The sequence below is a fragment of the Polypterus senegalus genome, chromosome 12 (genome assembly GCF_016835505.1).
Source record: "Polypterus senegalus isolate Bchr_013 chromosome 12, ASM1683550v1, whole genome shotgun sequence".
NCBI lineage: Eukaryota > Metazoa > Chordata > Cladistia > Polypteriformes > Polypteridae > Polypterus > Polypterus senegalus.
In genome coordinates this window covers 153,955,511-154,057,130 of record NC_053165.1, presented here as the reverse complement: position 1 = coordinate 154,057,130, position 101,620 = coordinate 153,955,511, and the positions used below count along the sequence as shown (strand labels likewise).

The following is a 101,620-nucleotide window of genomic DNA, read 5'->3' as shown; positions in this document are numbered from 1 at the left end:
TCTCACTGTGCGTCTCACAAAAGATTCCAAGCATTTGCGCTACTTCTATAAGATTTTCTTTAGTATCTTTAAGGCTGTCAATTTCAGTCATAAGCACGGAAAGCTGATCTTTCCTTCTACTTATATGATCTTTAAGATCTCCAATTACATTCTCTGGCTTTGAGTCCGCACTCAAATCACTCCCGACTTCACTTGAGCGATGCTTAGACGTTGCCATTACAGCAGCTCGAGTAACTGACAGCACGTTTCCTGACAGCAACAAATGTCAGAGTCGAACACTGACAACAGGCGGCTTCCTTACAGCGAGGCTTCCATGACTCAGGAAAAAGCACAACCAATCATCCACAATGTCTTTTATAATACCACAGTCTCTCAAATCATCTCAAGGTACGGCGACCTTGCCTTCATTTACGGTCATGCGAAGGTAGTAGATAAGAGCACAGTACCTTCTGAATGATTCAGTTCTTTTTCTTCATTGACGAGTTTTGGAGCAGAAGTGTCCTCCGTTCTGGTGGTAGATTCCAATTCACGTTCAAACCCTTCAGATGGCAAAGTTTTCTGACGAAGATGTAGCTGCGTTTTCTTTTTCCCAAAATTATCAAAGTTCTGCAGCTTCAACTCAAAAATGGGATTCAACAAAAGCCTGACGCGCAGAAATGATTCCACAGACAAAGTATCTTCGTTTTTTAAAGTTTAGTTAAGTTTTAAAGTAAAACAGTTTACACAAAAAAAAGGAAATTAAAATAGCAAAAAAAAGAGAAAAATTAATGTTAAGAAAAGTTCAATTATAGATTAATCTTGTTACATCTCAAATCGTTACTATTTACTTAATATTTCTGAACCATTTCAAAACGGTCAGAAAACTGTATGCTTATCCCATTTCTAAGCTTAAATGGGTCTTTCAAGTCCTTCTGTACTGGGACTTGTTCCAAACAAACTGAGCTTATTATCACACTGTTATTCAGTTATAGTAAGAAGGTTCTATCTCTTGTTAACTATAGGGGGAAAAGACTATACCATAAGCTATGACTATGAAAGACATTAATATTCTATTTAAATTAAGCAAACATCAATATGAGTTTAACTCAAAACTTTAACTTTCTAAGATTGGCTCTTACATGTACAATAAATTGCATCACTACAAATGCTTGGGATGCACCATCTGTTGGAATGTCAGGTGTAATGCATTGTATCACTGCAAAGGCTTAAGATATGCCATCTGTTGGAATGTCACATATGTACAGTACAATACATTGTATCACTGCAAAGGCTTGAGACGCGCCATCTGCAGATATGCCATCTGTTGGAATGTCACATATGTACAGTACAATGCATTGTATCACTGCAAAGGCTTGAGACGCGCCATCTGTTGGAATGTCACATATGTACAGTACAATACATTGTATCAGTGCAAAGGCTTAAGATATGCCATCTGTTGGAATGTCAAGTGCAATGCATTGTATCACTGCAAAGGCTTGGGTTGTGCTTTGTGATGCTATCTGCTGAAATGTCACATATGTACAATAAATTGCATCACTACAAATGCTTGGGACACACCATCTGTTGGAATGTCCAAATATGTACGGTACAATGTATTGTATCACTGCAAAGGCTTGGGATGTGCCATCTGTTGGAATGTCAAGTGCAATGTATTGTATCAGTACAAACGTTTCGGCCATGCAACCTGCTAGAATGACAAATGTAATGTATTTTATTACCACATGCATTGTAAAATACAATGTTGTGGACTGCCGTCCTATGCTGTCTGAGAGAGGCTCCAGCTCAAACTCCATCTTAGACAGATGACACAGTTAGTAAACCTAAAATCGTACACAAAGCTTTACATCAAGTCTACTTGAGTGAGCTGAAATGACGGAGAAGCACATCATCAACATTACATTTTGTTTACGACAGCAAGAGTGCCATTTATGATGGTTTATTACACCATTTTAGCGGATACTTAAAACCCTCTGCAAGTTTTACTAACTTATTTAAGATCTGTCTGATGAGCAAACTACTGTAAACATCATTAAACAAAAACAGTTCAACCAGAAGGTTGTCAAGAGTCAAACTGGGCAAGATAGTAGAAAGGAATCCCCTCCCCCGCAGAGTGGGGGTTGGACTATGCAGGGCAGTGAAACCCCCAACCAATCCCCCGACCCCCATCCCGTACCTTGTAGCGGACCGCCAGCTCGAACACAAACACAAGAAAGCATTTCATCTCTGAGCCGCTGGCAGGGTCCCCACTGCCTCTGAGCTTTTCATTGTCGTGACACCGGAGTGGAATTGGCAGCCGTGCTTTTTGTTGTCTTTGACAGCTCATCTTCTCTCGGGACGCATTCCGGGGCCTCAGGAGGGTGGTCTTCTCTCAGCCGACCGGCCTGTCCTAGAGCACCACACACACCAGTGCTTCAGTGTGGCCCTGAGAGCCCCCATGAAGAGGCAGTGCGCTGCTGATTAGTTTCTCTGTTTGCTGGCCTTACCGTCGTGTACTGAAGAGTTAAAAATGGAGGAAAGAGAAGTGTTAATACTTCAAACAACAGAAGCTAAAAGCGTTTAAAGTGATGCTATTACTGTATGAATGACAGTTATAGAGCACTTTTCACAGACAGAGGGGAGCCACTTTAACCACCAGCCATGTGTGACACCCACCTGAATGATTTGATGGCAGCCATTTTTTGTGTCAATACACTCAGCACACGTTAGCCGTTAGGTGTGAAGTGGTGGGGAGAGAGTGAGACAGTGGATGATTGGGGGCAAGAATGAATAGGCCGTGGTGGGCACTTTACCAGGAAATTGGGATACACCCGACTCTTTATGAAGGGTGCCCGGGGATCTTCTGTGACCTCAGTGAGTCAGGACCTCAGTTGTATGTCTCATCTGGAGGACGGTGCCATTTTTACAGCACGGTGTCCCCCGTCACTGCACTCGGAGTATTGGGATCCACAAACAAATCACAGGGTGTGCGCCCCCTGCTGGCCTCACCAACACCTCTTCTAGCAGCAACCCAAGCTTTTCTTAGATGGTCACCCACCCAAGTACTAGCAGGGCCTGAACGTGCTTAGCTGTAGATCAGGGGTGTCAAACTCCAGTCCTGGTGGGCGGCAATGACTGCAGGTTTTCATTCTAACCACCTTCTTAATCAGTGACCTGTTTTGCTGCTAATTAATTTCTTTTGCCTCAGTTTTAATTAACTCGACTCAGACTCCTTAGTTCTTTCTTTTTCCTTAATTAGCAGCCAAACAATAATGAGACACAAACCGAGCTGCCATGTGACCAGCTAACCAGATTACCTGAACATAAAGAAAGGTGAGGGTCTCAGTAAGGTTGATCCCTCAGTTCACCAAAACATTTTGACGGCGCTCTTAGAAAAAACAGAAAATCAGAAAATCAACAGTTTTAGAAATGTCTGCTATGGCAGAATGAGAGCAGCAACAAGCCATGGAGTTAAATAACGGGTTTAATTAACAGCAAGAATCGAATTCTCATTAAAAGATTGATTGGAGTGAAACTGATTGGAGTTTGAAGCCCCAGTTTAGCTGGTCATCTGCTGGCTCGTTTCACGTCTCATTTCTGTTTGGCTGCCATTTAATGAAGAAAAGAATCAGTTGAGAGGACTGAATCCTTAAAAACACGGCTATTAAAATGAAGGGAAAAAAGTTAATTAGCAGTAAAAACCTGCAGCCACTGCGGCCCTCCAGGCCCAGAGTTCGACACCCGTGCTGTAGATGGACGACGTCTCATGAAGTGCAGGTGGTACGGCTGCTGTCGATACTCCCACCACTTCAACTGGTATGGCCAGTAACAACACAGGGAGAGCCACAGGACCTGATGGCGTCAGTCCTCGATGTTTTTAAGGCGTCCGTCTGTTCAGCTCGGCTCACCCTCTCTAACAACCGCCATGTCTGTACGTAATCTTGGGGTGGCGATTGATGACTGGCTCTCCTTCACCGACTAGGACGTACAGTAATGGCGTCTCACGCTGTACAAGATCAGATGGCGTCTGACGGAGTACACAGGACATCTCCTGGTCCAGCCTTTGGCCTCGTCACGTCTGGATTATGGAAACTCAGTGCTAGGGGAGCTACCGTCCTGCGTCACTGAACAATGCAGCAGCATGTCTGGGGTCCAACCAGCCAAGGTGGGCACACGTCACCCCCCAATTTTCAGATCACACCATTGGATTCCTGCAGCGGAACATAAAAAAGTTCAGATCCTTGATGCTTGTCTACAGAATATTTAGTGGGGCAGCACCTATGGAAATGGGGACACCTGCGAGGTCCTGTGCTCCTTTGCAGCCACTCACCTCTGTCTGTGAGATTTGTGTATTTTTTATCCACCAACAGGTGTAGTCAACCCTCATCTGGCCCACCTGCGCTCACCGATATCCCACAACTTTCACAGGGACTCTACTTTCTCAGCACCACTGCATGGCCACCCTTGGGTGCACAGACATGGATCATAAAGCCTTACAACAGATAGTGAAGACAGCTGAGAAGATCATCTGCATCTCTCTTCCTTCCATCATGGACGTTTACACCAAACGCTGCATCCAGAAAGCCACCAGCACTGTGAATGACCCATGACACCCTTCACATTCACCGTTTACACTCCTGCCATTTTGTAAAAAGGTACCGAAACATTCAGGCCCTCACCACCAGAACGTGTCACAGTTTCTTCCCCCAGGCAGTCAGACTCCTGAACACTCATGGACCGGACTGATATCTGATATATGTGTTCTGCTCTGTAATGTTGCACATTTGACTCACATGCACCTTGTTATACAGTATATTACGTGTCTTTATGTCAAGTGTTATGGAGTCTTCGTTGTCCTCTGTTCTATGTAGCACCATAGTCCTGGAGGAACGTTGTTTCGTTTCACTGTATGCTGCACTGGTGTATATGGATGAAATGACAATAAATACTTTTGAATCTTGAAACTGCCCCTGTGACCCTCAAGTGCCCACCTGCCGTCCCCCCTATAAAAGCTGCGGCTCTTCCACGATCCTGCCTCTCCGCCCTCCTCTCTCTAACCTCCTATTCCTTCCCGGTTCTTCTTTTTGCGCCTCAATTCCCCTTTGAAACCCTGTGGGGACGCAGGTGTGCCTACTGTCGATGTGTCTAAAATGCACGTGCCACCGACCTGCCAGATCACAGCCACATCTGGAATTCCTTACCTCCACATCCACGTGCCGGCCCTTCACTTTCTTCCGTTTTTCACTTCAGTTTATTTTTGTGTAGCGCCCTTCACTTAAGTGCAGGCTCAGAGTGCTGTAATAAGTTCAAAGATAAATGCAATTACAAACTTCACAAATTAATTCATAAACACATAACAAGCATAAATAATAAATACATTTTGTGAATATCCCCTTGGGACTAATAAAGTATCTATCTAAAGTTTAAACAGGCAGGCAGGGAAACAAAGCAGGTCCCAACAGAGGTGGACCCCGACAGTCTCTGTCCATTGCTGCATTCCCACAGTTGGGTGAAGTGGTGGTGTTAAATTTATTTATTTATTTATAAAGCAACTTAAAAATAACATCAGGGCTGACCAAAGCACAATACAATAAAACCCAACATATAAGACACGCAATAACCAAAGGATAAAAGAAACAGAAACACATAAGAGATGAAGAAATTCATAATAAAAAAGTACACAGATAGTAAACAACTCACACTGGGACAAAAGCCAGGGAGTCAAAGGGGGTTTTTTAAATAAGGGTAGGGGGCTTCGCTCGCCAACCCCTCGACCTGCGCTACACGCCAGCAGCTTCCCGTCTCTGCCGCTCGCGTATGTGGATTTCACTTTCACCAAACAACAAATCTTTTAATTCTCGCTGATACGCCTCTTCATTGGGAAGAAAGACTACTTCTCCCTGATGGCAGCACGAATTAGGCGATCTACGAGTCTCTGACTTAAAGTTTAAATCCGAACAATATCTACATACTTCTGTCATATCACCTATGTCCATATATTCAATCTCTTTTCGTTGTTCTGTTATTTCACCGAGTAATAATTTCTATTAGTTTGCGTTAATGCAATCTTATCAGTTTTTTGAGACTTTCGAATTTTAGTTCTTTCATTATCTCTAACCTGCCCTGCATGTGTATCGTGCCAACGTTTTTGAACTTCTTTACGACGTTCTACTTTGTCTTCTACTCTTTGTCTTTTATTTCCGTCCCGCTTGGAGCTGAGGGCACAGAAACTGTGTCTGATGATAGCATTCACACGAATGAGACGCGAGAGGACCGTGGATGCACTGGCCACTTCACGTCTCTGCCACTCACGTATGTGGATTTCTCTTTCACCAAACACCAAATCTTTTAATTCTCGCTGATACGCCTCTTCATTGGGAGGCAACACTACTTCTCCCTGATGTCAACACGAATTAGATGATCTACAAGTCTCCGACTTAAAGTTTAAACTAATGCAATCTTTACTATGATTTTTTTGAGACTTTCAAATTTTTCCTACTTCCATTATCTCTAACCGGGTGGCACGGTGGCGCAGTGGGTAGCACTGCCACCTCGCAGTTAAGAGACTCCCTGTGTGGAGTTTGCATGTTCTCCCCGTGTCTGCGTGGGTTTCCTCCCACAGTCCAAAGACATGCAGGTTAGGTACATTGGCAATCCTAAATTGTCCCGTGTGTGTGCCCTACGGTGGACTGGTGCTCTGCCCGGGGCTTGTTTCCTGCCTTGTGCTCTGTGTTGGCTGGGATTGGCTCCAGCAGACCCCCGTTACCCTGTAGTTAGGATATAACGGGATGGATAATTGATGGATGGGTGGATTATCTCTAGCCTGCTCAGCATGTGTATCGCGCCAACGTTTTTGTATTCTTTAAGACGTTCTACTTTGTCATCTACTCTTTGTCTTTTACTTCTGGCCCTGGGCATGGTTAAATCTCTTGGTACAAAATCTCGTCTCGTGGGACATGAAAGTGTCTCTCTGAGAATGTCACGTCTCATCCCAGGATTTTTTTTTTATTATAATAGAGAGATTTAAAGACATCGAGTGAAGGAGTCTGTCTAACGTGCAACGGCAAATCGTTACAACTGAAAAAGCCCGATCACCTCCAAGTTTGCATCGTGTCTTAGGAACAAGTAAAAGCATCTGGTCTGCTGACCTGAGAGGGTGAGATGTTACATACGGGGACAGCTGTTCCGACAGATAAAATGGGGCCCAACCATTAAAGGATTTAAAAACAAATGCAAGAATCTTAAAATGGTTTCGAAAACGAACTGGAAGCCAGTGAAAGGAAGCTAAAATTGGAGTAACTGACTCAATGTCTGCGTGTGTGTGTGTGTCTGACCTGCAATGGAGTGACTGTTCCTGCCTCTGACCCGATGCTTGCTGGGTTTGTCTCCAGCTGCCCTGCGACCCTGCGTTAGATAAACAGCTTAACAATATGGATGAATAGTTGGCCAGTTGACAACAGAGGAGAGCAAAACAAACAGCCAATCAGAGCAGCATCCTCAGAGACGATAAACCTGTAGGGGTCCATGGGTAGTAATGACTGAGAACGTCCAACAGATCAGAGTGCTGGAGACTTCGGCCAGCTGGCAGTCCTCTTCCTCCTCCTATTGCAGAGTCTGTGTTCGTCCATCTAACGTGACAACTGAATCAGAAATGCAGTTATCGGCCACTTCTACTCCCATACAAGGAGTCTGTCTCTGCCATTTTGGTGACTTGCCAAGCACAGTGGACGAGGGGCACACCTGAAATGAAAAAACAAAAAAAACACACAAGATGGTGAAAAGTAAGCAAACGCATCCAGGCGGCACAAGAAATCCTGAAATAAACATTGAACTACACATTAGCCCTGTGTGAGGACATTGTAAGATATTGGGGTGCGGGTTACCAGTCTGAACAAGGACCGCCAAGTTAAACTTTACATCTTTATAAAACAAAATTGAAAACTTCTGTGTTTGATCAACAGTCTTAGATTTTTAAACCCTATTAGAATTGAGGTTGTATAAAGTGTCCTTAGGTCAGACAAAGGCACTACAGTATATTAAAAATATCATTTCTGTGTGCTCCTTGTAAATCGTAACAGTTCTTGACCGGACAGGCGGAACAGGCGTTCCGTAATCCGACGTTTCCTTTAGCATCGTTGAGGAAATGGTCTCGCCTCACGTAAAGTGCATTTCCTCAGTTGACAGCCCCGAGCGTTGTGCCGGCATGAAGACGAGAGTGACGCATGTGTCAGCTAAGCACTTATCTGCTCTGGGCTCCGTTCTGAGGGATACGACAAAGGGACGTCCAGACCACAACAGGCCTATCAGCACGGCCAGTCAGGCTCCTGCAGGAAAACAAACCGTTAATAGACACCAGCAAAAGTAAGCAGGAATGGTGGAACATACAAGGCTCCCTCAGTCAAACCTGGTCTGCCACTACAGGCCACAAATGTTTCTTTTTTATCTTCCTGTTAAGCATGGGTGGAGTGGTGGCTCGGAGGCTAGAGATCTGCACTGGCAATCAGAAGGTTGCCAGTTTGAATCCTGTAAAATGCCAAAAGAGACTCTGCTCTTAACCTGCAATCGCCCCGTCCTGGGTATGATGTAATCTCAGTGGCGGACCGTGCATTTCACACCTAGGCCTCCAGTAGTGCTCCGTCTGAATCAACCTGCCCCTCAAAAACTAATTTATGGTTCTAAAAACCATCTTAACATGCAGAAATACAGTATAAAGAGCCGCTGTATCGCAGATAGATAACTCCTGTAGCCACAATAAATGCCAGGGGTGAACAAGTTCCTTTCTACTGCAGCCACAGCCGCGACACACATAAAAAACATCAATAATAACTCATAAACTTGCAATATTATTTAGGAAAATCGCAACATTTTACTCACCAAAAATTCGGATTATTTGTAAATAAAATCCATCCTCCTCTTTCCTCAAAAACAGTTCAATTACTCTGTCGTACGGATCATCCGTGCGCTTCAGTTCCATCAAAACGTCCCTTTCTAGATAGATAGATAGATAGATAGATAGATAGATAGATAGATACTTTATTAATCCCAAGGGGAAATTCACATAATCCAGCAGCAGTATACTGATACAAAAAACGGTATTAAATTAAATAGTAATAAAAATGAAAAAAAATTAAAATAAAATTAATGTTCGCATTTACTCCCCCGGGTGGAATTGAAGAGTCGCATAGTGTGGGGGAGGAACGATCTCCTCAGTCTGTCACTGAAGCTACTCCTCTGCCTGGAGATGATCCTGTTAAGTGGATGCAGTGGATTCTTCATGATTGACAGGAGTTTGCTTAGTGCCCGTCGCTCTGCCACAGATGTTAAACTGTCCAACTTTAATCCTACAATAGAGCCTGCCTTCTTAACAAGTTTGTCCAGGCGTGAGGCGTCTTTCATCTTTATGCTGCCACCCCAGCACACCACCGCGTAGAAGAGGGCACTCGCCACAACCGTTTGGTAGAACATCTGCAGCATCTTACTGCAGATGTTGAAGGATGCCAACCTTCTCAGAAAGTATAGTCTGCTCTGACCTTTCTTACACAGAGCATCAGTATTGGCAGTCCAGTCCAATTTGTCATCCAGCTGCACTCCCAGATATTTATAGGTCTGCACCCTCTGCACACAGTCACCTCTGATGATCACAGGGTCCATGAGGAGCCTGGTCCTCCTACAATCCACCACCAGCTCCTTGGTCTTGCTGGTGTTAAGGTGTAAGTGGTTTGAGTCGCACCATTTAACAAAGTCTTTGATTAACTTTCTGTACTCCTCCTCCTGCCCACTCCTGATGCAGCCCACATAGCAGTGTCATCAGCGAACTTTTGCACGTGGCAGGACTCCGAGTCATATTGGAAGTCTGATGTATATAGACTGAACAGGACCGGAGAAAGTACAGTCCCCTGCGGCGCCCCTGTACTGCTGCACACAATGTCAGACCTGCAGTTCCCAAGACGCACATATTGAGGTCTGTCTGTAAGATAGTCCACAATCCATGCCACCAGGTGTGAATCTACTCCCATCTCACTCAGCTTGTCCCTAAGTAGCAGAGGTTGGATGGTGTTGAAGGCGCTAGAGAAGTCCAAAAACATAATTCTTACAGCACCACTGCCTCTGTCCAGGTGGGAGAGGGATCGATGAAGCATATAGATGATGGCATCCTCCGCTCCCACCTTCTCCTGGTATGCGAACTGCAGAGGGTCGAGGGCGTGATGGACCTGTGGCCTCAGGTGGTGAAGCAGCAGCCGCTCCATGGTCTTCATCAGATGTGACGTCAGAGCAACAGGCCGGAAGTCATTCAGCTCACTAGGACGTGATACCTTTGGGACAGGAGTGATACAAGATGTTTTCCAAAGCCTCAGGACTCTCCCCTGTTCCAGGCTCAGGTTGAAGATGCGCTGTAGAGGACTCCCCAGTTCCAACGCACAGGCCTTCAGCAATCGTGGCGATACACCATCTGGACCCACTGCTTTGCTGGCACAAAGTCTTTTCAGCTCTCTGCTCACCTGGGCTGCTGTAATTGTGGGTGGGGATGTCTCACCTATGCTGGTATCAGCAGAAGAGTGGTTGGAGGATGCAGTACTCCGAGGTGAGAGTATCGCCATCGAAGCTAATGCTGAAAGGCGAACCCACCCTATGGTATTTCTGGCATAAGTTTCAATTCGCTTTAGGGCTGAAAATGTCCTCTCGACAGAAGCAGTGGACACGGGAATGCTCACCGCGAAATATACCAATGTGAACAGCCGCCCCATACTCTCATTTAGATTTTTCTGATGAAGGAAGTCAAGGAGATCAGTGGGAGATTTCCTTGCAAAATCATCCATGGCATACACTCACCTAAAGGATTATTAGGAACACCTGTTCAATTTCTCATTAGTGCAATTATCTAATCAACCAATCACATGGCAGTTGCTTCAATGCATTTAGCGGTGTGGTCCTGGTCAAGACAATCTCCTGAACTCCAAACTGAATGTCAGAATGGCAAAGAAAGGTGATTTAAGCAATTTTGAGCGTGGCATGGTTGTTGGTGCCAGTCTGAGTATTTCACAATCTGCTCAGTTACTGGGATTTTCACGCACAACCATTTCTAGGGTTTACAAAGAATGGTGTGAAAAGGGAAAAACATCCAGTATGCGGCAGTCCTGTGGGCGAAAATGCCTTGTTGATACTAGAGGTCAGAGGAGAATGAATGGGCCGACTGATTCAAGCTGATAGAAGAGCAACTTTGACTGAAATAACCACTCGTTACAACCGAGGTATGCAGCAAAGCATTTGTGAAGCCACAAAACGCACAACCTTGAGGCGGATGGGCTACAACAGCAGAAGACCCAACGGGTACCACTCATCTCCACTACAAATAGGAAAAAGAGGCTACAATTTGCACAAGCTCACCAAAATTGGACAGTTGAAGACTGGAAAAATGTTGCCTGGTCTGATGAGTCTCGATTTCTGTTGAGACATTCAAATGGTGGAGTCAGAATTTGGCGTAAACAGAATGAGAACATGGATCCATCATGCCTTGTTACCACTGTGCAGGCTGGTGGTGGTGGTGTAATGGTGTGGGGGATGTTTTCTTGGCACACTTTAGGCCACTTAGTGCCAATTGGGCCATCGTTTAAATGCCACGGGCTACCTGAGCATTGTTTCTGACCATGTCCATCCCTTCATGACCACCATGTACCCATTATCTGATGGCTACTTCCAGCAGGATAATGCACCATGTCACAAAGCTCGAATCATTTCAGATTGGTTTCTTGAACATGACAATGAGTTCACTGTACTAAAATGGCCCCCACAGTCACCAGATCTCAACCCAGTAGAGCATCTTTGGGATGTGGTGGAACGGGAGCTTCGTGCCCTGGATGTGCATCCCACAAATCTCCATCAACTGCAAGATGCTATCCTATCAATATGGGCCAACATTTGTAAAGAATGCTTTCAGCACCTTGTTGAATCAATGCCACGTAGAATTAAGGCAGTTCTGAAGGCGAAAGGGGGTCAAACACCGTATTAGTATGGTGGTCCTAATAATCCTTTAGGTGAGTGTACATTACAGTCAGTTCTGTTTTTAGCCGAGACAGATCAAAAACTGCTCCGTGGCTCTTGTGTTAAACTGGAGAAGGCTGCATACGTGAAATGTTTCTTGTATTCCCAAAACTTCTGGGGCTCGAGGAGCGCGACAAACACCAGGTTTTCGTGGTCTTGAAATCTAGTCTGTGTCTGGCAAATACTATTGTCCACAATCCTGCCAAGGAGTTGGCCGTAGTGCGTGCAACGATCTTGTGCTTGACCTCTTCGTGCGTTCGGAGCGCCTGCATTGCGTTCAGTGGCCTCGTAGAGTTCCTCATATCGGCTTCTATCTCGCTCAATGGTGTCACAGAACTCCTTTACCTTAGCCAGACAAAGCTGCACATCCAGTTTTCTGTCCTGTAGTATTGATAAGAGTACTGAATACTGAAAAATGCCACTGAATATGTGAAGCAAAAAACAAAACTCAAAATCATGCAGACGTGCTTTAAATCCATCAGCGCAGCGCACTGTGTCCTCATCATATTCGTCTTTAGAGCATCTCTCTTCTCAAAGACCGTATTGACCACTCTGGATGTGTACTGCCATCGTGTTGGTGCCACATGAGGGAGACGCCACTGGCAGATTTCGTCCAGTAGTTGCGTGCGCCGAGGCGATCTAGAAAAAAATGCAGCAAGGCCATTGAGGTGGCAGAAAAAGATCTTGCATTCTTTAAGCTTTGAGGCCCCTTGAGTCAGTACTAAATTGAGCCGATGTGCATAGCGGTGTATGAATAAAGCCAAAGGTGCCCTCTCTTTAACTTTAGCCTGCACCCCATTTAATCCAGAAGACATGACCGCTGCACTGTCAAAACACTGTGCCACAACTTTACCCAGACATTCATTTTCCAACAAAAATCTGATGATAGGACCTGCAATGTCATCGGCTCGCTTCCCACTGGTAACATCTTCACATCTGACAAATCGCTCCTTGACACCTGTGCCCGTTACGTAACGCAGGACCAGTGCTAGCTGCGCTGTGTTACTCGCGTCTGTCATCTCATCCACCATAAGAGACGAATGGTGCTTTTTGTCACTGGTTGTGACAGTTTAGCTAGCTTCGGAGTTGTCTTAACAATGTTTCTTAACAATGTACAGCTTTTCTTGAAAAGTCAGTCTTGAAAATGGCCTTGAAAGTAAATCTGCCACCAAATCTATTTCTTCTCCTCCTTCAGCCATTGTGGGGTGACAAAATAGCTATTACACCATCCTATCCAATCAATGGGTCTGAATACGGTGACGTTGCCGTACGCCTGCTAGAGGGCCCTACTGACACCAACTCAAAATCTGATTGGTTGAAGCAACAGTTTAATCGACATTTATTCTGTGTTAGAGGGCCTGCAGTACAGATTGTAGAGTCCTCTCTGCCTGGCAACAAATGATGGCTGAAACGTGATTGGTTAAATGCTTTAATACGAAAATACATGTCTGGAAGCAGCACAACCATCGGAAAAGCTATGAAAGGAAGCGGACGGACTATTTGGAATTATTTAATAAGTATTCATGGACAAAATATAATTAACATCAGTTTGTGATTCAGATATTTTTTTTGGCCAGCAGAGAAGGCCTTGCAGGCCCTGACGGCCCACCGCTGTGTAATCTGCATGTAGGCCCTCCATCCTGCAGGGAAAACCCTGGGGGTTGGTGGCAGAATTGGCACTCCAGCCACCATAAAAAAGCCTCATACTGTTCCACTACATCTGAACTCGTGTGGTGCCGAGGTGTCACCTGTTGCTTGGCTGCACTCGGGTCCTAATCTGGATCTGAATCTAGTTGGTTTGTTGTGCGGTGGGTGAGGCAATGCATTGTATCAGCGCCTGACCTCCAAAAACACAAACCAGTTCTGAGTTAACATAATACAACATGATCAGCAGAAGCTATCCAGGCTGGTCTGCCAGTCCATCACAAGGCTGTCAACATATACAGGGTGAGCCAAAATGAAGTCACTGCACCAGGTAGAGGCAGCCGAGTGGGTTGGGGTGGTGGGGGTCCTTTGATTGGCGATCACCTGTAGTGCTCAGTCTGCAACATGGCGTGGTCCGGTGCGCACATTGCTTTCACTGTCAAAGCGTTCTTCAAAAACAACGAATCACAACGCAACGCGCCATCTGAACGCACTTCAGCATTCCACCTAATGACGACGTCCCAAATTGAAAAGCAATTCTTCAGTGGGTGGCTAAGTTTAGACAGGCGGGTATAACATCGAACAGAAAATCTCCAGGCCGTCCTTGAACTTTATGAACGCCTGAAAACATCCAAGCTGTAAGGGCCTCAGTTTTGCATGCTGCGCGTTCAGCGCGCATCTGCCTTCGGCATTTCCAACACGTCTTTGAGGACCTTAATTTCCATCCATACAGAATGATGGGCAATGCAGGAAGTCACTGAGAGAGACTGGGAGAGTTGTGCGCCAACATTCTACAAACCGTTCACCGAGATGCCAATGTCATGTGCAACGACGAGGCATTTCCATTTATACAACACAGTTTATTTTTGTGTAGCCCAAAATCACACAGGAAGTGCCGCAATGGACTTTAACAGGCCCTGCCTCTTGACAGCCCCCCAGCCTCAAGTCTCTTAAGAAGACAAGGAAAAACCTTGTAGGGAAAAATGGAAGAAACCTTGGGAAAGGCAGTTCAAAGAGAGACCCCGTTCCAGGTAGGTTGGGCGTGCAGTCTCAAAGAACGTACTGCTAATGATGGCCACCAGATTGAAGACATTTTTAAAACACAGTGGGGGGGGGAAAAATCTATTTTGTATCCCCTTTCTCGTGTCGTAATGAAATTTGTCATTTGTCTTGCTGCATTTGTATAGAATAAACACTTGGTTATGACCCTGTACTAGGAACACATGGTTATCAAATAAAGGTGGTTCATATACGCCATCTTTTGTTTTGCTGGCAGAGACAATGCTGGCCCAGTCACCACATTACTGATGGCACTTCTAGATATAGCGTTCCTCAACCAAACATTGATGTTATGAAGTAAAAGCAATGTTTATAACCGGGCAGAAGTTACGAATATTTGCCAATCTTCTCATTTGTTGCCATTGCTCTGGTATTCTGTATTATTGAGTACGTCTGGCATGCCGATGAGGCAGCTGCTCTATGGATCTATACTCAAGTTTACCAGAGGAAAATCCCACACAGACCCGCAGAGAACATCAGAACTCCACAGCAATGGTGGCCAGGCAGCGTCCAGAGCCGCCGCCGCCACCTCCTCCTCCGCGCAGCGATTAGAAAGCTCCAGCCAGACACCATTTCAACGCGGGTGCCAAACGGCCGAGCAGTTTTGGGTGTTAGACGGAGGCCGCGGAAGGCCTGTGATCTTCTGATGACTTGCTGTGGAGGTATGGAGGGGGGCTATGAATTTTTCCAAAACAATGACAGCTTTCCCACCCAAAAATATATTTTTTTTTTGTTTTTCTTGCCCTTTTATCTTCATGTCTGTCAAACAGTATAAGCCTGCGTCGACCTGTCTGCCTGAATATTTTAGCCTGCGGCTCCTCTGCAAAAGGGGCCAGCGTTTTGTTTTAAAGTTTACAGGGCGAAAGTGAATGATGAAGTTGGGCGCAGCTCATGACTTTAAACTTGGGATTCTTATTGACACAGATACATAAAGTCACGTGAAAACCAAGAAAAGTTCAGATAAATATCACGGGGGCACTGGTGGGGTCTCGGGTCTGAAGAGGAGGCGTACCTCTTAATCACAATCCAGATGCTGGATCTGACAATCAGGGCAAAGTTTACATAGCACCGTTAGCTGAGATCTGGGCTATCAGGGCCACTTTTATTAATTTATGCATTTACTTCAAACTGCTACACTTTTTGTTTTATGGTGAGCAGGTGGGCAGCACAAAAAAAATTGAATAAAAATGAAGAATACGACAACGAGCTGCTTGCAGACAGCCATGAATGGCCGAGCCTGTGCATGTAGAAATGAAAAAGGAGAATGAACAAGTGCGTGGATATTTAAAAAGATGCATCAATCGCAGTATGGAAAATTAAAATAATTTAGATTTTCTGTATTCTAAGACAAAAGTGTGTAGGGGGGGGGTGGGTTAGACGAAGGACATCAACTACAGCATGCCAAATTAAAATGGGGAAAAAAAAGAACAAACCAAAATACAAAACATTAAAAAGACCCAGTGCAGAGAAAATGAAAGTGAAAAATTAATATTAAAAATATAGAAAATTCAAAGACAGAATAGGGTGATGAAAATCTACAATATGCCAAAATAAAAATGAATAATCCAAAATATAGAACATTAAAAAGACAGAATGGTGTCCATAGAACATCACAATTAAAACTGAAAAAACTAAAAACACAGAATAAAGAAAATTCATCCATCCATCCATCCATCCTCTTCCGCTCATCCGAGGTCGGGTCGCCACCACTTCTTCCAGTTCTTCTGGGAGAATCCCAAGGCGTTCCCAGGCCAGCCGGGAGACATAGTCCCTCCAGCGTGTCCTGGGTCTTCCCCGGGGCCTCCTCCCGGTTGGACGTGCCCGGAACACCTCACCAGCGTCCAGGAGGCATCCTGATCAGATGCCCGAGCCAACTCATCTGACTCCACTCGATGCGGAGGAGCAGCGGCTCTACTCGGAGTTCCTCCTGGATGACTGACCTTCTCACTTTATCTTTAAGGGAAAGCCCAGACACCCTGCGGAGGAAACTCATTTCAGCAGCTTGTATTCACGATCTCGTTCTTTTGGGCACTACCCATAGCTCATGACCATAGGCGAGAGTAGAAACATAGATCGACCGGTAAATTGAGAGCTTTGCCTTACAGCTCAGCTCCTTTTTCACTACGACAGACCGATGCAGAGTCCATAAAGAAAATGAAAAAACTGTGTTTAAAAAAAAAAAAAAAATTTAAATTAAGAACAAAAAAGTCGACACATTAGATAACACAGAACATTGCACTGAAAATCAAAATTATGGTAGAATTAACAAGTGTGTGGAAAATAAGACAGCACCAACAAGAGTAAGGCAAATGAAAATGGAAAAACGAGATAATAAACCAAATTATACAACATTAAAGAGACCCAAGTGCACAGAAAATTAAGTGTGTAAAAATTAAACACAAAAAATGAATAGTTTGGTGTATAGGAAAACAAAATTAAAGACAGCTCAGAATACAGAAAATAAACAATCCCCCCACCCCAAAAAAATCCAGAAAAATTATATCTACTGTATAGAAAATTAAAAACACATTAAGAAAACAGAAATTTAAAGTGATAATTTAACCCAGTGTGTAGAAAACAGACGTCATAACTCGGAGTCAGAAGTGTGTGAACACCAGGGGGTGTTCCAGCTCCCCCAACACAGACAGATAAGGTGAAAACCCAAAGAGTCTTTTAGTCGTTGGAAGCTCTTTAAAACAAACGTTTCCCAGTCCCAGCGCCACAAGTTTATGGAATAAAGCATAAAACAGCACCCAGCAAGTCTTTGCTTTCTCTTGTAAAATCGCCTCCTCCTCCTCGCAATCCTCATCCATCTTTCTCCCGTCTCTGGCTCACCAGGATGACTCCTTTTATCTCAGGACCAAGGTGTTTTTCTGGTGACAAATGATTACAGCCTGGCAGCACTTCTGGGTCAGGCGGAACCTCCTTTGAGGTGTGCACCTTTCATATAGCTCCTGTGGGATGGGAGTTCGGCCCAAGGGAAGCTCAGGGGGTTGCTGGTTGGGGATAAATAGTACCCAGAGACTGTCCTTCCCTGTCCATCTATTTTATCCCAGCAAGGAAAGGTACTGAAAACGCATCTGGTTGGGACACCTGTCTATCCACCTGGGGTTTCCTGTACAGGTAGGGAACCTTCCCCTCTCCTGGTCAGGATGCCCGTCCAACCCGTTTGGCACTTGCGAGTGCTAACAAAACAGCAGTCCATCTTCATGAGCCACCCATCTTCATGAGCCACAGATCTTGTGCAGGCTTGCAGGGCATCAACAGTGAAACCACAATTAGAAAATAAAACTTAACACAGAGAATATAAAACTGAAGACAACATCCCTTAAACTACAAAATTAAAAAGGCAAAACAGCGAAGTGTATAGAAAATTAGAAAGAGCACAACAAACCGTGCAGAGAAAATGAAAACATAAAAAGACCAAACAAGCCAGTGTATGCAACACTGAAAAGAGCAAAAACCAGCGTGCAGGTGTAACGCATGAGCATGTAGGGGAGCAGCTTCACAGTTTAACCCCAGGGCGAGAGGTACCACTGGTGCTAATATTACCACCTTCTTCGTTCTCTGCAGCCAAGACGCAGACCCCTAACCCCCTCTTTGGGGTTCACCCCTATTAAGCCAGCCCATTTCTGGAAGGTGGCATTAGATACACAAGCAACACTTAAGGACAGAGCTCAACAGCATCTGTCCTTGTTAAATGAGTCATGCTTTGTGTGTGTTATATTAAAGTGGATTACCAGGGTGGCACTCCACACTGCAATGTGTTGAATTACCAGTGTACGGATTGTAAAGACCACAAGATGCCTTTGTTGAAGTCTTGTTACATGAGTATATGGGTGACAGATGCAAGTTTGCAGTACCTAACACTGAAAACATCACAGTGTGGACATGATGCTTTCCCTGTCATTTACATCCTCAGCACAGCCATCAAAAACTGGACAGTGTGCATCACCACCATATAAAAAACATGTTTGGTATTTACACTATGACAGAGCAGAAAGCATGCATTTATAAAATAGTGAATATACTCTTCAAAACACTGTGGCACAGTTTGGGGTCAAAGATAGAACTGGAACATACGACAAGATGTCTTAATTCAACCAAAAAGCGCAGGATACTGCAAACCCCCAACCACAAATTAAATGATTCCCAAAAAGTGCGTCTATGCCCTTAATTTGAAAGTCAGCTTCATGAACTAACATCGGGGAACTGATTTCCGAGAAGAGAAACACTGTGTTGACATAACGTCTATTATTCAGTTTGTACTTCACCAGGCAACGATGAATCACTTTAAATCCTGTGTGTGTACCCAGCCACAGCACCAAAATAGAATTGTTACCGCTATCAAAAATGACTCTCGATGCAATTGCTTATTTTCTAAGCGTGAGAGGCGGAGGCTTTTGTTTGTGTTCTTGGTGCTTTCTTGGAAAATACATATCACCCTCTGCCTAACCACAGCGTTTTGTGTCCAAAAGACACCTTATTGTTACTTTTCTAGAAACAAATGAGAATTCGGCAATGACTCTTGCCATCAGTTATGTTTATGTAAAGGTTGGCCCAGGTATTAACCACTAATGCACTTTTGTCCCTCAGAAGAACATTTATTCGTTTTTTTGATCAGGCCTAAACCCAAAAATCAATTAATTACTGCTGCTACACATCCACAGACTTGGCACTATAGATGTACTCTGACAATGATGTAAAAATCAGACAGCAGCTCTTCAGGGGAAAGTCTGCCTTAATCAACCAAAGCAATTAGGAGTTCTCCAAATTACCTCAATATGAGGATGCCAAAGTTTAAATAATCATCATTTTACAGTCACTTTTTATTTTTACATTTAAATGGTTTGCTACCTCCTGGCTTGCCACTAAATGGTGTCTTTCTCTTGAAACTCGGTTTGAACTTCCCCTTCTTTCCTTTAAGGGGTGCTCCAGGCCTGTCTGCGCGTCTTTCTGCCTTCTTGCTCTTCTTGAAATTTGGTTCCTTGTCTCTCTTCGGTCTTTTCCCCTTAGGAAAGTCTGCTCTGGTTGGCTTTGCTTTTCTGGTCTCAGACAGTTTTCTTTTCTTCAGAGGATGTGGAGACTTCTGTCCTTTTATTTTACGTTTGGAGTGAGTAGGAAACATATCTGGTATTGAAGGAAAAAACATATCATTGAAACAGTGTCTGTGTTAGGAGTTGACAATTTAACAGAAAACAGAACTTGACCTCATCTCAGGGACAAAAAAAAAAACAAGTGCTTGAAGAGATTAAGATTTTATAAAGTGCAATCAGTGACAAAAATCATCAATAAAAACAACTTGTTAATGAATTAGTACTAACAGGACATCAAATGAATATAAACCGATGGATAACAGCAGCAAAGCGAACTAAAAAACAAAACCTGTCCTACCCCAAGACATCTGCAGCCAAGTTCTGCTGAGCCAGCCATGACAAATAACGTGGGAACATTTTTCAAAAGTTTTACTTCCTGAAGATTGACATGTGGTAAAGTGAGGTCCGCAGCTGATCAGCACCATTTTAAATAAATAATCGCAACACACACGGCTTTGAGGAGAGGGCTTGGTAGCATGGAAGCAGCAGTTGCCGGGTGTCCTGCACTTAAGTGCAAAGCGGTGGAATCACCCGTGGTCGTAATTGATGCCAAGAGCTGCTAATCGCCACACCCCCATTTTAAAAGGGGGAGTGCGAGTGTGGGGAGAAAAACAAAATACAGAAAGGAAGTTAGTGAAGGAAGGTGAAGAAATAGCCAGTGCAAGAGTGAGCAAATGAATGGGTGCAGGCTCATGGGGGGAAAAGGCACACAGCTGGGAAGGAGAGCTCCTGCAAGAAGTGTATGGCCTACACTCGGGGCAGTCGGAATGGGTCGCTCCCACTGAGCCGTTTTGAGGAGCAGGAATGACCAGGAGTTTGGATGGCTCACTGCAGAAGGCAGTGGGGTTGAGGAGGCTTATGGGGAGCCCCAGAGTCTCAGTCTGGTGATGGAGCCTATATGTAGCCGTGGGACGGAAGGGAACTGGAGGTGCGTATGGTCAGCTGTGTCTTCTGATAGGAAGACTCCTCTGCTGCAAGGACTAGGAGGGATTAGCAGGGGAGCTACCAGTTAAAAAGGAAAAAAGGCACTGGGCTTTATAAAAAGAACAGCAACTGTCAGTGGATTTTAACCTTGTTTTAATGGGATTTTTTGGATTAATTTAACCTCCACATTTTTATGTATTATTGATGGACTGTTTTGAAACACTGCACTATTAGAATACCGTTTCGTGTTTTTAATAAAGGCACTTTAGCACCTTCCCCTTGCTTCAGGTAGTGTCCTTATTTGAAGAGCTCATCTCACTCGCGACTAATTGACAGTGTTGGGTTCAAGAGGCTCCCAAATATGGAAGGGGGACCATGGAGCAGGACCCACACCGTCACAAGATGAAGACAAATATAAATTTGGACTGACTGAATTACAAAGTAAGAGAGAAACATTTTAACTGAATTTAGGTGTCTAATTACTAAATGATGCTGAAACATTGCATTAGAACTGAATTAAAAATATTTTGCTGCCGATTTTTGTTTGAACTTAGAAACCGACATCTCATTTCAGTGTCCAACAACAGTCAGCTGGCACTGATGGATCCTACTTGTCCCGATACAGATTATTAAATGTTGCAATGTCCTGGTGAAACTTTCACTCGTGTTCATCACTAACTGCACCAAGATTAGCAGAGAAGGAGCCCATGTGGGAATGCAGAATATGAATCTTTCGTAAATCATTGCACTTCATGGTCTTGTTTGCTCGAGGGATGTTGGACAACATAGTCTGGTGCTCTGTGGCTACCAAGAATAGTCTCAACAACATCCTAGAATGCCTTTCCTACAATTTTCTCTGGTCCCACTAGCACATCTTTGAACTGATGAATGCTGATGACGTGTCTGACATGTGGACCAACAAAAACACCTTCATTAATGTGGAAACATCTATCTCAACTATTGGAACTCTTCACCATCCTTGTTCATCACTTTTACAAAATCTCTCACCAGGCCAATTTTTATATAGAGGAGGAAAAAATGTATTCGCTGGGTCAACAAGTATTGTTTGTGCACCATACTTTCCTGACCTTACAGAGCAGCTGGTTGTTTTCAACATGAGCCTCTTTAGCACAGATGTCCTACTTGCAGTACTTGGTCTATCCACACTGAACTCTTGGTAGCAGTACCACTGCTTTTGGATCATTACAGATATTCCAGTGGTAGTTGGTGTATTGCATATGTATATTTACAAGAGGAAATCACAAAAAAAAAAAACGGTTGAATGCACTTAAATGGAATGGTACAAAAATTAAAAAAAAAAATTGTGATCGCAGGCCAAAATCCTCAAAATATCACCAAAAATGCTCTGGAAGCAAATCCTTCATTGTCCAGTTTAAATCACTTTCACTACTACTTTTCATTTTTAATTTAATACTTTAATATGGTCAGTAATATACTTTCAAGACAGACAAGTGATCAGATGCATTTTACTCCTGGCTTAAACGGAATGATTAACTTTCAACCCCCGATTTTTATTAAATTTATCTAAAGACCTAAAATTTGCATTTGTGCTCTTGCTTGTACACAGCAGCTTGTGGCCTTTTCCATTTCTTACAGAATTACTTTAATGGTGTTAGGTATACAGTAAATTAAACTTTAAAAACTTGATAAGGCAAGCAAAACCCAGCTTTACCCAAGTTACACAGGAAGCGTGCTAACTGCTGAATGAAATAAAATGAAATCATAAATGACTCCTCACCTTCTTCTGGTTCCTCTCCAACTTCCTGTCTGTAGTACTCTGCTTCATCCTCATCAGATATCGCAGCTGCAGCTTGCTCTTCAGATGCTCCGGGATTCTCTGCATCACTGTCACCTTCCTCTCCCATCAGCTGCTTTTGTTTCTTCTTAATGCCTTCTAGACTTTTCTTCCTATAAGAATATCCATCTTTTAACCAACGGTGTACATGCCAGGTTTCTGCTCTGCTTGCTCAAACATCTTACTGTTCATAAGAAGTGGTGTTTACACTGCTTTACAGCCACCAGTTTCAAATTATACAAGAACTTGTAACCAGACATTCTGGTAAATGATTTCTGTTTTGGGAAATACACCATGCTTTACAAACATTTATACTGACTGAAGCGTAACTCCTTTCACTGTGAACATCTTCCCAAGCCATCCTAGCCAGTACCCAAAGTACTTACTAGTTTTTCTGTACAAAACTCAATATGGATATTCCATTGTAGTTCAGTATTCTGTAGTCTATTAAAATGCCCATACTGTGTATTTTTTAAAAACCCTGGGGAAAACCAGTGGGAGTTCCAGTCAAATTTCAGTCTAACATTGATGGGCTTTTAAAGAGCAAGACAATTCCAAAAATACTGGATATTTGGTTCCAATGAACTCCCACAGAATAAAATATGAACTGCAATAGGATCAAATATGGTCTTGGGTGGCATCATATTTTCATTAGTCTCCAAGTTGTGTTTTAGACCACTCTGTTTAATTTCTTACTCATTAACTGATTTTGGTATTTGACAAAATTTAAAAACATACTGTATGTGTAACTAAGGATGACACAAGACTAGAATTATTGTATTTGATAGAAACACCAGTGAAATTTTACAATACCCAATACCTATTTAATGTCACAGCAACAACAGAAATCCTTTTCACTGGCTTTAATTAAAAGTAAGTCCATTGTTTAAGTAGATAATACTGTGACTTTTTTTGTATACAACATACATAAATACTAACAGTAACCGCAAATTTTAAAATAGCAGTCATATCTATCAAGTGGCTGCCAAGCCACCATTTAAAGTAACTAGTACTGGAGTTCAATAAATTACAAATTATAAAAACAAGACTTTAATTTAATGTGTGATACACTGGGACAACAAAGGGTGTGGTGGTGGTGGTGGTTTAACACCTGGGGGGATTTCAGCACAGGTTTTACAAAGAATGGGACCATCATAGACTGACTACCTGATTTCTGACCATGTGTACATTCTAATCGTATTCCGACATTTCCTCATCCGAAACTGAAAAAACACTGCTTAATTTAAAAAAAAAATTCCAAACACTACGTTTGTACTTTTAAATTCCTGAATTCCAAACAAATTCCAAGATATTTTCATTAAAGCACCAGGAGTTTGTTTAAAATGGTCCCTTTGTCATGTTTGTCTCAACTTTAAGGCTTACTGTCAGTTTTACATTAATCTATTATTCAAGAAATCTTACAACAAATGCTGTTTTTACATTTTCAGAGCATCATATATGGAGAGGTCAGACTCTTGTCTAACCGGTCTAGACATCCAGAATTAGAGAATATACAGGACTGGTATTACTTATATTCAATGAACTGTCAACATATGATATACTGGACGTGCTTTCACTACATTCATCACATTAGGAATTAATATTAATGAACAAGTTTGTAAGCTTGTTGGCATTTGTACATTCATATTCCATATGCAGTCTTGCCCATATTGCTACAACTGCGCATATCTGTTAACACAGTATATGTCGCATCACTAGAAAGAGTTGCTTTGTACTTTGAAGCATTGGAACACTAAATAAAATTTATTTAGGCATTAAAAAAAATGGGGCAGCTCATTTTATTACCGGTGTAGATAAGCCAAATTGCCACTTCATTTGAAACTTGCCTCCCCCCACAAACACATTACAATTGTTATCACTGCCATCAAGCAGTTTCCTTGCACATCCCATAGTTCTATATGCGTGACTCTGACCCAAACAATGAATGCACAGCCTCTGTTCATTTATCAGGACAAAGAAAGATACAGCATTGAAAGCCATTCATCTCACCATCTACAAGTTAAATAATTACAACGGACATGTAATTGGTAACTTCATTTGAACTCAAAGCACATATGAATCTCATTTCTGAGCCAACTCTATAAAGACTGTTTTGAAACCCCACCAGTTCTTGCAACATCCCTATATGGGACTGTCACAAGAAACAGAATTCAAAGGTCATTTCCTTTGTGGAGACCAGTCGTTAACTAAAAAACAATAATGCAGCAATCTCTAGGAGAAAGGCCATGCACATATCAGAAGAAGGCTGTCAGTTTGTATATATAAAAGTTTCCCACAAGTAACCATGAAGTGGCAATGTTAAAATAAGCTAAAGACAAGGTGGTGTACTGCAGTTTAGTAAGAGAGTTCCAAATAAGAGGCTGTGGACCCCTATTAGATATTCAGTTAACACAGAGATGGTAGCAAATTTTAACTGCAATTTAAAGTTCATTCAATACCCGCTATAGCACCTTGCCCAGGTAATAGTAATGTCTTACTTGTGTTCTTCTCGTTGCTCTTTTTTCATTGCCACATTCTTCTCTTGCAGTTTTCTCCTTTCTGCTTTCAGTTTCATCTGTTTCTCCTTACGTGCCAACATTTCTTGGATCTCTTCCTCGGTCTTTTGAACTGGCAGACAGAAAACCCATAAAGGTATGTCAAAATTAACCTAGACCACTGTTACTGTTTGTTTATTTTTTAAAGAAAATTGGATGCATCAGTAAGCGTTTACTTTATAAGAATAAAATCACAGATAAATCAGAAGACTATACAGTCATCATTTGCATCCTTTACTCAGCAGAAAAGCACAACCACATACATATTAATAGATGGGTCCACAGTATTATGGAGGTATACACTCAAAATATTTAAGATTAAAATGTCTTCTATTGTTGCTGCAGTTTCCTTTTTAGAAAGCCTAAGACACTTGATTATATGCATTTGAGCTTTCCCATTCAGTCTCTTTTTAAATACTCATCTAAAAATGAAACTGTATACAATTTTATCATTCCTTAATTTATTATTACACAATACAAAAGCTAACAATCGTTAATAGCTCTGAAAAAGTTCAATGATGCATTCACCTGTAAGTAATAAAGCAGGTGATTAAGAATAGCTATTTCTAAAATTTTACACTTGCCAAAAACTAGACTGTACATTAAACACATCAGTTTAATTTCTATACAGGTTTGTGAATGAAGTAATAATTTGGTATTTTATAAGGTCATATCTTAACAGCTTTAAAATGTTATCCTGGATTCGTTAGATTTTGGGTTATTATTTACTAAATGATGCCATTTTTAAAGTTTCAATTTTATTATAATTTGGAACATTACAATACTTTAAATGGCGAAACTAGTAGGTGCTCCAGAAAAACACCTATGAATGGTCTAATGTACATAAACAGAACTGGTTTAGCAATCTCTGCCACCTGAAATGTTAAGTAACATTTTTACTGTCTTACACTAGGACTTTATGTTCTATATTGTCGCTGGAGCAAGGGACTGTGTGCATACAATCATTAGTAGATTATGTAAACATTAACTATGAAACTTCAATAAATCTGCTGTATATACCTTATTGGCTGTTAAACAATACAAAGCTCTTTATAAAATTAGGAAATACTTACCAGTACTATGATAAAGAACTTTCCCATCACCTAAACCTTCTTCTATTTTGACTAACTTCAGTGTCATTCGGGGACCAATCTGTGAGGAATAAACAACATTTATTACGATCAACTACTATGATGTTCACAGACAAACAAAAACCAGCTCAAGTTATGAGGCACAATCTTTTCTCTAGTGAACTCTCAAATAATAAACTTTAAGTCTGAAGAAATGGAAACATGAGGCTGTTAGCAAAAGAAAAACAAAAAAGTACTGACAAGTGGGGGAAAAAAATGTAAACAAACACAAGTGAGTTACACCAAAACTAAGTATAATTGTTTGTACCAGAATGCATCAGTAAGCGTTTACTTTAAGAAATCACAGTAACTCTCCAATTCAGATGCTTTCATCACTTGCATTCTCCTACTGTTCTGGATGCAACAGTGTTACATAACACATTAACATACTTTTATTTGGCAGTGCTTTTATTCAAAAAGACTTACAATTCATAAGAGCATTCTGCATGTTTTAGTTAACGGAGTACTGGCTGTGTCTTGCTTGGGGGTCACAAAAGAAATGCAGGCGTGCACTTTGCAGTGATGGCTAGTGACTAAGCTGTTGAACTGTGAAGCCTCAGTGTTACCAATTCAAAGTTAAACACAAGACAATCTAACTTCCCAGGCCTGCTGCATGGACCACACTTGCCTCTGTGAGACGCACAGCACTTTGTTGAGACTTCATGTTTCCACGACCAGCATAAACTTGTGGGAGCTCAGTGATATTGTGCTCCCCATCCAATTCTGCTTCGCTTTCTGACAAGTTGGCTCCACTAGAACAAAAATAAAGACATCTAGGAGATGTGCCATATAGAACAACCCAAAAAACACTAACATTAACCAAACTCAATGCAATAAATTTAGGCTCCTAATTTTCCAAAATCTTTGAACAAATGGTTACATTTAAGTAGGAGTATCATAAAGAACCACTGACTATAACTGTACAATAAAAACTGTAAGCAGTCAACCTTAAGGATTTTACACAAATCAGAAAAATGAACATTTTATCATAAGATACTCAGCTTCCTAAAAAAATTGCTAATGTACAGCTTCTTACGTCATTAGAAGTTCACTAATGTCTTCCAATTTGCTCATGTTTGGAAACCTTTCCTGAATTAATTTCTTCATTCCTTTGCTCATGCCGACAGGGACAACTTTTAAACTGCTGCAATAAAACAAGCAAGATGACAAGATATGAGAAAATCCTCACAGTTTAAACAAAAAAAATGAAGTCTCTTCAGTCTATGTGGACACATCAGTGCGTTTACTTTGAGTAGCATCATTATATGCATCAGCAGAATTTTTGTCATCACTTGTGTCCAATGTATCAAATATATCAGAGTTTGTTACATTCCAAAAGAAAGTTCATCACTTATGTTTCAAGCGTCTGGGCTACCTATTAAGGCAGATTCTAATTCGCACTCATTAGGCAAATAGTATGCTGTAATGAAAATGTGCTGCTGTTTACTCTGCATATCACACCTTTTCAGTTGTGTAAAACCAAACACTAGAAACAGCAGCATTTCAGAATTATTACAATATATATGATGGATATACAACAGACAAGTATGAGGACTTACTAATGCCTGAAATCAATCAGTTCTGTTTCAGGGTCGTAATTGACCAGGATGCACCTCTTTATGGCATTCAAGCTCACCTATTAAAGGAAAAATGAAATTCAAATAATCTTCCAAAAAAATGCTGCTATGCTCACTGTAAATCTCCTAATACCCTTAATTTCTCTCAGTGCCTTTATACTTTCATTACGTCTTGGGAGAAAACACTGGAAAAAGAATGGCTTCTACATATATCAATTAAAAATAACTCCTTAATACCCAAACAGTCACAAATTACTTAAACTAAGCAAGAAATCTTTGGAAAACGTATATATTTTTTTTATTTCAAACATTTGGATAGGCATTCCTCCCATCATGTTCAAATTCAACTTTAACAATGCATTTTTCCTAGCTTAGTTTTGTTTTTCCCCTTTCCCCAAGTATCACTTATCTTTAATGCACTGCTACTCTCAATGTTTTTTTTGGTTTGTTTTTTAAACATATAAACTACTTACTGTAAACAATTGTTTTACATACTTTACACAGTTTATAAATTATCAAGGGATCCTGTTCCTCAGTGGAGCAATGTGAATTTTATTCTGGCTGTGGCACACTCGCTCAACCTCTTGGTCTCTGCATTAATACTTGAGGGGTAATAACAGTTTACAAATCCTGTCTACTTCTGTTTTGAGGACATGTAAAAAGCTCATAGCCAAGTACTTCTCCTTTCCTGACTGGGATATGCTGATATCTTCAAAGACAATAAGATGAGGCTGCTTATACTGTCATTAATAATGTGAATTTATGTGAGCGAATCATTATGAAACACACTACAAAAACTCTACCCAAAAGCAAACCATGATCACAAAGCCTTGCATCAAAGCAGTTCCTTTAGAAAAATCATATGCTCTCTAGGAAGGTGAGAGAGAAGAGAAATGAGCTTTACAGTACACAAACTCACTAAACAAAGTAAAGCAGTCTGGAAGCCCATTACATGATGGGATGCTAAGAACATGTTGCCTTTCTAATACACAAAAACCATCACATCTTCACTAATGAAACAAGTGACTTTTTGCTTGTCCCAATATGTGAAATTTTTCCATCTGTTTTAATTAATGTTAATTCTAACAAAAACAAGGGTTTTAATGTTATACCTCAATTTAAAAAAAAAAAAAATTAACAACTTTCTAACCAAAACAAAAATGAAATAAATACCACCACTGGAATGTATCTGCTAATAATGACCCTATAAACCTATAAAACCTGTACCAAATGACAACAGTAGAAGGATTCATCAGAGCGTTTACTTTGAATATATCACCTTACTATCAAATAATTATAATGTCATCATGTGAATCCATATAAAGTGTTCTGTTTCAGTGCTAAAATGTATTTTTTTTTTCTTTAGGCAAAGCCAAGAGTACAACAGTTTCTTCTCAGCACAAATACAGTTAAAACACCATCCTTACCTTATGGACATTGATGGAGGGGAACAAGTTCTGGAACATAGTGGCCATAAGCTTAATATGCATACCCTGCATCCCAAAGTTGTTCAGAATCAGCAAGGGATGATGGGTAAACTGTTGGTCATGCATTCTGTGACGTTTCAAGGCAGAGACAACATCTTTTATTAGGGAATACTAGATATAAAAAAAAAAGAAAAAATCAAACAGGAACGTGAGATCTTTAGAAATGCCAACAGACATGTATTAATCTTGGACCACAAATGTAACAAGAAAACTCTTTTAGAACTTCAGATTACCGCAACACTGGACAGACTATTAGACCAATTGGATTATATCATGTGTACGCTTGTTTTATTTGAAGTGCATTATAACATTGAAGAGAAAAAAGGCTTTCATTTTTGCCTCTTATGACCTTATAGAATCAGAAATATATGCTTTGACAGCACAATGTTGTAATCAATCAACTAAATGAGCAAGTTTAATGAGTGGCAAGAGGATTTACATTTTAAGACCATGCAGTTTGCAGTCACAAAAAAAGGGAAGCTTCGCAAGATTGAATTCAAACTTGGGTGGGACACCAAACTTGTAAACATCAGACAACTCACTGGTTCAAAATAAAACGCATTTAAAGCTTCAAAATTTCCAGACAAATTTGTTAATGCAACATGTTAACGGAAGCAAACAATCCCAGAGAAAAGCAATTAGCGGAGAAACTGAAAAACATTTAAGCCAGGAAAAGAATCAAACACACTTCATTTTACTGTTCATTGGTTTAAAAAAAAAAAAGTTTAACATAATAAAATATAACTAAGCACACGGCTCATATTTGGATGATACATAAGCGATTGCAATGCTGTCTCCAGTTAAGAGTCATTCCTGCACAAGAATAAGCAATAATAAAAGCTGTTTTGTGATTATTCCAAAGTAAAATTTAATTATGTCTAATTTCATAAAAGGAAGCCATAAACTTTGGACAAACTTAGGTATATGCATTTGTGTATTTAAATATTCATTTTTGGTAAGTTATTAATTAACGAATGTCAGTCTCCACTATACAGCAATACAAACTCACAATAGTGGATATAAATCTGACCAATTGATTTTCTGACTAACCTGCTTTGAAGTGTCATGTTATAAAAGCAGCTTTAAAGATTGTGTAAATTGAAACATTAATTTTGATATTCAAAACTTCTTGTGGCAATGGCACATTGTGAACTTCTCAGTACCTGTACAAAAAACAGTTTGTCCTTCAGCCGAGAAATAGTTAAATGTAACAATTTGGAATATGCACATGTGCAAATAAAATACAAAAATTTCAGGCTTTATTATTAATGCTATACTTTTATACATTACAAAATTAAAAACATTTGCACAGAAGAATTAAAAGGTGCATACAAAACCATCAGTAACATCTTCTTAGGCCAAAGAAACTTTTTTTGGGTGGATAAAGAAATTTCACCTTTGGCTTTACCTTGTAAGAGTACAGTACTTCATTTAAGAGAAAAAATAGGTGGTACTCTTGAACACTTAAATTCATGGGAGAGCTAGAGGAATAATATATTAATGCTATATTTGTCCACAGTTTCTTAAACTGAGAGATGCAAAGACTCCATAACAACTGTAATATGAAGTACTACTAAATAATTGTTAATTTCTAATCTTACCTGCTGCACATTAAAGTATAACATTGGTCCTCTTGGTAATCGAGCAAGTCTCTGAAAATTAATACAAAATATTTCAGTGATTATAGATAACAGTAAGTAAAAAAATTCCTCACAAACAGGCAAATTCAAAATAAACCACCACAACAACCACTATTCAGAATGAGAAACTAAACTACTGGCAATGAAATCTAACTTGTAAATACATTTAGTGGAAAGTTGCACAACTTACTAAAACCTGATTGCTGGAACCAAAAATATTTAAATAGATACCACAAGGAGAAATGGCAAAGAAAACATAATCAGTCCCAGCATAACTAAATTTCCACCCAAAGCCTTAACATAATATGTTTATTTCCCAGAGTAATGTAGACAACTCTCTCAAAGTCAAAATTCAGCCAAGGGCCAGACCACTTGTGTTATATGCCAAACATGAAATGCCATTTATTCAGATTCATCAGGATTACTGTAGTTGATAAGACATTTGTGGAATAGACATATGCTAGACTTCTACCATAAAAACCTTAATATTATTAACGATCTTATTCAGGAACTACATTATTACATTCCATTTTAATAGTCTGGGAAGAATACAAAAACTTTCAAAAAAGAATAAAGCAACACAAAATCAGAAGCACCTTCAAGGTTTACCTGTAAAAATAACCACAGGATTGGAAATGATTTTAACAATATTTTAAGCAAGTATTTTCCACCACAGAATATGAAAATATACCCACCTTACAGGTAAAATGAAACCTGCATCAATACATAAACTCTCTCCTCTAACCATTAACATTAATAAAAACACACATCAAGTGGTATTTGTTAACAACTGTTTCACAAGGCATTTCATTCTATTTACACATTACAATGTATGATTTTAGGGATCATGACATTTAATTAAATAAGAAATGATGAAACCCAACATTCTTGGGGATGGAAGGACAGCAAACAACCTTCAAAGGCTGCTTAAGCATGGACTAATAAATTTGACAAAAAGTTATACTGGTGTCCACTTAACAGGGGAAAAAAAAGGTTTACTCACAAAATTTACATTGCTGGTGGTCTTAGAAAACATCAAAAAATGTGTCACCCCAAGAGGCCCAGCAACAGTAACAAAGTCCTTCAGTACATTCTTTTTGCGAACCTAAAAAGGAAAGATAAGGAACGGATCTATTTAAAAAGAAATAAATTAAATCAAATTACTTCAAGAAAATACAGAGTAGCACATTTTTGTCATCATAAGACAGTATCATACTTTTAAGTCTGAACCAGAGCAAAATGTCAAAGACTCTGATGCAAGTATTGACTCTTAATAAAGCAAACCAAACCACCATTATGCAAAAAATATGCATAATATTTGAGCAAGGCCCTTAACCTGCAATTGTTGAGCTTTGAGCAGTGAGAAAAGTGCTATATAAATGTAAAGAATTATTATTATTATTATTACTACTATTATGATGATGATTAAAAAATTGTCCATGGGCAGCACTGTGGCTGTGGATTACTTGACTATTTTCTTAACCAGAGGGCTTTCCTGTTTTTCTTTTTTAATTGGAAGGAATTTCACCATTTTATGTGACACAAAACAAGGAATATTAAAAATGTCATTTTTCATCTACAGTATATTTCAAATGCAAATTGGCCAAGTGACAAAGTATGTCATAAACGCAATTATACTGCTGGAAAGTGCTTGCTTTGTTTCACAAATCCATAATATGATGTTTGTAACTTGAACCAAACTATGGTACCAAAAATGTCACATTTCACCTCAAAGAGAAAAGTGACATAGAGGCATTTCCATTTTAAATGCCACGTAATTCAAAGTTTGATTAAAAAAAAACAAAAAAAAATGAGTAATACCTATTAAAATTTGAAAGATCTTAAGTGGTTTATTGTGGAGATGCAGTGATTATAAAGCATAAGAGACTTTTTATACAGTTTTAACAATACATAAATTGGCAAATATGCAACTGTGTGGAAAAAAAAACCTAATTTTGGATGTTAGACATCTAATATTACATACCCATCTCATAAAAGTACAAGCAACTAACAAAAATTAAAACGTTTGAATTAAGTCGCACTTTTTTTCTCCCACAGTAAAATTAGGTCCATATTCCCCTTTTTAAAGCCTCCACACCTCAGAAACTAGAGAAAGTGCAAGCCTAAAATTTCGCACAGTAGTTTTTAGGCTCAATAACATTATTTTAGGCAAGTATGAAGCAAATCGGAAACGGCCAGTGGGGAACATTTTCTTAAATCTGCTGATATGACACGGATCGACTCAGTAAAAACCCCGCGAGGATGATCAAGAGCCTTTAGTTGTTTTGCCGATTAGTCACATGTAACAATTTTTCGAACAGCAAGGTTTTACTGATGTGGTGTACAAACCATCCTGCAGCAGCCCCTTTCAAGAATTTCGACAAGTACTAACCTTAAGTGACTTGGCAGTGAAGGGCTCCATCGCCCTCCGCATGTCCTCGACAAGCTGACTGACATTCTTCCCAACTTGACCACGATTAAAAACAAAAGAGTGGGGGACTGTTGAGTAACTCTCTTGAGCATCGTGGAGAGATTTGATTCGGGCTCTTTTCTGATTCTTAGTCTAAGGGAGTAAGAGAAAGGTTTAAATGTAGGTCACAGCATATCAAAACCGAAGGATGGCTTCGAGAAACTGAGGTTTGGCTACATCAGAGCGTTTACTTTAAAACATCACAGAAAAGTCAAGAAATGTGTTTAATAGTCATCACTTGAAGCCAAACGTTAAACATTACACACATTACTGTTCTATACAGATTCTGCTGAGTTAATGAATGCAATGGAACAAGTGCGAAGAATGAAAAGCAAAAAAAAAAGAAAGAACAAAACTACTCAGATTAGCACAACAAAAAAAATCACAGCAAATGAGCGCATGTATTAAAACGCTAATGTAGGTTACTGAGCCCTACCTATGGTATATACTTTCTGGAAGTAGCAGATAAACATGACGCAGTTTTTGTGATTTATAGTTTCCCAATTCAAAACTTCAAACGTTAAGTAAAACACATTTTATAGTGTTTCAAAACACTTACCTTGCTCTTACTCATTGCAGCGATTTACCTACTATATTGAAGTTTATCTGTACATGTAACTTTGTGCTAAAATCTCATATTTATAAAAGTCTGTCTTCCCAAGCTCACCACGCCGACTCTCCTCCGCACATGGCGCCACCAGTGAAGAACTTTCCGGTTCCGGTGAGTCACAGTTTTAGTGCGCCGATGCAGGGTTACGCGCTCGCATCCTATAAGGTTCCTTACACTGAACTATCGCAGCTGTTTTTCCAACATTTTTTGTAAACGATCATAAGAATATTATAGAAAAGAAAAGCAATCCAATAAAACTTTAAAATACCATGGCGGACAAGACTGATTGTGGAGACCATGATTTACAATTAAAGATTTAATATCAATAAATTTCATTTACTGTATTTACTATTTCTTACTATTATCTAATTCTTACTTACATGTCTCTTAAAGATTAATGACAGTATTAGAACACTAGAAACAGAAAATGAATACATCATCATTGATTAAAAACAACACCAAACAATAGTTACAGGGAACAGTTTTCTGTGCAAGTGGTTTTTGAGTAGCCTTATGGCCCACGACTAAAACCATGTCCCTGAATCTAATGGTGCAAGAATAATTTCCTGTAGTTCTTTGCCTGTTAATTTGTATGGCTCCTTATTCTTTCAACCAGCAGAAACGCCCAGTCTTGATGAGATGTATTTGACAATGTATTTTGTATTTCTGTCATCCACAAGGAAACATACTTTGTATAAATAGGACCTGTTGAAGCAACTATGAACAGGTTGATACGCCAATCAATATTCACTCATGGCTAATTTAGAGTCGCCAGTAAAGCTAAAGTAGATGAATTTGGTATGCAGCAGGAAAATAAAATAAAGTACTTGGTTGGGGGAGACCCACTTGCATATGGAGGGAATGTGCGAACTCCATGTCTGGGCCAGGATCTCTGGAGGGAGTAGTTTATTAAAACCAGAAAATACTACATGTATTATGGCACTATAGTCTTCATTGTAAAAATTATACAATTACAAGGAATTTTAGAACAAGCCAAAAAAAATAACCTGCACGCAAGTTTTACTGGAGTTAAGAAGTTTAAGCTAACTTGTTTCGTATTATTAACATGCTGCCTTTCATTAACTGTAGCCACTGATCCATTTTGGAGACATGGGGTCAAAGCCTATCCTGAAATAATTAAGTACAATTCAGGAATCATCCCTGGATGTGAAGAGAAACCATTGAATGGCACACTGGCACACACAATCACTCCAACTCATTCTGGAATAGTCTAGAGATTCCAGTGAACCAAACTCTTGCTGTCTCTGCTTGGTTTTTCCTCTCATGTCCCCATAGATGTGCTCATTAAGTAAACTGGTAATTCTAAATTGGCCCAGAAGGAATGTGGGTATATTCATGTGATGAGTCAATGCTCTGCCCAGGAGTGGTTCTTGCCTTGTGACACTATAATAGAGTATGTAGGTTTGAGAATGTTGCGGTATGGCAATTAACATGAAGGTCACATCCTTCAGAGGCCTGAAATTTTAGGAAAGAAAAATTCACACAGACATTGTACATGCGAACACCACACAAACAATGGCCAAAGTGAGATTTACAGTGTATCCCTAATCACTGCACTAGTCTCCTCCAGATGCTCTCTACGTGAATATGAATAATGGCTCCTGACAGTTCTCTTCTTGTTCATCTCTCTGACCCAAATATCACAGTAAGGAGCTTTATATAAAATGGAATAGTTACTTCTTTCTGAAAGGAAGCCAGCTGGTTTAAAGTGAAAAAGACTGGTGCATTAGCCCAATGTAGGTTTCTTTTTAATAAGGATTTGCATGCTGTCTGGGTTGAGTTCCCGGTCCAAATTGTGATGCCTTCTTTCAGGGCTGTCTGGTGCCCCGACCAGAGTGGGCTCTATAAAACCAGACGGCCCTGGGTGTCTTCTTAAAGCTGCAGGTGGAATAGAAGAGACAGCATTAGCGTCCCCTCTTGCCCCGGAGTGGTATCAATTACCTCTGTAAAGCCAGGAAGATGATTCTCCCAGGTACACAAGCGTAACACTGCTTAAACCTTTAGTCTTCCTTTTCTCCCACGAATTGCAGATGCACACAATCCATTGCTAAGAGTTAAAAAAAGTGTTGAGTTCTAGATACTTCTGACATCTTCCTATTATTGAAAGATTTGCTTCACTTGATCTTTTGCTTATATGATTTCTATGTTTGTGGGCATATTTGTGAACAAGGCAGTGTGTAGTGTCAGGCAGAGCCATCTCTTATTAGGATCTCGCAGGAAAGAGTTAATCGCTCTCAAAGAGACTAACCCTCTCATGTTTACTACTTAGAATTTCTGGAATTTGACCCCTGCTTCTGACTGGCATAGGGTTTTTAACTATAGAAATGTATTTTGGGGATATGGGAGAAAAGCTCACACAGGCAAGGAGAGAACATATTTATCTTGCCATTTCATTTTCTGTAGCTACTTATTCAATTTAGAAACAGGAACCCAAGTCTTTCCTAGCATAATTAAGTACATATCAGGTATTAGCCCCGGACAGGAAGTCAGTCTAACGCATGGCACATTGACACACACCCACACGTGAACATTCTGCACTAATCTACACTAATCTAGACACTCCAGTTAACCTAACTTGTGTCACACTGGTTAGTCTTGTCAAGGTGGATTGAGTATTTGAATCCTGCAATCATTTGCTGTCTATGTGAAGTTTATACAGGGTGACACAGAAAATGGGAACTTTTGAAAAACCCAACAAAAACAGAAGAAATCCAACAAAAAATTTTACTGACAGCAATTGAACCACTACAACTTGCCTTTTAAGAGACAGTAATCCAAATTATCAATGTCTGAAAATTACGTCCTGTAGATGGCGTCCTCCTGTACGTATGCATTCTTCGAATCTGCTGTTGAGGTTCCCCATTGATCGCTGCAATATCTCAGCTGGGATACCACGAATTTCATCTTGAATTCTTTGTTTCAGTTCATTCAGTGTCCTTGGCCAAGTCGTGTAGACCCGACTCTTAAGGTAGCCCCACAAGAACGGACAAATCCGGTGATCTTGAGGGCCAGGGGATGTCACCGAATCTTGAGATGACACGGTCACCGAACAATTCTTGCACAGCTGCCATTGATTGCCTTGCAATTGACTACTAAATTACTAAATGGCGAGATTGTTTACAGCTCAAGGTCCCTGTTCCGCAGTGCTGCCAACTGTACATGGCTGCCAATACGCATTTCAAAAGTTCCCGTTTTTCTGTGTCACCCTGTATGTTCTTCCTGCATTAACATGGGCATCCCCAGTGATACACTTGTTAATTTAAGGAGGTTTAGAAATAAAACACAGGATGCTGGATACATGAAGCATTATTTCAAACCACAGTGCCACTGTGTCACCTTAGATGCACTCCTGGAAATATTACATTCTGTAGCCTTTTTTTTTTTTAACAATTTTAAAGGTGGACTCTGTTAAAGAATACTAAAGAATCAAAGCATATCATGAACATAGTAATGAGAAAAAAGGACATATCCATCTGTGCTAAACACAATCTAGAAAGGTTACAATTCCTAAATAAATCTTGCCAGGTGCTGTAATATGGGTGGTCATCACTAGTCTGTTCATCTGAGATGACACCGTACATACAACTTATAATGATGCCGGGGGGCCTGCTTTAAATGTCTTGGCACTGTTTAAAATAATCAAGACATAAACACACATGTGATATTATCTTAGCACAGTAAATATACACCTTCCCCCACCCTAAGGGGCATATCGGTTTGTAAAAGCAAGTTGAAGCTTGAAACATGAAGTAAGCTCAGCGTAGGCTGTGAGGTCTCTAATCACTATAAAATCTTCAACTTGGCCTGCTTTACATTTGCTGATGATTTCCAGGCCTTTTCAAAACCAGACACTTGCCTTTATCACTGTACAATGAAGATTTTGCTTCCTGAACACGAATGGATTTTGGCCTGCTCATTACAAAAATTGCCATTTTATTATCTTCGCCTATTTTTGTGATTTTCTCTCACATTATAAGCATACATACACAGTACAACAGCTGCAACTGGAATATCTGTGCTGATCTCAAAGTCATGGCATTGCTACCCGGAATGCAGCTTGGATAGACCAAGTGCTGTGAATAGGATAGCTGTGCTAAAGAATCTCTGTACATTAAAGAGAACTGCCCGCTCCGTAGGGGCAGAGAAGTGGGGCACATAAACCACTTGTCAACCCAACAAAGAGATTTTTTGCCTCTCTTCATATAACACTTGGATTGCTGAAACATTTTGTGAAAAAGACGAACAAGGAAGGTGAATGACAAGCAGTTCAAAGATCAAAGAGCAATTTGAAGCCCCCACAACCCTGTACTGGATTGAGCTGGTTTTAATAATTGGAGGACAAAGTAAAATAGAAATATTTTACATCAGGGATAGTATTTGAACACAACATAGGAAAAGAAATCATCAGAATGAAAGCATAAGCTAGTAGAATGTAATAATCATGATTTTACAGAATGCCCAGGAGGGGTGGGCAAACCAAGATCATCAGAGCTGTGACTTTGTCTTTTACAACTAGCTGTGGACCACCTGAGGTTTGCTTTTTCCAGTAATGCTGTTGACGGAGGGTTTTGTTTTTCTCTTTTCCATTGTCAACTAATGATATTAATATTAATAGACTTTTCCACGAGTTGTTTCTGTTAATCACTTGAATTGCTCTGTTTTACTGTGTGTTTAACATAGTTTGTGTGTTCATGATGATTGTTAAATGGTGCGACTCAAACCACTTACACCTGAACACCAGCAAAACCAAGGAGCTGGTGGTGGATTTTAGGAGGATCGGGCCCCTCATGGACCCTGTGATCATCAGAGGTGACTGTGCAGAGGGTACAGACCTATAAATACCTGGGAGTGCAGCTGGATGATAAATTGGACTGGACTGCCAACACTGATGCTCTGTGTAAGAGAGGACAGAGCCGACTATACTTCATTAGGAGGCTGGCATCCTTCAACATCTGCAATAAGATACTGCAGATGTTCTACCAGATGGTTGTGGCGAGCGCCCTCTTCTATGCGGTAGTGTGCTGGGGAGACAGCATAAAGAAGAAGGACACCTCACACCTGGACAAATTGGTGAGGAAGGCAGGCTCTATTTTAGGCACGAAGCTGGACAGTTTGACATCTGTGGCAGAGCGATGGACGCTGAGCAGACTCCTGTCAATCATGGAGAATCCACTGCATCCACTGAACAGGAACATCTCCAGACAGAGGAGCAGCTTCAGACAGACTGCTGTCACCATCCTGATCCACTGACAGACTGAGGAGACCCCACACTATGCGACTCTTCAATTCCACCCGGGGTAAATGTTAACATTATACAAAGTTATTGTCTGTTATACCTTCATTTTTATCACTCTTTAATTTAATATTGTTTTTTTATCAGTATGTTGCTGCTGGAGTATGTGAATTTCCCCTTGGGATTAATAAAGTATCTATCTATCTATCTATGAATGTAAATGTTATTTGGTTTAGCAATTTGCATTGTAGTGATTGATTTTCACAAATGTTTTGAGCCTGGACTCAGTGAAGTGCTCTGTACAAAAATAAATTGAAAATGGAACTGATACTGAGACGTTATGCCATGCTGCTATGATAATAACATATTCCATTATTATTGTTTTGATCTCAGGACTTGCCTCCGGGCTATGAGTTGGTGAAGCAGCTAATATTGCCATCTCACAGCTTTTCATTTTGAATTCCATAATCCATCTTCCAGGTGCCTGAGATTAGTGTTTGAAACTCAAAAGTCATTGATGATGAGAGACAGAGAGACACAGAAAATGAATACACACAGAAATTTAGTGTCCCTGGGTGTGTTAAACTCCATTTTGTACTTCAATGCGCTGTACAGAAGCACACCTACAGTGTGAAAGGAGACAGATGTGCCTGCAACATGAGCCAGAAAGGGAGGGTGGGCATGGAGGAGGGCCACAGAATAATTGTCTTTGGCTTCATTTGACAGCTGAAGACAGAATGTGACTGACTGCTTTTCTAAAGTCTGTTGTTCTTCATGCCTATAGCTTTAAACTAATTAGATCATTCTGCTAGGGAACAGGATCTGCCTAAATGTTTATGAGGACATGGTCCAGGCAGTTTGTTGCTCAAGCTCCAACAGTAAAGAGGCCAGAGGATAAAGAGTTTATATTTCAATCTGGGAGGCTTGCAAAAGCTGAGGGTGCAGGCTTTCCCACACTTTCAGAGACTTTAGCCAGTGAACTGCTGTAGACTCCGCTAAATTGAAATTCTTTCTACCAAACCAGTTTAGACTAAGGATGAAACCAAGTGGTCAGTGACCGGCAGATAACAGGAATCCACAGTGCACTTTTACACTGGCAGAGACTATGCGCAAGATTACATTTAACATCTATCATGGGAAAGTCTGCATAAGCAAAGTCGTCCCTAGAAGTGTGTGAGTAGAGGAGAAACCTTATGAAGAATTCGTAAGAGCAACACGGAGGTAAGCTGAGATGAAGAGGACTGAGAGAATAATGAGAATAATGTGTTGTCAAATTAACTTATGGTTATGTTTGGAATATGTTTCTGCCCTCTTTGACTGTTAACTGGATAAACCCGGTTTGAAAAGGTATGTATATTTATATTGTCTTTATGGCAGACAGGCATTGAGGACAAGGACACTGGACTCTAATCCACAAAATAATCAGTCCAATTCCTCCCACTGTTTTGTTGTAGGATCTTAAGCAAATCCCTAAACCTGCATGTGCTCCAACTATAAAAACAAATATCTGTTAACAATTGTATCTTTGTATCACCTTAGAAAAAAGTGGCTGCCATTTTAACAGCAATTATAGTAGTTCTCAATACTTGCTTGAATAAAACATTATTTTTTTGCAAAACAATTACCATTAATTTTGGTTTATGTTCACATGGAATAAGTAATGTTGTGCATTAAATGCTTAATATTCACCTATTACTGTTTGTTAGATTCAGCTAAAGGGTTATACCTACGTTTTATTAAAACACAAAACACCTCCACATTCTGAAAACTGCTTAATCTAGTATAGGACTGTGAGTGAGCTGGAGCCTGTCCCAGGAGCATTGGGTACAAGTCATTAGTCCATCATAGATTATTTATTGGAAGTTTAAAATATGCTTCTATACTATAAAGTCAATTATTTTTATAGAAGAGATTATGTGAGGTGGACCTGTGTCTATTTGCACAGATTTCACAATGAACTCTGGATGAGATGCCAGTTTTCTCTCCCTTACCTACACTTGCATTTAAAAAGGCACAATTTAAAATCACTGGTATACTTATAGAACTATTTGACAGAGACCTTTATCTAAAGCAGCATACAATATCATGATACATTACAAGTGTTTACTGATCATTTTAACAGTACAGGCAGGTTAAGTGATTTGCTCTGGTTCATATATGGAGTCGGAGGTGGAGGGTCAACCAGCAGCTTTTCAGCTTAAGGGTCTAGTGCCTTATCCAATACTCCCACATATACAGTACATGGGCAGAATGTGCATCTTCCACAGATGAGGCTCAGACTTCTAAACTAAAATGCTGGATCTGTGAGGTGACAACACTAATCACTGCACCACAGCTGAGAAAGCAATCTATTTATCAATTCACTTTGTGACTGTGAACAAGTTACTTAACTTGTCAGTAGGTCATAGTCAAAGTGTTTAGTTTAATTCTGTTTATTTTTATTATGCCTTGCAGTTGAGCATATGTAAGTTGTCAGTTTCCTTCTCAGTGCATGCTTTTCCAAACTTGGGTCTAAACTTTAGCCTTGATGCTTGGCTGCCAGAGACGAGTGAGCTAAATTCTTTAGGCTGGATGTCAGCAGAGGCTGTACTGACTATTGACATTGCTGGTGGCCATATCACATTGTGCTACAATATAAAAATATTAATAAACCAGTAAATCATTTGGTAACAAAAGATGTTACTATATTTAAAAATAAGTATTACACAGTAATTGTGGTTACTTTTTAGTACAGCATTTTATGTTAAAAAATGTATAACATTTAACAGTCTCATTTTGTTGAAGTTTTATAGGAGTCTAATTATTTCTATTACAAATCCAAACAATGGAGCGGTATGGCAGCAGGGCTAACCTTTATGCCACCACGCCATCCAGGTTATACAGTGTACATCAAAATACTTTAAAGCATTGTTGTACAATTCATGGCATACGTTGGATCCATGGCTGAAGTGATAAGCACTGGGGCATATGTCTGGGTTTATACAATAAGCATGGAAAAGTCAAAATAATAATACATTTATTTATATAGCGCCTTTCCCATGCTTAAGGCACTTACAGAATATAAGAAAAAATTGCAGGGTATTAAGTATATAGCATTGTACAAACCAAATAAAGAAGATTAAGATAGTAAATTCAGAGAAAAGCCTAACAGACAACATAATTGATGGTCTGGTACACACACACACACACACAGGTCATATGAGCATCTTGAAATAGAGGTAAACTGAGAGAAGGGGAATAAACTCAGGCAGAGCCAAAATAAAAAAAATAAACAAAACTTGTCCTATTGTGTTATCAAGATGACAAATGTGACAGTGTAAATGGATGCAGGTAAAGACATCTAGGATTGTTGAACCCAGTGATTCTCATGTTCCATCCTAGAAGCCCATCTACTGGTGCTATATTTTCATTAAAATCAAGTTCTACCTATACCTGGACTCTCACATTAATTAAGCAAGTAATTATTTTTCAGTTTCTTTGTTTTGTTATCAGTCTAGAAATTATAGAAGGGAGTTTGCTAAATTTCTATTCAGCTGTACTAATCATTCAAGTTACATTAGGATGATGATGTATTTTTTTATCTCAATTTTTAAGGTTTTCATCATCATCATCATCATCATTCTGCTTTTCTAGCTGTTCTGGTTATTTGCTCTATTTTCTACTACTTAGCATGCCAGTGGGTCTGACATTGAAGTAGGACCAGGATCTCAGAATTCACTGCTTCATCCATGTTTAATTGTCATTATTTGTACACAATTAAGGTGGCGTACCCTACAGAAAGAAGCAAAAAATTGATAAATGACAAAAGAGTTAAGTATTGAAAGTTAAGGGAAAAATACGAAAATTTCAAAATTTTTCGTAAATAGTATCTTTTCTAAAAGTAGAGTAAGAGAATAAAAAAGGACCAGTTAATTAAATCATGAGATCATTTAGAGGTAAAATAACTCACTAATTGTGAAATTTGCAGGAGCCAGAAACCACAGACACATTTAACCCCCAGGATCGAACATGGAAATCAAAACAGCATAGTGTATCTATTATAATTACGGTATGCAGTGTTAAGTAAAATGAATATAAGTGGTGTCTGATGGCAAATAACACAAAGGAAACATTTAGCACAGAGGCCTAGCAGACTGGAACTATCAGAATGTAACACTGAGATGACCATTGAGTGTTTCATTTGCTCAGCTCTCTTCTCACTGTGATCAACTGCTCATTTTAAGCAATAGCAGGTCCTCCTTCCATAAAGAGCTGTCGTACAGTACTTGTGTCCACAATGTGTTTTCATGACTATAAGTTTCTTTATGCATGATAATATATTTACTTTACACAAAACTAATCATCTGTCTACTGTTTTAGATGCACAATCTCTACCATCCACCATCCCATCACACCTACAGTCAACATACAATAGGCATCATAGTTGGTCTTTTTTATTTGGTTGTTTTACAGTGAACAGAGATACTTTCATAAATTATGTGAAAATGCTAGTATGGACAGAGATTGTCTTTGTTTAAAAATGCAATTTTTAAAATAAAATGTAGTGGTGTGGACATATCTTATACTGGAAACCAACTTTTAGAAAGTGGACAGATTGGATTGAATGGTCTTCTGTTATTTTTTTAAATGTATGCTTTTCATTAAAAATAAATGTGCTGTATGACATGTACATTGTGTAGATGTTGGTTGTAATTACAAAACAGCAACATAAGTGAACAGTGAAGTATAGAAATGGCAGAAGAGGTTCTACTTGGGTTATTTCTTGGAATGGCCTAGCAGCTGCTTATCATAAAGAAGCCTTAATCAAGACATCAGGAACATTCTCTAATTGGAAAAATATTTAGAAAACATCTGCTCTGGAACCAATGAAAGCACAGAAAGACCCAATAAAGATCACAGCTTGAAATATACAAGCCACATATTGTATTTGCATTGAAACTAAATCTCTTGAGAATTTTCCACTTATACATGTTTAAACACTTCTTTTGGCCGGTCTAAAACTTATCTTCTGAAGCAATTGTCTGAGGAGATTAAGCTCCCCTTTGTTTATTTGAACAAATTTCTAATGATTTAAGGTTGTTTGATGTTAATGGTCCTCTTTTACAGACCTTATTACCAGAAGCTCACAGCTTTTTGCTAATTGTTTGTAATTTTCTAGACGTCTTTAAAGAATTTGCCCTTCTTTTTTTCTCAATAGCTGGAAAAAAAACCCATAAAAAACATCTGGGCCTCAGTTAAGTGTTTGCTTTCAAGTCAACTAATTAAACATAAGCACTTGGAATCTTTAGCCAATCTATTCTGAGCTGAATAGGCAGGCTGTCAGGAACAAGATTCAAATACAGGATGAATAACTTCAGTGTATTCTGCCCAGTTCTGTTTCCTATGATGTGTGCATTAGACATTAATGAGAAGAATTTATCAGATTCAAAATCACCTCAAATAGTAAATGCACAGAAAAGCATATTTAGTAGTTTTTACCTCTATGAGAAGTTGAACATTCAGAAATTCTACTGGTCAATATGGTCTCTGTCATGGGTGAGAATGTGCTGATTTTATTCCGTTAGATGATACCTAATAAAGCAAAAGCCTATATCAACATCTATGGGTTCAAGGCTGGAATCAGTCATAGAGGGGTTACAAGTCCATCACAGGGCACACTCACACTAACTCAAACAGGACCAGTTTACAGTCTTGATGATAACATGCAAACACCACATACTGCAGACAGTCAGTGGCTGCAAATCAGACTCAGGATTTAGAATCTCAGAGGGAGCAGCATTAGCCGCTGTGCCACTCAACATATAATTACATGAATACAAATTATTACATTGTTTCTAAATGGTACTATTTTTGATTTACATGCAAGCTTTTGACTTTCCTACTCAGACATCCATTTTCTAATCCTTTTACCCAGTTCAGAATCACAGTGAGACAGATCCTATCCCAGCAGCATCAGCTGATGGCCAGGAACTGAGTTTTGACAGGGTGCCAGTCCATCACAAGGCACAATAATAGGCACACTAACACTCCAACAACCTGAGCCAATTTGTGTACTAAGTACTCAGAGGAATTTGTGTAGACGTAGGGAGATCCTCATACACATTTCTTTATTTAGTGGTTTCATGCTCTACCTCAAATTAATACGAACTATAAAATTAATAAAATTAGAAGCAGCCTGGCTAAGACTGCAGCTTCTGTCAATTCATCTGTTCCTGCAGATCTCACATTACCAATGGCACATATGCTCAATAGGATATAAGATTATTTACTAGTATTAAAGCAATTAGAGCCATATTGATGTACATTCTGTACATAAACGGAATGGATAATTAGTGTAGACCCTGTTTTAAAGTTTGTTGTTTTTTCAGTTTTCTGAACCTGCTTATTCCACCATAAGGCAGTGGGAGGCCATCCTTATGACATTGAGAACAAGACAGGAACCAACCTTGGCCTTGAAACCCGTTTGTCACATAACATATTCAAAATCTTTCGAATGCTTAGTGGCTCTGTTTAATCTAATGTGCATGTGTTGAGATATAGGAGGATAACTATGATACTTGGAGAAAAAGCAAAGCAGGTACAGGGAGAACAGGAAAGTATCATACCAGACTTTCAGGCAGCAGGGCTAACCACTTTCCCACCATTTTACTTTTAACTAATAATTTCATATACTGTGCATAACTGATTCTGTTCTGTATATAACTTATACTTTTGTATGTATACTACTGTGTTACTATGACTTATTAAGTCACAACTATGTCAGGGCAATGATAGAACTGACAGATTACAATACTCAGTTGGCTTGTGGCAATATTTTCTCTTAAGGTCTTTTTTCTGTATTTTCCTAACTTAAATTTTCAAAAATCTTTACTCTGTTTCAGGTGCACCCACTGTATGGAAAGATGTGGAGACCAGCTGTATTGGCTCTGCTATTGTTCCTTATCGTAGGAAAACTGTACTGTGATAGTGGTGAGGCCAAAAAAACTCAAAAAGGGGCAGCTGCCACCAATGAGGCATCAGACCAACATCGCCCATCCTCAGAAGCACACTCACAGCCAGCTGCACCTACAGGGAAATGCTCATATACATTTGTGGTTCCCCAACAAAAGATCACTGGCGCCATTTGTCTGAGCAGCAAAAGCCTCATGTCAGAGGACATCAGTGGCTTGAATAAAACTGAACTTGCCAATTTGCGACTGGAGCTGGGGGAGCAACAGAGGCAAATTGAACACATTAAGCAGATGGTGGAAGTTGATGGTGGCATTGTGAATGAGGTAAAACTGTTGCGCAAAGAGAGCCATAACATGAACTCCAGAATCACGCAGTTGTACACTCAGCTTCTTCATGAGGTCATTCAGAAGAAGGAACAATCGTTAGTGGAAACGCAGCTGGAGAACCGTCTTCTCAATATCACAGCACAGGTGCTCAAGGTGTCCGCCAGCCACCAAGAGCTGGAGCGCAAGTATGGTACCATGATTTCCCTCATCAATAACCAGAGCTTGGCCATTGCTCGCCTAGAAAAACAGTGCCTCGTCAATGCAAATGGTGGGCAGCCACATCAAGTAAGTGTAATCAGTTAAAACAATAAGTGATTTTCAGTTTATATCTGTTCAGTCTTCCATACAAGTACAGTATATCTAAACATTTCAATTCAGATATATGATGGCAGGGCAATATATTGACAGAATGAAGGAACAGACCGAAGATAACACTAACTGGTCTTTAAATGATAGTTCATAAGATCACTATGTCAGTACCATTAATGTTATTTTCTCTATATGATAAACAAAGATGGGCGGCATGGTGGCACAGTGGTAGCACTGCTGCCTCACAGTAAGGAGACCTGGGTTTGCTTCCCCGGGTCCTCCCTGTTTCTGTGTGGGTTTCCTCCGGGTGCTCTAGTTTGCTCCCACAGTCCAAAGACATGCATATTAGGTGCATTGGCAATCCTGAATTGTCCCTAGTGTGTGCTTGGTATGTGAGTGTGTGCCCTGCGGTGGGCTGGCACCCTGCCTGGGATTTGTTCCTACTTTGCACTCCAGGGAGGCATGTGTTAGGATATCACGGGTTGGAAAATGACTGACTAACTGACTGGTAGACAAAACATGAATTCTAAAGGTGCACATTTCACCTTTCTGTACATACAATTTACTGGCAGTGGTCAACATAATGGAGACAGCTGAGCAAGGGACATAATGTTTATTGAAATCTGGTGGTTCCAGAAGGGCAAACCAGCTTATATAACAGCATGGACAAGGGTGTCAGTAAGAATCTTGCCCAGGCCCTGTTTATAATCATCATGGCCAGCACATCAACAAAATTAGGTCTCAGTAGAACTGAAGAAGGGGAAATTGGCCATGAGGATGGAGTCTAGGGTATTGTCAGTATACAGTAGAAGATAGTAGGCAGTAGTTTATTAGGCAAGGACAGCTCTGGCCACAAGCAAATGTTTATACATCTTCTGAAGTCTTCAAGGTGTAAGTCTAAACAGGTTAGAAAGTCAAAATTAAATGACTTGCATTTTTTTGCACAATGTAAGACACACACTTTATTCTGAATGCTCCATCGATACATTGCTATAAATAGAGTTCAGTGCACAAAGCACTTTTTGCAAGCAATGAACACATGTAATATGGTAAAAAATGCATCCTTTATCTGTTATGTCAGTGAACTGACAAGATCTGAGAAATTACCAGGAGAAGAAACTAGTAACAGATAATGGTCAACATCGTGAGATCAAAGTCTCAAGCATCAAAGCCAAAACAAGAGCCAAAAATACAGGGCAAAAAAAGTCAGAAACTGGAAAACAAATATGGAAGGCTTTTAGAAAAAGCACTACAAACAAGAGTTTTGTATCCATAGCTCAGATAAGAAAGAAACTTTTAGATGACTTTTTATCCCGTCACATTGTTACATAAATAATACAAAATACAAAATGGTGGATGAACTGGTCCAAAAAATTATATAACTTTTTTTTAGCGATTGGAACTTGTAAAAAATAAATGTGATCATTATAATTGGGAGTCTCAACAACCTCTAAAACAGTTGTTTGATTTCAGAAACCCATGCCAAAAACTGCATAAAAAAAAATTAAACCTTAATATCATAATGTAAGGCTCTGAACACTAACAGAACCCTGCAGATCTCTGTGCTTGTACAGTGGCAAGAAAAAATATGTGAATCTTCTGGAATAACCTGGTTTTTCTCCATTAATTGGTCATAAAACATGATCTAAATAATCACTGAAGTCACAGAACTAGACAAACACACTAAGCTTACACTAATAACACATAATTTATAATCTTTCATTGTCTTTATTGAACACACCTATCAAACATTCACAGTGTACTCTGGAAAAAGTTTGTGAAGCCTTGGATTTAATAACTGATCAAACCTCCGTTGGCAGCAATAACCTCAAACAAGGGCTTCTGGTAGCTATAGATCAGTCCTTCTGGGAGAATTTTGTAACATTCTTGCTGGCAAATCTGTTTCAGCTCAGCCGTATTTTTAGAATGTCTGGTGTGAAAGGCTCTCTTGAGGTCATTCCACAGCATCTCCATTGGGTTAAGGTCTGGGCTCAGACTGGACCACTTCAAAAGATGGATTTCTTTTTTTTTTTTTGAAGCCATTGTATAGTAGATTTATTCTAATCATTGCCCTTTGGCGTCACCCTACTGCTACCGTGCTTCAGCTATTTGACAGCTATCCTGATATTATATCTTGATAAAGATGGAAATGTATTTGCCCCTCAATGATGGCCCAAGGCAGCAAAGCAGCCTCAAATCATGATGCTCTCTCCATCATTTTCATGTTGGTATGCTGTGCCCTGTTCATGACATATACACTGCTGCGTATTCTTCACAAACAATTCAACCTTAGTTTCATCAGTTTACAAAACATTTTCCCAATAGGACTGGTAAACTTCAGGTGTGTAACAATGTTTTGTTGGAGGGCAGTGGCTTTGTCCTTGGTGTCCTGCCATGAACACCATGCTTGTTCATTGCTTTGTGCACGGTAAGCTCCTGAACAGAGATGTTACCCCGTTCCAATGATTTGTTCATGCCTTTTGCCATTTCTGTAAGGTTCTTGTTTACTTCACTGAGCTTTCTGTGTTCTGTCTTCCCAGACATCTTGGCTGACTGCCACCTCTAGGACAAGTGGTGACAGTACTAAATCATCTCCATTTATACACAATTTGTCTAACTGTGAGCTAACAAATATCTAACCTCTTTGAAACTACTTTGTAACCCTTTCCAGTTTCATGTAAATCAACAATCTTTTATCATAGATCTTCTGAGAATTCTTTTTTGCAAGGCATGCTTCACATCAACAGATGCTTCTTGTGAACAGCAAACTTAAAATGTTTTTAGTCTTTTTTATTGGTCAGGTTTGTTAACTTCTGACTCCAATTCACTTTTGTTGAAGTCATTGGCCTAAGGGTTTACATACTTTTCCAGTCTATACTGTGAATGTTTGAATGACATGTTCAATATGTACAAGAACAATGTAATCTTTTGTTAAATAGTTAAAACAGACTGTGCCTGTTCATTACCATAATTTAGATGAATATCAGACCATATTTTAAGAAACATTTATACAGCAAAGTGGTTATTTCCAAAGGGTTCACATATTTTTTCTCATCACTGTGTACTTCAGGTTCAAATGGCACTAAAATAGTTTGAAGTCCATCTACCTAAAAAAGTTTTAATTCATTCAATTCACTTTCACCCAATGAAGCAATTCTTCATACCTAGTACTCTGAGTACCTACTGTACATTTGGTCAGTGAATAATTTGATAAAATAAATGTTTGGTACAAAAGGCTTATTTAAACATTTAGGGAAGGATCTGCAACAATATCTAATACAGCATCCTCCATCAATAAGGCGAGGGTTAATGTTCTTTGCTTGCTGCATTCCTCCTGGAGAACTCTTGACACATGGCATATACTGTACAAGTCAACTTACTGGCATGTGGCATTTAAACAATATGCTTAGCAAACTGACTTTTATTTTTTTAATCTTATTTACAATAACCTGTAATAAAATACTACTTGAAGACTATTAAACGCATTCACAATATTATTTATTTGTTCCGCTTTTCAATTCTCTAGCTTACATTGTTTCTTTCTTACCGCATAAGGTCCCATTTCTCTCCCGCTTTGCAAAGTATAATATTTAACAATATTAGTAGTTATAATGGTAAGGCTGTGGTGAGCTGGCACCCTGCCTGGGGTTTGTTTCCTGCCTTGTGTCCTGTGTTGGCTGGGATTGGCTCCAGCAGACCCCTGTGACCCAGTAGTTAGGATATAGCGGGTTGGATAATGGATGGATGGATAATGGTAAGGAATGGTAATAGGACTTGCACTGGTCATCAGAGGTAAGGGTCCACCAGCATAACTGGAAATAATACCTTGTTTCCTTGTTTGCAGGCTCATCCAGGGCAAGCAGAATCAAAAAACAAAAGTAACAGCCAGGCAGATACCAGCAACGAGATTCAGAGAGATCAGACAGCCACCCTTACCGACAAGCAGCATCAGCGGGGTCACCAAGCCATTCAGCCTCCCCCTACTTCAGCAGCCAGTTCTCCCACTGAGTCCTACATCTTTCATGCATCTGTAACAAAAACAGCAGGTATGTCAACTAACTGCACCCATTGGGCATGGGAGGAAGAGGTAAAGGGATCAAAATCTACTGATATTATATATATTGATATTGACATATATTGATAGATTGACAGATTACTAATGACGAGAAATAAAATGCTAAATGTCAAAGAAGCCTATTTCACTGGTGAAATGCCATAAATAAGAATTCAAAGACACATGGCAAAAAATTAATATTGCTATAATGTTTGAATGATTTGTCTTTAAGGGGACATGTTAGAGCAGGTTGTGCTGTGTTATTGATATTACGTACCATTTAGATTTCTTTGATCAATTCTGGCCTTTGGTGGATTTTTATGGTCAAAGTGTCTTTTTCTGGGAAATATATTTTCATTCCACAGTTAAAAGACATGTTGTATTTGACTCTGGCATTAGTGCATACATAAACTGAAGGACAAACCTCCACATTTCCACAGAGACCCTTTCTCACTCATACATTTTTTTTTACATGAAAACTACTGTAGGTCTGACTTAGAAATTATAAATTATATATTCACATCACACAAGATACGTAATTACCTCAAACTGTTAGAAAGTCCCTTATCTTTTACTAACATTCAGAGAGTGGAGATTAAACAGATGTGAACGTCACCTGGGCACAGACAGGCAGACATGTTGTTTTTCACCCATCACGCGTTTATTTACAAATATATTTACAAGTTTAAAAGTGCTCACACAACCCCCAAAGTCCTGGCCACACACACAATGCCTTTCTTCGGGCCGCTTCCACGCTTTCTTCTCCTGCTTAGTCCTTCTTCCAGAAGACTCCAGCCTCGAATGAAGGAAGGCAGCCCCTTTTATCCTCACCTGGATATGCTCCAGGTGCTCCCCGGCAATCACCCGCCGACACGCCCCTGTTTGGCGGAAGTGCCGGCTGTACTCCCAACAACAACAACAACAACATTTATTTATATAGCACATTTTCATACAAACAGTAGCTCAAAGTGCTTTACATATTAAAGAATAGAAAAATGAAAGACACAATTATAAGACAAAATAAATCAACATTAACATCGAATAAGAGTAAGGTTCAATGGCCAGGGGGGACAGAAAAAACAAAAAAACTCCAGACGGCTGGAGAAAAATAAAATCTGTAGGGATTCCAGACCATGAGACCGCCCAGTCCCCTCTGGGCATTCTACCTAACATAAATGTGTCCGGGTGTCCCTGCTTCTCTTCCCCCCCAGCACTTCCTGGTGTGGCGGAAGTACTGAGGTCCAGGGTTCCCAAGGCATTGGGGCACCCCCTGGCGGTGACCACGGGCCCCTACAGGGTTGGGCTTCCATACCCTCAATCGATGGCCCCCAAAGCAACCAGGGTGGCGGCCCCCACATGATCCAAGGTGGGCGCACGCCCTCTTCCGGTCCCTCAAGGCGTCCCAGCCGGGTCGTCGCCCCTGGCATCCCTGACATAGGCTTTGCTGAATTTGACTCTAGAGAACCACCCACTTCCATTTTCCCCCAACACATAGCCACTGATTTTTCTCTGGATGGGGTTACCTATTATGAGAGAGAAGATTCTTAACTTTAGCTGAATTGTCTACTTCAAAAATATATTACTGTTCTACCCTATTTGTATCTTAACTCTGTTTTATTCACCCAAAATCCTTTACAATAACTGTTTTAGTATATACAGTATATTGCATTTGTTTCAAGCATAGAAATGGACTAGAACTGCTGAAAGTATAACAAGGGTTGATAATTATTACCATCATATATTTCCTTATTTTGTACCTGTGACAATAATGACACTATACACATAAACATACAGTAAGTATCAATGACCCTAAAATAGATATTTCTCTTTACAATCTTTTTGCTTCAGTGCCTGCATACCATGTTAACTTTGTAAGAAATCATTTCATTTAGAAACTCTTTAATGGCAAACTCTTAACAAGTAAGTGACTTAAACATGAAAAAGAATAAAGAGGGTGAATTGACAGTTGTAAATTAATGACAATACACATTTGTCTTGATTTTTATCTGTTGTTAAGTCTGCTCCACCAAGTTGTAAAAAGCAGCGATAAAAGGGGAACACAGGTCCTCTAAAGGAGAAATGAACTTCCTGAAATAACCATTTGATAAATTTTAGGGGGTCTCTAAAATATTAAAAATTGATTTAAATTCTAATAATTAATAATAAGGTTACATGTAAAAATTACAATAAGAAACAATTATTTTTGTGTTACATTTTACTACATTTCTGTTTCAGTTTATGCTTTGCGTGCTTTGGCTGTCAAGGTGATATCATAAGATGTCTCACACATTTTTTTAAGATTTTTAAATGGAACGCACACAGTCCTACAAGAAGAAACAGACTGTGACACCAGTCTGTACCAACTACTGGAAATTTAGAGTAGCTTTTAATGGAAGGAGCGTGGTCTATGGTTATTTGTTAAAAAGCAAACTGAGGGTACTTAAAATGCATGGGTTCAATGAGTAAAGTAAAGTTTTTATCCAAAGTGTGAATCAATGCAGAAATAAATAATTAAAAAATATATACCATGGAAGACACCAATAATAAAGAGGTCATTGAAATTGCAGGGACAAAAAAAGAAAGGTACTTGAAATTAACTAATCATAAATCTGACTATAACAATGTTGACAAGTTCAATGAGCGGTCTTTTTTGGCAGTGATGGGAAATGTTTATATGATCTGTACAATGAACTTTATGGATTACGGAAATAAACTGTAGACAATCAAGGCAGGATAAGAAAACAAAGCTGGAAAGAACCTGGGAAAAAATAACCACTTAATGCGTAAGTTTGACTAATGGAGAGTGCAGAGTTGAGACAAAGGATAAGTGAGGAAGAACAAAGTCAGAGGGTTTGATTTTGAGGAGTGAAAGGAACAAACGCCTTGGGGAACAGGTATACCGAGACAGGGATGTTGTGGGCAAAGCTAACAGGGAAACCAAACACATTGTTTTGGACAACATGAGAGAAATTGGTCTCACCGGTAAGGATGGCTTACCCCAGGTAATGTCAATTAAAGTGTCATTTATTGTATCATACCAGAAACAGAAAGAGCAGAAGTCTGACTAAGCCTGTTTGGATAACTTACTGATCCTTTAACCCCGAGGCTGACATTATGTGACCCTGAGGAAATCACTGATGAAGAGTTTGGCATATGGTGACCAGACATTCAGTAATTTCTAGGACAGATCTGTATATAAGTTGCCATGTTGGTGTCACAAATTGTTCTTATATTTTAAATATTTTATTTGTCGTATATTTAAAACGTAACTTATTTATCATTCAAGTATTTTATGAACCGTTTAGTTGTTCAATCACCCTGTGAAAAAGTGAAAAATACAGATCAGACAGAAGAATGAGTAGTCCAGTATTTTCAACTAAAAAAAAAAAATGTAATTATAGTGCAGCTCTCCAAAACATTTCTGACTGGTACTGCATTCGAGTTTGTGGTTAGTGACATAGTGCCATTATGCACCCATGAACAAAAATCCCACATCTCTCATTGGCTCTGTAAGGATCTGTCTGACATAAGACTGTGGGGGGACAAGATGAAGTGTTTGGGCACCACCCTGTCACCCCTTTTAGTAAAGAAAAATGCAAAAGATTAGCAAACAAAGGAAGGACACTAAGTGTCAGAAAAATATGCTCACATTCAAAAGGCATCTGACAAGGGAGCTCCATCCTCTTCAGGTTTGGGTTCAAGAATGACCGTGAGCTTCTGGTCTGATGATCTCCTATAGGCTTCCATTGAGGCAGAAGGGACAAGACTACTGGGTTGTTCACAGAAGTGCCATTAGCTGTATTCTCGTGCCACTGTGGATGAAAGGTGAGAAGGAGTTAACAACCACATCAGTTCATTAGAGTCTTGAAGGTGCTTCCCTATGCACTTGTGTGGTCACCCTTGTTTGGAAAGAATGTAAATCTATTGTAGCTGCTCAGCACCAAGACTTAAAGTGCTAAACTAAAAGACTTAACAGCTTATGGAAAATGTCTGTGCTTTTAATCCATGAGAAAGCATTGTATTTGTTGCTTTTCATAAAATGGCCCAAAAGCACTTTTTGTTCACACAAGGTGAACTGGAGAGCCGTACGCTTTCCTTGCCGTCTTACCTAATCCCATAAAAAGTAATTAAATGTTTAGTTGTAGCAATAACCATTGGGCATTTTTTCAAGTATAATGATGCTATACTTCTCTTGACTCGTTTTCAACAAACTTGTTTCCTTTGGTTAAAAACACAGATCATAACTTCATTCTTCCTAAAATAACATTTTTTTATTTGCTTAATTGAATTTACCATTGTGGGGGCACAGACTGGATCCTGGCAGCACTGGGCCCAAGGCAGGAAACAGCCCAGACAGGGTGTTAGTCCATTGTAAGACCCATTTGTGCACACAGCCACACTCACACCAATGTGGACTCGGCGGTTAACCCTACCAGCATGTTTTTGGGGTTGTGTGAGGAAAACTTGAATATATGGAGAAATCCCCACACCAACACAGGAAGGATGTACCAACCCCATTCAACATTTAGCCACTGGGTTTAGGAAGCATTGATGCTAAACACTGCATTATCCAGGGCTGTGGAGTCAGTAGATAAATCCTTCGACCCCGACTCTGACTCCTACTCCTTAGTTTCCAGTACTTCTGACTCCGACTCTGACTCCTCTGTATTTAATATGCTAATGTATTTTCCACATTGATTGAAGGAAGGCAACATGCACGTCATTTAACCACAGAACTACTGGCTAGGAAGCTGACTCTCTACCATATTGGCCAGTTTAAACAAAAGACAAGAACCCCTGAACACACATCAGGGCACAGCACACACCTCCACCTATACCATTACACTTGTTTACACTCAAATGAACTTGTTAAACACATCCATCCATCCATTATCCAACCCGTCATATCCTAACTACAGGGTCACGGGGGTCTCCTGGAGCCAATCCCAGCCAGCACAGGGCGCAAGGCAGGAAACAAACCCTGGGCAGAGTGCAGGGCACACACCCACACACTAGGGACAATTTAGGATCGCCAATGCACCTAACCTGCATGTCTTTGGACTGTGGGAGGAAACAAACACAGACATGGGGAGAACATGCAAACTCCACGCAGGGAGGACACGGGAAGCAAACCCAGGTCTCCTTACTGCGAGGCAGCAGCACTACCCACTATGCCACCATGCCGCCTAAACACATTATATCTGAAATAAAATGAAAACACTTTTTGAAATGTACCATAACCCAATTACAATATGTGAATGTCAGGTTGTATAATAGCTCAGCTGAACTTCACACTAGTAGTAACAGAAATTTGCACTGGGTTTTATTCTTACATCAGAGAAGTACATAATTATGACTGTTGTTTGTGAAATGGGACATTTGAACTTGCTTTATTTTTTTTTTTCATTTCAATTTAAATTTATTAGAAGTCGGAGTCTGTACTTTTTTGCCAACTCTGACCCCGACTCCACAGCCCTGGCATTATCATTCCACTTTCACCCTTGCTAACATTTTCCCAACTTGCTTTTGCATCAAGTCAGTACTTGTCTTTTGATTTGCATTTTAAGCCTTGATCAGATATTTTTCTCCTTTGCAAGATAAAGACATTAAGATGAGAAAGCACATAGGCAGAAGCAGAATTCAAAAGCTAACCCAGAGCTACCCTCTTGTAATTGTTAAAATGCTTTCTGGTGGGAAAAAAAAAGCAAAAAACTTTTAAAGAGTTAAACTCTGACCTGTGATAACAGAGGGACAGACTGTTATTATATTCAAAGAAACAGATGTGGGGCATTCTGGAATGGTAGGATGAGAAACTCAAACCCTACTGCTTTTCCCATGAGGGAGTGCAGGGGGAAGGGTCATCTCGCTGGGACACCAACAGTGTTAATTACTGAACAATGAAATCAGCACCAGTGGTGAAACACAAAATAGGAGGCCCTCTGAGATCTACTGTATTGTTCTTCTTCAATCTGACTGCAAGTCTAAACAGTTTTATTTGAAGCAAATTTGCTGCAATTGGTAATTATCAGCAATAAACACAATTATCAATTCCTGTGTTTCTTTCTTTTGGGTATATGGACATTAAATAGCAGCAGGGGATGAAAATAAGGATATGGATTCTTTAACGGTTACAACTCTGTTCCTCCACCTTTTGTTCTAACCTTTTCTAGACGGCACCATCTTATGAAAAAGAAGGCATCCCTATTGCCCTGTTGTTAAAACAAGTTCTCCTACTATTTGAAGAGATTTCTCTTTTTCAGTTGAGGTTTTGCAAGCAGCACCTCCTTGGCAGTGGAACACAAGAAACTCAAGAACATGTAAAAAACAACTTAAAAGGGAAAACTGAGAAACATTTTCAAATATTATATTGAAGACAAAAGTTCAAACCACAGTGTAATGCATTAAGCTTGTCTCAAACGACAAAACGTTTTCCAGGGCATTGTTTGATTTGCAGACAAAGCACAGAAAGTGGTAATTACGTTAAGGACAACTACAGTTTAAGGTGATCGGTTCCATTAACTAACTAATCAATAGTTCAATCAGACAGTCAGTCATTGTATTGATTGGTTTATTAATGTAATTTGAATTACGTCATATTTCTTCATTTTTACTTTCTCATATACATAGTATAGATAAAGTATAGGAATCATGAAAAAATTCCACCACGAGATTTTGATGAATCTCGACGTTTTAGACCTTCCTGAGTATGAAAATACCATTTTTGAAATTTCTGTATGTCCGTGTGTAAACACGATAACTTAAAAACTCTTCAACCTGCTTTATATCAAAAACTAGTTGAAATACCCAGCGTTGCCGGGGAGGAAAATAAAGTTTTTTCTAATTGTTTGAGAAAAACATAATTAAGAAAAAACACAACTTTAAAAATAAAAATAAATTAACAAACAATAAACCTGGGCTCGCTTCCCAGGTCCTCCCTGCGTGGAGTTTGTATGTTCTCCCCGTGTCTGCGTGGGTTTTGTGTGGTGGGCTGGCACCCTGCCTGGGTTTGTTTCCTGCCTTGCACCCTGTGTTCGCTGGGATTGGCTCCAGCAGACTCCTGTGACCCTGTAGTTAGGATATAGCGGGTTGGATAATGGATGGATGGAGAAAGACTAATTAATGTGTTTGTCTTGCGGTGTTGTATGTATGTTATCATCCAGTTGACGCTCGGAACTGGCCAACTGTATTTAATATGAAAAGCAACAGGGGCGCAGTGGTGCTCAAACATAAAGAATGCTGGCAGTCGCCTGGTATATACTAACTGTGTAAGCCAGCACGGGATCCTAGAAAGTATTTAAATTGTCAGAACTACTCTGGGCATCTCTCTGCTAGGAGGATTCATGTTGCCGATGTGCTGACATCGTTTGTGCATTAGCAGCTAAGCGACTGTCTTTCTTAGGAGGTGTCCTTTTGCCGGTGTGCTAGCCTCGCTTGCGTATCCTCACCCCGACTCTACGTCTCACTTCTGGGCCGGACAGACTCGCACACCCACTTGCACGTGTAGAACTCTATTTAATTTCAAAAGCAACAGGGGTGCGGTGGAGCTCAAACATAAAGAATGCTGGCAGTCGCCTCCAGTTCGCCCTCTGGTGGTCGTTCTGAGTGTCAACTGGATGATAACATGCATACAAGACCGCAAGATCACCCTCCACCCTGCCCAGAAGGGGGTGGGTTACGGCTGATTTCACCCTACAGTATTTTTAGTCGACCAATGAGGAACATGTGTATCAAGTTTCATGAAAAAATCGCTCCAGCGTTTTGGACGTAATGCTGGAACATACATACATTGACTTTTATATATATAGATAAGGAATCCTATCAACTTTTGGGCCACTTCCGGTTCTTTAACTGAATATTTTCGCAAATTTTCAAGTAAACTATGGTCATAATTACAGATAGATGATTCAAATTTTGTATAGATATTTATAATGATTAAAAACAAAGCAGATATGAAATTTGAGAAAAATAACTCAACCGGAAGTAGTATTTTATTTAAACAACCATCCAAATTTTTTGTATCATGGAAATATAAATGTGTACACGATATTAAAAACTACATTCAATATAAAACATATTCTTTCAATAACTTTTATTAATTTTATTCTAATTTATATATCATCAGTTTAACAATAACGTGTAAACACTGAACATGCCATGTAAATATAAAGATGTAATGGGAACAATAAGCTGCTACCTTCCATGTCATGTTCCTGGTAATACATTTAATTTTATGTTTTTTTTTTTATTTCCATCATTATCATAATTAATCCATCCATCCATTTTCTAACAATGAATCCGTATACAGGGTCATGCTGCTGGAGCCAATCCCAGCCAACACAGGGCAAAGGCAGGAACCAATCCAGGGCAGGGTGCCAACCTACCTTCACACACAAACACACCTGGCAATACAGGGCCAATTTAGAATCGCCAATCCACCTAACCTGCATGTCTTTGGATATCATAATTAAATGTAGCTAAATTCAATTGTACCTATAATAATTTATTGCAACAAACATTATACAGTACTAACACAGTTTCTATGTTTTTAGGTGACTATAACTTTTTTACTTTGCACATAATCAAAAGTAATGCATAACGTAATCATGAAAAAATTCCCCCACTGTTTTCGACCGCTCTAAGTGCGAAAATATTATTTTAATATAAAGTTTGATAATGAACAGAGATAAATGATTGTGTATCGATACTATCAATTAGATAGATAGATAGATAGATAGATAGATAGATAGATAGATAGATAGATAGATAGATAGGAAAGGCACTCTATTATCGCTAGATAGATAGATAGATAGGAAAGGCACTATATAAGAGATAGATAGATAGATAGATATGAAAGGCACTATATAAGAGATAGATAGATAGATAGATAGATAGATAGATAGATAGATAGATAGATAGATAGATCGATCGCCCAAGGGGAAATTCACATTCTCCAGCAGCAGCAAACTGATTAAAAAAACAACAATATTAAATTAAAGAGTGATAACAATGCAGGTATAACAGACAGACAATAACTTTGTATAATGTTAACGTTTACCCCTCGGGTGGAATTGAAGAGTCGCATAGTGTGTGGTCTCCTCAGTCTGTCAGTGGAGCAGGATGGTGACAGCAGTCTGTCGCTGAAGCTGCTCCTCTGTCTGGAGATGATCCTGTTCAGTGGATGTTGTGGATTCTCCATGATTGACCGGAGCTCGCTCAGCGCCCGTCGCTCTGCCACGGATGTCAAACTGTCCAACTCCATGCTTACAATAGAGTCTGCCTTCCTCACCAGTTTGTCCAGATGTGAGGCATCCTTCTTCTTTATCCTGCCTCCCCAGCACACCACCGCATAGAAGAGGGCGCTCACCACAACCATCTGATAGAACATCTGCAGCATCTTATTTCAGATGTTGAATGACGCCAGCCTTCTAAGGAAGTATAGTCGGCTCTGTCCTCTCTTACACAGAGCATCAGTATTGGCAGTCCAGTCCAATTAATCATTCAGTTGCACTCCCAGGTATTTATAGGTCTGTACCCTCTGCACAGTCACCTCTGATGATCACGGGGTCCATGAGGGGCCTGGGTCTCCTAAAATCCACCACCAGCTCCTTGGTTTTGCTGGTGTTCAGGTGTAAGTGGTTTGAGTCACACCATTTAACAAAGTCCTTGATTAGGTTCCTATACTCCTCCTTCTGCCCACTCCTGATGCAGCCCACGATGGCAGTGTCGTCAGTGAACCTTTCCACGTGGCAGGACTCTGAGTTGTATTGGAAGTCCGATGTATGTTGGTTGAACAGGACCGGAGAACGTCCAGTCCCCTGCGGCGCTCCTGTGTTGCTGACCACAATGTCAGACCTGCAGTTCCCGAGACGCACATACTGGGGTCTGTCTGTAAGATATGATATTTGATAAATATTGTGCAACTGGAAGTGGTTCTGATGACCTTTTCCTCTATATCAGTATACGAGAAAGTCGAGGGGAGGACACTCCCGATTTTTTAATTAATTAATCATCCATAAAGTTCCATAATTCACACTGTATGTCAGGAGAAACCCCAAGCCATGAAGTCTGTTTGTCATGTGCACCCATGTTTGGCTTATTGTTAATGAAAATAAAACAGTGATTGGACAAATTTACCATTAGTGCCTATAACTCATTATTTCATAGATTTTTTTAAATTACTGCGTTATCAACCAATAAAACTGCGCTGCCTGTCTAATCAGTGTATGAACAAGTGGTTCATATATATTATTAATTTCTTTGTGTAAGCCCCATATGGTGCATAAAAGCAAAGGGAATGTAATTAAAAAGGACAACTTTGTAACATAACAATCCTTAGAGATAACCCATAAAAACTGACGTGAATTACCAACCTAAAATCCTCACACTCAATACAGAATTTCATCAGAGCTTAAATACATTCATCACTCATGCCAATTGTCAATTGTACCACAAGAATTAAAAGAATGTGTGTGTTTTTTTTTAGTTAAAACAAGTTCCTGAACCTTCTGATATGTCTGAATAATCTGCGTTGCTTTCTGTTCAGAAGACTGATATGAGAATCTTATCTCACAAAAACAGATTTATTTATGCTTCATATGATAGAAATTATCTGATTGATGAGTCTGGACAAAATCAGACCTCCAAAGCAGCTGTCAGTTTAGGAATAGAGCAGCAGCAGGCCAGTACAATTTCTTACAAACGCGGTGCATTTCTATAAATACTTCAAGAAAACAGCATTCCTTGTCCCCCCAACATGTCTTTTTTATCTTTGCAGATTCAGCAAACCCAATAAGAGTAATAAAATGCAGCCTGTCTGGTGCTGTGCTCTATTCCCAGCTCTAATAAGCAATTTCATCCCCTCCTCATTTAGAGGGTAACTAACTTTATACTAATCATTTTATAAACAGTTCTAGATTATTTTACTACACTATTTTACTGACACAAACATATTAGGCGAGCAGTGAAAGAGAATGAAAACTTGTTTTCACTTGATCTGTATTTTTTACAAAAGGGTGGACATGGAGTTTTGAAGACGGGAGCATGAAATATCTGAATTAAACTTGCTATATGTATCAAGCAATGGAGGCAGTGTTCAGAGCAGTGAAAAAGTCCTATGAGTGCTAAAGGAACAGCAAAGACCTTCAGGAAAAGAAAGAGAATATTATCTGCTTCATTCCCACAGTGCAATGCTTCAAACAGAGACACATGCTTTGACCCACCCAGTTCTTCTTTTTGGGCGACTATAGCATTGGTGGACTGGCTGTTGATACACTAACTTGCACTTTATTTGACAGACATCTTCTGATTTGTGTGCTCATAGCCCCAAATAGGCAGCATGCACTGTTAAACTAAGAACCAATTCTATCCAGGGAACTGGTTTCCAGTCTATTGAATCTTCTACATCTATTGCTGGTTCATGGCAGGGCGGAGTTCTATATCTATACTAATAAAAGGCAAAGCCCTCACTCACTCACTTACTCACTCACTCACTCACTCACTGACTCATCACTAATTCTCCAACTTCCCGGGTGGGTGGAAGGCTGAAATTTGGCAGGTTCATTCCTTACAGCTTCCTTACAAAAGTTGGGCAGGTTTTATATCGAAATTCTACGCGTAATGGTCATAACTAGAAGCTGTTTTTCTCCATTTACTGTAATGGAGATGAGCTTCAACGCCGTGGGGGCGGAGTTTCGTGTGACATCATCACGCCTCCCACGTAATCACGCAGTACATAGAAAACCAGGAAGACCTCGAAAAGCGCTGAAGAAAACATGCATTATATAATTGAGAAGGCAGCGAAACAATAAGAAGCGGCGGTGACATATACAACCATATTGATGAGTTCTGCTACTTGAAAACGCACGATGTAAACCTACACTTTAAATTAAGTTCATAGACAGGCTGCCGCTGGCGTTTATAATTTAGTGCCTGCCCATATAAGGCCGTCCGTCAGCGGCAATCCAATAGCAAACTCCCACTAAATATTCACGGGTGAAGGACTGTGTTTATGGAGAGGAAGATGAGATGGTCAGGGTGGTGTTTGACACAAACTCAGCGAAACTGCGAGAGAAAGTTTTAAGTGCCAGGACTAAGGTAACATTAAATACAGCCATGGACATAGCACGAGATGGCACCAGCACAGCTGGGAACCTTCGATGCATGTACACCGAGCTCACGTGAACTGGCGCGGTGCACAGATAAAAGGCAACAGTTCCAAAGAGCGCTGAACAAAAACCGAATTACACAATTGAAAAGGCAGCAAAAAATATGAAGCGTCTGATAAGCATATTCATAAATCCAGCTACTGCGGAAACAAAGCACACGGTGGAAAAAGTCAATGTCCCGCTAAAGGAAGACAGTGTAATAAAAACCCGTGCATGCAGTATGTCAGGTCTCAGATAAAGAAGAAGACGAGCTGTTTATTGATGCAGTAAGAAACGAATCGATGAATGAAACCTGTCATCTTTACATCGATTGACAAACACGGAATGTAACTTGAACACAACACATCCCACAAATACGAACCTGATTGAAAGAAATAATGATAATCAAATCCTTGATGACAGCAACACTCAGTAACACTCACAAAACAAATACTGTATATTGACAGTCATGTTACGTTATTTTTAAAATGTTCCCTTTTCTTTTTCTAGCTTTTTAACACACTACTTCTCCGCTGCGATACGCGGGTATATATATATATATATGTATATATATATATATATATGCCGATCTACATACTCGAATAATGGATACTTTATTCACCATCAATGATTGTTTTGGTAAAGCCATACTCAGTGTATTCATTAGATGAACGGTAAAAAAGTAACAGCGAGGGGAGGATGCAGGCTGTAGTGCGCGTCAACTCTATTTGAATTGCGCGATCACATTTGAAAAAATATATCTTTTCAAGTTCTATTTAGTCCATATGTGTCAAACTAAAGGGCCAGGCCACATCCGCCCGTGTAATTATATCCGGCCCTTGAGATCATTTTATATACTGTATTATTGTTATTAAAGCCGGGTATATGAAGCGCTGGTAACACAATAAACTACATATCCCATAATGCAGCGCTTCAGCCGCCTTGCGAACAAGTTATTGCGAAGCTAGCTCACACGATGCTGAAGAGAAAAGTTGATTCTGAAAATAGAGCCTTTAAAAACCGATGGGAGGCTGAGTATATGTTTACTGAACCCGTGTGTCTCATTTGTGGAGCTGATGTGGCTGTAATTACAGAATTTAATCTAAGACGGCACTATGAGATAAAACATCAGGGTAACCTGAATGCAATGCAGAAGATACAGAAAGCAGCATAATTAAATAAGAATCTGACACTTCAGCGGACGTTTTAACCCGTGCACAATCACAAAGTGATTTCAAGTGAAGCTGCTTTTATGGGAGACACAAATGCACCAAGTGCACCTTGCCCCACTTTCCCTGTTGCCAAGTAATGTTAAACCAAGTCGTCACTACGGTGTTCCCAAATCGCACTTTGCTGATAAACTGAGCGCACTGCGCACTGAGTTTGCACGGCGCTTTGGTGACTTTGAAGAACAAAAAAAGTCCGTCTACATGCGGCTCGAACCTTGTGCATGTTTGGTAGCACAAATCTGTGTGAGAAGCTCTTCTCAGTGATAAAGACTAACAAAACAGCACACAGGAGTCGCCTCACTGATGAGCACCTGCAATCCATCCTGAGAATCTCCACAACACAGAACCTCACACCAAACAGAAACGAACTTGTGGCCAAAAAAAGATGCCAGGCGTCCAGCTCTAAAATGACATATGAGCAAAGACAACTGAATGATTTGATTTGTTATTGCTGAAAGGAACACATTTTATTTATATTTCCAGGTTTTGTTATGCAGCATGTTCATATTTGAATTTGTATAATTTTGACAGGATATATTTTTATGGAGAGCAAAATCTTTTGGGATATTTAAAATCTAAGTTTATTTTTATATAAAATTACATAAGAGTAAAGAAATTTGAATGTTTGTTCTTTTAACGTTTACTTTATTTCTAACTTGTATAATTTAGACAGGATATATTTTTATGGAGAGCAAAATATTATAAGTTGTTTAAGGTTTGAGTTGATTTATTCAGAATAATATTCCTGTCTGTTTTTACCATTCCTACCAAAGATATTTCTGTCGACTAAATAAAAATTCCTTCTATTTAAAATTTAAATAGAACTTGAACAAATACGTTCATAATATCCACGCAGACTTGCACGTAAGAGCGGGAGTCATCCGTTTTAACAAATGCAGCGTATTGCACTGATACGAAATAGCTGTGTGTGTATATATGTAGATATGTATGTATATGTATATATGTTTATATATGTGTGTGTGTATGTATGTATATATATATATGTATTTGTGTGTATGTATGGATTTATGTGTGTGTGTAAATATATATATATATATATATATATATATGTATATATATATATATATATATATATATATATATATGACAACAACACTCATCACTCACAACAGTGACAAAACAATTACATTGACAATCAGGTTACGTTATTTTCAAAATGTTTCCTTTTCTTTTCATTGCTTCTTTAACACACTACTTCTCCGCTGCGAAGCGCGGGTATTTTGCTAGTTTAGACATAAAGCAGGAATCAGCACTGGGAGGGGTACCAGTCAATCTCAGGACATATTCATGCAAACCCCAACACTCAGACCACATCCACACTACTACATTTTCAATTAATAACACAAACATTTAGTCTCCATTTTCACCTTTTGTACACACAACCTCGGCATTTTCAACCCATGAAAATAGAAACATTTGAAAACAAATATATATCTGAAAATACTGGCTCGGCATTGAAGTGTGGATAAGTGAAAACAGAAAGTTTTGAAAATACAGACTCCAAATTGTGCGCTGATTGCGTTATGCTTAATTATGTGGCCTTTCCCTGATTGGATCCTACTCATTACATTTTCTCAGCCACTTTGCTCACCTTATCATGCATTATTCTCAATAACAATTCCTCCTCAACATCAGTTCAAGCAAAACAATATGTTTTTTTGTAATTTCTATTCACCATTTCTCTTCTCCATAAATGCAAGCTGAAAATGAATGTCTAGTGTACAGGCCACTTCCTCTTCCTGTTTCTGCCAATACGCACATTTGCATTTTCTGCCATTTAATTTTGGGCTGAGATACTTTCGTAAATGATCTAATAACGCTTTTGTAAGCTGAGATTGCTTTCACTTAAAAACTACATTTTTAAATGAAAATAGTAGTAGTGTAGACATTGCCTTCCACATACATGCACAATTCAGAGCCATCAGTTAACCTAATACACGTTTTTGGGATGTGAGAGAAAAAACCCACAGAGTCATGGAAAGTCGGTACAAATTCAATGCAGAAAATGACTGGAGTGAGATTTGAACTCATGGCCACTATGCTTCCACAGTACTACCATTACAAGTATATTTTAAATGGAATACCCTAACTGTAATTTCCAGTACTACTTCACAGAGGTCAAGATTTTTCAGTTTCTAAAGGCAGATACTTGCTGCCTTCTATTAGATAGATAGATAGTGTAAAGGACGAGCAGAGACAGTATGAAGTGTTGGGGTTTTCCGGCCCCGTATATTCTACACAAAAAAAAACAGGTCAAAATCATAAACTCAAAAGTTCATAACGCGACACCGACTCCTGGCGTCGCGGCCATTTTATTGGGGAGGAGCCGGAAGTGGAGGAATGTCGGGAAGGACCGCAAGGGAGGATGGGAAGGATGACGTCAGGGCAAGATGGCGGAGGAAGGGCGGAAGTATCGCACTGCGGTCATCCATGCCTATGGTGCAGGACGGTCTTTTTTCCTATGAGGAAGCAGAGGGAGAAAGTTAATACCCCACCATTCCCTGGCGGCGAGTGGTTTCCCAGGTGCTGTCGAATCAATCCGCGGCCTCCTACTCAGCGCGTGACACGATCCCCCCCTTAGCCCAGGACCGTCAGGTCGGGCGGACCTAACCGAGAGGTCGTGAATACGAGAGAGGGCATCGGCATTGGCCTGAAGGGTGCCCGCCGATAAGTGACAGTGAACTTATACGGCTGTAAGTCCAGGAACCACCTGGTGACCCGGATTCGACTCTTTGTGCAGGGACATCCACTGAAGTGCAGCGTGATCAGTCACCAGAGCGAACTCGCGACCCAGCAGGTAGTACCGGAGGTGGGTCACTGCCCACTTAATGGCCAAGGCCTCCCTCTCCACTGCCGCGTACGGTCTCCGGTCCATCAGTTTCCGCTAAGGTACATCACAGGGTGCTCGACACCATCGACGCTTTGGCTCAGCACGGCACCCAGGCCTGTGTCCGAAGCGTCGGTCTGGAGAATAAACGGGAGCCCAAAATCGGGCGTCCGTAACACAGGTGCCGACGTTAGGGCCTTCTTTAGGTCACTGAACGCGTGTTCTGCTTTGTCGGTCCACACCACGTATAGGGGAGCGCCCTTTTTTGTCAGGTCAGTCAAGGGTGCTGCTCTTTCGAAGCGGGAACAAACCGGCGGTAGTAACCCGCAAGCCCCAAGAAAGCCTGCACCTGTTTCTTGGTACTGGACGGGCCATTCTAAGATGTCTTTCACTTTGGAGCTCTGTGGCCGCACCTGTCCTTGTCCCACGAGGTAGCCTAAATATTTGGCCTCCTTTAATCCAAAAACACTTCCGGGGGTTTATGCGGAGGCCGGCTTTAGCCAGTGTTCGGAGGACAGCTGCGACCTGCAGTAGATGCTCCTCCCAGGTGCCGGAATAGATGACAACGTCATCCAGGTAGGCGGCGCTATAGGACTGGTGAGGCGTCAGCACTCTATCTACCAGACGTTGGAAGGTCGCCGGAGCCCCGTGCAGCCCAAATGGGAGGACCTTGTACTGCCAGTGCCCGCTAGGGGTGCTAAAGGCCGTTTTCTCCTTTGGATGCCGTTAAAGGAATTTGCCAATACCCTTTGTCATGTCAAGGGTAGTCAGATATCGAGCCGTACCCAGCCGCTCAAGGAGGTCGCCAATGCGGGGCATGGGGTAGGCCTCGAACTTGGAGTATCTGATTCAGACGCCTAAAGTCATTACAGAACCTCCAGGAGCCGCCTGGCTTGGAGACGAGGACAATAGGGCTGGACCAGGGACTATGGCTCTCTTCAATTATGTCCATGTCCAACATACGTTTCACCTCCAGTTCGACCTCTGCGCGTTTTGCCTCCGGGAGTCGGTAGGGCCTCTCCCGGACGATTACCCCGGGCTCCGTGACTATATCGTGCTCAATCAGCGGTCCGGCCGGGTGACTCGCTCACCACCTCGGGATGGCTCGGAGTGTTTGGGCTAACTCCTGCCGCTGCTTGGGGTCAGCTCTTCGCGAGGTTAAGGGCAGTTGTGCTTGTGAAAAGGGAGAGTGACCTACGGGGCTGGGAAGCTCCTCTCTATCTCTCAGGGCTTTAACAGGTTGATATGATAGATCCTCTCACTCGTTCGACGGTTGGGCTGTTTTACCAAATAGTCGACGAGTCCTTTTCTCTCCTTAACCTCGTAAGGCCCTTGCCAGTGAGCGAGCAGCTTCGAGTGGGAGGTCGGGACGAGCACCATAACTTCGGTCCCCGGGCGGAACTCCCTGAGGACGGAGTTGCGGTTGTAACACCGGGCCTGCGCTGCTTGCGCACGAGTCACGTGCTCTTTTAGGAGGGGCCTGATCTTTGTGAGTCGGTCGCGCAGTTGCGCTACGTACTCAAAATATTAGAGGAGGGAAGAGCCTCGGCCTCCCAGCCTCTTTTAGGATGTCGAGGATTCCCGGGTTGTCGCCCGTATAGTAATTCAAAAGGGAGAAGCCCGTAGAGGCCTGGGGTACCTCCCGTAGGCAAAAGCACGGCGGGAGGAGCTGGTCCCAGTTCCTGCCGTCGCTGACTACCTTGCGGAGCATCTGCTTAAGCGCCTGATTAAATCGCTCAACCAACCCGTCAGTTTGCGGGTGATAGACTGACGCTTTCAGGTGCTTTATCTGCAGTAATTTGGCCACCTCCTTGAACGTATCCGAAGTGAAGGGCGTACCCTGGTCCGTGAGGACCTCCTTGGGTATGCCCACGCGTGAAAACAAGTTAACCAGTTCCCGTGCGATGCTTTTAGTATTAGCGGAGCGCAGGGGAACCGCCTCTGGGTACCGGGTGGCATAGTCCACCATGACTAGGATATACTTGTGGCCACGGGTTGAGGGCTCCAGGGTCCCACCAAATCGACCCCTATCCTTTCAAAGGGGATGTCCACGAGGGAATAGGGACTAGAGGAGCACGGTCCCTCCTAGGAATCTGGCGGGTCTGGCACTCCGGACAGGATTGACAGAACCGCCGGACCTCCTCATTGATCCCAGGCCAGTAAAAGCGGAGCTTAATTCTCCAGTGTTTTTTCGGCCCCGAGGTGGGCGCCTAGGAGGTGAGCATGTGCCAACTCGCATATCTCCGCCGGAAGGTACGCGGAATTAGCAACAACTTCCGCACCTGCCCTCATGGGTAGCCACTCGGTACAACAGATCATTTCAAGGACAAAGAAGGGTTCCGCGTGTGGATCCGTCCGCTGTCGAGCTGTTAGGCAGAACAATCGCGTTCGGCAAAGCGCAGGGAGTCATCATTCCACTGCTCCCTCTTAAAGGAGGCCGGCGTGGACGAAATTGATGGTCCAGGCGCCGAGGGTCTTGGGGCCTGGGCCCGGGAGAGTTCCTGGCTAGTCCCTTCTCCGGCGGAATCTTCGGGTCAGGTCCGTAGCCACAGAAAGGTCCCCCGAGACACCAGCGCCCATAGGGGCTGCCCTTGTGCACGGCGTGGAGGCCGGGAGGTTGCCTTTTCCCCTCATGACAAGATCCAACGAGGCCCCGGGAGCGGCGGATGGCTTACCGCTGATTCTTTTCGACCAGTCTTGTCCCAGGATCACTGGGAAGGGGGGGTCAGGTAACACAGCGACCGCCATTTGGATTGGTTCCCCCTTCCAGGTAAGATAGCAGTGAGCGGAACGATATGACCTAGTCCCCCCATGTACACAGGTAACCAACAAATGTTGCTTTAACCACTGTTGCGGTAAGACAAGCGGCGAGCAACAATGGTAATGTTGCTGCCGGAATCAAACAAAGCCACCACGGTGTGCCCATTTAGCAACACCACTCCCGTGTGGACTCGCCAAGGGATGCGGCGGGGTACAATACCTCTCCGTTGATGTCCAGCTGCAGTCCATAGGCTCCGGGCGTGTGATGGGGCAGTTTGGCAGCAGGTGGCGTCTCGCCACACTTGAAACAGCGGCGGACCCGCCTCTCTTTGGCTCTGGCTGGCGCTTCTGCAGCGCGCCGAGGGGCTCGGGGTGGCCGCCCGTCCCTGCCGGTTCCCGCGAGCAGGCTTTTCTGACCCCCCAAGTCGGAGGACCGCCAACTGACGCTCCAGGGCGCCGAGGAGGCCCGACATGTTGTGATAGGCGTGCCCCCGGACCTGCTGGGCGAGGGAACTGGGCATTGCGTTGACCAGGCCTTCACAGGCCACCCGCTCGACGACCTTCCGCCCGCCGGGCTCTCTGGCCGTAGCCAGCGGCCCATCTTGCCCCAGAACTCAACGCCTGGGCGCGGCGGCTTTTCGGGTCAAAGACCCAGTTCCGCCATTCGGCCGCCTGCTGGCCCGGGCTAATGCCGTAGCGGGCCAATATTTCGGGCTTGAGGAGGTCGTAATTAGCGGCCTCCTCCTCAGGGAGGTCATAATAGGCCCGCAGCGCGGGTCCCTTTAGGTAAGGCGCCAAGATGGACGCCCACTGACCGCTGCCACTGCTCCGGGTGGCGTCCTCTCAAACATGCCCAGGTAGGCATCGACGTCCTCGGAAGGCCCCATCGGCACCATAGGAGGAGGCGGCTGCCTGGGCGGGTCTGGTCTCGCCCGTTGGGCTTCCACTAACCTGGCCTTCGTGGCCTCCAGCTCCCGGTTGGTAGCGGCTTGCGCTTGCTGCAGGGCCTGGAGCTGGGCGTTCATTCCCTGCAGCACGGTGTTCAGGTCCTGTCCCTCCGTCATTCCGGGATCTCCGTATCCTGCCGGCTACGCCACTTGTAAAGGACCGAGAGAGACAGTAGCAAGGTTGGGGTTTTCCGGCCCGTATATTGTACACACAAAAAACAGGTCAAAATCATAAACTCAAAAGTTCATAACGCGACACCGACTCCTGGCGTCGCGGCCATTTTATTGGGGAGGAGCCGGAAGTGGAGGAATGTCGGGAAGGACCGCAAGGGAGGATGGGAAGGATGACGTCAGGGCAAGATGGCGGAGGAAGGGCGGAAGTATCGCACTGCGGTCATCCATGCCTATGGTGCAGGACGGTCTTTTTGCCTATGAGGAAGCAGAGGGAGAAAGTTAATACCCCACCATTCCCTGGCGGCGAGTGGTTTCCCAGGTGCTGTCGAATCAATCCGCGGCCTCCTACTCGCGCGTGCGTGACAATAGATAGATAGATAGATAGATAGATAGATATGAAAGGCACTATATAACAAATAGATAGATAGATAGATAGATAGATAGATAGATAAAAACAACTATTTGCCCCCATGGGCAAAGTTATGAGCTAAGTGATGCTCTTTTAATTAAGACAGGACATTATCATGTATCACCTTAGACTCTCTATCCAGCTGCATTACCATCTGTTGCCGGCTCACAGTGAATTACCCATTTCTGGATGCTTATCTTCAAATAAAATTAGTAACTTTGAAAGAAATAAAATATTTGGCTTAACCCAGTCCTGGACTTTTTTTTTCCATTTAATTTTTCAGATCCATCTAAAGTATTTTAGATTAATCACTTTTAATTATATCAATGAAATGTGCTAGTTCATTTGACACTGGATAATGAAAATCTGTTTTTGCATCTGGCAGGACCATGGAAGGACTGCCAACATGTGCTGGAAGACGGGCAGACCACAAGTGGAATTTACCTAATCCGGCCACGCAATGTGAATCAGCTGTTGCAAGTATGGTGTGAGCAAAGCCATCAGAATGGAGGTTGGGCTGTCATTCAAAGGAGGCAAGATGGCTCTGTCAACTTCTTCAGGACCTGGGAGCACTACAAGGTGGGTATGCCATTTGAAATAAAATTAATTTGCACTGAAAATCAAACTGGCTTCTAATGAGAAGATCAGAATCAACACATTGTTTGAGGTGCCTAAGGCCCCTTAGAAATCTACCTACTCACTCCCAACTCACAAAGGAAAAATTTTGGTGGTTGATGGGCATTTGCTGCATTCGCAATTTATTTAATTTTTTTTATGTAATTTTGAAGATAATAGGTTTTTTTTTAACTTTCTCCATGAAAATTAAGCTATAAAATATCTGTGTGAACATGCACAATTAAGGTTAGAGTCTAAAGCCATTACAGTTGCATGGATAACAAGTCATGTTTTTGTATTTAATTTTCTTAAATCACCATTGTTCTGCTGGGAGTAGGATGCTGTTTTCATTCATGAAATAGTTGTAGGCTGAGATGTGTTTTGTAATAAATAACATGAAGTTATGTGTTTTAAAACATTCTTGTTTATCATGGCACTGGAGAGTGGCGACATGTTGCATGGTTGGACATGCAAGTAAGAAAGAATTTCTTTGTACATGTGACAGTACTGCCAATACTGCTACTATTTTTGCAATAACTAAATGCATGATCATCATAGAAATAAAGTGACATTGTTATGTCTTTCCATTTCCAAGTCTCCTTTATCAAATTCAGGACTATCATTTTGTTTATAAAATTGTTTCTATTATCATATTAGAAGAAAATATAAAAAGAAAGACAGTCACAAATATAATTATATGAATACAAACATATAGAAACATATATATATATATATTTGTATATATATATATTATATATTATATATATATATATATATATATATATTATATATATATATATAATATATATATATAATATATATATATATATATATATATATATATATATATATATATATATATATATATATACACATACCATGGGGAGTCAAGCTAAAGTTAGAAAATGGAATGAACCTTAATAAAACTGATAATGTCATTTCTCAATACCCTGCTTTCTTCACGTCATCATGTGCCTTGAATCGAGGACCACCCAAATGGTTTTATAGCCGCCCAAACAGGTAGAAATCACACTGTGGTGCCAAATCTGGCGAATAAGGAGGATGTGGCAATACCTGATACTTCAGTTTCTCCAGACAAGCCTCGGTGTTCTTAGCAGTGTGTGTGTCATTGTCTTGCAGCACAAGGACTCCTTGAGACAGCAGTCCCGCCACTTGGATCAAATAGCAGGCTTCATATTGGTCTCTAACGAGTCACAGTAACTTGCACTGGTGACTGTAATACCTCTCAGCTTGTAGTGTTTGACAATAACAAGTAGCTGTGAGGAAAAAACAAAACTTTTTATTCTGCTGGAATCCAGACTTCTCCAGGCAGGTGGTGCAAGTGCATTGAGAAGGATGGAGACTCCATTGAGAAATGATGCTATCGGTTTTGTTAAGGTTTGTTCCATTTTTTAATAAATCCCATTTTCTAACTTGAGCTTTACCCCCCCTTGTATATACAGTATATATAAAATGTATGTATTTAAATAATCAGCATATTTGGGCTCTTATAGTCCTTGCTGTTTAGGAAAGCTTATAGGGGTATTTCAGTTCTTGAAAGAGACTCTCTTAGGCAGAAGTGTTTTTCTACTGGTGAGGCCAATAAAATGAGCACTCTGCTCAAGCATAACGTGATGCCGTAACTTGAAAGAAATTGAAATGAAAGACTCCATTTAAAATATTATGATCATTAAACCTCCAAGAGTGTAACTTGCTTATTAAGGTGATATGCACAATGTATGTGTAACATCCTGCAGTCATTGAGAAGCGTTCTTCTTTATATTACAGTGTATTTCACTTTTTCCTATTTTGCAAATACACACACACAAACCAGTGCTTTTCTATGTCCTCAGAACAGATGAATCAAAGCTGATAAATTCCTCAGCTGTAATGACCAGGTAAAGCCTGAACAGAGTATTGCAGATCATTTTAGGTGTGTCTAGACAACAAACCTAGCATGGCAAACTTTCAGACTTCAATGTACCTCATTGTAACTACCTTCTCAATTTGTACAATCAAACTGTGCATACCTTTGCCTTCACAGCAAGGATTTGGAAACATTGATGGGGAGTACTGGCTGGGTTTGGACAGCATCCATTGGTTGACAACTCAGGATGACTACAGACTACTAGTCCTCTTGGAAGACTGGAACGGGCGACAGGTCTATGCTGAATATGACAGCTTTAGAGTGGAAAATGAGAGGGAACAGTACCGTCTGAGGCTGGGTCATTACCAGGGGACAGCAGGGGATTCACTTTCCTGGCACAACAACAAGGCCTTTACGACACTTGACCGGGATCATGATGCTTACACAGGTAAGAGAATAATCAGGAACATTACTAATGTCAGAATGCAAAGTGCTGGACAGCAGCTAACACCTTTAACCACTAACTTACCTAGTTCACAGTCACAGGGGGCTGGAGCTTAACCCAGCAGCACTAGGCACAAGATGGAAACTCAATGGTAATATATAGAGTTGTGCTTGAAAGTTTGTGAACCCTTTAGAATTTTCTATATTTCTGCATAAACATGACTTAAAACATCATCAGATTTTCACTCAAGTCCTAAAAGGATATAAAGAGAAACCAGTTAAACAAATGAGACAAAAATATTATACTTGGTCATTTATTTATTACTGAAAATGGTCGAATATTACATATTTGTGAGTGGCAAAAGTATGTGAACCTTTGCTTTCAGTATCTGGTGTGACCCCCCTTTACAGCAATAACTGCAACTAAATGTTTCTGGTAACTTTTGATCATTCCTGCACACCGGCTTGGAGGAATTTTAGCCGATGTTTGTGGGTTTCCTCACATGAACTGCTCACTTCAGGTCCTTCCACAACATTTCAATTGGATTAAGGTCAGGACTTTGACTTGGCCGTTCTAAAACATTCACTTTATTCTTCTTTAACCATTCTTTGGTAGAACGACTTGTGTGCTTAGGGTCGTTGTCTTGCTGCATGACCCACCTTCTCTTGAGATCCAGTTCATGGACAGACGTCCTGACATTTTCCTTTAGAATTCTCTCATATAATTCAGAATTCTTTGTTCCATCAATGAAGGCAAGCCGTCCTGGCCCAGATGCAGCAACACAGGCCCACACCATGACACTACCACCACCATGTTTCACAGATGGGATAAGGTTCTTATGCTGGAATGCAGTGTTTTCCTTTCTCCAAACATAACGCTTTTCATTTAAACCAAAAAGTTCTATTATGATCTCATCCGTCCACAACACATTCTTCCAATAGCCTTCTGGTTTGTCCACGTGATCTTTAGCAAACTGCAGACGAGCAGCAATGTTTTTTTTTGAAGAGCAGTGACTTTCTCCTTGCAGCCCTGCCATACACACCACTGTTGTTCAGTGTTGTCCTGATGGTGGACTCATGAACATGAACATTAGCCAATGTGAGCGAGGCCTTCAGTTGCTTAGAAGTTACCCTGGGGTCCTTTGTGACCTCACCGACTATTACATGCCTTGCTCTTGGAGTGATCTTTATTGGTCGACCACTCCTGGGGAGGGTAACAATGGTCTTGAATTTTCTCCATTTGTACACAATCTGTCTGACTGTGGATTGGTGGAGTCCAAACTCTTTAGAGATGGTTTGGTAACCTTTTCCAGCCTGATGAGTATCAACACTCTTTTTGTGAGGTCCTCAGAAATCTCCTTTGTTCGTGCCATGATACACTTCAACAGACATGTGTTGTGAAGAGCAGACTTTGATAGATCCTGTTCTTTAAATAACACAGGGTGCCCACTCACACCTGATTGGCATCCCATTGATTGACAACACCGGACTCGAATTTCACCTTCAAACTAACCGCTAATCCTAGAGGGTCACATACTTCTGCCATTCACAAATCTGTAATATTCGATCGTTTTCCTTAATAAATAAATGACCAAGTATAATATTTTTGTCTCATTTGTTTAACTGGTCTCTCTTTATCTACTTTTAGGACTTGAGTGAAAATCTGCTGATGTTTTAGGTCATATTTATGCAGAAATATAGAAAATTCTAAAGGGTTCACAAACTTTCAAGCACAACTGTATATGCATTGATGAAAACTGTGAATGAAACTGAACAAACTTTATGTGAGCTGCTATAACCTTTTGAATAATAAAATAACATTTCAAGTCAAACACAGTACAGTTAAAGAATTAAAAAATGTGTGTTTGGTAAATGGGCAGCACAGAGATCCAGTGGTTCGTGAGTGTGATTGCACGCATGAGTGTACCATGGACTTGTTCCAACCTTGTGCCTGATGCTTCTGAGAAAGGCTCTGGCCACTGCAATCTTAGACTGATAATGGATGTATTTATAATAATCTTTTCAAAATTACTGTACTTTAACAAAACATGTGTTTTATAGAAAGAGCGGTTAAAAGTTAAAAATAAAACTAGAAGTCACACCAGTTACCTTTAGTGCTCATGGAAGGCACAATGACCTATAATCAAATGTTACTGCTTACACCTCTATATTTAAGTAGGCAAATGGGTGCTTATAAGTTTGTATTGTTATAGAAAATGCTTTGCAATCCGTTAATGATAATGCTTAATGTCAAAGGCACTAAAAATGAAGTGCTTTGTAAAGACATCTGTGACATAACAGAGATAAGACAGGACCCGAGACCAGTGTGGCAGTAACACTATATTATGTGGGCCACCATTTCTCCCTACATGAAATTGTTTATCCATCCATTTTCTTACCTGCTTAGGCAAGGTTACAGGGACACAGAGATAGACTATTTCCTATAAACTGCAAGACTTATCCGTTAAATATTAAACATTTAAAATGAAGGACTGTATGTACATCATCATTATTAAATAAAATTCATATTTTAAACATTTATTTGCTTCCTTATCCACAACAAAATGGTGTCTAAAGTCATGCTAATCTCATTTCATGTTTAATCCTTTTTCTCTTCTGCTACTGCAGGTAACTGTGCCCACTTTCAGAAAGGAGGCTGGTGGTATCACACGTGTGCCCATTCCAATCTGAACGGTGTTTGGTACAAGGGTGGACACTACCGTAGCCGCTACCAAGATGGAGTCTACTGGGCTGAATTTCGCGGAGGCTCTTACTCCTTAAGAAAGGTGACAATGATGATAAGGCGTGCCTAACAACATATTATATCCCGAATAAATGACATAATGCCACTTCTACCATCCAAATGTACTGCAGTATTACGGACAAGAATCAATCCACATTCTTTGCCAGAAAGCTGCTCTATGCCAGTTTTGTAATTATCTCATTGTATGTATGTATGTATGTAATGTATGTAATATTAATTATTGCATGATTAACAGATGTGAAATAACAAGTCGTGCTCAAGTTATTTTTTTTTCCTGTTATAATGAATCATTTAAAGATGCACTTACAGTTGGCTGCTTGTCCATTCTACATTCCTGTTATCAGCCCCAACCACGTCCTCTTCAACGCCTTTGCTACTAAGCAATTTTGACGCCCAAGTAACCCCGACACCTTCTACCTTATCAGAATGTGCATCTCTCTGGGCAGTTCAAGGTACGTGAGCGTAGAAAGAATCCACAGGGTCCAAAAATGTTTCAAATGTACCGCCACCTTTTATTTCAATAATAATAAAAGAATTTCAACAACTTAACTGGTTTTCATGAGTATTCAAATGCTGAAATGACACCTTAAAGCTACCCATTCTTTTGGTTATTTTCTGTTTTACTTGTGTCGTATGTCTGATTAAACACTTCCTTAGTAAAGTCAAACGAGAACTGGAAGAATTTTATATGCATTATAAAGGAAAGATGTAAAATACATGCTGTAAAAAATAAAAACAGTGCATTGATTGACTTATTAAAAAAAAACGTATGGTCCACATGTAGACTGTATGTCCAAGGGATGGCTGCAGGAGCAATTATAAGAGCAGACAAGATTTCCAGCTCTTCCTAAGGCAGCACTATCAGCATGCTCCCAACCTCTCTCTAAGGTGAATCCTCCAAGCAGGGGTCCCCAACTCCAGTCCTGGAGGGCCGAGTGGCTGCAGGTTTTCATTCTCACCCTTTCTTAATTAGTGACCTGTTTTTACTCCTAATTAACTTCTTTTGATTTAATTTTAATGGAATTTTAATTGACTTGACCAGAAAGCAGGAGACAGAGCTATAGGTGGCAGAGTTAAAGATGCTGAGATTGGCATTGGGTGTGATGAGGATGGACAGGATTAGAAATGAGGACATTAGAGGGTCAGCTCAGGTTCAACAGTTGGGAGTCAGGCAAGATTGCATTGGTTTGGACATGGGCAGAGGAGAGATGCTGGGTATATTGGGAGAAGGATGTTAAGGATAGAGTTGCCAGGCAAGAGGAAAAGAGGAAGGCCTAAGAGAAGGTTTATGGATGTGGTTAGAGAGGACATGCGGGTGATGGGGGTGACAGAGCAAGATGCTGAGGACAGATTTAGCGACTTCTACCATTGCGTTATGTATCATAGACCACCTGCAGTACCAATTTATTTGCATGAATCTGAAAGTTGCGCAGTTTGCCAAGGAGAGGGGGCAGGGCCCTCCTTACTCACGCATCAGCCTCGGGGCGTACCTTACCTCCACTTAGCTAGCGAACGAGAGAACTACTTAACAAATTTAGATCATTTTTTTCTATAATTTGCTTGAACATTCCGATTGATTTTGTGACTTCTCTCATTGCGCTAAGAATCATAGTTCGTTTGCAGGAGCGATATATTCACACTAATCTGAGACAGAGGCTGCGGGCTGAGGGGAGGGGGAAGCGTGACGGCAGGAGTAGGGAGCCCTCCTCACTGTCCTTTTTCACTACTACACGGGTGGAGCTGCGGGGCACAGCTAGCCTGAAAGTAAAGAAAGGTGACGGTCTCAGGAATGTCTCAGGAATGCCCACCCACTAAGTCCCTCTGATTCTGCCAATCTTGTTGTGCCCCACACTAATCTACACTCCATGGGTGACAGCCTTCAGCTGTATAGCGCCCTGACTCTGGAATGACCTATCGAAATTAAATCAGGTCAGCTGACTCCATGAATTGTTTTAAAAATCAACTCAAAACTCATCTGTTCAGGAAGGCTGAAGCTCTACTTGACTTTATTACCCTTCTCTCAGTGTACCTCTCTGTCAAGATGCTCATGTAACCAGTATGTGTGTGTGTGTGTGTGTATGCTGGACCATCAATTATGTTGTCTGTTAGGCTTTCCTCTGAATTCACTGTCTTAATCTTCTTTATTTATTTATTTATTTGGTTTGTACAATGCTATGTACTGTATACCCTGTCGTTCTTATATTCTGTAAGTGCCTTGAGCATGGGAAACGCGCTATATAAATAAAATGGATTATTATTATTAATCCATCCATTTTCCAACCCACTGAATCCGAACACAGAGTCACAGGGGTCTGCTGGAGCCAATCTCAGCCAACACAGGACACAAGGCAGGAACCAATCCAGGGCAGGGTGCCAACCCACCGCAGGACACACACACCAAGCACACACTAGGGCCAATTTAGAATCGCCAATCCACCTAACCTGCATGTCTTTGGACTGTGGGAGGAAACCGGAGCGCCTGGAGGAAGTCCACGCAGACATGGGGAGAACATTCAAACTGCACGCAGGGAGGACCCGGGAAGCAAACCCGGGTCTCCTAACTGCGAGGCAGCAGCGCTACCACTGTGCCACCTATTATTATTATTATTATTACGTTGATCTGCTCAGGTCCACAAAACATTTTAACAGAAAAGGGAAAATCAACAATTTCAGAAATGTCTGTAATTGCACAATGAGAGCAGCAACAAGTCATGGGATTAAAAAATGAGTTTAATTAACAACAAGACTCAGCGTCTAATGAAGCAACTGTTTGGACTGAAATCGGTTGGAGTTTGAGGCCCTGACTTAGTTGGCTCACTCACTTCACATTTCATTTCTGTTTGGGTCCCATTTAAGGAAAGAAATGAAGCTGCCTTTTAGACAGCCTTGGGGTTGCAATCCCTCCTAATCCACTAACAGTTGTGTTTGGTGGACTTCCAGATGGGCTTAAGGTGAGAAGGACAAACAAACTGTAATTGCCTTTACTTCACTATTGGCACATAGACTTATCTTTCTCAAATGGAAGAATTCTAGCCCACCTCTTTCAAGTCAGTGGGTAACTAATGTTATCTACTATTTAAAACTGGAAAAAATCAAATTCTCACTTAGAGGATCTGTGCAAAACTTTAAAACCTCGCAGGATCTAATCAATAACATATTAGAATAAGCATTTTAAATTGGGGAAGTGGATTCTCTTCCCTTATTTATTTTAATTATTTTTACTTATTTATTGACGTATCTATTTACTTATTTTTCCTACTATTAAAATCTTACTCTGTTGGCTGTAGCTCTCTTCTCATGGGTGGTGGTTCATCTGATGTGAAGTTAGTTTTGTAAAATAAGACTTGCTTGTATGGAATTTTATTTGTTTTAATAAATTCAATAAAATGCTTCAAAAATGAAGCAGTTCAGAGGAACGATGAAGAAGTTCAGGGGAACAATTAGTGTACTAATTAATAAAAGGGTTAAAATGAAAACCTGCTGCCACTGGGGCCCTCCAGGACCAGAGTTGCAGACCTCTGCTCCATTGTATTCAACGACTCTATCCAGTGCACCTTTCCTGATACACCTCTAGGGGGCACCCACCACCTCAATTGACTCCACTGGATCAAGAAACGTTAAGGTAACCTTTATTTTGAATGGGAAAGCCACATTTGTAGATTTAATGTAATTTACAGAACTTAAAGAATATATCTACAGTTATTTAAAGCTGTCATGATGTATCAGCCTCCTGAATTTGTGTATGCTTTTTACTGGACTGAATGAATAAAATATGAAATGTGTGGCCTCAAAAGTATAGTAAAAAGAAGTCTAAGCCTCTTTTTATGCAGTTCCCCCGAATTCTCTTCAGGTTTGTGTGTGTGTGTAATGCCCATTACTGATGGGATAGGCTTAGTGCCTACATTTATATGGAGGAATAATATGGACAAAATAAAATAAAATAAATACGCATAAAAACACCCTCTCAACTTTTATGAGTAAAGGTGACAGTTTTCATTTCAGGCCTTATTTCATATTGTATGCAGTGCCAGTGAAATAAATAAATGAAGAATCATAAATACATAAAAAATATATATATACCCGCATTTCATGTTGTTAATATGTATGTGTTGCTTAAACTCGTAGCGCTTTTATGTTTTTGCTTATTTATTCATTTATTTAATTGTATCCGAAGTATCCCTGCACACACGTGACTCTAACGAACGAAAGTGAGTATAGAAAATTAATAGATCACTGTGCATTGACATTATTGTAATTAACATTTTATATAATTACTTACTGATTTGCTATTCCTCCTAGACTTGTGTCTTACGTGAGTCTCTAGAGATAGTGAACAATTCCCGCCTTGTCCACTACGACCAGAACGCGCGCAAATAACACTCGCGTGAGCGGACCGCAAGCGTCGACGGGAAATGAAGTTCGACGCGGGCGCAGACCGCTGCTATTCTCGGGCTACGGTGACTGCTTCTTAACTATTAAAGCGACACAATACGATGAGCTGCTTTACACACATACAGGCAGTTGGACTGATCGTATGGCTCCTGGCTACATAAAAGCAAGTAAGATATTATTTTAATTTCGTTTAATAATTGTTACTGCTGCGTTGAAGTGCGTAATGTCTACTTAGAGAATATTAAGTTGTATCCAAAAGACTTGCTAAAAAGCCATTTGCTACATTTATTTGTCTGCAATACAAGCATAGAAACATAGTAATATTATATTTTACCTACATTTACGGTAAATGCAGCCTAAAAAAAACAGTTACTGTATCAGTGGGAAGGGCATGTCTACAAGCGCGGTTGTCTGCTTTCAGTCATAGATATATTTACAAGCCCTCGAAGGAGGCTGGAGCAGACCCAGCAGTCAGGACTGTGTTTGATCACCAATTGGGGTATCACTCTGTACAGTAGGTGTGTGTGAATTAGTGGTGGGCTGCAAGCGAGTAAGTAACACTTCAGCGCTCCTGTACGGCACTTATGGCAAAAAAAAAACAAAAAAACACTATAATAAAATCTTTTCTATTTAAGCACAATTAAAATGTCCCAAAAAAGTAAAAATGGCGTCAGAAGGTATTATATACGACATATTATAGCATCCCTTCTTCTAATACTCAACTGTGCAATTATCAACAACACTGCAAATAAAATAAGCCATAAAACATAACAAACTGAAAAAGTCATTTAATAACCTATGCAGAGGGGAATGAGGGCTCTGGTGAGACTATAAATGCACTAATTTCTCCAGCTAAAACAGAGAATAAAATGAAATCCCAAGTTTATTTAAAACAATCCTAAGACAAGAAAACAATGAAATAAGCTTGATACTTCGTGCTTCAACGGTGAAACCAAAGAGGGCGCTTATCTTAACCAACTGCTTAGGAGTCCTACAGGCCACCACACAAGAGCGACTGTCTTTCCAGACCCCGACTCAGTCCTTGCCTCATATAATCGGCTCCACTACCCTTCAGAAGCACTCCATCTTCTTCTTCCTCTTCTCACTCTTTGTCATCTTCTTCTTACTCTTCGTTTTCTTGTCACTCTTCTTCATCTCACTCATTGCCTTCTTGTCACTCTTCTTCTTCTTCCTCCTCTCACTCTTCATCTTTTTCACACTCTTCTTTATCTCAGTCTTCTCAATCTTCTTTTTCTTCTTCATCTTCTTCTCACTCTGTCTTCTTCGTGTTACTCTGCATCTTCTTGTCACTCTTCTTCTTCTTCATCTCACTCTTTGTCTTCTTGTCACTCTTCTTATTCCCTTTCCTTTCCCCCCCCCCCTTTTTTTTTTTTTTTTTTTTTTTAAATTTTTTTTTTTTTTTTCTTTCCCCCTCTTCTTTAAATGTTTCCCTTTTCCCCTTTTTCAAAAATTCCCCCCCGCCCTTTTATTCATCTTTTGACATTATTCCCCCCCTCATTTTTCCTTTCCCCTTCCTTTTGTTCGGGGGGCATTTCCCCTTTTCCCTTGCCTTTTTGGGGTCCTTTTTCCCCCCTTCCCTTTTCCTCCAAAAATGGTCCCATCTTCCCTTTAAAAAAACTCTATCCTTTTTCCGGACCCCGGGGGTTTTTTTTAAAAAAAAATGTTTTTGGGCCAAACCCCCCTTTCTATCTTTCCCCCCTTTTTTAAAAATAAAAACTTTTTTTTTCCAATCCCCTTCAAAAACTTTAAAAATCTTACCCCAAAAACCTCATCCCCCAAAACCCCTTTCATCCTTTACCCCCCCCCCTTTTTAAACCCCCCCTTTTAAAGAAACTTCCCAATTTAAAAAAAAATCTTTAATTTACTTTAAAAGGGGTCTAGGACCTCCAAAAAACCTCAGTCGCCCCAAACCCCCAATTTGGGGACCCCAAGTAAAAACCTCCCTTTTGCGGGTATGAGATCCCGTTTAAAAAAAACTTTAAAAATTTACAAAAAAAAGGGTTTTTAGGGGCCCATAACAAAAGGGAATTTGGGTAAGCCCCCCCTTTGGACCCTATTTGCCCCCCTTTAAAAACCATCCCCTTTATGCGGTTTTTTGGGTCCTGTTTAAAAAAACAAGTTTTTTAAATGTTCAAAAAAGGAAAGGTCAAAAAAAAAAAATTTTTTGAAAAAAATTTCCAAACATCTGATCGGCCCTTTGGCAAATTTTTTTGCAAAAAAAAGTTTAAATTGCAAAACGGGGCCCCCAAAAATAACCCGTTTTGATAAAGTTTGCACCACGAAAAGAAAAAAAAAAAAATGTTAAAAAGGGGAAAATGAAAATTTGGCCAACATGAGTCTTTCCCCCCAAAAAAAAAATTTTTAACCAGCTTTTTTAAAATTTTATTTTTAAAACAAACCTTTTTTTTTTTGGAACAAGGAAAAAACCCCCGGGGAAATTTTGGATTCCACAATTCTCTTCCGTAAAACATACTATAACAAGGATATTTAAAAAAAAGGGGGTTGTCTTTTCAAAGAAAAGACAAAATTTTTTAGTTTGACAAAAAAGCTGGGGAAAAACTAATTTTTAAATTTAAAAATTTCTTTTGATTTTTTTAATTTCCAAATTTTTTCCCCCAAATGTTAAAAGACAAAAAAAGCCAAATGTACAAAAATTTATTGAACATTAAATAAAAAAAAAAAAACCTTCTTGGTTCATTCGGTCATAAATTTTTTCCTTTTTACCCGAGGGCCTTTAAACAAAACAAAAAAAAATTACCGAAAAAAAAACCCAAAAATTTTTTAAAGGGATAATCAATTTCATTTTTAAAAATGGGTTTTTAAAAAATAAAAAAATGCTTGGCAACAAAACTTTTTTAATTTACTTTTTCATTTTTTTTTTTTAAAAAAAACCCCCAAAAAAACTGTTTCCAGTAATTTAATTTTATTTTTCCTTTTTTCCCAAAAAGGGTTTTAACCAAAAAAACCCTTTTTTAAATTTAAAACGGTTCAAAAAAAAAAGGGGTTATTTTCGGGCCTTTGAAAAACATGCCCATCCTGGTTAACCCAAAGCATCTAAAAGCCCTTTCTCTTACATTCAAAAAAACCACAAATGAAAAAACCCTTTAAAAAAAAGTTTGGCCCTTGGTAAATTTTAGAAAAAACTCTTAGATTCCCCTTTAAGTTCTTTTTTTCCCTTGTTAAATCGCCCTGGTCCCTTTGGGGAAAAAAGAAAAGAAATGCAAGAAAAAAAACAAAAATGGTGGTAACAATTTTAAAGGGTTTCAAAAAAAGGTGGTTAAAAAAAAGAAAATTTGTTTAAGACAATTAAGTACAATGATTTGCAAGTTTTTTAAAAAAATTCAAATGGAAAAAATTTATTTATTTATCTTTAAAAAATAGCGGCTTTAAATAAAACCAAACAGTTTTTTTTTTTTGTTTTTTTGCAGAGCAACCGCTAATGGGCCCAAAAAATTTTAAAAGGAAAAAAATTCAAGCAAAAAATAGTACTTTTTACAGCCGGGTTTTTTTGGGAATCAGCATAGAAAATCTAAAACCCAAAAATAAAAAGGGTATTTTCAATGCCAAATTTTGAAAATCCCCAATTTTTAGATTATAAAACATTTTCCCCCACAAAAAACCCGCCGGGAATGTACTTGAAAAGGATTTTTGGAAAAACGGGTGGGGGGAAAGAAAATTACCTGTTTTAAAAAAAAGGGGACAGCCAAAGTTCAAAAAAAAATGTTTCAAAAACATGGCAGTGGTTTTAGAGAGATTTTTTTTTCCAAAAATTCAATTTTATAAAAATTCCCCAGGGTAAAATTAAAAAATTTTGGGGTTAAAAAAAAAGGGGGCCCCCGGTTTAAAAACCCCAAAAAAACCCCCCAAAGGGGGAAAAAACCTTTTTTAAAATCTTTTGGGGACAAAAATTTAACAGGGGGGTAAAGACAGAAGTAAAGAAAAGGATTGGAAAAAAAAAAAAAAAAGCTAAATCAAAGTGATTTTAAAAACATGTTTTGGAAATTATGCCGCCCCCCAGTTTTAACCACGGGTACCAAAGTAAAACAGCCCGAGATGGAAATGGAGGGTGGAACATTCCCCCCCAAAATTTCAATTCCTCCCCCAGGGCACCATTTCAAAATAATGAGGAAAAAAGGGTATAAAGGCAGAAGAGAAATTACCAAAATTTAAGAAAACTTTAAACCCCCAAGGAAACCAGTGAAAAAAAAGGGGAAACCCAATAACCCCCTTCCAAACCTTTTATAAAGAAAACAAAAAAAAAACCCCCGGGTTTAAAACAAAACTTTATTGAATTTTTCTTGAAAAAATTTCCCCCCTTTTCAGACTCCCAAAATTGAAACAGGTTAAAAAAAAAAAAAAGGGAATAAAAAGTATTTAAAAAAACAATTTTATTAAGAAAAATTCCAAACAAAAAAACAGAATTTTTCTTTCAATTAAAATAAAACAAAATTTTTTTTTTTTACTTTTAAAAAAAAACAAAAACGGAAAAATTCATAACCAATTGATTGATAAAAAAGTTTATGGTGTAATGATTAAACAAAATTTTTTGATTATTTAAAACCATTGAAAAGTTCCCACGCATAAATTTTAAAAAAATTTTAAATTACTATAAACCCTTTAAAAATTTAAAAAACAATTTTGTTAAAACAAAACCCCTTTAAAAAAAACAAAAAAAAATTTTAAAAAACCCTTTTTTAAACCCAGGTCCAAAAAGGGAAAATAACCCCCCTAAAAAAAATTTTTTAAATTAGCAAAAAAAAATTTTTTAATTTAAAATTTTTTTTTTTAAAAAAACCCCCATAAAAATTTTACAGGTAATGGGAAAGAAAAACGGACCCCCCCGAAACAACTTTAAAAACCCTATTTTTCTTGAAATTTAAAAAAAAAATTAATTTTGCAAACAAAAAGGAAAAAATTTACCCTTTTCCCCCGGGGGCAAAAAATTTGGTTTATAAGAAGAATTTTAAAATAATAAAAACCCTGTTTAGATTTCCTTTAGCAACTGGTTTTTAAAATTGACCCCCGGTCTTGCAAAAAATATGGTTTTCAAATTTTTTGTTTTTTTTATAAAAAAAAAAATTTTTTTTTAACAAACCCAACCCAGAGGGCCCAAACCCCTGACTGGGGACACGGGCCCGGGGGAGGGGGAAACCATTTTTTTGGGAGGAAAAGGATCCCTTCCAAGCAAAAAGGTTTGGGTTAATTTTCCCTTAAAAGGGGGAAGCCAAAATTAAGCCGGCAAAAAATTTTTACTGTAAAAATTTGGTTCTTTCTGCCTTGGCCTGGACCGGCCCCTGCTAGGTTTGTTTTGGTGGACCATGTTTTTAATAAAGGGAAACGAAAATGGGGGAGGAAAAGAAAGGAAAAAGAAAGAAAAAAAACAAACGCCCAATTTTTACGGGACCGGGTTTGGGCCCAAAAATTTTTGGGACAAAAGTTTGGGGGGGAAACAAAAAAAAATTTTTAAAAAAAATTTTTTAAGAAACCCCCCAAAAAAATTTTTTTAAAAATAACCAATGCGGGTAATACCAATGGAATTACACCTGCGGGTTTCCTGTCTAGGATCCAGGTTTTTAAAAAACCCGAAAAGGAAAAAAGGCGCTGGTTAATTCTTGGGAAAAAGGCCTGGGCATTAAAATGGGAACCGTTAAAAAGGTTTGCAAAATTTAACATTTAAAAAAAAAATTTTTGTAATATCACATGCTGGGGGGTTCCCGGAGATCGGTTTTCCAAAGAAAAAAAAAAAGGGGTCACCCTTTTTATATTTATGAAAAAAAGAATGGACTAAAACCCCCCCTAAACTTGTAAAAAAAAAAGGTTTTTTCTTATTTTAAAAAAACCAAAAATTTTTTTAATATTGGTTTGGAAAAACCGTTGGCAATGGGAAAAAAAAAATGGTAATTTTAAATATTTATTTATTCAAATTTTAAATTTTAATTAGTTTTTCAGGGTAAAAAAAATTTTTTTCCTTTAAAAAAAAAAATTTATTTTTATACCCCATTTTTAAGAACTAGATTTTTTTGAAAAAAAAACGTTGCTATTTTTTTTTCCCCCTAATTTTTTCCGTTTTTATTTGGGTTCCATGCTAAAATACATTATTTTGTGATGATTTTTAATTAGGGAGGTTGTATTTTTTTGACACTTAAAAGGGAAAATGGTTTTTTTTTGGATTTTTAAATAGCCTTTAAATGTGGTAAATTTAAGCCCTGGGGAAATTTTTTAAAATAAAAAAAAAAAATAAAATGCTTTAAATTTTATGAATTATAGTGGGTGAGGAAATTTGATTTTTTGATAAAATTTTCCCAAAAATAAAATAAGAAAAAAAAGAAAAGGGCTTCTTTTTAGATGTACTCTATTACATAAAATGAAATGATAAAATTCATTGGAATATACGTTTCATCGTCTGTCTATAAGTGATAACGGTGGAACATTCCAGAGGTATTACATATAATAAATGATGCAATTTAATTGTAGCACCTGTTTTACAGTTATGTTTCACCATGTGTCCATAAACGATAACAGCTGATTACGTCATGTTTGGTGGTTATTGGTCTATTATATATAACATGGACGGAATTACACATTAAATATTTTATGCATTTTGCATTATGGAGCATTATGGCTCGCTTCTTAGATTCGGATGAAACTGATGATCACCTTTCCGATTGCCACAGAATTAAGATTTGTATATTATATATTCATGCATAATTAGTGAAAAAAACTTACTTTGTCCCGGTCTGGAGATTGCTCCCGAAGGGATATAATGCTATTTGTATGTACAAAGTCAATTTTAAAATACCGCCACAATATTTCTTACCAGGATTTTCAGCACGTGAGAAATTGCTTGAATCTCTATTGATGACTGTCTCGCCGAAAAAGAGCACCATAAAGGAACCCTTACACGTCTTAACGACATTATTAGTATGACAGATCCCAGGTACGAAAACAAAACAAAAACAATAAATAAATAAATAAATAAACATTGGTTGTTTAACGAATCCTTTCATTATTAAAACCGATCTGGATGCTGTAAGTATTTGTTCAACCAACAAGCAGTGGGGCCTGTGTTCAGTCCAGGGCCACTGTTCATTGCTTGAGCTCAATGGACCGCAGCGATAAGACCCTTGCTGGCCAAGGGCCTCACAAATGGGCACACGGTAGAAAAAGAGGATGGGCGTGTGTGATTATTGGGGCCCATCGGCGAGCTGAGTGAACGGATGTACGTGTTAGTATTGTATAACAGCGAATAAGATTGTGTTTGCAACACTTTTATATTGCAAGGTGTGCGCTGGAGAAAAAATATATTACTACGATTTCACGAGTTTATATCCTTAAGTGAAGAAAACCAAAAGATATCCACTTTTTGTACATACAAATAGCATTATATCCCCTTCGGGAGCAATCTCCAGACCGGGACAAAGTAAGTTTTTTTCACTAATTATGCATGAATATATAATATACAAATCTTAATTCTGTGGCAATCGGAAAGGTGATCATCAGTTTCATCCGAATCTAAGAAGCGAGCCATAATGCTCCATAATGCAAAATGCATAAAATATTTAATGTGTAATTCCGTCCATGTTATATATAATAGACCAATAACCACCAAACATGACGTAATCAGCTGTTATCGTTTATGGACACATGGTGAAACATAACTGTAAAACAGGTGCTACAATTAAATTGCATCATTTATTATATGTAATACCTCTGGAATGTTCCACCGTTATCACTTATAGACAGACGATGAAACGTATATTCCAATGAATTTTATCATTTCATTTTATGTAATAGAGTACATCTAGAATGTTCCAACAAGGCCCTCTACACTCGCCTCATCTTAAAGAGCAGCAACAGATTCCAGTGTCCCCCTGACGAGTGTTACTTTTTGTAAAGAAAAATTATTTATAAGGATTTTGAACCGTTAGAAACGTGTTTCGGATTACCCTGGGTGAGGATTTAAGATCATCGTGACGCTAATTTACTCACCGTAGCTAAATACAGGTTTGTAACTATGGGTGGCAGAACTTTCAGTGTGATGGCCCCTAAAATTTGGCATGCTCTTCCTATCTGCCTTCGCGAGTAAAAATCTATTACTCATTTCAAACTCCTGCTAGAATTCCATTTGACCACTTAGTTTACTTGGCTATAATAGAATAACATACAGTAATGCATAATCATATACACATTTGAAAAGTCAATGTTTTACTTTTGTTGTCTGCCCGGACTCGAACCCAGATCCCCTATCTTAAGAAAGTGACAGCTCTACGGGTGCGCCACCGGACAACACACGCATGCGCTGCTCTGGTTCATTTTTTCTTCTTATTCTTATTTTAAGGCACAAGTTAATCATGCCAGGGATAAAAAGTCAAATTACACGTGCACACCATCATGACCTATATATACATAAATATTAACGCGTTACCGGGTTTTTATTTATTTATTTATTTACAAGACCGTCTGCCCCAGCGTGACTTACCAACTTCTAGGCCTATCATAAATTAAATTGCGCGTATTAAGAATAACGACAAAAGAATTCCATTTTACCTTTTCATTTATGTGTCTATAAAAGAATGACACACCGTAGGCCTAATGTAAGGTCATAATAACATACACATTTTAAGAGTCAATGTCATATTGTACTGTCCAGGTGCGAACCCCGATGTGCTGATTTAGAAAGCGACAGCTCTATACATGCGCCACGGGCCAATACAGAGAGTAGCAACGCTGCTTCTTTTTCCTTAACATATCCTAGTTACTTAATAAATGGGTGCTATGCACCAAAATAATGCATTTTCTTCTTTTAAAGGTACAAGTTAATCATGCCAGGAATGAAAAGACTAATTAAACGTGTACACACATTCATGACTTATATATAAATATTAAAGCGTTACCGGATTTTTATTTATTTACAAAACCATTAGCCCTAGCGTGTCTTACCAACTTCTAGGCGTATTATAAATTAAATTGTGTTTATTAAGAATGACAAGAAAAGCATTCCATTTTTTTTTACTAATTGTTTATGGGGCTATGTTAGAATAACACACATTCATATTTTAATCATGATAATATAGATAGATAGATAGATAGATAGATCCGTCTTATTTTTGCTCTCGTCCCCAATCGCAAAACCAGATCTCCTGGGTTAGAGTGCGCCACCATTGCATGTGCAGTATTACAAAGATTTTGTCTGTTACTGTTAAATTCATATGCTAACACCGTTTTCATTGACAGACCAGTTCACACATTTATTCAGTCGCGCCATATTGCCTTTTAGCCATATGAGACCATTCACATCACAGCTGCCTGGTGTGTATCCTGATTGTCGGTTCTGAATTTGGGAAGCGCTGGATGCACTCAGCACACGCCCGAACCAGCATGGTGTAATTCCATTGGCTAGCTTAACATGCGGCATGTGTTTGTTGATTGGTTAAAAATATGTTGGCGGGTTATCTTAAAAAATCTTTTCTTAAAACGTTTTGATTGGCCCCAGCGTTGTAAAAGCCTCGCCCAAAAGCATATTTAAGTACAGATATTTGGACCCAAAGGCCCGGGCTCCTCAGTAATAAGAATTGGGTAAGTTGTGCTGTGTTTTCTTTCTTTCTTTCTTTCTTTCTTTTTTCCTCTCCTTTTATTTTCTGTCTCTCCTTTGATTAAAACCAAGCACTGGTAGCCATCTCCTTATGACAGAGACCTAGCAGGTCGGCTGAGTCCACCGCTGTCCAAGTCAGAAAGGAGACACCAACGCTTGTTTTACAGCTAACAATTCCTTTGACCGAGCTTAAGTTGGTTGGCTGAGTCCACCACTTTTGCAAGGTTTTAACTGGCTACGCTAACCATAGTCCCTGTGTCGCTTGGACAGGCGAGTGCCCTCGCTGGTCCGTCGCGGCATCGGATCTTGCCGATCCCAGCTTACCCGTGTCCCTGTGTCGCTTGGCCAGTCGAGCGTTCTCGCTGGTCCCTCGTGGCATTGGAGCTTGCTGGTCCATCCCCGAGACACACCATTATCTGTTTTCTTTTACTAGAAAGAAGCAAAACATGGATTCTGCAACAACAAAACATACCGCTAAAGCAGAGACCGGTGTCATCATTATAGAAGATAACCAGTCGGTAGAACATGAACCAGAGAAATCTAAACAGGTAATTTGGATCTATGCCTGTCTAAAAACGTTCTTGGGCTTATAGACCTAGCTTATTTATGCTCCAAAGGGGTAGAAAGGCTAGACTTGTGTCCTGTGTCTGTGCTATGCTAAAAATGTGTAATCTCCCTGTTTTCTTAAATCTGTCAAGAGAAAGGTGCAGGATGATGTTCTGTCGGTGTTTGAGCAGGGAGAGATACCCGTTGATGCTTATGCACAACTGATTCAGCCTGTGAGGACCATCTTTTAGTGGTCGGCTCTGTTCCAAACAGAGAAAATAGGCTTGCATAATTTGGTGAAATACAAATATATTAAACATGTGCTGAATTAAACACTTTTATTTAGGGGTATTATTGGTTCACTGATAGGTTTGGACCTGGTTTGCAATTAGATTGTGTTCTCATACTTGTATACAATTGTGTTTTTGTTTCTTTTCAAATGGGTTACTGATCTCATTCACACAAGCTTGTTTGTATAATTTTCCTAAGCAGTTTCATACTGTAATTTACCCAAAGTCTCTTTTGACAAATTTATGAACAGAATGCTCAAGGAATCTTTTCAATGAAGTTTGCAACATACAGTACAAAACATTATTGTCTAGGAGTGCATTACACCAACATAAACATTTATGATGCCCACATCATATACTGTATGTATCAGTGAATATTTTCCTGCTGTTTCTCCTGCTTTATTCATACATGTAAAAATATATATATAATGTATAGCACACAGTGTGTAACTCTGAAAGCAAAGACTACGTGTTAATTGCTATGTTTGGAATTTTGCTTCAATAAACTTGTTGTTTTAAGATACTTTGATATCCTTTTTTTCTCTCCCTTTATGTATCCTGTTATAACAGATGGGTTGGGTTAGATCATGAGGTAAAGGATGCAAACTGTGTGTGTCCTTGAAATATACAATAAAGTTATTGTTTTTAAGACACCTTGGTGTTTACTTTATGATTTGCTTTATAAAGGGTATGGTTTGGAAGGTGGCTGAGGTAATGGGATGCCCATGGTGTGTTTGGGCTGCACTGCCAGTTTCCTTGGGTGTGTAATAGATTCTCTCTCTGAAACCTTCTGGTACATCCTGTCTCTGGGTCTGTCACTTCATACTCTCTTGTTTCCTCATTCATTAGTGTAAATGGTGCTTCCTGGGTGATGGAATTGAACATTTGTGGGTAAGTCAGTTCCACCAGTGCCACTTTCCAGTCTCTGGGCTGTTTTATTGTCTTGGCTACCTGAATGGTTAATGATGCTGTTGTGTTGGGAAAAGTTCTGGCCGATGAATTACTCAGCAGTGTTATATAAAATGCACTTCTGACTTTAGACATTTTTTCTTGGTTTCTCAACTCCTTGTCTTTCACTTCTGAAGTCTTGACCCAACTGTTAAATTTCTTGTCCCAACCAAGCCATTTTGCCAACACATGCTTGTTTCTACCACGCCTGCCCGTGAGTGGTTAGAATTTTCTGGATGCGGTATACACCTGGTTAGCATCGGGCTTTATTTTTGTAACTCTTCTGCATAAAATCTCTTTAATTTCATCACCTGGGTAACCTTAGTTTATAGACAGGTTTGATTCATTTTAAAAGAGTCAACGATAATAAATATCTCATCTATAAACCACTGCTCATAGCCTTTTCGAATACACTTTTAATTTTGAAACTCGGACATGATCACCTATTTTCAAAGTGCACGGAGTAGATTTTCTTTGCCCGCCCTACCATAGATTGTTTTCCAAACACTCGGGCATTTTCAGGAGTCACATCTACAGGTCTTGTTTTAATCGTGGTGTGTAAACTGTGGTTATAACTCTGCAGAACGCCTGACGGGACATCTATATACCGAAAAGTATTGGCATATGTAAAATATTTCCACATTTTGGATTTTAAGGTGCTTTTGAACCGTTTTACTATGCTGGCCTTTACATCGCTGTTCGTGACAAATGTACAAATGTACAATATTGTTCTGTCTTAGAAGTTTTTGTACCAATGTGTTATAAATTTTTTTGCCTTGGCCTGTATGTAGCTTTTTAGGAACTCGACTCTGTCTAAAGATCAAACTAAAACCCAGAGAAACTGTCTTGGCCTTTTATTTACACAGCCCAAGCATATTTTGAGAGCACATTGATACAAGTGAGGATAAATTTTATATCCATCATTGAATTTTGAGTAATAAGACATCTCTGCTAAATCTACTTGCTACTGGTAATTGATCATTGAAACAATTGTTCTGTTTCTCTTGAACCTCAGCTGTGCTTGTTTGTGCATACTGTAAGTGTATTGTTCACTCATCCATTCCAACACGTTTTTTTGCTTGACATTTCTTTTCTTTTTTTCCCCCATAGAGTGACGATGGCCAGTGACGTATTTAAGCACAGTGTGAAAGATTGTTCAACTTCAAGGCGGAAGTCTCAAGACCTGTGTATTTTCTCAAACACTTGTCAGCCATCGCAGTCACAGAGCCGGATTGATTTTAATGAAGCATTATGTAAAGTCTGTTGTAGCTTACGTGTTCTGCACCTGTGTAAGATGTATTAACTGGGTCTTGTTTAGCATGCCGTTTGGGTTCGAATCTCAGGATGGGCACACTTGTCTTTTACTAGAATGTGATCCTGAGGAAATACACCCTTGTGTTTCCAGCATCTGTCGACAGATCAGTATTTAAAGATTAATACACACGGTGTTTTATTTGGTTAAAGCCTTGTGTGGCTTAAGAATTGTGAAACCGAGTAAAATTCATACTAAACTGTCTGAAGCAGTTTGTTGCTGAAGTAAACACTTTCGCTTATACAAAAGACCATGCAACAAAGTCCAAGATTCGGACAGCAGCTTTTGAACTTGTCTCTAATCACCATTACTGTTATTTTTTAAAACCAACATTAATTTACAGAAACCTAAGCAAATTGCATTATCCATGCTAAACAAGATCTGTTTGAGTTATATTTTCTGTCGGCTAACTGTTTGTGTTTTGTTTCTGTTGTCAGAGGAACCAAGACTCGGCAGCTAGAACAAGGAAAACCAGGTCCCTGCCCAGCGTGACACGTAATGCAACCTATAGAAGGTTTTCTCCTTTTATTATATCTAATAAAGATTCATTATGACCATATTGGTCGCTCAGTCATTTGGGCTTATGTGTTTAGCTCTGTTGAACATTTAGTGGAAAATGTATGGAATGTCAAGAGAAAAAATGCATACCAGATGGACACATTTTGTAATATAACCAATTATTGCATATAGACATAGCTTATTTATGCTCAAAAGGGCTAGAAAAGATAGATTTGTGTCCTGTGTGCGTGCTTTGTTAAAATGTACAATCTCCCTTGTTTTCGTAAAGCTATCAAGATTGATGTGGATGATGTTATAGCTGAATTTGAGCAGGAGAGAGACCCATTGATGGATATGCAAAACTGATTCAGCCTGTGAAGACCAGCTTTATGTGGTCGGCTCTGTTCCAAACAGAAAATAGGTTTGCATAATTTAGTGAAATATAAATATATAAAGTATATTTGCTGGCTTAAACATTTTTATTTTAGGTGTATTACCGACTCACTGTTGGACCAGGTTTTGAATTTTCATTTATGCACCCTATATGTATACATTTTCTTGTGTTTTTTTCTTTTCAAGTGAATTGCAAATCTTTATACAATTAAGCTTGTGTGATTATTTTACGGCTGTTTCTCCTGCTTTTAGTCATAGTTTAAACAATTTTAATGTATAGCAAACAATTTGTAACTCAAAGTGAAGACCAGATCTTATTTTGCTATGTTTGGAATTTTGCTTCAATAAAATTTGTTGTTTTTAAGACACTTTGGCATCTTTTTTTGAATCATTGAATAAAACTTGTTGTTTTAAATCACTTTTGGTATCTGAAATATGCCTTGCTTTATAAAGGGCATGGTTTTACAAGGTGGGCAAGGTAACGGATGCTCAAGAGGTGTTTTGGGCTGTACTGCCAGGTTCCTTGGGTGTGTCATAGACTCTCTCTAAAACCTTTTTCCTTGTACATCCACTCTGAAAGTTATTGTTTTAAACACTTGGGCATCTACCATATGCCTTGCTTTATAAAGGGCATGGTTTTTTACATGGTGGGCAAAGTAACGCTATACCCATGGGTGTGTTTGGGACGCCCTGCCAGGTTTTTTTCCCTGGATGTGTCCTAGATTCCCTCTTAAACCTTTCCTTGTACATCCACTCTGAAAGTTATTGTTTTAAACACTTGGGCATATGCCTTGCTTTATAAAGGGCATGGTTTTACAAGGTGGGTGAGGTAACGGATGCTCAAGGGGTGTTTTGGGCTGTACTGCCAGGTTCCTTGGGTGTGTCATAGATTCTCTCTAAAGTTTTCTTGTACATCCTCTCGCCGGGATCTGTCAATCACGCTCTCTGTACTCTCTGTACACACCCCCGAGCGCTGCAAGCAGATAGGAGCAGGATGTCTGCTCCGCCCCATTGATGACTTACCTTTATGACACCTTACAGGCTCCCAAAGGTCCGTCTCGGATCACAAAGATGATCAGCCCCCAGTTTTAGCATCAAGGCTAAGATCGGCCCGACCATTTTCCTTGCGCACGACTGACAAAAGGTCCGATGCCGGTCAAACAGCGCACCCAACAACAGGCAGAGATCAGACCGCGGGGGGAAATGCCCATGAACCAGGTGGCATATGGTGGGTACCGGAAATGCCAGGGGGGCGGGACATACACCTGTCAAAATCTGATGATGTATAATAGTGACGCTCCTATACTACTAACTACACAACCTTTTTGATGTTTTCCTCTGTTATTTAATTACCAGGAGCTGGCACGTAGTTTTAGGCACATTCAGGTCTGCTGTAGCCATGCAGTAAAGGTTCAGGATAAAATGGATGTATAAAGGGTGTATGATGACTACATGATGTGTTTTGTTTGTGTTTTAAGTTTATTGTGTACGGTATGTGTATAGGGTGGTCCAGATCTAATTATGCAATTTTCATTACGCTATAACTTATTAAATTTATTACATAGAAAATCACCCGAAAAATCCCAAACCATCGAGAACTGACGACATGAAGAATCTTCTTTGCACCAGACTGGAATCGTCCCCCCATAAATCAGTCATCCAGACAATCTGGATCTGCATAATTAGTATTAGTCTTAGGTGTGTGCATTGTCACAAATGATTTCTGCCCAAAATGATGTGTCATAAGCCCAGATTTGGCACAGCACACCAAGGCCCGCCATTTTGGCACTGCCTATATCGGCTGGTCTGGCTAATTATATCACCTCGCAGGTACAGGGAGTGTTAAGGAACCACTAGTGCCTAATGTGTGATTGGTTCTAACGATTCTCCTTGTCTTCATGGTGTCCATCGTTTTCTTTTTTGTTTTTTAATTTCAAGAACAAAGTGCAATACCAAAATACAATTAAAACTTAAAACTAATAAAACTCAGCACTCATTCCCCCACCAACCATTACTCAAATTTTCTGATATAGGATGCCTCCTGAAATGGGATCATCTCAATTGCATTTTATCTGCTGGCCATAACTACTCATCCATTTTTTATTTTTTTGTTTGGGGTCTTACAACTCCATTGTAATGAACATGGTGCTGGAAGTAGAAAAGGATGAATAATGTCTTACCTTCTTACTTCAATGGTTGAATATTCTAATGAGTCAAAACAGCACTTGGTATCACTGGGTTTACCTTATGCAAATATGGTCAAAATATGTAAGGAGATTTGTGGGCTCCAGTCAATACACCCCATTTACTGTAACTACCAGTTTGTTGGGTTAAAAACAGCATTACAAAATAGAGTGATGGGGCCCTCTAGTGTCACAGAGTCAGAATAACAGAATTACACAGGGCGCCTTCCACTTGGCCTCATCCGCTCAATGCTGAATGAATACCTTGCTGGTCATGTGCGATTTTATTCTTCCTGTTCAGAAGGGTCAGAGCTGGAAGCAGGGCAATGATGATGCCAGGCTCCTTCTGGTTGGCGTTTCATCTTTTATTGACTAGCTTACAGACGGCCAAATATGTGTGTGTGTGTGTGTGCACATCTGCTTAGCAAAAATGTAAAGAAGTCTCAGCCTTACACTCCACTTGTTACAGATGTGAAATGAGTGCTGTGCCACCCTCTTACACCACATACAAAAGCCAGCAATCAGTCTTATTTATACTTCATATATAAAACACGATTCATTGTAACAAATAATTTTCTGTTTTGTTATAAAGCTGTATACATTTCTAGTCTAACTTTTTTGTTGTGCAGAAAATGTAGTCACTGCCTAATTTCACCACAATCTGATTAGAGTGCATATTTTTTGACTTTGTTCAGAAGACTATGTAATGAAAACCTCCATCCATCATGACAATATTTCTTTAAAGACACTCAATATTAAATGTACACTGGGTATATATCTTCTATAATACGGGGTCTGTCTATTGTATAGAGCCTTATCTATATCTATTATACACTCACCTAAAGGATTATTAGGAACACCTGTTCAATTTCTCATTAATGCAATTATCTAATCAACCAATCACATGGCAGTTGCTTCAATGCATTTAGGGTGTGGTCCTGGTCAAGACAATCTCCTGAACTCCAAACTGAATGTCAGAATGGCAAAGAAAGGGATTTAAGCAATTTTGAGCGTGGCATGGTTGTTGGTGCCAGACGGGCCGGTCTGAGTATTTCACAATCTGCTCGGTTACTGGGATTTTCACGCACAACCATTTCTAGGGTTTACAAAGAATGGTGTGAAAATGGAAAAACATCCAGTATGACATTCAAATGGTTGAGTCAGAATTTGGCATAAACAGAATGAGAACATGGATCCATCATGCCTTGTTACCACTGTGCAGGCTGGTGGTGGTGGTGTAATGGTGTGGGGGATGTTTTCTTGGCACACTTTAGGCCCCTTAGTGCCAATTGGGCATCGTTTAAATGCCACGGGCTACCTAAACATTGTTTCTGACCATGTCCATCCCTTCATGACCACCATGTACCCATCCTCTGATGGCTACTTCCAGCAGGATAATGCACCATGTCACAAAGCTCGAATCATTTCAAATTGGTTTCTTGAACATGACAATGAGTTCACTGTACTAAAATGGCCCCCACAGTCACCAGATCTCAACCCAATAGAGCATCTTTGGGATGTGGAGGAACGGGAGCTTCGTGCCCTGGATGTGCATCCCACAAATCTCCATCAACTGCAAGATGCTATCCTATCAATATGGGCCAACATTTCTAAAGAATGCTTTCAGCACCTTGTTGAATCAATGCCACGTAGAATTAAGGCAGTTCTGAAGGCGAAAGGGGGTCAAACACCGTATTAGTATGGTGGTCCTAATAATCCTTTAGGTGAGTGTATAGCGCATTTCATATCTGTTATAAAGTTCCCTTTCTATCTGTTTGTCTATTATATCATACTTTTCATATCTATTACAAAATTCTTTTCATATATTATATAGTGTCTTTTCATATCCATCCATCCATTTTCCAACCCGCTATATCCTAACACAGGGTCACGGGGGTCTGCTCTCATATCCATTATAAAAATCTTTGCACATATAGTACATTATCTATCTATATGTACAATACAGTGCTTTTTGATTTATGGAATATTTTTACAAAAGTATAAATCTTTGGTATTTTAGCTGCTGATGTGAGAATTAAGAAATCTTGCCATTGGATTATATTTACCTACTAGCAACTTGGCGTGCGCTACGCTGCACGTTGGATGACCACAGTTGAAGGACTTTAATCGTAAGGACCTCTCGTCGGGTGTCTCATTGGCACGCTTTTGCCTCTTTCTTTCGCGATCACGGCGTAATCTGTCTTCTCTCTCTGTAGGGGTTTCAGTTGCCTTTCGTTGTGCGGCAGAGACGTGTCGTTGAGCTAATCTGTGTGAATGCTGAGTGTCCGTTTCTTGCAAGCGACTGTCACGCCTTTGCCTCTTTGCTTCATGATCACGCTGTAATGTGTCCTCTCGCAGCGGCAGGTTTAGTTGTGTTTCGTTTCGGCATTGTTCTATAAGGTCTCCTCCGTACAAGTGCACATGGGTAGCTGAAGACGGAAAGGCATAGTGGGCATAGTGAAACACACGAATTGGTGACCAGGGGAACCATCCGACTCAGACGTGGGGCTCGAAATATTCAAGTGCACATGTTATTTATAATTTAATTTTTTTTTTTTGTTATGAACTTCCCCAAAAGAGTTGATCCTTGTAAATAGTTAACAGTATATGAACAATATAATCTGTTGTAGTACGGGTGTTAATTAGCGTCACACCTCATAACCTGCATACACCACGTGTTTGGCTGTAACGGCAGAAGTGCGGTGGACGCTGTAAGGGTAGGTTGTGGTTTCTGTTTCTTTTGTGATTTTTTTATTTCATTTTATTGATTATTTAATATGCAGAGGGGAGAAGACGTTAATGTGACGCTCTGTCTATTTATTCACTTTTGTTTTGAAAAGATTTTCTGGAACAGGAAAAATAAAAGCAAAGGGGAAAGAAGAGAGGGGGGTAAGCAGGAATTCTGAGAGGGAACGGACTGGGGCTTTTCTACGGGGCGGCTATACAGCCAAAAGGAACGCGGACACGGACACGGTGCTGGGCTTTTATTATATTGATATGCACTACCCGTGTAGGTAGTATGGGTGGAAATCTAAGTAACGAACGTAGACCTCAGCGTTAATGATTACATTGCACCATGCAATAGACATGTCTCTGTTATATGCCATTTGGTATGGGATTTGTAAAAGCAGTGTTAATGTTTTTGATGTGCCATCTGTTGGAATAAAAAAAATCAATGCATATGTCTCTGTTATATGCCATTTGGTATGGGATTCGTAAAAGCAGTGTTATTATTTGTGATGCGCCATCTGTTGGAATTACAGAGACATATCAACCAGATAGTCACACAGACACTTATCCTATTATTAAGGTGTAAGGTTAAAAAGCAGAAAAATCATGCACATGTACACACAGAAACTTGAGGTTAATGGAATGCATTCTAAACCAGCTGTTTTCTTTGTGTGGTTTGTTATAACCATTACAGTCCTTCTGCAACTACAACTTACATCAGGCTAAATGGAAACTTTTGGAAAGAAGAAAAAAGTCATTATTCTTGTGAATTTGGGAAGGTCTCTCCAATCTGAGCGCTAAATGACGTGAAAACCAACCACAAACAGAAAGTCTCCTGTGGTGATTCCAAAGTGTCTCTTCCATGCAGTCTGCAATGCCAGCATGCCAAGGCTGATTTGTCTACTCTTGTCTAACTGAAGTGAGAGGCTCACACATTCATGCAGTCCTGTGGCCGAGTTTCACTTTGCTAGAAAAGCTTTATATGTCGATTGTTGGCGTCTCACTGTACTGCTTGTGTGTTTGATAAAATGGATGGAGGGTCATTTGCATGAATTTCACTCCACTTTGTGTCTTATCGTCATGATTAGTTAAAGTTTGGCTCAAATGCCAGTGAACTTTGGCTACCCTGCATTTGTGTTTGCTTTTCACTTGACCGTTCCTGCATTTCACAATCCTGGGGGTCCACTTTACTACAGGCTGTTTGTCACCTTTCACCTACCTGTGCTTGTGTTACACTCTACATTGTTAGCATTGTGCAGTACTTATTTATTATTCTCCAGTGTTGTGTTGGAGTTTCACTATACTGTGACTGTGAATTGACTGAAAAATGGATTGATGAATGGATGGGAGTGAGACTATTCTGTATATGCATTTTGCCAGAGCGTGAGCATCTGGTATTTCACCATTCCCTTCATCTTTCAAACCTGTATGCATTTACCAGTAATTCCATTCTCCGTACTCACAAAACATTTTTCTATACTGTGTATGTGTTTCAGGCTTTTTTAACTGTACTGTGCCATCTTCTTCACAATACTTCTCAAGCACTTCAGTACTGACTAGCAAGCTTTTCATTATGCCGAGTTACTATTTCATTGTAA

At 39.9% G+C, this 101,620-nt stretch overlaps 2 protein-coding genes across 3 annotated transcripts; one reads left to right on the top strand and one right to left on the bottom strand.

Moving 5' to 3' along the window:
• Window positions 1-19,281: 19,281 nt before the first annotated feature.
• On the bottom strand, window positions 19,282-34,139 carry ppan (peter pan homolog). The gene is made up of 12 exons (XM_039770361.1): window positions 33,973-34,139; window positions 33,336-33,506; window positions 31,947-32,048; window positions 30,905-30,955; window positions 29,244-29,414; window positions 27,799-27,875; window positions 27,276-27,383; window positions 26,868-26,991; window positions 26,183-26,261; window positions 25,053-25,182; window positions 22,498-22,667; window positions 19,282-19,848 (listed from the first exon to the last, which is right to left on the bottom strand). The coding sequence occupies exons 1-12, from the start codon at window positions 33,985-33,987 to the stop codon at window positions 19,541-19,543; spliced, it is 1,506 nt and encodes a 501-aa protein (XP_039626295.1). The 5' UTR covers window positions 33,988-34,139; the 3' UTR covers window positions 19,282-19,540.
• A 5,850-nt stretch (window positions 34,140-39,989) lies between these two features.
• angptl6 (angiopoietin-like 6) lies at window positions 39,990-77,656 on the top strand. Of its 2 annotated transcripts, none has more exons than XM_039770358.1 (6): window positions 39,990-40,498; window positions 46,159-46,839; window positions 50,708-50,909; window positions 71,813-72,006; window positions 74,087-74,357; window positions 76,982-77,656. In XM_039770358.1, the coding sequence occupies exons 2-6, from the start codon at window positions 46,180-46,182 to the stop codon at window positions 77,164-77,166; spliced, it is 1,512 nt and encodes a 503-aa protein (XP_039626292.1). In that variant the 5' UTR covers window positions 39,990-40,498; window positions 46,159-46,179; the 3' UTR covers window positions 77,167-77,656. The 2 variants fall into 2 exon arrangements, with proteins under 2 accessions (XP_039626292.1, XP_039626294.1); XM_039770360.1 differs by lacking the exon at window positions 39,990-40,498 and adding an exon at window positions 40,505-40,624.
• The last annotated feature ends 23,964 nt before the right edge of the window (window positions 77,657-101,620 follow it).

Bases quoted from the DNA above. Each gene is read 5' to 3' on its own strand.
- ppan (XM_039770361.1), bottom strand. The intron at 30,956-31,946 runs GTGAGTAAACCT...ATTAATTTTCAG, and splicing joins CCACCAGCAATGTAAATTTT to AGACTTGCTCGATTACCAAG. The intron at 26,992-27,275 runs GTAAGAAGCTGT...TTTTTGTTCTAG, and splicing joins ATTAGTGAACTTCTAATGAC to TGGAGCCAACTTGTCAGAAA.
- angptl6 (XM_039770358.1), top strand. From the start codon at position 46,180: ATGTGGAGACCAGCTGTATTGGCTCTGCTATTGTTCCTTATCGTAGGA. The intron at 72,007-74,086 runs GTGGGTATGCCA...TTGCCTTCACAG, and splicing joins GGACCTGGGAGCACTACAAG to CAAGGATTTGGAAACATTGA. The intron at 74,358-76,981 runs GTAAGAGAATAA...CTGCTACTGCAG, and splicing joins GGATCATGATGCTTACACAG to GTAACTGTGCCCACTTTCAG.